This window comes from Eubalaena glacialis, chromosome 1, assembly GCF_028564815.1.
Source record: "Eubalaena glacialis isolate mEubGla1 chromosome 1, mEubGla1.1.hap2.+ XY, whole genome shotgun sequence".
Classification (NCBI taxonomy): domain Eukaryota; kingdom Metazoa; phylum Chordata; class Mammalia; order Artiodactyla; family Balaenidae; genus Eubalaena; species Eubalaena glacialis.
In genome coordinates, this window is record NC_083716.1 from 218,520,816 (window position 1) to 218,664,994 (window position 144,179).

A 144,179-nucleotide genomic window follows, 5' to 3' on the forward strand; every position below is an offset into this window, starting at 1 on the left:
TTTCTGTTGTTTACTGACTATCTCCTCCTCTGAGATATAAATTCTGCGATGGCAGAGTTTTCTTTTTTTTAATCTATTCGGTCCACCTTTGCATCCTCATTGCATAGTAAGCCACCAGTAAATATTTTTTGAATGAATTTGTGAGTGAGTGAATGAATATCATCTTCAATAAATATTCACCAGATGAACACTTGCCGTAATACCAATTTTGTATTACTCTATCAGCCATTGTATTAATTATACGAAGGCTAAATTGTTAAAATCCACATGCACTCGAGGGCATTAAGTGTTTGCTCGAGCAGATTCTTTCTTTGGCCTTCTGACTTAAGCTATTTGATGAGCCTAATTAAGGCAGTTTATCATCTTTCAGACTTCAACTACTACTTCAGTGTCATTAAATTTCCAAATCTGTTTATCTTTAGCCTCATGTCCATTCCTGATTTGCATTTGTATTCCCCAAAACTTACTGTATATTTTCATTTTGTTATTTATGCTTCAAAATCAACATCTAGAAATGTTACCAAATTGGTCAACTAGACACATGCCAGGGTCCTAGCCCCAAGCCAAGACCGCTTGTCTCGGCCAGGGAAGTTGTTTTTCCAAGCAGATTCACGCAACCAACAGCAGATGCTAAGACTGCAACAGTACAAGCTTTATTCAATAGCCAAAGTATAGAGAAGCAGGAACCTAGTTCACAAATCAACTTCTCAACCCAATTCGGGCGGAGACACCAAATATATAGGAAGGCTGAGGTAAAAGCAAGGGAATTGGAAAAAATGGGAGGAATATTCATGAGTTATTCACGAACAGGGGTGTGGTTTGGAATGATGCAACACTCCTTTTCAGTCTTTGTATGGGCTTTTGGGGTTGTTGTCATGGCAATGGTGGATGTGTCATTTAGCATACTGATGTGTTACAATGAGTGTATAATGAGGCTCAAGGTCTACTGGAAGTCAAATCTTCCACCATCTTGGGCGTTGATGGTTCTAACTGGTTCTTGTTTTTTTTCTCTTTGCAGCTTCCTCCTGAAACTTAGAATATAATTGAATATAATTATATAAGAATATAAGAATAATTGGTTTCCATTCGAGGGAGGGGCCGCGGTAGGATCTGGCGCAACAGCCTTGGTAACAGAAACGCAAATTTACCCAAATGCTCACGTTGACCTCAAATAAAAATAGACACACACCAAAACTGTTCTTTCTCTCTCTCTCTCTCTTTTTTTTAATGTTAGTGATTTGCTTCACAGCAACTCAGATGGCCAAGCTAGAAATGGTGGAGCCTCCCTTATTTCTTTCCACTTCATGTTTCTCTTATGCAGTTCATCTCCACGTGCTGGAGGTTTTACCCCTGATTTCCTCTCCAATAAATCTCTCCTTTTCCATGCTTTCAGGTCTTTGATTAGGGTTTGTGTGATTTCTTAAGTGGTTTTTCTGATTACAGCTCTTCTAATTCATTCTTTGTATTATTGCCAACTTTACATTTCAGAACACCCCTAGTGAAACCTTGCAACTCAGATTGGGACTTGAACCCACAGTCTTTTAACTGAGATCACACACCTGGTCTCAGAACTTAAGGAAGCTCAGGTTCTTGATGTCTTGTCCCAGAAGGAATTCAGTGAGAGACAAAGTGATAGGTAAGAAGCGGATTTATTTAGAAAGAAACACACTCCACAGACAGAGTGTGGGCCAGCTCAGAAGGCGAGAGATGGCACCAGGGTATGGGGGTTGTCAGCTTTTATAGGGGTGGGTAATTTCACAGGCTAATGAGTGGGAGGAGTATTCCATCTATTTTGGGGAAGGAGTGGGGATTTCTAGGAATTAGGCCACCGCCCACTTTTTGACCTTTATGGTCTGCCTTGGAACTGTCATGGTGCCTATGGGTGTGTCATTTAGCTTGCTGATGTGTTACAGTGAGCTCAAGCTCTAGCCATCTAGACTGAGGCTCAAGGTCTAGCCATCTTGGATCTATCTGGTTCTAATCAGTTTATGTCATGTCCTCAAGCTATGTCATTCTTTTAAAGGTTGTGCCCTGCCCCCCTTCCCTCCTATTTCACTAGAACCTTCAAGGAAAATGTTCAGATTCATTAATATGTCATAAGATAGTTTAACCTCTAGATTAGAGAGAAATTTTATTGATAATCCTTAATGCATTAATCCGATTATCCAAGCTCCTCGGAATCACTTTATATGGTAGACTATATCCATGTGAGTGGTAAACCCTTAGAGCAAGTTGGCCCAAAATGAGCAGCTTTACTAGTCCTTAGAGTCTAGTAGGAGTTCACAGATTTGGGAGTAGAATGGAGGCTTTTTGGAGGAAATGATAAGTTTACACAAAGAATAAACAACATAGAAGAAAAACAGATAATAGCACACTTGAGAAATTGAAATTACTTATAAACATATCAAATGTTTTTAGATATATAAAGATGATTTCAGGTTCTTTAAGCTTCCTTTGGGAGGGGTGTGAAGTAAGAAGAGAAGAAATGAAAATATAATCATTATAGTGCACGCATGTTCTTTTCTGTCTGTCTGGAACAGGAATGCTAGTGATAGACCCTTAGAAGGTGAGTCCACATCTTTATGAAAATATCTCTCGTTTCATTTCTGACACACTAGCTTGCTTGTGACTAGCATTTTTAAGGAGGGCATACTATGAAGTCCAGAGAGATACACACTTAGTCAACTATATCAAGGGAATGAACCAAGAAGGAAATATGCTTCTTTGTTCCCCTTATAAGTCACTTTATAGTTTGTACTTTCAATAAATTAATTTGCATCTTACAATCTGAAGCCTACATAACAAATATTATGCCCTTATTACACACAAGGCAACTAAGGTCCTCAAAGATGTAGTGATGTGGTCAGGATCACAAAGCTAGTAAAAAATTCATTTACTCCTCTTGCTATTAACATATGAGATAGTTATCAAGTCTGAACTTTAATACTATGGCAGGATTAGTTAGAACTAATCTTAGCAAACATCATTAAAAGAGAGTTGTGTCTTGGTCTGGAACCCACAGTTCATTCTTTTTTAGTATATATAGCAGCATTCCAAAGGTCCTCTACAAAAATCAGTTTAATCCCATGTTTTCTCTTTCTATTAGTATTTTCTAGTTGTACCTATGTTGCTACACTTACATTCCATCATGAGCTCCTTGAGAACAGTGATTAGTTGATATTCATCTTTGTCTTTCTGACACTGTATTTCTGCCATTCAGGCAGACAGGGCTCAATAAATATTTATTACATTGAATATTTGAAATTCACATGCAGGAAAAATGCCCAGTGCCTAAGTGCTGTTTATTTTCCTCTTATCACTAAATCTCTGCATTATTTTCTGCTTTTCGTATCCTATAAAAACCTACAGTGACTGGCCAGGGAAATTTCCTCTATTACGAGCTATGAACTTTGTCTTTTTAAATTCAAAGTTGGCAAACACACTCTGAAGACACCATTATAATCTTAATATATTTCTCTTAGAAATGTGAGAAATATTCAGAGCAAAGTGTTCACATATTCATAGGTTATAAAATACAGCCCTTGATTCTAGCCAATAGGTATTCACTTTGGCGAGTAAAGAAGAGACTGGAAGAATCGGGGAAGAGGAAAAACAGAAATAAATAGCATGTGGGTAAGAGAAGACTTTTTTTTTTTTCTGCAGCTGTGAGCCCAAGACAGAGTATAAAAGATAGGCAGCACTATTATTTTGTAATATAATTCTAACAAGGAACATTTTTAAAAAGATTTCTTTAGACAGCAACATGTGTATATTTTGTGGCAAAGATGTTATTTTCTAAAAGAAATGAATGTGTTCAGTTTTGCTTTCCCTATTTTTCATGGATTAAGAAAAGCATCCCCAGGAATTCCCTGGCGGTCCAGCGGTTAGGACTCGGTGCTTTCACTGCGGGAAGCCGAGTTCAATCCCTTTTGGGGAACTAAGATCCCTCAAGCCTCAAGGCGCAGCCAAAATAAAAAATGGCATTCCCCTCGCCCCCACCCCAACCATTATCATTCCTCTCATCCAGGCTTGAGTTAAATATTTACCGATTTGCCAGAAGACACCACCTTTCATAAGCAGATTTCAGGCTATTGTATAATGTGGAATCCAAAACGCAAATGAATGTCAATTTCACTTCATTTTGCCTCTGGGAACTGTGGAGTCACTTAATCTTTAGGCCTTCGTTTTACTTTTTTTAATATATTGAAACGGGAGGAAGGCAGATGATTGCCAAGATGCTTTCTAGCTTTGCTGCTCTAAGAACTTTTCCTTGTGTTTTTCTTGATTCCTCCGTCAGGACTTCTGACACTTTGATCAGCCTCCGGGACAGGCTGCCCTGGGCAACAGGAGTTAGCTCCTGAGGCTTGGGGCGACCACATTTTGAGGGCAGGGACAAATCAACTCTCGGAGTGTGAGACTGTAGGCGGTGATCCCTTCCAGTTCTGGATTTAGGAAGCCAGCTGCACCGCACCCCACCCCGCATTCCCTTACAGCCCCGAGGCTCCAATTCCGCGTCTGAAATTGAACAAGGGGAGGGTTGGGTCACGTGACGGATCAGGTGCCCACCGGGTCCGCCCCGCTTCCTTCCGGCATAAATTCTGGCCGCACCGCCCCTCCCCTCCGCACGTGGCGTCTCCGCTTTTGTGCCCCGCGCTCCCGGGGGTCTCGCCGCCTGCAGCCATGGCACCCGGCCAGCTCGGTGAGCCCCTTGGCGCCCTGGAGGTGCCGCGCCATCGGCATCCGTGCCCCGCGGCGCCCTCACCCCGGCAATGGCGGCGGCCGGGCGGGAGCTGCGGGGGCCAGGCAGGGTGGGAGGCTGCGCTGCGGTCTGCTAGGCCCCGGCCCGCGGTAGTGCGGTTCGCTGGCGGCAGACCCGGCCCCGGGTCAAGGTCTGGGTAGTGAGGGCCTTGAGATTCCCGACTGCCCACCCCCCCTCCCCGGCCTTGAGGAATATAATGTACAGCGAGTGATGAGAAATGTTTTCTGTTTCAGCCTTATTTAGTGTCTCTGACAAAACCGGCCTTGTGGAATTTGCCAGGAACCTAGCTTCTGTGGGTTTGCATCTGATCGCTTCTGGAGGGACTGCAAAAGCTCTCAGAGATGCTGGTCTGGCAGTCAGGTAAGGCACAACTTGCTTTCTAAGTTAAGTCCAATCAGAACCTAGTGTGATGACGTTGACCAGAAAGTAATGTATTCCAAGCACTGAGTAAAATAACGTTATTTAGTCCTCGCAGCCAGGCTGTGAGATTGGTAAACTACTTAACCACCTTTGTGGAAGAGGAAGATGAGGCCCAGAGAAATTTAGTAACTTCTGTTCATATTTACAGAGTAAGGAGTTGGGACCCCCAGAGTCCTCATTTCAGAGCCCTCCTCAGCCACAACAGATTAATTTAGGTGGACTGTCTGTTGGGCAAGAAGGAAGTTGTGATTTGCAGGATGCATATGATCTGTTTTGACTGGCTCTTTAGTGAAACTGTTGACATCATTAAAATTCAGCTCTTAAGATTCGGTCTCTCTTCCCTTAGCATCTCTGGTAACCATGTTCAACATGTTGATGTGTTTCCTTCCAGTGTTTTTATAAGCATATTTTTTTATTTCATAGCTCATACAGAACATAGATGGTCTTGCTTCTTGCTTTTTTCACATATTGTGGGTTTTCAAAAATTTGCTTGTAAATTCTGGCAGAGAGGGTTCAGGTCAGTTTGGTGATATGGATCAATATTTAAATGCTGTCTTTTATGTGTCCCTTTGTCATGTTTTGTGATTATCTTTTTCCAGCTTACTTTTTCTTTTCATGTCTTGAGTAAAAAGTTTTTAAATTTACATAGATCAGTCCTTTGTTCAATGTTTTGAAAGCATTCCTCACATACTTAATTTTGGTACTTTTCTTTTATTAAAGTGCTCAAACTTTTGATTCGGAATTTGTATTTGCATAGTGTTAACCAGTTATTCTAATACCAACACCACTTTACTAAACAATCTTTATTGCCCCACTCATTTACATTGCTGTCTTTATGCTTGTTTAATCGTAAAAGTAAATCCTTGCTTTCTCTTTAGTCTGTTTCTGAGATAAGAATATTAATACTTGGTTGTATATTGCCAAATTACTTGTGAGTTGAATTTATTTCTTAATATTTCATTAGTATGGCTTATGATTCATTTTCTGAATTCTGAAAATCCAGGCTCTGAAAAAATGTTGGAAGATGCTTTGGAATGGTGTAAAATGTAAAATGACAACTCAGCAGAAGCACTGGCAATATTCTGTTTATCTGTTTTCAGAGATGTCTCTGAGGTAACTGGATTTCCTGAAATGTTAGGGGGGCGTGTGAAAACCTTGCATCCTGCAGTCCATGCTGGTAAGTGGTTGATACCTTCAATTTAAAACAATCAGTGGTTTTCAGTTACTTTGTAGAATAAACAAAGGAATAAGGAAAAAGGCAGGTCATAGCTCAAAAAAAATTATCTGTGAGGTTATACTGATTTTGTCACATGTGCTGCTAAAGTTCATAACACATGAGAACCTGTTTAAAATCTGGTTTGCTTTATTACTTGATGGATTCCTCTGCTTGCTATTAGTCCTGGCCTGATAAATAAGTTAGAGTGTGATATTTCCTGCTGGAGTTAATGAAAATACTTAGATTTTAGAGTGTGAAAAAACTTTTATGATGATTCCAAACTTAGAATAAAGCATCACAGTGTAACTGACTTTCAAAGGAGTTCTTTCAAAATGCTTCACTATTTATGGGAGTACATGGAGTGATGGAACTGACAACAGTTATATGAAAATTCCTTTTATGTTTTGTTGCTCAAGAAAAAGGGAATCAGGAAGTGATGCAAACAATTTTTAAGTATACCCACTAATCTGAGTTTTGTACTGTCTGGTATTCTTAATTAGGCAATGCTAGGGGCTTTAACTTGATTGATGGGATCATGTTGGAAAGAAGTACCTTATTCTGACTTGTTTTTTGAACCTAATACTCTAACTTTGTTAAATTAGGCATCTTGGCTCGTAATATCCCAGAAGATAGTGCTGACATGGCCAGACTTGATTTCAGTCTTATAAGGTAAAAATTCAAAGTTGAACTTTTAATACATTAGGGATCAAAGACAAAGAAGCCAAATCTGGTGTCTCTTTTTAAAGATCAAGGTTAGCATTAGGTTTAGTTTCCTGATCACTTACTGTAAACATTTATTGAGGACCTTTGTGACGTTGTATGTGGGTAAACATTTTGATTTTGCCAAATTTATATTACTAAAATACATAATTATGCTTAAACAACCTTTGCTTTTTTAGGAAGTTGTGATCTAAATTGTCGTACATATAAGTAACTTAGTTATTTGCATAATGATATTCGCTGTTTCTTTTTAATACATATGTATAACAGCTTTATTCAGCTTAATTCATGTACCATACAATTCCCCAATTTAAAGTAGATAATTCAGTAGTTTAGTAATTTAGTATATTTAGAGTTGTAGAATTATTACCACAGTTAACGTTAGAATATATTCATCACCCCACCTCCCACCCTGACCCTCCCCCCAAAAAACTCTACCCATTAACTTTCATTCTTCATTTCCCCCAACAACCTAGGCAACCACCAGTCTATCTTCTGTCTCTATGGATTTACACGAACATTGCATATCAGTGTAATTGTATAATATATGGTCCTCTGTGACTAGCTTCTTAGCATGTTTTCAAGGTTCATCCATGTTATAGCATATATCAATTCACTTTTTTATTGCTGAAAAGTAATTTATTGTATGGATATACTCCCATTTATCAGTTCATCAGTTGATGGATATTTGGATTGTTTGCACTTTTGGATGTTATGAATAATGCAGCTATGGACATTCATGTACAAATTTTTATGTGGACATATATTTTCATTTCTCTTGGGTATATACCTGGGAATGGAATTTCTTGGTCATCTGGTAACTGTTTAAACTTTTGAGGAGCTGCCAGACTATTTTCCAAAGTGCTTCGTCAGTTTACATTCCCACCGGCAGTGTACAAAAGTTCTCACTTCTACATACTCAGCAACATTTATTATTGATTTTTTTGATTCTAACCATCCTGTGATGTGGTATCTCATTGTGATTATGATTTGCATTTCCTAATGAGGTTGAGCATCTTTTCATGAGCATAAGCCATTTGTGTACCTTTGGAGAAACGTCTGTTCAGATGCCCATTTTAATTGAGTTACTTATTTTTTATTATTGAGTTGTAAGAATTCATTTTATCCCGTTCTGTGGCTTGTTTTCACTTTCTTAATGGTATCCTTTGACCATCATAAAAGTTTTAAATTTTGGTAATATCCAACTTACCTATATTTTTTCTTTTGTTGCCTGTGCCTTTGGTGTTATTTCTAAGAAAGCATTTCATAATTCAAAATAATGAAGATTTATGCCTGTGTTTTCTTTTAAGAGTTCTTTAGTTTTAGCTTTTATGCTTAGGTCTTTGATTCCTTTTAAGCTACTTTTTTTATATGTGGGTGTGAGGTAGGGGTCCAGCTTTATTTAGTATGTGGCTATCCAGTTGTCTCAGCATCATTTGTGGGAGAGACCATTCTTTCCCCATTGAATGATCTTGGTACACTTGATCTATACCTCCTTTATGCCAGCACCACGCCATTATCTTTGCGGTAAATTGTGAAAGTGATAAGTGTGAGTCTTTCAGCTTTGTTCTTCTTTTTCAAGATTGTTTTGGGTATTCAGGGTCCCTTGCATTTCCATATGAATTTTAGGGTCAGCTTGCCCATTTCTGCAAAAAGGGGCGTTGGAATTTTTGTAGGGATTATCTTGAATCTGTAGATCAATTTGGGGAATATTGCCATCCTAACAGTATTAAGTCTTCCAGTCCATAAACATGGGATCTCTTTTTAAAGATTTTTAAAAATTTCTTTCAACATTGTTTTGTACTTTTTAAGATACAAGTCATATTCTTTTGTTAAATTTATTCTTAAATTTGTCTGTTTTTGTTTTTGATGCTATTGTAAGTAGAACTGTTTTCTTAATTTTACTTTTGGATTGTTTCTCGCTAATGTGTGTAAGTTCAATTGATTATATCCTGCAACCCTGCTGAACTCATTTACTGATTAGTGCTAATGATTTTTCTGTGTGAATTCCTTAGGATTTTCTATGTACAAGATCATGTCACCTGCTAATAGAGATAGCATCACTTTTTTCCAATCTTGGTGCCTTTTATTTCATTTTCTTTGCTAATTGACCAGGCTAGAACCTCCAGTACAGGGTTGAGTAGAAGTGGTGACAGTGGACATCCTTGTCTTGTTCCTGATCTTAGGGGAGAGCTTTCAGTCTTTCACCTTGAAGTATGATGTTAGCTGTGGGTTGTTTTTTTTTTAAATATCCTTTATTGTGTTGAGCAAGTTCTATTCTTAATTTTTGAGTGTTTCCATCATGAATGAGTTCAGTTTTATCAGATGCTTTCCGTGCATCTATTGAGATAATCAGGTGGTTTTTGTCCTTTATTTTATTGACATAGCTATTATAATAATTGACTTTTAGATATTAAATCAACCTTATAGTCCTGGGATAAACTATACTTTGCTGTGGTGTGTACATCTTTTTATATTTTACTGGATTCAATTTGGTAGTATGTTAAGGACTTTTTGGTCCGTATTCATAAGATACTGTTCTGGGTTTTTTTTTTGCGACATTTTGTCTGGTTTTAGTATCAGCCATTGGGAAGTGTTGCCCACCACCCCCCCTTCTGTTTTTCTTTTTTTGTTAGTTTTTACCAGTTGTGCTTATTTCACTGGGCAACCTGCCCACGTATCTCCTCACATTGCAGCCCTAGGGTTGGATCTCTGTTTCACTGGTGGTGAATTTTAGATCAGGTCTGTCCTTTAAATTACTCTTTTGTCCTTTTACCATTATTGTGTAGGACCTTTCTGAAGACGAAACAAATATTTCCCCTTTAGAATGACCTATCATTTTTCATCATTTTACACAATCCACTGGAAATAGAGTGTAAAATCCAATGTCGTAGATAATGGTGATCACATTCCAAATTCAGGATATTATCGGTAGCCTTGTATTTTATTTCAGTTAAAATTTTTTTTTTAATTTTGATGGCGTGACAGGACAGTGGGTAGCTAAGGTTACCCAAGCAGCAACATTGCAATATGATTTGGAGGGAATAATGTGTATTGAGAGCATTTGCTGACTACAGCCCCTTCTGTATACCTATGCTCTTGCAAATGTGGGAGGTCCTGACGTTTCAAAGTAACTTTAGAACTTTAAAACGTCAGGCTCACAGTTGATATTTTAGGTCTTAAGGGGTTTGGTCATGTTAACAGCTACTGACTGAGGTGTGTAAACCACGGAAGTTTGAGTTTTTAGTGACAGCTGAATTCCTCTTTGTTTTTAGAGTTGTCGTTTGTAATCTGTATCCCTTTGCAAAGACAGTGGCTTCTCCGGCTGTAACTGTTGAAGTGGCTGTTGAGCAAATCGATATTGGTAAGTCAGAAAAACCATATTTGAAGACTGCTGGAGGAGACACTTCTTTACACTGTAAACAAGATGACTCTTGGATGTTCCCTATTGAGGGCCTAGCAAATAGTCGCTGCCCCCAGATAGTGTTCTGGGATGACTGATTCATCGATATTTTCTGAGCTCTTTCTCTGTGTAGAGATTCATCTGGCTTATTTTTCTCTTTCTTTTTTTTTTTTTTTAATTTATTTATTTATTTTTGGCTGTGTTGGGTCTTCGTTTCTGTGCGAGGGCTTTGTCTAGTTGTGGCAAGTGGGGGCCACTCTTCATCGCGGTGCGCGGGCCTCTCACTATCGCGGCCTCCCTTGTTGTGGAGCACAGGCTCCAGACGCGCAGGCTCAGCAATTGTGGCTCACGGGCCTAGTCGCTCCGCGGCATGTGGGATCTTCCCAGACCAGGGCTCGAACCCGTGTCCCCTGCATTGGCAGGCAGATTCTCAACCACTGCGCCACCAGGGAAGCCCTTTTCTCTTATTTTTAAGGCAAGAATTATAGTAGAACTAAGTATGCGTACAGTGACTTGATTTGAAAGAGGTGAAACTGATACGAAAATGCAAATCGTCTTTTGTTCTTCAAAGGGGGAGTAACCCTGCTGAGAGCGGCAGCCAAAAACCACACTCGAGTGACAGTAGTGTGTGAACCAGAGGACTATGCGGCTGTGTCCTCAGAGATGCAGGGCTCCGACAGCAAAGACACATCTTTGGAGACAAGACGCCAGTTAGCCTTGAAGGTGCGGACACGCTTTTATCTAGTGCAGTGTTTGCAAAACCAACAGTACTCAGTTCTCACCAGACTACATCACCCTCCAGGGTTCTGCTTGGAGCTGCTATCTTTTTGTTGTAAATGCAGAGACCAACTATCAGAGAGGTAGTCTGTCAAAAGATTGAAAGAGAAATGGAAAGGGAATAATTCTTTGTGCTATTTATTATTATTTGGTGTCTTTCCTGCACAGGCATGTGTGTGGGCTGTGGGTTGTAGTTTGATGTATACTACTTATAACCATTTTTACCTCACTTTTAGAAATACTGTGGGTATTTTCACAAATCTTAACTCTTATTCTAGGCTTTCACTCATACAGCACAATATGATGAAGCAATTTCAGATTACTTCAGGAAAGAATATAGTAAAGGAATATCTCAGATGCCCTTGAGGTATGGAATGAACCCTCATCAAACTCCTGCCCAGTTATATACCCTGAAGCCCAAGCTCCCAATCACAGGTAAAAGCTGAGCGTTACGTGGCACCGTTTGCCGTGTCTGGATGTGTGTGTCTTTCTCTCTATTGTATCAGATGTGATTCACATTTTAGAAGATAAAGTAAATTACATAGAACCTCTTATAGTTGCCTGAAGTTTGAGCTGTCAGTGGGACTTGTGAACAAAAAGTATTGAGATAATCCAGGGTTCTGGAGGGAAGTCAAGTTGAAGATACAGATTCGAATGTCTGGTGTGTAGATGGTTTTGAAGATGTAGGACAAGATGGGATGGCTGAATTTTGGAGAAGACGGTCAGGACCAAACCTTGACGTGGCAGTGGAGAACCATCAGAGGAGAACCTGTAGAGTTTCAACCAGTCGGAATGCTGCTGAGAGCAGTGGCTATTTGATTTGGGAATGTTACAAACACACAGTTTCCTTGGAATGATGGATCTGGAAGCCCAGTTAAAATGGACCAAAATAGGAATGTGAGGTTAGGAAAGAAGAATGATAAAGATAATTCTTTGACAGAGGAATTAGTCAGGGCTTAAGGATTTGTAGAGTTATGAGAGGGGTTTTACAGTTTTTGGTTCTGTTTTGTTGTTAAGGTGGACTATTTAATGAGCAAGCACGTCCTACTCCCTGGTAGAAGGGAAGAGTGGGTCCAGCGGGCAGAGGAGAGAGCTGTAGGTGTGAAGGCTTCGGAGGGTTGAAGCTGGTGCGGGACTGCCCTGGGTGAGAGCACGGACAGCTTCCTTCAGGCACTGAGAAGGCAAGCTCAGAGCGCACGTTGGTAGATTGGTGCTGTTTACTCCCTGTTACCAGCGGAGAGAGGGGAGGAGAGAGAAGCAGTGCAGGAAGTTTAAGGAGCATTTAAAATACGCTTTTCTTTGCTCTTGACAGTCGGTAAGTTCTATTACTACTTTGCCTCACATATATTTTGAATCTTTTCTGATACTGCCCAAGCCCGTATACTCAACCCTAGAGTTGCGTGTGTGTGTGTGTGTGTGTGTGTGTGTGTGTGTTTGTGCGTGAGAGTGATGTTAATGACTTGTTTTCTTGTGATTGGAAACAAGAGAAGAGTTCTGTTTTGTTTCAACTGTTTAATAGATTAAACAACGTTAAACATTTCTCTGTAGCACTTTCTCTTGTGTCTAAAGAGTTGTTAGTGTCTTTGGAAATTTGATAATTTGAAGGGGTTATTCTAGCTAACTGAAATGTTTCAGAAGCCAAGTTTTCTCCCACTTACCACAATTAGTCTAAACTATTAAAAAAAGGGAGATGGGGGAGTTTTATAAAAGATGTCTGATTTAATTTTTGCATGTTGTATGTCCTATAGGATATTTTACTTTTCTTGTTTACTGTTTATTGCCTATTTTGTTTCTTCTATGCCTCTCGCATAAGCTCCATGAGAACAGTAATTTTTTTTTTTGCTTGAGGGAACTTTATTTCCAAGTAGTTTTATTAAAAAGAGCAGGTTTGTTTGGTTTTTTTAAATTAATTTTTTTTTTTTTGGCCACACCGCACGGCATGTGGCATCTTGGTTCTCCAACCAGGGATCGAACCCGTGCCCCTGCAGTGGCAGTGCAGAGGCTTAACCACTGGACCACCAGGGAAGTCCCCTAAAAAGAGCAGTTTTAGATTTACAGAAAAATTTCCCAGAAGTACAAAGAATTCTCATATGTCCCCCTTCCCCCAGTTTCCCCTGTTAACAACTTTGCATTAGTGTGGTACATTTGTTACAATTAATGAATCAATATTGGTTCATTATTAACTAAGATCCATAGTTTAGATTCAGAATATGTTGTACATTCTACAGGTTTGGGCAAACGTATAATGTATTCACCGTGATATTTTCCTACATAATAGTTTTACCACCCTAAAAACTCCTCCCCTTCCACCCCCCTAACCCCTAGCAACCACTGATCTTTTCACTGTCTCTATACTTTTGCTGTGTTCCAGTATCATATAGTTGGAAACATACAGTATATAGCCTTTTCAGACTGACTTCTTTAACTTAGCAATATGCATTTAAGTTTCATCCTGTGTCTTTTGTTAGCTTATTACCTCTTATTGCTGAATAATATTTCCTTGTGTGTGGATGTACCACAGTTTATCCATTCACCTTTTGAAGACATCAAGAATGTAAGGATGCTGTTTGGCAGTTTATGAATAAAGCTGTTATAAACACTTGTGTACATGTTTTTGTGTAGACACAAGTTTTCAGCTCATTTGGTAAATACCTAATATTTTCTATTGTATAATTCTATTGCGCATTTTGTTTCCTTTCTAACTCCACCCATAAGCTCCATGATGACGGTAATTTTGTTTTTTTTTGTTTTTTTTGTTTTTTTTTAAATTCAAAGAGAATTTTATTGTTTGGAAGAAGTATACAGAAACAGATTAATGTTTGAATTTTCTTTAAATTTAATTTAATTTTTTTATACAGCAGGTTCTTATTAGTTATCCATTTTATACATATTAGTGTATATATGTCAATTCCAGTCTCCCAATTCATCCCCCCCAGCCCACTTTTCCCTTTTGGTGTCCATACGTCTGTTCTCTACATCTGTGTCTCTATTTCTGTCCTGAAAACCGGTTCATCTGTACCATTTTTCTAGGTTCCACATATATGCGTTAATATACGATATTTGTTTTTCTCTTTCTGACTTACTTCACTCTGTATGACAGTCTCTAGATCCATCCATGTCTCTACAAATGACCCAATTTCATTCCTTTTTATGCCTGAGTAATATTCCATTGTATATTTGTACCACATCTTCTTTATCCATTCATCTGTCGATGGGCATTTAGGTTGCTTCCATGACCTGACTATTGTAAATAGTGCTGCAATGAACATTGGGGTGCATGTGTCTTTTTGAATTATGGTTTTCTCTAGCTATATGCCCAGTAGTGGGATTACTGGATCATATGGTAATTCTATTTTTAGTTTTTTAAGGAACCTCCATACTGTTCTCCATAGTGGCTGTATCAGTTTACATTCCCACCAACAGTGCAAGAGGGTTCCCTTTTCTCCACACCCTCTCCAGCATTTGTTGTTTGTAGACCTTCTTATGATGCCCATTCTAACTGGTGTGAGGTGATACCTCATTGTAGTTTTGATTTGCATTTCTCTAATAATTAGTGATGTTGAGCAGCTTTTCATGTGCTTCTTGGCCATCTATATGTCTTCTTTGGAGAAATGTCTGTTTAGGTCTTCTGCCCATTTGTGGATTGGGTTGTTTGTTGTTTTAATATTGAGCTGCATGAGCTGTTTATATATTTTGGAGATTAATCCTTTGTCCGTTGATTCGTTTGCAAATATTTTCTCCCATTCTGTGGGTTGTCTTTTCGTCTTGTTTGTAGTTTCCTTGGCTGCGCAAAAGCCTTTAAGTTTCATTAGGTCCCATTTGTTTATTTTTGTTCTTATTTCCATTACTCTAGGAGGTGGATCAAAAAAGATCTTGCTGTGATTTATGTCAAAGAGTGTTCTTCCTGTGTTTTCCTCTAAGAGTTTAATAGTGTCCAGTCTTCATTTAGGTCTCTAATCCATTTTCAGTTTATTTTTGTGTATGGTGTTAGGGAGTGTTCTAATTTCATTCTTTTACATGTAGCTGTCCGGTTTTCCCAGCACCACTTATTGAAGAGACTGTCTTTTCTCCATTGTATATCCTTGCCTCCTTTGTCATAGATTAGTTGACCATAGGTGTGTGGGTTTATCTCTGGGCTTTCTATCTTGTTCCATTGATCTATGTTTCTGTTTTTGTGCCAGTACCATATTGTCTTGATTACTGTAGCTTTGTAGTATAGTCTGAAGTCAGGGAGTCTGATTCCTCCAGCTCTGTTTTTTTCCCTCAAGACTGCTATGGCTATTCAGGGTCTTTTGTGTGTCCATACAAATTTTAAGATTTTTTTGTTCTAGTTCCGTAAAAAATGCCATTGGTAATATGATAGGGATTGCAATGAATCTGTACATTGCTTTGGGTAGTATAGTCATTTTCACAATATTGATTCTTCCAATCCAAGAACATGGTATATCTCTCCATCTGTTTGTATCATCTTTAATTTCTTTCATTAGTGTCTTATAGTTTTCTGCATACAGGTCTTTTGTCTCCCTAGGTAGGTTTATTCCTAAGTATTTTATTCCTTTTGTTGCAATGCTAAATGGGAGTGTTTCCTTAATTTCTCTTTCAGATTTTTCATCATTAGTGTATAGGAATGCAAGAGATTTCTCTGCATTAATTTTCTATCCTGCAACTTTACCACATTCATTAATTAGCTCTAGTAGTTTTCTGGTGGCATCTTTAGGATTCTCTATATATAGTATCATGTTATCTGCAAACAGTGACAGTTTTACTTCTTCTTTTCCAATTTGTATTCCTTGTATTTCTTTTTCTTTGACTGCCGTGGCTAGGACTTCCAAAACTATGTTGAATAATAGTGGCGAGCGTGGACATCCTTGTCTTGTTCCTGATCTTAGAGGAAAAGCGTTCAGTTTTTCACCATTGAGAATGATGTTTGCTGTGGGTTTGTCATATGTGGCCTTTATTATATTGTGGTAGGTTCCCTCTGTTCCCACTTTCTGGAGAGTTTTTGTCATAAATGGGTGTTGAATTTTGCCAAAAGCTTTCTCTGCATCTATTGAGATGATCATATGGTTTTTATTCTTCAATTTGTTAATATGCTGTATCATATTGATTGATTTGCGAATATTGAAGAATCCTTGCATCCCTGGGATAAATCCCACTTGATCATGGTGTATGATCTTTTTAATGTGTTGTTGGATTCTGTTTGCTAGTATTTTGTTGAGGATTTTTGCATGTATATTCATCAGTGATATTGGTCTGTAATTTCCTTTTTTTTGTAGTATCTTTGTCTGGTTTTGGTATCAGGGTGATGGTGGCCTCATAGAATGAGTTTGGGAGTGTTCCTTCCTCTGCAATTTTTTGGAAGAGTTTGAGAAGGATGGGTGTTAGCTCTTCTCTAAATGTTTGATAGAATTCACCTGTGAAGCCATGTGGTCCTGGACTTTTGTTAGTTGGAAGATTTTTAATCACAGTTTCAATTTCATTACTTGTGATTGGTCTGTTCATATTTTCTATTTCTTCCTGGTTCAGTCTTGGAAGGTTATACCTTTCTAAGAATTTGTCCATTTCTTCCAGGTTGTCCATTTTATTGGCATAGAGTTGCTTCTGGTAGTCTCTTAGGATGCTTTGTATTTCTGCGGTGTCTGTTGTAACTTCTGCTTTTTCATTTCTAATTTTATTGATTTGTGTTCTCTCCCTCTTTTTCTTGATGAGTCTGGCTAATGGTTTATCAATTTTGTTTATCTTCTCAAAGAACCAGCGTTTTGTTTAATTGATCTTTGCTCTTGTTTTCTTTGTTTGTATTTCATTTATTTCTGCTCTGATCTTTATGATTTCTTTCCTTCTACTAACTTTGGGTTTTATTTTTTCTTCTTTCTCTAGTTCCTTTAGGTGTAAGGTTAGATTGCTTATTTGAGATTTTTCTTGTTTCTTGAAGTAGGCTTGTATTGCTGTAAACTTCCCTCTTAGAACTGCTTTTGCTGCATCCCATAGGTTTTGGATTGTCGTGTTTTCATTGTAATTTGTCTCTACGTATTTCTTTATTTCCTCTTTGATTTCTTCAATGATCTCTTGGCTATTTAGTAATGTATTGTTTAGCCTCCATGTGTTTGTCTTTATTACGTTTTTTTCCCCTGTAATTGATTTCTAATCTCATAGTGTTATGGTCAGAAAAGGTGCTTGATATGATTTCAATTTTCTTAAATTTACTGAGGCTTGATTTGTGACCCAAGATGTGATCTATCCTGGAGAATGTTCTGTGTGCACTTGAGAAGAAAGTGTATTCTGTTGTTTTTGGATGGAATGTCCTGTAAACATCAGTTAAGTCCATGTTGTTTAATGTGTCATTTAAAGCTTGCGTTTCCTTATTTATTTTCATTTTGGATGATCTGTCCGTTGGTGAAAGTGGGCGTTAAAGTCCCCTACTATTTTTGTGTTACTGTTGATTTCCCCTTTTATGGCTGTTAACATTTGCCTTATGTATTGAGGTGCTCCTATGTTGGATGCATAAATATTTACAATTGTTATATCTTCTTCTTGGATTGATCCCTTGATCATTATGTAGTGTCCTTCTTTGTCTCTTGTAATAGTCTTTATTTTAAAGTCTATTTTGTCTGATATGAGAATTGCTACTCCAGCTTTCTTTTGATTTCCATTTGCATGGAATATCTTTTTCCATCCCCTCACTTTCAGTCTGTATGTGTCCCTAGGTCTGAAGTGGGTCTATTGTAGATAGCATATATGTGGCTCTTGTTTTTGTGTCCATTCTGCCAGTCTATGTCTTTTGTTTGGAGCATTTAATCCATTCACGTTTAAGGTAATTATCGATATGTATGTTCCTATTACCATTTTCTTAGTTGTTTTGGGTTTGTTTTTGTAGGTCCTTCTCTTCTCTTGTGTTTCCCGCTTAGAGAATTTCATTTAGCACTTGTTGTAGAGCTGGTTTGGTGGTGCTGAATTCTCTTAGCTTTTGCTTGTCTGTGAAGCTTTTGATTTCTCTGTCGAATCTGAATGAGATCCTTGCCGGGTAGAGTAATCTTGGTTGTAGGTTCTTTCCTTTCATCACTTTAAATATGTCATACCACTGCCTTCTGGCTTGTAGAGTTTCTGCTGAGAAATCAGCTGTTATCCTTATGGGAGTTCCCTTGTATGTTATTTGTCTTTTTTCCCTTGTTGCTTTCTATAATTTTTCTTTGTATTTAATTTTTGCCAATTTGATTACTATGTGTCTCGGCATGTTTCTCCTTGAGTTTATCCTGCCTGGGACTCTCTGCGTTTCCTGGTCTTGGGTGGCTATTGCCTTTCCCATGTTAGGGAAGTTTTCGACTATAATCTCTTCAAATATTGTCTCGGGTCCTTTCTGTCTCTCTTCTCCTTCTGGGACCCCTATAATGCGAATGTTGTTGCGTTTAATGTTGTCCCAGAGGTCTCCTAGGGTGTCTTCATTTCTTTTCATTCTTTTTTCTTTATTCCGCGATAGTGAATTCCACCATTCAGTCTTCCAGGTCACTTATCCGTTTTTCTGCCTCAGTTATTCTGCTGTTGATTCCTTCTAGTGTGTTTTTTATTTCAGTTATTGTATTGTTCGTCTATGTTTGTTTGTTCTTTAATTCTTCTAGGTGTTTGTTCTTTAATTCTTCTAGGTCTTTGTTAAGCATTTCTTGGATCTTCTCGATCTTTGCCTCCATTCTTTTTCCAAGGTCCTGGATCATCTTCACGATCATTATTCTGAATTCTTTTTCTGGAAGGTTGCCTATCTCCACTTCATTTAGTTGTTTTTCTGGGGTTTGATCTTGTTCCTTCATCTGGTACAAAGTCCTCTGCCTTTTCATTTTGTCTATCTTTCTGTGAATGTGGTTTTTGTTCCACAGGCTGCAGGATTGTAGTTCTTCTTGCTTCTGCTGTCTGCCCTCTGTTGGATGAGGCTATCTAAGAGGGTTGTCGATGAGAGTAATTTGGGAGGGACTGTTTTATTCACTGATAATATCCCAAGTTCTTAGAACAGTGCCTAACATTGTAGTAGGCACTCAGTAGATGTTTGGCAAGGTTTTGCTTTTAAAACTATCTGCTATCCAAGATAACACAAAGGAAATGAAATTATAAAGTTGTTTTTAATTAGTGGCCCACTAGTTTTGTGTGTGCGCTGAACTTCTTATAAATGTTTATTCACAAGATTTTGGCTTTTAAAAATCCTGCCACTGTTAAGAAAATAGGCAGTGAAAAAGTTGTCTCCTTTTTAACTGCATTTCAACTTTAGACTGAGTCTACCAAGTCTGGTATAAAAGAAGAGAAACCCAACACACATTTTTCCCTCCATCTCTCCCACCCACTAAACTCTTGCTTTACTGTGTAACATTATTTCTTAAACTGACAAGACTTACAATTTAAATTTTATACTATAAATTGTACAGTAAAGTTGCCACAGTTGTTTGATCTTATTTTTGTACTGAAGTGGATCCCTCATGATCACTAGTCTAGTCATACTTTTTTCCTGTTCCTGAATTCTCTGTTGATTTATTTGTGGATTGGCTGGCTTTGGTCCACTAGTGGTGTGTGCACACGTGTGTGTTCCTGCACCTCTGTGGTGTGTGTGTGTTTGTTAAGATGGGTTCAGACTCGGGTGCTTTATTCAGTCTCACCAAGTTCTTGTATGTTCGTGTATATCTGTTTGCCTCTTCGTTATACTTTATTTGAAACATATTTGTGCAATCTTTATATATGTGTTTTTAAAATTTTTCTTGGAAACGTACACATATCTGATCTTATTGACCTGCCTTGTTAATGTGTATTTATATTTTTATATGTAGTTTTGAATGGAGCCCCTGGATTTATAAACTTGTGTGATGCTTTGAATGCCTGGCAGCTGGTGAAGGAACTCAAAGAAGCGTTAGGCATTCCAGCTGCTGCCTCTTTCAAACATGTCAGCCCGGCAGGTAAAGCACTGCACTCTGGGGTTCTCTGGTATTGTTCAAAATAACACTTTTTAAAAAATTTTTTGGAAGTTTGACAAGACTCAAAAGCGAATATAGACATTCTGTGAAGTCCGAAACCACTTTTGTTAATAACAATATCAATGTAGTAACTGGATAAAATCTGATAACAATACCATGCGCACATATCTTTTACATATATATAATATGTAACACTATTATGAGACAGGAAGGTCAGATAATAGTTTTATTTGTAGTGGAAACATGTTTTAGAAAATAAAAGTGATATTGCTTAATGCAGTATGACTAAACTAAACATTTTTCCACATGGTTGCAAATTTAACTGAGTAGGCATAAAGAAGTTGTTCTTATGGCACTTTAACTTTTTATGGCCATTGTATGAGAGACCTTTTTTCTTCTGTGTTTAAGTCAGCTTTACAGCTTAGCTATTTATATCACCTACTGACAATTCAACACATAATTAGTGCTCAGATAGTTTTTGGATATTAAAACAACGGGAGTGGCAGGGAAATAAATGGTGTGTGATATCAAGCAGGACAGAGAGTCAGTAATGAAGTAAGGTAGCTTCATACACACACCTGATGCTGGCAGACTCAAGACGGTGGCTCTGTTTTCAGAGGCTGGAGGAGAGATTCCCCCCGCCTCACCCTCCCCTGCAGTTATATTTTTGGCATTTAATTATCTGGCCAAACAGGTTTTTGTTGAATTTGGCCCAAGCACTAGAAATTATGCTATATAGACTAGATGTTTTAGACTAGATGTTTAGAAAGATGTCCTGATTTAGGAATTGATAAGTAGTAACTTGAGATTTTTGGTTTATTTATGGTTTTCTATACCAGGCGCTGCTGTTGGAATTCCACTCAGTGAAGATGAAGCCAAAGTCTGCATGGTCTATGATATGTACAAAACCCTCACACCCATATCCACTGCATATGCAAGAGCAAGAGGTCAGAAGAATAAGAGCGCTTTTTCTGTTGTTCTTTTTTTTTGAGAGGAAAAGCAATATTTTATCTTAAAGTAGTAATATCCTTTGTTTCGTTATAGGATTTCAAATTATCTTAATTTGTTTTTCATTAATACTTCAGAATGACTCTATGAGAGCCTTGGAATAAATTTGTTTATAAAAGTGTGTGTTAGTTTTAGTATTTAATGTAATAAAGGGAAGCACAATTGGAATTTGGTGCGTGAAGTTTCAGATTAGGCTATTGAATGCATTTGTATTGCTAAATTTAAATTGTATGATTATTTAAGTACACTGAATTTGGTTAAAGTTATATTTTATGTAATTCACAGGTATCTAATTCATGAGCTTAGTAACCTGTGAATATTATTGTAAAATTAATGGGAGATTATTGAGACACTTTCTCATGGTTTACCTTCTACAACAGGGGTTAGCAAACTGTGGTTCATTGGCTAAATCCAGCCCACCACCTAGCTTTGTAAATGTAGTCTGGTTGGAATAGGGCCACATAGTATTGTCGGTGGCTGATTGCTAACCACAATCTTGGAGTTGGAACAGGGATCACGTGGCCGCAAAGCTTAAAAAATATTTACTCTCAGGCCCTTTACAGAAAAAGTTTGCTGCATGTTGCTCTAGGAGGTAAAATGAAAGAATATTTCTTATTGATTATTTCAGTTAAATGACTTATTAATCTATTGTTTAAATCTTAGTCAAGTTAGATTTTATATGATCACATTGGGGTTTGTTGAACATTACCTTTTTCTGTATAAGGATGGATAATCTGTGATAAATACTAAGTTTTAATTTTTATTTACAGGGGCTGATAGGATGTCTTCCTTTGGTGATTTTGTTGCATTATCTGATATTTGTGATGTCCCTACTGCCAAAATTATCTCTAGAGAGGTTAGTGGACATTCTGTATCTTGTCCCATGCATAACTAAGTAGAGCTTAATTTGTTCATGGTGTTTATTGACACCATAACCTATAATATTTGCATTTGGCTATTGTGATCAACTTTTATATATTTAATTCTTTAAAATTTTCTAGTAGTCCTTGTCCTAATGCCAGAGTTACTGTTTCTGAAGAATAGAGGATGCTATCTTGGATGGTGACGTAATAATGAACCTGGCTGTAAACTTTCATTAGGTCTGTAATGAAGGAGACTGTATAGTGGGGGGAATTATAAACTACTCTAAAAAACTAACCCCCATCAATTGAGTACCAAACAGGCATTCCGGAAAGGTGGGGGTGGGACTGGGGAGATAGAGAAGAAGAATGAAGGAGCTCAGATGCCTCGGAGGGAAACAAACAGTTAGCAGTTAAGGCTAACAGGGCCTGTGACTTGACAATATTTAGTTGCTTTAGGGATCCTTACCATCACCCCTACCCTCCCCAGCTGCCGTGGAGCTGGCATGCTGCGTTACAGGTTACAGCACGAGGCTTTGGGGTGCGAGCTATGACTTCCGTATCTTTATAACGTGTTAAATCTGATTTCCTCTGACCACTTTTCTTGCTGTTGAGGAGCCTGCCTTGCCTCGGGTCACTTAGCCAGGTTTTGGCAGAGCCAGAATTAGAAGAACATGCTCTTTCTAGTACAAAACCACCCCGTGAACAGAAGAGTAAAAAATCATTTTTCTTCCTAAGATACGTGTATTACAGAGAATCATTCATATATTCTTGGTTAAAATTGAAACAGACAACCAAAAGGACAGCCAATGAGATAAGATCAGCTGTAGAAAGTTGTATTCTAGCGTAGACTTACCTTTTCCAAGTATAGTATTTGTATTATCTGGTGGAGGCAGAAACCAGAAACTGCTACTGTGTTATTTACGACAGATAATTATCTCTAGATCGTTTAAGAGGTGTTCTCTAATTTTTTAAAATAGAAATTAATATTTAATACACATATAGGTATCTGATGGTATTATTGCCCCGGGATATGAAGACGAAGCTTTGAAATTACTTTCTAAAAAGAAAAATGGGAACTACTGTGTTCTTCAGGTTAGTGCAATTCATGTTTGAAACAGTAATTTGCTCTTCTATTTTGTCTCTTTTTCCCCATATTTAATCTTTCCTTTATACTGACACCCTTCTAATTTATCCTTCTTTACTATGGTTTTTTTATCCTTAACCCTGCAAATTTTTTCTTCCTATTAATTTTTTGGGTTTAAGATCAAGATAGCTTTCTCACCCTTACTTTTCATTTCTTTAAAAATAATATATTTAATGTGGTTTCCTATTCAAAAGGTATTGAAGGTTATTTGATGAAGTCTCTTCATCCTTCCCTCTGCCACTCTGTTACCTTTTTTAAAAGTAATAGTTTCAATTTCTTGCTCACCTTTCCTGAAATATGTAGTCTATACATATTCAGCAAATATTTGCATTTGCATTTCTTCTTTTTCTCCCCACTGACACAAATGCACACTGCTTCATCATCGTGGAAGTTTGTCCCGTATCTCTGTATCTTATCTAGCCAGTCACCAGTCTTTAGCTATTACGCACACCCTGCAGTGAATAAGCTAGAGGGAAAGTCCTGAGAATAAAATTAGGACTGGTTTGCAGACTATCTGTATTGGTGACTTTGATAGATGCTGCTCATTTTAAGGTTGTACAACCAATTTTATGTCTTAATGGGAATGTTTAAGGGTGCCTATTTCCTAACACCTTTGCTAGCATCAAGTTTTTAAACATTTTTATCTTAGCAGTTAGATAGATGAAAATGAAATCTCATTGCAGTTTTAGTTTCTCATTGTGTGTGGGTGAACATCTTTTCACATTTAAGAGTGTTTTTACTTCCCTTTTATGAACTGTCTGCCCTTGTTCTTTGCCTGTCTTTCTAATAGATTGTTGAGTTTTTTCCTTACTGATTTTTACAAGCTCTTATACATTAGGAAAATTAGCCCATAGTCTGATCATAAATGGATAAAGCAAAAAGTTATTTGAATTGAAAGTTAAAATTCATAATAGTGTTTTTCAGAAGGTATTAATGTAAAAAAAAATTTTGTGGAATCCAAATTCCATATATTGAAAGTTATTATTCTTCATTTTAAGAAACCAATAATTACATGGTTCACCATAGATTCCACGTCAGCTTTTCAAGAAAAGAAAACAAAAATACCACATTAAATGTAATACTTTTTTAAAAGCTACTTGACAGAAGTAGCTTTTTTAAAAGCTACTTAATCATTCAGTTAGCTGCCACTGTATTCTTTACTCTTAACTGTTTTTTGTTGTTGTTGTCATTAAGAGTAGTAAGTACTTATGGCTATTAGCAGTTACTTGTAGCATCATGGAGAATGTTTTCCAAATCCTGAGCCTGACCCTGGTCATGACCTCTTTAGCACCGGACAGTTTCATGTTTCAGGGTGTCAAAAGAACACCAGAGCTTTCTCAATATTTTGTTTATTTGAGAGGTTTTTTTATGACATCAGTTAATAGGCGGGCACATCTCAGTTTTAGAAATTTTAAAATACAAAGGGAAAAGGACCATTTTAGAATTCAGGAAAATGCAGATTAAGCAAAATTAATATGAGGGCTTACTTATAAGTTACAGGTGTCAGTGCTTTCTAAGTCAAAGATCATCCAAAGGTTAAATGAAGAAATACTGTCAAATTTGGAAAAATGTCTAGGGAGAGAGCCGTCTCGTGCAGATTATTCCCATGTCTTACTATCATTTCAGTTAAAAATTTGGGAGAGGAAGAAAGCAATGAATGACATATTCCTTTTCAAATAACAAAGACACAGACTACAAATGCTGTTCTCTCTCTTAACTTTCTTTTTAATTTATTTTTTCAAATTTTATTTATTTAGTTTTGGCTGCGTTGGGTCTTCTTTGCTGCGTGCGTGCTTTCTCTAGTTGCGGTGAGCAGGGGCTACTCTTTGTTGCCGTGCGTGGGCTTCTCATTGTGTTGGCTTTTATTGTTGCGGAGCATGGAATCTAGGCACGCGGGCTTCCGTAGTTGTGGCTCGCGGGCTCTAGAGCGCAGGCTCAGTAGTTGTGGTGCACGGGCTTCATTGCTCTGTGGCATGTGGGAACTTCCCGGACCAGGGCTTGAACCCGTGTCCCCTGCATTGGCAGGTGGATTCTTAACCACTGCGCCACCAGGGAAGCCCACTCTTTTAACTTTTTAATCTAAGTCTTAGTTAAGTATTTGTAATAGATTTTTAGAAAAAAATTAGAGGTTAGTTTTTGTGCTACTGCCTGTTTGTTATCATATCTGTTTTAGTTTTTTTTTTAAAAAACATATGTACAGTGCTTTCAGTTACTGAAACCAGAAATGCTCTGTTGGAATCATTGGTTCTAATGTTTGGTATAAGTTACAAAACCCTATAAGATTATAAAACCTATAAAAAATTTTGGAGCAAAATATTGGTGCCTGGCCATTCAATTACACCCATCCTGAAATGATCTTGTACCTGCTTAAGTTAGAAAAAATGCATATAGCCTTGCTTATAATGAAATATCTTGAACATAAATTAAGTGAAAAATTTTGAGGGATGTAGACATATTTTTTACTCTTTTAACTCTTTAAATTTGTGTTTTATTTAGATGGACCAGTCTTACAGTCCAGATGAAAACGAAGTTCGAACTCTCTTTGGTCTTCGTTTAAGCCAGAAGAGAAATAATAGTGTTGTCAACAGGTCATTATTTAGCAACATTGTTACCAAGAATAAAGATGTAAGTCTGAAAATATCTGAACTGAATACTAGCAATTCAGTAGATCTGTTTTTAATATTTATATGCTTATGCATTTATTAAGGCCCGTATTATAAAACTGGTCGATATGCAAAGAGCTAGCTCATCTCTGAGTTGTCAAGTAAGTTTGAGAACTTAAAAAATGAACAGAAGACCATATTAGAAACTTCTGTGCATATGTATATATGTAGTTATTTACCTTCAATTCTACATATATGGGATCATGTCTTTTATAAATCTGTTCTGTAACTTGCCTTTTTTTTCTATGCACTGAGCTACAAATGTGTTTCTATATCAAGAAACATAGATCCACATCTTCATCTGAAAGGCCATGTGGCAATCCATGTACTATGATGGATATTTAAGTTGTTTCCATTTTCAGTGCTGTGATTGATGTTTTCACATAGTCACGATTTTGCTCTTGTCCTGTTGTCATCTTCTAGAAGGACATATTCCTAGGATAAAAATGGTTTTCTTTTTGTATTTACATGTATTATATCAATTAATATGCACAGCTCCCTCTGGGCGGGGTGTGACTACTGTCAACTCTGTTGTAAAGATCACAAAATTGTGACAGAGAGGACAGTTAAGACATTTGCCCAAGGTTATAAGGAAATGGATGAGCTAGTAGTACTTGTTTTTCTGAAATCCCTTAATTGGGCCTTCAGTTTTAAAGGATATTTTTGCTGGGTCTAATGTTGGCTGTACTTTCTTTTCAGTACTTCAGATGTGTAACTGACTTCATTTTTTTCTGGTCTTATCTGCTGGTATGCCTGGTATTTTTGATTGCATGCTGGGCATTGGATATTGATGAAATAAAAATTCATATTTTAAGGCAAGGCAAGAAAAATTTAAACATGAAACTTCTTCTCTGCCCTTTGGCCTCCTCCTTCCCCTCTAGCGTGCATTGTGCATCTGCATTATGCATTAACCAGGCTTCCCCAGTGGCAGAAATACCTGCTCAACCATAAAGCTCAATTTTTCTTCTTCTGGTGCCAGCCACGTAACTCCTTAGAAGATAACATTCCTTTCTCAATCCTGTGAGGGGTCACGATGACCCACCACTATGGAAGTTCTTAGCTTAAATACTTACTTATGACCTTATTAATATTACTAGCTGTTTTATTTCTGTTCTGCCTATTTTACAAGATTATTGTTTCTTCCAAATATGTGACTGAGCGTTTGATAAAAATAACGATGACTAGGGGAGTTGAAATGATTGGCCAAATACATCTTTCTATAAGATCAATGATTATAATAGTGTAACTATAGATATGGGAAGAAGCAACAAGAGGGAACCATTTCCTGGACCATAGTAGACTAGTAAGGCAGGTGGTCCAGAGGCTTTTGGTTACTGCCAACAGGGCCTAGTCCAGTAATAGCACATCGAGTGGCTTATCAACGAAATCCTTGCCCGAACTGAATGAGCATTCCTAGCACCATGGGACGAATTAGTCACAAAATGCCTCCCAAACTTTGGTTGAAATTAAGACCAAAAGGGAGGGGATCATAAAATAAAGAATGTCGCCCACCATCCAGTTTTGCAAGAATCAAGTCTTTAGCCACTGCAGTCACTGAAAGGAATTCAGGATGAGGTACTTTGTGCTCTGGGAAAACTGACAGAACTGGCCCTCAGATAGTTAGATATTTTCAGGAGATTTTGTGAACCCAGTTTCTTGTATCTTCCCATACTTAGAAAAGCACTTAAAACCATTAACTAAGATGTCTGTTCCTCGAGAATAGCAGTAACCTTCTGCCGAGAAGTGTGCTTGATTGCACGTGCCCCTTCATCGAAATCACGTATATACAGGCCTCCTATTTGGAACAGTTCTCAGAGCTCTCTGAGAGACTGTCTCCTGGGTTCCTCAGGTTGTCTCAAATAAAATTTTCCTTATCTTTTGTAGGTTGACTATTTGATCAGTTTTTTGGTCCGCAATATGAAAGAACCGTATAGATATCTTGAGGGTCTGGATGGTGTTTTTTCCCTTCACAGAGTTGACTTATGCGGGGCTTAGCTCATTTACCTCTTAGTTACTGCCTTGCAACTTGGAAAATGCCTTGAGGGGAAAAGCATAGTCACATTCATTTCTTCCTGCTTCCTTTATCTCTGGGGTCTTTGCCTCTTGCCTCTCAGTACTTGATATTTTATGAGCTCTGTATTCAGTTTTTCTGTTTGTTCTTAGAAAAAGATTAGTCTCTTAAGAAGTCATTTTGTAACAAGTGGACAATGTGTTGGCTATTATTTCCGGGTCTGAGTCCTGAGACTTTAAGTAGAATGCTGAAAGTAGGCTTTAAAATCTTTATCAGGATAGTTCTGTTAATAAACATGTAGTGATTAAGACATGATCTTTGTTGGTTTACTGGTTATTCTTTCATTTTTATCTTTGAAACTTAATGGTGCCCTGAAGTGAAGGAACATGTAGGAATCATATATAGAAAGATCTTTCAGCCCTTTGGAATCCACTCCTTTGGTCAAGGCCCTGAGGTACTGGGGTAGCAATGTTTTTAAGCAGCTCACAGTAAAATGAGGCTCTTTTTTTTTTTTTTTTAACTTTATTAACCTGGCTGGTTAATGTATTTTTTTAAATACCAAAAGGGTATTGAGCTAGATTCCATGGTACCCATGCTGACAACTGTGTCTACCTATTGAGACTCTTACTTTTGTAAGTTTTCCTTGTAGTTTTATAGGTATTGGACTGATTAATTTAGTAGCACTTGATAGGTTTTGTGCCTCTGGCTGTGCTAGCTTGGATATTTTTACAAGGGTTTGATTTTAATCTTTTATCTACATTCTTTTGTACTTGTTCATATGTATTTTTTTTTTTTTTTTAAACATCTTTATTGAAGTATAATTGCTTTACAATGGTGTGCTAGCTTCTGCTTTACAACAAAGTGAATCAGTTACACATATACATATGTTGCCATATCTCTTCCCTCTTGCATCTCCCTCCCTCCCACCCTCCCTATCCCACCCCTCTAGGTGGTCACAAAGCACCGAGCTGATCTCCCTGTGCTATGCGGCTGCTTCCCACTAGTTATCTATTTTACATTTGGTAGTGTATATATGTCCATGACACTCTCTCACCCTGTCACATCTCACCCCTCCCCCTCCCCATATCCTCAAGTCCATTCTCTAGTAGGTCTGTGTCTTTATTCCCATCTTGCCACTAGGTTCTTCATGACCTCTTTTTTTTTTTTTTCCCTTAGATTCCATATATATGTGTTAGCATACTGTATTTGTTTTTCTCTTTCTGACTTACTTCACTCTGTATGACAGACTCTAACTCCATCCACCTCATTACAAACACCTCCATTTCATTTCTTTTTATGGCTGAGTAATATTCCATTGTATATATGTGCCACATCTTCTTTATCCATTCATCCGATGATGGACACCTAGGTTGCTTCCATGTCCTGGCTATTGTAAACAGAGCTGCAATGAATATTTTGGTACATGACTCTTTCTGAATTATGGTTTTCTCAGGGTATATGCCCAGTAGTGGGATTGCTGGGTCATATGGTAGTTCTATTTTTAGTTTTTTAAGGAACCTCCATACTGTTCTCCATAGTGGCTGTATCAATTTACATTCCCACCAACAGTGCAAGAGTGTTCCCTTTTCTCCACACCCTCTCCAGCATTTATTGTTTCTAGATTTTTTGATGATGGCCATTCTGACCGGTGTGAGATGATACCTCATTGTAGTTTTGATTTGCATTTCTCTAATGATTAATGATGTTGAGCATTCTTTCATGTGTCTGTTGGCAATCTGTATCTCTTCTTTGGAGAAATGTCTATTTAGGTCTTCTGCCCATTATTGGATTGGGTTGTTTGTTTTTTTGTTATTGAGCTGCATGAGCTGCTTGTAAATCTTGGAGATTAATCCTTTGTCCGTTGCTTCATTTGCAAATATTTTCTCCCATTCTGAGGGTTGTCTTTTGGTCTTGTTTATGGTTTCCTTTGCTGTGCAAAAGCTTTTAAGTTTCATTAGGTCCCATTTGTTTATTTGTGTTTTTATTTCCATTTCTCTAGGACCTGGGTCAAAAAGGATCTTGCTGTGACTTATGTCATACAGTGTTCTGCCTATGTTTTCCTCTAAGAGTTTGATAGTGTCTGGCCTTACACTTAGGTCTTTAATCCATTTTGAGTTTATTTTTGTGTATGGTGTTAGGGAGTGTTCTAATTTCATACTTTTACATGTACCTGTCCAATTTTCCCAGCACCACTTATTGAAGAGGCTGTCTTTTCTCCACTGTATATGCTTGCCTCCTTTATCAAAGATAAGGTGACCATATGTGCGTGGGCTTATCTCTGGGCTTTCTATCCTGTTCCATTGATCTATATTTCTGTTTTTGTGGCAGTACCAAACTGTCTTGATTACTGTAGCTTTGTAATATAGTCTGAAGTCAGGGAGCCTGATTCCTCCAGCTCCATTTTTCGTTCTCAAGATTGCTTTGGCTATTCGGGGTCTTTTGTGTTTCCATACAAATTGTGAAGTTTTTTGTTCTAGTTCTGTGAAAAATGCCAGTGGTAGTTTGATAGGGATTGCATTGAATCTGTAGATTGCTTTGGGTAGCAGAGTCATTTTCACACTGTTGATTCTTCCAATCCAAGAACATGGTATATCTCTCCATCTATTTGTATCATCTTTAATTTCTTTCATCAGTGTCCTATAATTTTCTGCATACAGGTCTTTTGTCTCCTTAGGTAGGTTTATTCCTAGGTATTTTATTCTTTTTGTTGCAATGGTAAACGGGAGTGTTTTCTTAATTTCACTTTCAGATTTTTCATCATTAGTATACAGGAATGCAAGAGATTTCTGTGCATTAATTTTGTATCCTGCTACTTTACCAAATTCATTGATTAGCTCTAGTAGTTTTCTGGTAGCATCTTTTGGATTCTCTATGTATAGTATCATGTCATCTGCAAACAGTGACAGCTTTACTTCTTCTTTTCCGATTTGGATTCCTTTTATTTCTTTTTCGTCTCTGATTGCTGTGGCTAACACTTCCAAAACTATGTTGAATAATAGTGGTGAGAGTGGGCAACCTTGTCTTGTTCCTGATCTTAGTGGAAATGGTTTCAGTTTTTCACCATTGAGGACAATGTTGGCTGTGGGTTTGTCATATACGGCCTTTATTATGTTGAGGAAAGTTCCCTCTATGCCTACTTTCTGCAGGACTTTTATCATAAATGGGTGTTGAATTTTGTCGAAAGCTTTCTCTGCATCTATTGAGATGATCATATGGTTTTTCTCCTTCAATTTGTTAATATGATGTATCACGTTGATTGATTTGCGTATATTGAAGAATCCTTGCATTCCTGGAATAAACCCCACTTGATCATGGTGTATGATCCTTTTAATGTGCTGTTGGATTCTGTTTGCTAGTATTTTGTTGAGGATTTTTGCATCTATGTTCATCAGTGATATTGGCCTGTAGTTTTCTTTCTTTGTGACATCTTTGCCTGGTTTTGGTATCAGGGTGATGGTGGCCTCGTAGAATGAGTTGGGGAGTGTTCCTCCCTCTGCAATATTTTGGAAGAGTTTGAGAAGGATAGGTGTTAGCTCTTCTCTAAATGTTTGATAGAATTCGCCTGTGAAGCCATCTGGTCCTGGGCTTTTGTGTGTTGGAAGATTTTTAATCACAGTTTCAATTTCAGTGCTTGTGATTGGTCTGTTCATATTTTCTGTTTCTTCCTGGTTCAGTCTCGGCAGGTTGTGCATTTCTAAGAATCTGTCCATTTCTTCCAGGTTGTCCATTTTATTAGCATAGAGTTGCTTGTAGTAATCTCTTATGATCGTTTGTATTTCTGCAGTGTCAGTGGTTACTTCTCCTTTTTCATTTCTAATTCTATTAATTTGAGTCTTCTCCTTTTTTCTCTTGATGAGTCTGGCTAATGGTTTATCAATTTTGTTTATCTTCTCAAAGAACCAGCTTTTAGTTTCATTGATTTTTGCTATTGTTTCCTTCATTTCTTTTTCATTTATTTCTGATCTGATCTTTATGATTTCTTTCCTTCTGCTAGCTTTGGGGTTTTTTTGTTCTTCTTTCTCTAATTGCTTTAGGTGCAAGGTTAGGTTGTTTATTCGAGATGTTTCCTGTTTCTTGATGTAGGCTTGTATTGCTATAAACTTCCCTCTTAGAACTGCTTTTGCTGCATCCCATAGGTTTTGGATCGTCGTGTCTCCATTGTCATTTGTTTCTAGGTATTTTTTGATTTCCCCTTTGATTTCTTCAGTGATCACTTCGTTATTAAGTAGTGTATTGTGTAGCCTCCATGTGTTTGTATTTTTTACAGATCTTTTCCTGTAATTGATATCTAGTCTCATAGCGTTGTGGTCGGAAAAGATACTTGATACGATTTCAATTTTTTTAAATTTACCAAGGCTTGATTTGTGACCCAAGATATGATCTATCCTGGAGAATGTTCCATGAGCACTTGAGAAAAATGTGTATTCTGTTGTTTTTGGGTGGAATGTCCTATAAATATCAATTAAGTCCATCTTGTTTAATGTATCATTTAAAGCTTGTGTTTCCTTATTTATTTTCATTTTGGATGATCTGTCCATTGGTGAAAGTGGGGTGTTAAAGTCCCCTACTATGATTGTGTTACTGTCGATTTCCCCTTTTATGGCTGTTAGTATTTGCCTTATGTATTGAGGTGCTCCTATGTTGGGTGCATAAATATTTACAATTGTTATACCTTCCTCTTGGATCGATCCCTTGATCATTATATAGTGTCCGTCTTTGTCTCTTGTAATTGTCTTTATTTTAAAGTCTATTTTGTCTGATATGAGAATTGCTACTCCAGCTTTCTTTTGATTTCCATTTGCATGGAATATCTTTTTCCATCCCCTCACTTTCAGTCTGTATGTGTCTCTAGGTCTGAAGTGGGTCTCTTGTAGACAGCATATATATGGGTCTTGTTTTTGTATCCATTGAGCCAGTCTGTGTCTTTTGGTGGGAGCATTTAATCCATTTACATTTAAGGTAATTATCGATATGTATGTTCCTATTCCCATTTTCTTAAATGTTTTGGGTTTGTTATTGTAGGTGTTTTCCTTCTCTTGTGTTTCTTGACTAGAGAAGTTCCTTTAGCATTTGTTGTAAAGCTGGTTTGGTGGTGCTGAACTCTCTCAGCTTTTGCTTGTCTGTAAAGGTTTTAATTTCTCCATCAAATCTGAATGAGATCCTTGCTGGGTAGAGTAATCTTGGTTGTAGGTTTTTCTCCTTCATCACTTTAAGTATATCCTGCCACTCCCTTCTGGCTTGCAGCGTTTCTGCTGAAAGATCAGCTGTTAACCTTATGGAGATGCCCTTGTGTGTTATCTGTTGTTTTTCCCTTGCTGCTTTTAATATGTTTTCTTTATATTTAATTTTTGATAGTTTGATTAATATGTGTCTTGGTGTGTTTCTCCTTGGATTTATCCTGTATGGGACTCTCTGTGCTTCCAGGACTTGATTAACTATTTCCGTTCCCATATTAGGGAAGTTTTCAACTATAATCTCTTCAAATATTTTCTCAGTCCCTTTCTTTTTCTCTTCTTCTTCTGGGACCCCTATAATTCGAATGTTGGTGCGTTTAATGTTGTCCCAGAGGTCTCTGAGACTGTCCTCAGTTCTTTTCATTCTTTTTTCTTTATTCTGGTCTGCAGTAGTTATTTCCACCATTTTATCTTCCAGGTCACATATCCGTTCTTCTGCCTCAGTTATTCTGCTATTGATCCCATATAGAGTATTTTTAATTTCATTTATTGTGCTTGTCATCGTTTCTTGGTTCCTCTTTAGTTCTTCTACGTCCTTGTTAAATGTTTCTTGCATTTTGTCTATTCTATTTCCAAGACTTTGGATCATCCTTACTATCATTATTCTGAATTCTTTTTCAGGTAGACTACCTATTTCCTCTTCATTTGTTAGGTCTGGTGTGTTTTGACCCTGCTCCTTCATCTGCTGTGTGTTTTTCTGTCTTCTCATTTTGCTTATCTTACTGTGTTTGGGGTCTCCTTTTCACAGGCTGCAGGTTCGTAGTTCCCGTTGTTTTTGGTATCTGTCCCCAGTGGCTAAGGTTGGTTCAGTGGGTTGTGTAGGTTTCCTGGTGGAGGGAACTAGTGCCTGTGTTCTGGTGGATGAGGCTGGATGTTGTCTTTCTGGTGGGTTCGTCCACGTCTGGTGGTGTGTTTTGGGGTGTCTGTGGCCTTATTATGATTTTAGGCAGCCTCTCTGTTAATGGATGGGGCTGTGTTCCTCTCTTGCTAGTTGTTTGGCATAGGGTGTCCAGCACTGTAGCTTGCTGGTCGTTGAGTGAAGCTGGGTCTTGATGTTGAGATGGAGATCTGTGAGAGATTTTCACCGTTTGGTATTACGTGGAGCTGGGAGGTCTCTTGTGGACCAGTGTCCTGAAGTTGGCTCTCCCACCTCAGAGGCACAGCCCTGATGCCTGGCTGGAGCACCAAGAGCCTTTCATCCACACGGCTCAGAATAAAAGGGAGAAAAAATGGAAAGAAAGAAAAAAGGAGGATAAAATAAAATAAAATAAAGCAATTATAATAAAAAATAAGAAAAAAAATTATTAAGAGTAAATTTATTAAGAAAAAAAAATTTTTTTTTAATTTTTAAAAATAGATTTATTAATTTTTTATACTAAAAAGAAAAAAATTATTTAGAAAAAATTTATTAAGAAAAAAAATTTTTTAATTTTTTAAAATAAAAAATATGAAAAAACTTATTAAAAATTTTTTGTAAAATAGAAAATAAGGAAAAAATTATTAAGAAAACATTTATTAGGGAAAAAAAAATTTTTTTAAGCCAAAAAAAAAAAAAAAAAAAAAAAAAAAACGGACGGACCTAACCCTAGGACTAACGGTGAGAGCAAAGCTATACAGACAAAATCTCACCCAGAAGCATACACATCTACACTCACAAAAAAAAGGAAAAGGGGAAAAGTTAATATATCCTGCTCCCAAAGTCCATCTCCTAAATTTGGGATGATTCGTTGTCTATTCAGGTATTCAACAGATGCAGGCACATCAAGTTGTTTGTGGAGCTTTAATCCGCTGCTTCTGAGGCTGCTGGGAGAGATTTCCCTTTCTCTTCTTTGTTCGTACAGCTCCCGGGGTTCAGCTTTGGATTTGGACCCGCCTCTGCATGGAGGTCCCCTGAGGGCGTCTGTTCCCCGCCCAGACAGAACGGGGTTAAAGGAGCAGCTGATTCGGGGGCTCTGGCTCAGTCAGGCCGGGGGGAGGGAGCGGTACGGAGGAGGCGGGGCGAGCCTGCGGCGGCAGAAGCCGGTGTGACGTTGCAGCAGCCTGAGGCGCGCCGTGTGCTCTCCCGGGGAAGTTGTCCCCGGATTACGGGAGCCTGGCCGTGGCGGGCTGCACAGGCTCCCGGGAGGGGCGGTGTGGAGAATGACCTGTGCTTGCCCACAGGCTGTTTGGTGGCGGCAGCAGCAGCCTTAGCGTCTCATGCCCGTCTCTGGGGTCTGCGCTGATAGCCGCGGCTCGCGCCCGTCTCTGGAGTTCGTTTAAGTGGCGCTCTGAATCCCCTCTCCTTGCACGCCGCGAAACAAAGAGGCAAGAAAAAGTCTCCTGCCTCTTCGGCAGCTGCAGACTTTTTCTCGTGCACCCTCCCGGCTAGTTGTGGTGCGCTAGACCCTTCAGGCTGTGTTCACGCAGCCAACCCCAGTCCTCTCCCTGGGATCCGACCGAAGCCCGCGCCTCAGCTCCCAGCCCCCGCCCGCCCCGGCGGGTGAGCAGACAAGCCTCTCGGGCTGGTGAGTGCTGCTCGGCGCCGAGCCTCTGTGCGGGAATCTCTCCGTTTTTCCCTCTGCGTCCCTGTTGCTGTGGGATCCGCGCTGATAGCCGCGGCTCGCGCCCGTCTCTGGAGCTCGTTTAGGCGGCGCTCTGAATCCCCTCTCCTTGCGTGCCGCGAAACAAAGAGGCAAGAAAAATTCTCTTGCCTCTTTGGCAGCTGCAGTCTTTTTCCCGGACTCCCTCCCGGCTAGCACCGAAGCCCGAGCCCCAGCTCCCAGGCCCCGCCCGCCCCGGCGGCTGAGCAGACAAGCCTCTCGGGCTGGTGAGTGCTGGTCGGCACCGCTCCTCTGTGCGGGAATCTCCGCTTTGCCCTCCGCACCAATGTGGCTGCGCTCTCCTCCGTGGCTCCGAAGCTTCCCCCCTCTGCTACCCGCAGTCTCTGCCCACGAAGGGGCTTCCTAGTGTGTGGAAACCTTTCCTCCTTCACAGCTCCCTCCCACTGGTGCAGGTCCCGTCCCTATTCTTTTGTCTCTGTTATTTCTTTTTTCTTTTGCCCTACCCAAGTACGTGGGGATTTTCTTGCCTTTTGGGAGGTCTGACGTCTTCTGCCAGCGTTCAGTGGGTGTTCTGTAGGAGCAGTTCCACGTGTAGATGTATTTCTCATGTATCTTAGTAGCTGTGTGACCTTGGGTAAGTAAGTCTCTTAACCACTCTATGCTTCAATTTTCTCTCTGTTATATCGAAGGCAACACGTGAGCGCCTCAGAGTCCGGTATTTTTTCCATCCATATGTATTTTTAATGGAAATTTGGAGACCTAACTAAGGATGAGAATGATGGTATTATCCTCCTTTATATTCCCCTCTCTTCTTTTAAAACAGGTTTTTATTAATATTCCAGCCTCAGAATCATCAGATTATACTATTAGGTCTAGAATGGTTTCAGTCCTGAGAAAGCCGGAGAAGTGTAACGAGTGTGTGTTAAGTATTAACGAACATGCTTGAATTTTTCTCTCTTCTCCCATTTTTCTTGAATAATGCTTCAATTTGTTTTAACTATATGTGCCATGTTTATTACACTGGATTCTCTCACTCCCACCCCTTGACGTGTCTCATAGTCCTTGATCCTAACTCGGGATACTAGGGTTATATTTGAAGGTAGGCAGCTAGGAAGGCTGGCTTTTGTTATTAATCTTTCTTAGAACCAAAGGAATAACATGTATAGTTGGCAACTCAAAAGAGCAAATACAGATAGGAAAGGATATACTATCAATACATCAATAGTACCTTAGGATAATAAATTCTTAAAAAATTCTAACAGTGGTTTTTAATTAAGCTTTTAATTTTGAGTTTAAAAAGTAGAAATTATAGATACACATGCAGTTTTAAGAGTTCCCATGTATCTTTTACTCCATTTCCCCTAATGGACAGTGTCTTGCAAAACTATTAATACAGCATCACAACCTTGATAATTGACATTGATGCAGTCAAGACACAGAACATACCCGTCCCTACAAGGAGGCCTCTGTTGCCTTTTATAGCCACACTCACTTCTCTCCTGCCTCTGCCTCCTCTGTAACCTCGGGCAACTACTCATCTGTTCCCCTTTCTGTAACTTTCATTCATTGTGCATTCATGAACAGGTTTTTGTATGAACATAGTTTTCATTTCTCTGTTCTAAAGGCCCAGGAGTGTATTTGCTGACTGGCATCATAGTTGCATATTTAGTTTAAGAAACTGCCAAACTGTTTTCCAAAGAGGCCGTATCATTTTATATTTTACACCAGCAACGTATGCATGATCCCAGTTTCTCTGCACCCTTACCAGGTTTCGGTGTTGTCGCTTTCTTATTAGATAGGTGTGTAGCAATATCTCATAATTTTAATTTGCATTCCCTAATGCCTAGTGATGGACATTTTTTCATGTGTTTATTTGCCGTCTGTATATCCTTTTTCTTGAAATGTCTCTTCATGTCTTTTGCCCATTTTCTAATTATATTTTTATTCTTGTAGCTGAATTTTGAGAGGTCTTTATATATTGTGAATACTAGTTCTTTGTTGGATATCTGGTTTGCAAAATATTTTCTCATGGTCTGTAACTTGTCTTTTTATCCTCTTAATACAGGATCTTTTCTAAGAGCAGAAGCTTTAGTTTTGATGAAGTCTGACTTCACAGTTTTTCAGTTAGATAATTTATCAATTAGCTGTGCTTATATCTTTTGTCCGCTTAGCATACCAACATAGATCATTATTCTTCTTTTCAATTTGTATTTGCTCTTTATATTAAAGATAGTGACATTTTTAGTTATAGTAGTTGTTTCATTCTGTTTGAACCGGTAGTACATAATACATTTTTGAATACTTTCTACGTAGAATATTCTAGGCAAACCAAAAAATGATCCTAATTTGGTTTTTCCTGAGCAGTCTTGGCTGTATGTGCATCACAGTTATTTGTAGTGTCTGTGAAAATTACTCTCAGTGTTTTTTTTGAACATAAATTTTATCACATCTCCAGTTATTCGGTGCTACTGTGATAGAGAAAATACTGTTTGTCAGTTTTGGAGTGGTTATGGTATTTCATATCTAGTGTGATACGTAAAGAGGCTTAAGCCAAAGTTTGTTGCAAAATGGCATCAATTTGAGTTTGTGATGCATTAGGCGTCACACAGAGTTCCATGACAAATATGTTAAATATGATTCTTTCAGTAAAACATGATAGTGTCTCCTATGAACAGTTAATTTCACTCCCTTATTTGAGGGATAGAACTATATTATAGGTCTGTTATAAGGGACACATAAGATGCTAAAAGTTAAATGAAGGTTTAAAAAAAAAAAAAAAGCCCCATTTACCATTCTGTGTTTTTTTAGTTGCCGGAATCTGCGCTCAGAGACCTCACTGTGGCCACCATTGCTGTCAAGTATACTCAGTCTAACTCCGTGTGCTATGCCAGGCACGGGCAGGTAACCGAGCTGTCAGACTCACCTTGGGAGGACTGTTGTTTTACAAGATGATGTCCAAAAATCCATCTGTCTTGGGAACTAGACTGCTTGAAAAGGAAAATTTGCCAAGTTTTTCTCTTCCCAGTTTGTCAGTATTTACTCAGTAATGATTACAAAGTATCTTTGGAACTAAGTATTAAAATTGTTCTTATTGCTTCTTGCCTGGAATGAGTTGGCACGTTTTGGGTTAGGGGACAATGGCTGCTAGGGAACTAGTTTTTTTGCTCCCCTCGTCCCTATCAGTGGCATTTCCAGTGAAGAGGGAGTAGAACATGCTGCCACCCACTAGCCCATCGTTTTGCAGCATAAAGGGTATTTTTATTTATATTTCTAACATCATTTTACCAAGAATCTGTAGACTGAGTTAACATGATGAAAAATCTGGTTTACTGAGGCATAATTTATATACAGTGAAATTCACCCTTTTTAAGTGTAGAGTCTGACCAGTTTGCACAGATTATATAGTTGTTTGACCGTGACCACTACCACAGTCAAAATATTGACCATCTCTTACTATCTGATGTTAAGCTAGGTATTTAACTTTTCCTAGTTAAAAGCCATAGGATGCAGGACTGAGCTGGCTCGTCACTGGGCCTCTCCTAGCTCCAGGGTAAACCTGGTTTTGCTGTGGCTTTAGCACTGTTTCTTCTCATAGTGTCTTGAGCTCCTCTCTAGCCATTTGTTAAATTATTTGGCCCATAAGTGGGAGGGGAGGATGGGTATTAATTGGCATGTGACCTGGAAGACCCTTTCAAATTCGGAATTTAGGTGATTGCCTACTGTTGCAAGATTGCTAATCTGTAATACCAAAAACCTGGGAGACTGTGGCTACTTGTCTAATAAGTTCCAGCAAGACCACGCTTCACTACTGATGTCCAGGAGCTCTAGAAACTTCCAGATATTAATTAATAGCCATACCTCAAATTTCACTGAAGAGGTAAAACATATAAATAATAGTTAAAACATGTTACACTTAACTTTTTTAATGACTTAAAAATTATTTGTATTTCTCTTATTTCAGCCTGATTTTCTTTTCCCCCCACAAAATTGATGGATTTGGGGGAATATGCACAAAAGAGCCGTTGGGAAGCGTGTTGTTATTCATTTTAACGTCCATGTTCTTCATTCTTCAGGTTATTGGCATTGGAGCTGGGCAGCAGTCTCGGATACACTGCACACGCCTTGCAGGGGATAAGGCAAACTATTGGTGGCTTAGACATCACCCACAAGTGCTTTCTATGAAGTTTAAAACTGGAGTGAAGAGAGCAGAAATCTCCAACGCCATCGATCAATATGTTACTGGAACCATCGGAGAGGTAAAAGGGCTGTCGTTGAGTGTGGGTGGAGTGTATTAGTATGTTTACCCTTTTCTGTGTAACAGACTATCTTCATTACTACAAAGAGAAAAGATGTTTTTCTTGAAGCTCTGTATTATCTAAATTTACTAATCTAAACTTCTTCTGTCTCATTTACCTTTCTTTGGCGTTCTTTATCCCTTTCTGACACTACAGATCATCTGTCTTTTTAGATTATAACCACTGGTTTAGTTTTGTATGTTTGTACCTCCCCTGTTGATTATAAGCTTTTTTTTTTCCTATAAATTTATTTATTCATTTTTGGCTGCGTTGGGTCTTCGTTGCTGCGCGTGGGCTTTTTCTAGTTGTGGCAGGCAGGGGCTGCTCTTCATTGAGGTGCGCAGGCTTCTCATTGCAGTGGCTTCTCTTGTTGCAGTGCGTGGGCTCTAGGTGCACAGGCTTCAGTAGTTGTAGCACGCGGGCTGACTAGTTGTGGTGCACGGGCTTAGTTGCTCCGCGGCATGTGGGATCTTCCTGGACCAGGGCTCAAACCCGTGTCCCCTGCATTGGCAGGCGGATTCTTAACCACTGCCCCACCAGGGAAGTCCCTATAAGCTTTTCTTTTTTTTTTTTTAAAGATTTATTTATTTGTTTGTTTGTTTATTTATTTATTTGGCTGTGTCGGGTCTTAGTTGCAGCATGCAGGCTTCTCTCTAGCTGTGGCGCGTGGACTCTCTAGTTGTGGCGCGCGGGCTCTAGAGTGTGCAGGCTCAGTAGTTGTGGCATGCGAGCTTAGTTGCCCTGTGGCATGTGGGTTCTTAGTTCCCTGACCAGGGATCGAACCCGCCTCCCCTGCATTGGAAGGCGGATTCTTAACCACTGGACCACGAGGGAAGTCCCTGATTATAAGTTTTGATGGCAGGAGCTGTTTTTCACCCATCTTGGGTGTCTGTCACAGTGCCAGTCGTGATGCTTACTACATGATAGGTGTGTATTTAACATTGCATACAAGTTACTTGATAGCAGGTAACAAATATCCCTCTACATTTTCTACAAGCTCCATTAACAACTCAGTGTACTTGTGTTATATTTCATGTTCTTTAATGTTTTCTACTTTGAAGCAGGTATAGGGGAGCATTAAAATTGCAAGTATTAGGTAGCCTGCTAAAAGAATAGGATTTAGCCCAGTTTCTGGAAATAGAAATGCTTAACAGGTACTGGATGCAAAACACAAAGAGAAGCTTGGTAATCAAAAACTCAGTGGTCTTCTGAGGGGGCGAGTCAACTCCACTGGGTTGTCCATTCAGGGATAGGAATCCATGACAAGATCAACAGGTGTCGTTGGAGAGTGTGCTTTTGTAACCAGGAAATGCTTCAAACAGCTTTTTTTAAAAATTACTTTAATATTTGCTTTTTCTGCTTGATATTACACAACAAATTGTGCTGTAAGTCCTGGAAGAGAACTTATATATGTGAATAAGAATAAAAGTATATTGTTTAAGCCTTTTGGCTTAAACCCCAAATAGGAGTACTTTTTAAAAATGAATACTGTTGAGTCATGTTCTGGTTGGTCTATTAGACTGACTCTGTACTTAAGACTAATTATTGTAGAAATGTGCTTCTAGAAATTATCTGTTTCCTTGCTTGCTTTGATACAGGGATATAAAGCAGTAGATTTAACTTAGAGATTAAAGAACAAAATATATTTGGAATAAACTGGCTTGTAAATGGTACAGTCTTTATTTGGTACACTTAAGATTAATTTTCTTCCTTAATGAAATGTTATACAGCATCAAAAAAAGGTTCTAGAAATATGGACTTGGATATAAATGAGTCATTATTTATAATTAAGTCCTAGGAAAAATGCCCAAGTGTTTTTCTGGCATTCTGATTTGTATCAGATAGTACTGAAGATGGTGTAAAACCTGTCTTTCCCCTCTGCCCCCACTCATAGGGTGAAGATTTGATCAAGTGGAAGGCACTGTTTGAGCAGGTCCCCGAGTTATTAACCGAGGCAGAGAAGAAGGAATGGGTTGACAAACTTAGTGAAGTTTCCATCAGCTCTGATGCCTTCTTTCCTTTCCGGGACAATGTAGACAGAGCTAAAAGGGTAAGTATGGGATTGGTGTCTGTATGGATTTGGTCATTATGCAGCAACCATTTCAGAGATGCTGCTTCTGATTTTTCAGTTCTATGAGTTATATTATATAGCCAGGCTATGATGATGTGATATATCAGTAACATCTAGAGTATTGTTTTGACTTCTCCTTTTGTTGTATGGACAACCCAAATCCCGTTATTTTGCCTCTTGACCGAATCAGTCTGCAGTGTGAATCGTTGTTAGCTTGCACTTGTTATTGGGTGTGAGGGGTTGATTCTGGACGTGTTTTGGCATGAGGCTGTGTTTTGAGAGTCCGTCTCTGTCTCCCCCTCAGAGTGGCGTGGCCTACATCGCTGCCCCTTCCGGTTCCACCGCTGACAAAGTTGTGATCGAGGCTTGCAATGAGTTGGGAATAATCCTCGCTCACACGAATCTCCGGCTCTTCCATCACTGACTTCTTCACACATTACTTTATACCCTGCCTATGTGTAGGTGAAAAATCACATATGGAATTTTGAAAATAACCTTTTTTAAAAAATAAATCGTTAAATTTTAATAATCTTGGAGCCATAGTGTCTGGTAGTTGTGTTTAATTTGTCCTAGTTATAGGCTCTTTAGTTTGACAAACATTACCATGGTTCTTTGTAAGAAATACAGGAGCATCCCTTCCTCCTGGGGCTCAGCTCATCCCAAAATGTTACCTGTGTGAGCATCTGAAAATCATTAGGTAAGCCAAAGAAATGAGCAGCCACCATAGCAGGTGGCACAGGCATCTTAAAGTCCCACTAGTTTACTCATAGGGGATTCTGCTCGTGAGTTTCCTCTAATCATAGTTCTGAAGAGTGTGGTTGACTGCCTTCTGAACAAACAGCAGATTGTAAGCCGTGGACTAGAAACTGAGGGGAGATTAAAGCTTCTGTTGGCCCGACATTAGGGCACTGCCAGTACTTACTCTTTCCTCTGTTAAGTGAAATGTTTCCCATGATTTAAACCAGTCCTTGATGTCCCCTCTGGAGCTACCTAAAAAATGTATTCAATGTTTGGTGCCCAGAAATGGACCCGGTATTCTCCCAGGTTTACTACCGGAAGTAGGGCACAGTGGATGGCAATGCCTTCCTGCATCTGGACATAATTGTGCGTTTATGTGCCCTGCCCATGTGGTCCTGATTGTTCACATATTACACCGAAGGCCAACTGAAACCTTTTGTCATCTTTCACCTTAAAAGTTGAGTCCTGCCCTCTTCCCATGTCCTTAACCCACTTTCCCTGAATTAAAAGATTTCTGACGGGTTTTTTTGAGGTTATCCTTCTAGTCATTAATATATTGACTAATCTTCTGGCCCTTGTATAGTTAGTACCCTCCCACACTGAAAACAAGGCTGACTTGTGTGCCCAATAAAATACTGTAGGAAAAATGTGTGACTGCTGAGGCTAGGCCGTAAAAGGCATTACAACTTCAGCCTTAGTTTCTTGGAGTTAGCCAGTGCCACGCTGTAGGTACCTTTAAGCAGCCCTGCTGAAAGAGAAACCATCTTGCCAACACTACCTGCCCGCCATGTGCGTGACCTGCCTTGGAAGTGGAGCTCCAGTCTCAAGGCGACATCTTGCTGCCACCTCTTGAGAGACCTGAGCCAGAACTGCTCAAAGGAGCTTCTCATGAATTCCTGGTACACAGAAACAGATTATGTATTGCTTTAAGCCATAAAGTTCTGGGGTGCTTTGTTAGGTAGCAATAAACAGCTGATACATATTTTGGCTTATAACTTGTTAAGTGTGCATTCTATCTCCCCTTGACCAAAGGTTAACACTGAGGGTATAATTATTGGAAGAGTTGTTTCTCCATTTAACACTCTACGGTTTGAACACGTTTACATAAATATTTTAAAGAATGGTACTACAAACTATCTCAATTAGATATAAATACTTATGTCCAGATTTATCAAATTAATTCATTCTCTAATCACTGTTTTACATTTGCAGAAAAGAGGACCGTGTGAGAGCTGAAATTCCACCCACCATTACTGCCCAGATATGCAGGCACAGTATTAATTTTTAAAGACTCAAAATGCTTTTTTCTAAAAATATTTTTTAAATTTATTTATTTTATTTATTTATTTTTGGCTGCATTGGGTCCTGGTTGCTGCGTGTGGGCCTTCTCTAGCTGTGGCGAGCGGGGGCTACTCTTTGTTGCGGTGCACGGGCTTCTCGTTGCGGTGACTTGTCTTGTTGCAGAGCACGGGCTCTACACCCGTGGGCTTCAGTAGTTGTGGCTCACGGGCTCAGTAGTTGTGACTCGCAGGCTCTAGAGCGCAGGCTCAGTAGTTGTGGTGCATGGGCTCAGTAGTTGTGACTCGCAGGCTCTAGAACGCAGGCTCAGTAGTTGTGGTGCATGGGCTCAGTAGTTGTGGCTTGCAGGCTCTAGAGCACAGGCTCAGTAGTTGTGGCGCACGGGCTTAGTTGCCCCATAGCATGTGGGATCTTCCCGGACCAGGGCTCGAACCCATGTCCCCTGCATTGGCAGGTGGATCCTTAACCACTGTGCCACCGGGGAATCCCCTCAAAATGCTCTTTAGAGTATTTCCTTTTAATACTTTCTGAGGTAATTTTTAAATTTTGGACCTCAGACATAAAGAATTGGAATAATCATAATCTGTAGTTCATGACAGACTGGTCTATGTGTATATTTTTAGTAATGTAATAGTAATGTGACCTCATCTCCCGAAACAGAAGCTAGAATCTGAGCAGTAGCTTATTCTAAACACTTGGTGCCCCCAACTTCCCTACCCCATCCCATCTCAGGGTCTCCTCCAAGAAAATCTCATCCTGTATCCCATCTTCATCTTTGCACCTTTATGCATCTAAAAACTAGAGACCTTCGCTTACCTATCCAAAGATTGTGAAGATTTTTCTCTTATGTTTTCCTTTAGGCAATTATAGTTTTCACTCTTATAGTTAGGTCTTGTTATCTATTCCAGTGTTAAAATGATGCATGGGTCAAGTTTCATTTCTTTCCATACATTTATCCAGTTGTTCTAGCATCGTTTGTTGAGACAACTCTTCCTGTTGAATTGCCTTGTTGCCTCAACCATATTTGTGTGTCATTTCTGGACTCTTTTCTGTTCTACTGTTATGTTTGTCCTAATACCAACACCACACTGTCTTGATTATTGTAGCTTAATAGTAAATTTTGAAATTGGGTAGTGTGAGTCCTTCATAATAGTCTTTTTAAAGATTTCTTGGCTATTCCAGGTCCTTGGCATTTCCATGTAAATTTTAGAATCAACTAGTCCATTTTTACAAAAAAAGCCTCTTGAGATTTTAATTGGAATTGCATTGAATCTGTAGGTCAGTTTGTGGAGAATTGATGTTGATCCCCTTTGAAGGTTGATCCCTCTGGTTTCCACCAGCTTTTGGTTGCCTTCCAGGGGCTTTAAATAGATTTTTTAATATTTTTGTCAAGTGTTCATAATTATCTGCAGGGGTATTAGTCCAATATAATCTACTCTGCCATTAAGAGAATAAAAAAACACCAATAAATATCATAGGATGTTTTCTAATAATTGCTTTAGTTTCTTAAATAATTTTTTTATTTCTAAGTCAGTTCTAGCAAGGTATATTTTTCCCCCTAGGAATTTGACCATTTTTTCTAAGTTTTCAAAATTGTAAATATGTAGTTATAAGTAGTTTTCTCAATTTTTAAAAGGTCTTTATTATGGATATTTTGGTATAAACACAAAAAAAGTAAAATTCTATGTATCTATCATCCAACTGTAATACCTTATGACTACTTTAGTTTTATGTTTCTCCATTTCTCATGCCTCAACACAGATTATTTTGAAGCAAAGTCTATAGATATTTCATCTGTAAATATTTCAATCAGTTAATCTAAAAGTAACTTAAAAAATAATTTTTTAAATGAATATTCTTACACTTTAAAATGCATGACTACATCTAGCAACTGAAAGGGCCAAGAAGTGTGACACCCCAGTGGCAATGAGCATACCTAATGCTAAGATCTTGGTTTCTAATACCATTATCTAATAAAAGGATCCAAGACTCCTTGGAGAAATGGCTTACTCTAGACTGAGCAGAAAACCCATAACAAAACATCTGGATCAGTAAAGAGTGAGTTGAATTGGGGGAGCATCTGGAGCCCAGGAAGAAAAGCATGAGCCCTCAGTCATTTGTAAATAGTCCACCAAGGGCACCCTGAACCCATCCTGTTGCCTCCAGAGGCACCTTCTTTCTGAAACCCAGTCCCGTGTCCCTTCCTGAGAGCACAAGTCCCTGCAGGTCTTTAAGCTCCCAGTGCCTTCCATTCTTGGACACTCTTAAAGCTCACTTTTGCTAAACACTGTGACAGGCACAAATTTACTTTAAAAAATAAATTGTAAAAAACCATGCCTACGGAAAGTGCTTAAAGCATCTACAGCTTGAAGAATCTTTTATTTTTTGTCCGTGCCACACGGCTTGCCAGATATTAGTTCCCTGACCAGGGACTGAACCCAGCTCTCGATAGTGAAAGCACCGAGTCCTAACCACTGGACAACCAGGGAATTCCCAAGAATCATTTTTAAATAAACGTATATCACCACCAACCAGGTAAAGAAAAAGGATTTTGCCAGCAGCTACCCTGCCATGTCCCCCCATACCTGTTCTTGATTATGGCCCCCTCTTTCCTTCTAGGAAACCACGTTTGGGCCGTTTATGATCATCTCTCCCTTGTTTTGCCACTCACCAGTTTGGTGATCTTGGGCACATGCCTTAACCTCTTGGAATTTGTTTTCTCATCTATAAAATGGAGATGCATTTGCTCCCAAGGAGGCTGAATAGCTCCTGGTTAAAAGCACACAACCCAGGGCCAGTTTGTCAGATTGAAGCTCCAGCTCTGCTACTAACAAACTGTGTGATGGTAGGTGATTCACTTAGCCTTTCCTCACTTTCTACTTATAAACCGATGTTGCAGTACCTACCTCTTCAGGTTGCTCTGAGGAGTAAATGAAACAAAATATTTAATACCACCTCAGACATGATAAATACTGCTCATAAAAAAAAAAAGCTAGTTATTTTATTTTCATAATGCTTTTGTGTATATGGGGCATGGAAGGTAGTGGAAGATGATACTAATGTGTGGAAGTTGGATTTTGCCTCAGTTTTTGAATAGGTAGCCAGAAAGTTTGAGTTCCTTCGATCTTTTTTTTTTTTTTTTTTTTTTATTATTTGGGCTGTGCCGGGTCTTAGTTGAGGCATGCATGCGGGATCTTGTTCCCCGATGAGGGATCAAACCCAGGCCCCCAGGCCCCCTGCATCGAGAGCTCACGGTCTTACCCACTGGACCACCAGGGAAGTTTCTCTTCAATCTTTCATCTACTCTGTTTTCCCAAACCGCTTCTTACTGCTACCGAATTGGTCGACTAGACCCGTACCAGGGTCCTAGCCTGGGCCGGGACCCCTTGTCTCGGCCAGGGAGGTTCTTTTTCCTATTTTTTCCATTTTTGCCAATAGCAAAACCGATGCTGAGACTGGAACAGCACAAACTTTATTTAATGGTCAAAGAATGGAGAAGCAGGAACCTAGTTCACAAATCAACTTCCTAACCCAATTAGAGCAGAGACACCAAATATATAGGAGGGTCAAGGTAAAAGGGAGGGAATTGGAAAGAGGGGAAGGAATATCCACGAGTTATCCGAGAACAGGGGTGTGGTTTGGACCTGGAGACTGATGCGACACTCCTTTTCAGTCTTTGTATGGGCTTTCACAGTTGCTGTGGTGCTGGTGGGTGTGTCAGTTAGCATGCTAATGTATTACAACGAGCATAGAATGAGGCTCAAAGTGTACTGGAAGTCAGATCTTCCGCCATCTTGGGTCTAGTTGATTCTAACCAGTTCTTGTTTTTTTCTCTTTGCAGTTTCCTCCTGAAACTTAGATTAGAGTAACTGGTTTCCATTCGAGGGAGGGGCAGGGGTGTGATTCTGGGGCAACAGCCTTGGTAACATTACCAGTAAGCAAAAGGATATTGAGGTTTTCTGTAACTAAAGTGCCATTTTTTTCAGTTGAAATAAAATACACATATAAAATGCAAGTCAGTGATTTTTTAGTATATTCACAAAGTTGTAGAGCCGTCACCACTGTTTAGTTCCAGAACATTTCCATCACCCCAAAAAGAAGCCACATTCTGATTAGCAGTTATTCTCTATTCTTCTCTCCCTCTGGTAACCATTAATCTACTTTCTGTCTCTATTAGTTTGCCTATTCTGGACATTGTGTATAAATGGAACCATACATTACATGACCTTTTGTGCCTGACTTCTTTCACTTAGTGTGTTTTCAAGGTTCATGGTGTAGCATGTATGAATACTTCATTTCTTTTTATGATCAAATAATATTCCATTGTATGGACAGACCACATGTTTTTTATTCATTCCTCAGTTGATGGACATTTGGGTTGTTTCCACTTTTTGGCTGTTAACGAAAAATGGTGCTGTGAACATTTGTGTACAAGTTTTTATGTGAACATATGTTTTCAGTTCTCTTGGGTATATACCTAGGAGTGGAATTGCTGGGTCATATGGTAACTCAATGGTTAGCTTTTTGAGGAACCACCAAACTGTTTTCCACAGCAGCTGCACTATTTTACTTTTCCACTAGCAGTGTATGAAAGGGTTCCAGTTTCTCCACCAAAGTGGCATGTTCGGCGCTTGGCTCGGCATCTTACAAGTAATGCTGAATTTTACGGATCAGCAGGTTTCACTGTACAGTCCTGAGCGGCAATCTCCTGGCAGAGGCAGTGTTTCCTTCTGGAACGAAATGGTGGTTTCTGAGGTACCGTGATGCGAAGAGCTCCCTGGGAGCATCCTTGGCCTGCAGTGTATTTTCCATAAGGGCAGTCTGCTGGGATGGGCTGCCTGCAGGATGGGTGATTCCAGCCCTAGCCAGCACTGGGTGCTGGCAATCACCCCTTGCTGGCCACCTCCAAGCAAAGCTAATAACTTCAAGCCTTTGGAGGCTCCACACAAGAGCCATTAATAGGATAAATTTGGCTCCTCAGATTGTTAGAACTTTTACGTCTCTAAAGAGGAATTCAAGGAAATGTAAAACATGCTTTAATATCTCATACCTAACTCTACTGAGGAATGTTAAAAAAGGAATTTCCCGTTTGGGGCTTTCAGCTGAAGCATCATTTCTCTTGCTCTTTTATTACTTACAGTATTTTCTTCTCTTCCGTTGTAATTTATATAGATTTTTGTTTGCAATTCAAATTGAATCTCTTTTATTTTAATGAGAATATGAAATGGGATGATGTGGCAATGATAATAACTTGCATCTCAAATATGACTGCCATATATACTCTTTAAAAATAACTTTCTTAGTCTGAAAAATCCAGGGCAGGGCAAGGTGCTGCCCTGCTTTGTGCTGCGTCTGCTTTATCAGCCTTTGTGGTAATCTTTAGATGTCCCCAAACATGAGAAGTCCCAAGAGTGATCTTTTTTTTAGTGGTTGAAATGTATCTCCTGAAAATGGGATTTTTTAATTGGAGCCTGCCACTTTCCCTGTCGCAGTAATGGGAACTTACTGAATAGGAAGCAATTTCAGCACTTAAATGTGCTGATGTGTGTTTCTTAATCACTTTAATGAGTTTCATACAACTAGAAATGGAATAGAATTTTCAATGGAAATATAATTAAATGGAAAAGTCATTTCCTATACTTGTAATTTCCACCTGAGCATTTCTTTATTCACCTCCGCAGAATGTGTGCCTTACAGGCTTATAGTGATGTTATACTGACTGACTTGCATAATTCACTCTGGTCATTAGAGCTGAAAACAACAAAAATACTCAACAATAAATTTTATTACAAATCATGTCCAGCAAAACAAGGTATAGCTTCAAAATTATGATTTTTCTTTTTAAACTCATATATTTACTACTTTTATCTGACTTTGCTTGAATTGCCAGTTTCTTGCCTGAATCCAGATTGGTCTTTTAATTATGCCTTTTCAGTCTGGCCTGCTTAAGACAATTCTCAGGAACAACAGTAACATGAGTCAGTAAAAACTGTAAAAGATCTTTGGAAATCCTTGTGTTTAAATGATTTTGCTGAGAAATAGTAAAAAAGAAAGTTTTACCGTTTTGCCTTGTATGCCAAAACATAAAAGACCATTGAAATTTAATTTGTTCTGATTATCTAAATGTAGTTACTGACTCACTATTGAGTTTCATTTGTAAGTTTAATATATTGCTTTTGAGAATCTAGCAGACATTCTGGAAAAAGTGGTACTTTTTAAAATCTTAAATGTGGAACTTGCAGATTTTACATTTCAGTGTGCAAGGTTTTGATGGGCTCGCTATCCATTTAATTAATATAGTCCAACTGGATTTACTTAAACTCATGTTGGGGACAATAGTTTTAAGTTTGTCTCTAGATAAGTGGTTTGAAGCAAAGTCAGTCTCAACCCAAAGGTGTTCTTTCATTATGTTTTTAAATGTAAAGACCTTTCAGTAGGATGGAGCTGAGGTGCAGACTTCCACAAGTGCAGTACCTGGGCTTCCTCTTCACATTAAAGATGGAGGCAGGAGCCTGCTTTCTCTTTGGTGTGTGTCTACAGTGGGGCTTCCCCTTACACCGTGTGTGAATTTGTATTGGGTCGTATTCTCTCTCCATGAACAATGATGACCCACGTATGTGGAACAGTCATTTAATATCATCATGATCTGTTCTTCCTGTGATTTTTTCCTTTTTTTCACATGTACAGAGCAGCTCTCTTGGTAACTACTGGCTTGACAAAGCTGAAAGTTTAGTGATGTTAACAGAAGTCCGGGGTGTGAGTCTGTGTCCTGCTAAGGAAAACTCATTTGAGCTGGAGTCCTGTAAAATTAGACTGTGGAACCTCTCCCGGGGTGGGATAGGGAGGGTGGGAGGGAGACGCAAGAGCAAGGGGATATGGGGATATATGTATATGTATGGCCGATTCACTTTGTTTTACAGCAGAAACTAATACACCATTGTAGAGCAATTATACTCCAATAAAGATGTTAAAAAAAAAAATAACCTCTCCCTAATGAGATGCTAAATGGCAAGGAATTTTATAAACTAAATCCATTCCAACATGAGTTTTGTTTTTTGTTTTTTTTTTAAAAAAACAAATGAACCCTGAGGAAATCTCTTTCTGTATTTAGTCTTAATATTTATTGCCAGGTATTTATTGAAATATTTTGTTACAGTGGTGTATAAAAAAGTGTTTTCCATGTCTTGTATATTATGAATTACTAATCTTTTACTAATTAATAATTGACTATTTCCAGTGCCGCTATTTTACTATTTTGGATGCCAGATTTAATCCCAAAGTTTTAGATTTGTTGGTTCCCCGAAGTTAAATTGAAAAAAAAAGGCCTTTGTAGACCAGGACTACACACACTTTGTGCATCTGGGGCAGTCCAGGGTCAGCTGGCATTTAAACAAGTTGGATTGACGTTATTATACCACAGCGTTTCCTTAAGACAGAACCCCTCTATGCCATGCGATTTAAGTAGTTTTTTGGTGGTTTTTTGTTTGGTTTGGTTTGGTTTGGTTTGGCTTTACTGTGCGGTATGCAGGATCTTAGTTCCCCGACCAGGGATCAAACCCGCTCCCCCTGAAGTGGAAGCAAGGAGTCCTAACCACTGGACCACCAGAGAATTCCTGATTTAAGTAGTTTTAACATCTCAGTCATCTTTTTATTTTCCTTGCAGGTAATCTCTTTGAATAGATGTTTATTTAATGAAGGACGGAAAGGAAGTGGGAGGGAGGAAAGAATTATAATGGTTAGAAAAGAACAATGAAAAGGTTGTTTCGATTATACTTCTGAAGAGCTAGCTAGCAAGTTAAGTATTTGAATCCACCTAAATCTGGTAAAGTGGAAAATATAAAGTTATCTCCATTACTGAAGAGAGAAAATGACAAGACTGAATCTGGGTTTGGGGAGTGACAGACTTAGAAAAGCTTGTACATAAATCACCAAAATTTAGAGAGCCGTGCCCATCATGGGTTTTCAAATGTTTGCTGAATAGCAAAGAAAAAAACATTCAGGAAGATTCTTATTTCCCCCCAAATTTCTGTATGTAAAAAAGAAGCCATGATGTTCAAGTTGTGGAATGTAAATCTTTTATTAAACAGTTGTCTTTCCACAGTAGTAAAGCTTTGGCATGTACAGTATAAAAAATAATCACCAACCATAATTAGACCAAATTCCTCTTATTAACTGCATACTAAGTGTCTTCAATACAATTTTTTCCATATAAAAATACAGGGAAAAATTGATAAATAACAGGTAAGAGAAAGATTTCTAGGCAATTACTAGAATCACTTGGAAATAGTGAGTACTGTGGATATTTCAAATATCACAGTAACAAGGACATGCCGTTCCTACAATATTGTGGGCCAGATAGTTAAGTGGAAGCAGAAGTGTTTGGGTAACTTTCCTATTGAAAATTTTGGTAATATCATTTCAAGACATTTTGTATCTTGGTTGGTGCATGTGCTTCCCTATTGATCCCAATCCAAATCACAAGTTAGAATCATTTCATTTAAAATACTGAGCAGTATTGAATACTTTGGAGAACAGGCAACATACTGCCCCATTTACAAGAAAAGTCTAAAAACACTCCCAGGGTGATGCTTGGAGAAGCTGTGAATTGAGCTGAAGCTGGAGAAGTTACTCCAGAGCAGAGGGCTTAAGAAAGAAACAAACTAAGCTGGGATCTGCTAACATCACTCCAGTTTGGATGGACCTTGACAGAGATCCGTGCTTGTTTCTCTGGGTTGGAAATATTACTCTCGGGAATCTTCTCTGTCAGCCTGTACATCTAAAGGCATGAAGCACTCAATTGGGCAGTTGACATTCTGTTAAAAAAGAAGAAGAAAAATTAACAGCAATGCTGTAAAGGCTACAGAAGAAAAAAGGGGAGGGTGGCTTCTCTGACAATTACTTATGCATAGGAAAGTATGTCTTGCTTTAAGAGCTTAGCTATATACTGGGCAATGGGAGATGCTCAAGAGAACCCAAATTACGTTACAGGATACAATATTCTTTCTACTCTTAAGTCTTTTAAAAGAGTTTTTTTAAATTGGTTCATTCAGAAGAAAGGTACCTACAGAAAGAGACTCCTTACTATGTGCCTAATTGCATTTAGGGGAGAAACACGCAGGGTGCAAATGCACTTACAGTGTTTGTTCTCTGATGGTATCTCTGTGAATACTGGTTGTAGGAGTGGCCAGTTGAGCCTTCGTGACCGGGTTCAGCCCCTGGTCTGCGGCAGTTGTCACAGCGCCAGCCCTGAGAGAGCAGAGGCATGAAGTCGGATGGGGTTTATGACAACACAAGAACGTCGCAACTTAGGGCTTGTGTCGAAGAACTTCAGCTCTTACGAGTTGGCAAAATATACGCAGTTAGTCACAAAGGAAGCTTTGAGGATGATTTCATGCATTTATAACTTGCAGAATACATGTTGGCTGATTACTCATATTTTATAGCTGCCTCTATTTGTGCTTTTCCTTTTTCCTGAAATGTCTTACAAACCCCACCCATCTGCTAAGGCTGATTCCAGTCCTGACTTCCTTAATAAGCTTTCCACACTACATGATGGAGGAGGTTTTCCTGGAATCCTAGAGCTTTTAAAAGGAACGTGAGATCACATGGACAGACACCCTCATTTTACAGGTAAGGGAAAGGAGACCCAGAGGAATGACTGACTGGGGGGTGGGGAACTCACACAGTGACCTGTGAGTGGAGTGGGACTGCCACCCAGCTGGATGACTCCCGGTCATGTTCTTTCTACTGAGAGATCCTGGGACTTTCCAGTCATGTGAGCCTTCTTTTGCCTAAATTAACCAGAGTTGGGCTTTTCTCTTACAACCAGAAGAACCCTAAATAATACAATCACTTTCTTCCTTATATTGTCAGTGAAATATTTCAGACATACTTGTCCATTTAAAAGCATATTCCCCATAATACCTAAGACAGTACGGGTAAATACCTACTTACAGAATCAGTGAATCTTGCTTTCATATAAACACGTAACAGTTCCCACTCCTGTCTAAAGTGTTTCATTTTGCACTTCGCTTTGGAACAGAACAGGTGTCACATGTGAAAGGTTCCATGTACGTAAATCATAAGGCAGAGAGGCTGAAGTGAGACCAAAACAGACCTCTCAACAAATTCACTTTCCATCACACTTTTCTGCACTGAGCACATGACCAGAGATGACTGAGTTCTGTGATCACGGTCTTTATATGTGTTAAAGAGAAACAGAGAGAGAGACTCTTTCCCTACCCAACCACGAGTGGTGGAATAAGATCAGAGTAGCTTCCAGGGTCTGCCCTCAGCCAGACCCTTGAAGACCCTTCTCTGCTGCCAGTTTAATCTTCCTAAAAACCGTCTTCCACCATGTTCCCTTTCTCTTGGGCACCTGCAACTGGCTAATGCCAAAGGCATCAACCAGTGAGCCTTACCCGGGAGTAGGGAGCATGCTCTTCATGGACCAGAATTTGAAAAGCTGTTGGGGAGGGTATGTTTCCATTGAAAACAAAGGAATATTATGTTTCATTGCTTTTATTTGAGTTATATAAGGCATTTTATTTTGTAATTTCAAAGATTAGAGGAAAGCACAGCACTTTTCTGTTATATTGAAGTAGGACACAGATTAGAAATGGTTGAGAAGTACTGGCATAAATAATGGACTTCCGAGGCCCTCCATAAGTGGCCCCCACTTCTTCCCATTTAATGTCTTACCACTAGACAGCAGGCAGAGGGTTGTTTCACTGGAGCCCACATGTGCCAGCTCCTTCCCATTCCAGGGGGCCGTGCTCACTCTGCTTCCCCCATCCCCCAACCAAATTGTAACCATCCTAAACCCCAGCCAGGGGACTACGCTGGTGGCGCAGTGGTTAAGAATCCGCCTGCCAATGCAGGGGACATGGGTTCGAGCCCTGGTCTGGGAAGTCCCACATGCCACGGAGCAACTAAGCCCCTGTGCCACAACTACTGAGCCTGTGCTCTAGAGCCCACAAACCACAACTACTGAGCCCAAGTGCCACGACTACTGAAGCTCGTGCACCTAGAGCCCGTGCTCTGCAATAAGAGAAGCCACTGCAGTGAGAAGCCGCGCACCGCAATGAACAGTAGCCCCCGCTCGCCACAACTAGAGAAAGCTCGCGCGCAGCAACGAAGACCCAACGCAGCCAAAAATAAATAAATAATTAATTTTAAAAAATACCCCAAAACCCAGCCAGTTCATGCTTCTCTTTTCTACCAAACCTTTCCTGCTGACATCAGCCTACGTGGGAACTGGGTTTGTCAGACCCACTCAGAACCTGACTTAATTAGCTGGACTTTCAATGTATGCTAATTTAATGTCTCCAACTATATCATTAAGAGCCAGGACAATTTCTCACTCCCTCTGTGTGTCCCATATTCCTGAGCATAGCACTAGACCTATGGCAGGAATCTATTTGGGGATTGAGAGAGGGTACAAAGAAGTGGTATTTTCTTAGATCTGGGTATTCAAAATATTTAACAGCTGTATCACAGGGGCACCTGCCCAACAGAATGGAGCAAGAAGCCCAGTGCTACCCAGCGTTTAACACTTCAGTTGCTGAAGAACGGAGGCAGTCTGAGAATAGTAGGTATGGGGGAGGGGGCTAAGGCTGCCACAAAGGGGGAGAACTGGAAAGGGGTATTCAGTAGCCTTATGTTCCAACAGGAGATGAAGTATTTCCCCATTTCATAAGGGGCACTGCCACACTTGTGTGCACAGCACACACACAGGAAGCATAACTCTTAATCGTCCGTACAGGAACCTCCCCCCCCTTGTCTAAACTGCACAGAGCCTGGCCTATCTGGTCTTACCCGCTGGCCTCCAAAGCACGTGCAGGAGCAAATGGCGCCAAGATATTCTTTCTGCCACTGTTCTCCCACGTGGTACGTCTTCCCATCGTCGTAACACGTTGCCTCATCTATGTGGACACACAAATCATAAGCGCATGTAAGACTGAGAACAATAATACAGACTTGACCCCTCTATGGGGGTGGGTTTGTTTCTCTCCTAAATTTATATCATCACAGCCCACGTCCCACATGTTAATGGGAATCATCCGTAAGAGAGGTACTGCTGTATGGATCTTAGGGCAGCATTTCCAAAGACTAGATCTAATAAACTGGAAAAGGTTCAATGTAAAGATAGAGATCATATTTTAAAAGTTGAATCTAAAGACCCATAAGGCTTTCTTGTTACATTTCACTGCAGATTATGGTCAAAATACTCAGGTCGGAAAAGCGCTAAAGTGCCTTATAACAACATTAAATTATGGCTCATTTTTGAAGCTTGTCTCTGCTGTCCCAAATCAAAAGATTAACAAACCCACCGTTCACTCCTGAAGAAGACCTAAAGTCTCCAATCATTTCTGGGGATGAGAGTTACAGCTCAGTAATGAAGGTGGGAGTGCTCAAGAAGGCACTAAGAATGGTTTGTGGCAACGTACGGGGATCGCACTTGAATTCTCCTTTTCCATTTCCAAGACACGTGCAGCTCATCATCTGGCCATTTTCTCCCTGACGATCCCACTTCTCTCCAATCTTGTAGTTCACACCATTATCATGGCACCATTCTGGGGGGTGGGGAAGATCAGAGGCAAGGGGTTATTGGCGTGTTCTGACTCTCAAGACGGTGAGCCTACTGGGACATGTCACCAGATTTTCAAAGCCAGGTATCTGGAAGGAGTGGCAAGGAAAGATGAAGGTCATGATCTCTCTGACAAACCACTTTTTTGGTTGGATTTAAAAATATTATCTTTACCACTTAACATTTTCTCAGATATTTTAAGATCCAGTCCATTCCATCATAATCATTTCACAAGAATAGTCAATGACCTTCATTTGAATTCTCCCTATTAAGGTTTAAAATTGGGAAGGCTAAAAATAGATAATAGATGAAAAGTCACTTTTGGATTTGCAGAGATTCTGGATACAAAGTTCAATTAACCAAACCGCAAAGATCAGCTGGTTTCTACACACTACAACCTGTTTCTTGTAAATGGGAAAAGTGAAAGAATAAACCTACGTATCAAAACAAAAACAAACAAAACAATAAATCAATGGTTATCATCCTACAAATAAGACTGGTTCTAAGGAACATCTAAAATTCAGTTATATATCTTTAACTACCATACATAAAAGATGACTTTTGAATCTTCAAAGTTTATACTAAAACAAAACAAACTTTGGAAGTTCATATAATATACACAACTTCTATTTTATCAACGTCAGTCATTCCTAAAACTTTAAAAAAGTTAGTCAATAATTATGACATCTAAGTGAAGAATATGTAAGTTGAGCCAAAGAATCACATAAATCAACTTACAGCTCTGCTCCCACAGTTGCGTCTAATACTTACATAGGTAATAAATATACAGACTTAAAAATAGCTCAGTTTCAGAAATTAAAAACCACCTAATTGATGCCAAATGTTAAAACTTCCAACTCCTAAACAGCATATGACACTTGGGTTCTTTCTATTTTCAGATGGTCAAGCACAGTAGTCTGCATTGAAAAAATTAGCTGTTTTTATATTTCAGTCTGAATTAAACCAGTTCATGTATACAAGTTAAGTAAAATACTCTTAAGATCTTTAAAAAATCATTATGTCATATTTCACCCAGTACAATTCCTGGATATGTCTATAGGAGGCTTGTTATAAGGCATAATGATTAACACCTATGAAAATGAACCAATTTTCAATAATAATCACATCCCCTAAAAACAAAGCAGAAATGAAGGATTTATAAATTCTAATACTAAACCTCAAAGCATGATAAGTAATTCCTAGGATTATTTTAACTAAAAAATAATTTTAAATAATAAAATCCTTTTATAATTTGAAAATCAAATAGTTTTCAATTGAAGTTGATTCTTAATTGTCTACAAATGGATTATCTGTACTCTCCACATTACTTGGCAAGATTCAAGCTACCCAATGTGTGTATGTGTATGTATGGTATGAGTGTGTATGTGAGATATGAAAGTGTGTGTGTGTGTGTGTGTGAGTGTGTATATATACTATGATATGTGTATATTTGGTTTGTGTCGAAAGAGATAGAATATTTGTAAGTATAAATGTTCACCTCTGAGCTCACTCAACATTACAGATTAAAAGAGACTTGAGGTTCCGTTGTGTCTGTGATACCCTTCATTAGACCTGGCTCCAAAGAGTTTGACTTTATTCATTTAACAAAAAATTTTTAAAAATCATATTACCATCGCAAATTTATTTTTAATTAATAGTCATATTGAAATACAACCTTTGAGATGAAGCAATATTCAACAAGTAAAATTTCCCATCATTTTTATATGATGCAAAATGTTACTTTGAGTCAAGCAGTCTCTCCTCGTTTGCTTCATGTTTGGAAGAGGTTGCATCTGCCAAACATGCTTCCTTCTTTGTCACTTTGTGCGAATGCATGCGAATGCAAGAGATGGACAAAGCAAGCTACTCACTAGATGAATCACATCTGAAATGACCACTGCCAAAGCCTAAGCACTGGCATGAGAGCTTAAAGCCAGATTCAGACAATCGCTCCCACTCCTCTCCAATGGCATAATGGGAAACCGTGTAGGGGTCGAAGCAGGAGTCATCCGTGGGTTGGTTTAGGCCTTGGTCAACTACATGAAGAAAAGGAGGAAAAGGCAAAAAAAAAAAAAAGACATCTTATTATGGTTTTGGACCATAAGAGAACTGAATTATTGTATATAACGACTTACTCGAAAACAAAAATCCCGGTAGCAGTAAAAAGCACTCATCTGTTCTATCAGTGCATCAACTGCTCTAATAAACAATGCTTAGATTTTGCTAGTGAACACTTGCCACAAGCCTCTTAAAAGGAGCCCATCTTTCACTTTTGCCCTCAGTTCTAAAAAAAAAAATCATTTCTAGTAAATCTAGTCTATATAACATGGAACAGATCATGAGGCAATTAAGAACTTCAGTGGGATGCGAAGGCTGGAAATTCCTCTCCATCAGTACCTGAGTGACACTAAGCTAGTTATTTAACATTTCTCTGCCTTATTTCCCTCCTCTGTAACGTGGGGATAAAAATAAAAATATCTCCACCTACTCAGGATCTTGTGAAGATTACATGAGATCATGAATTCAAAGCACTGGCCTATTACCAACACTTAGAAAGTGCTCACCAAATAAAGAATAATTATTAGAGGGCATCTTTTGCTTTTAATGCAAAAATTGTCACAGTTTTATATACCATTAAAATGTGATTGCATTTATTCTATTGCATTTTTTTGTATAATAGTGCAAAAAGCCTAGATTTTGTATAGTCTTTTCATAATGGTCAGACTGCTTTACTCTATCAATAAAACCAACTGTTCCAAATAAGAGAAAGCAATGGGATATCGATGGCTTAGAAATTAAGTAATGGAATCTCTTCATGTTGCCTAAGATCTGGTCTTTATGTTTTGGGAAAGCTTATTTTAAAATAATCTATGCAAACAAAGCATGCTTCAAATTATTCTCTAAAAATTAAGTAAACTAACTTCTGTGACTTTGAATCCCACTGTGTATATTTCTTTTCACAGTGCAAAAATCAAAAGCTCAAAAGCAATAGATATTTGAAGTGTCTAATATTTTGAAAGGCATCACAGTGGAAGAAAATAGAGTTTTGTTGAAACTAAGATGTCTGAAATGTCTCAAAGCTGGGAGAACCTGGCTAGAATGCAGAATATTGCTGCTGGGAACAAGGAGTCAGAAAGAAAAATGGAAGGAACTTAAACTGCTATGAGGGGTTTCAATAACCCTCCTAAAGATAGCCAGGAGTTAAAATTCCACCTGACCAAAGTTCTGGAGATGGAATCTTTTAAAAAAATGATGTGGAAAAAGCACAAAGACCTTTGTGCTCTTGAAAACTCCTTTCACATGGCATTCTACTAGCAAAACTACATGAAGCAAAAAGTGTGCATTACCATGGATATATAACACAATAAGCACAAAATAATCCACCCCCCCCCCAAAAAACTCAACTGCGTAATTCACAGGCTTTTATACATGTAAAAGAACACAGTCACCTATCGAATGAGGAAGGAGGCTGAGGTTAAGTAACTGGCCCTAGGAATAAAGCCTGTCACTTGGCAGACAGAATTCAGCACTCTCTGCTGATGGGGAATGGAGAACCCTCCAGTTGAAAAATTTGAGATTCATGATTTTGATTATTCCCTATCTCATGTTTCTTGGTGACTCTCCAGCTTGCTGGAGTTTGAAAAGCCGGGTGATACACTACTGGTTTAATGGAACTTTCCAGGTGCTACAAAGAGTCAATGACCATTTAACCTCATTGTGGTTTTAGGCCTATATAATCATGAAATAACGTGGGAATAAGGGAGCTCTTTGGACAGAAATGGGCTATGTTGGTAGCATCTTACATCAGGACCAAAACCCAGCAGGCATTGATGTCGGCAGATAAGGCATTTCCTTTACAGGTAATCACTTTCAGTACTTAAAACTTACTCAGGAGGACAGCAACCTGGTAAGATGAAGAGGGTCTGGGAACAGAGATCGGGAGACTTGTGTCCTATATCAACCCAGATACTCACTAGCCGGGACTCACAGTGTTGGACTAAACAATATTTGAAGTCCCTTCCAGGTCTATCATCATATCACTGTTTGAGACTCTTTTTATGTATGTGTTTTACAAGATACTACGATACTCTGAGGGGAAAATAACTGAATTTAAAGTTGCTCAGTTACTTCATGGAATTATATCCTAAAGTCAAAAGACAACAGCAAGAAAGGAACAGTCACTTGAAGAAGCATCTCTGGGGTAGTCCAGAGCTTTTGCCCAAATAACCCCGATGTTCACATACCAGAGTTGCCCACAGTAACTACTTGCTCCCGAACCTTGTGCCTCGTCTGGTCTTTTATTGCCTCCACTATGATGTTGTAGGTGGCCCCTCTGGTGAGACCCGTCAAGGTGGCACTAGCAGACGTTCCAGGAACTCGGAACTGCAATTATTAGCACATCCAAAGTAGGGGAGAAAGCATTATAGTGAGGAATTGATACGACTTTCCCTATTCTCTTCTCAGTAACTCTTACTGTGTAAACAAAGCAAAGGGAGACAAAGATGAAGAGCGTAAAGGTCCCAATCAGAGAAGGAGAGAAACGGAGCCTGAGTGAGGGGCTATCGTTTCTACGTGACAGATTTTCCTGCCAAAAATCTACCCTACGTGCTCCACAGTTACCAGGAACCCTCACTAATTCTAGAGACAGCCTCCTCTTCATCCTGCTGTAGCTGCAGTCTGGGCAAGCCCACTGGCAGCTGTGGCCATGCCCCCTTCCCATAAAAGGTGGACGCTGCGCTATGTGGGATACACATTCATCCCACGCAAGTGACATCTGACCCCAACATGGGGTCCTTCAAACCCTTTGGCAAATCCTCAAACTCATGTTTCTAAGCTCATAAATCCTCCACAGTGTAGTCAGTTTTTAAAAGTTTGCCACTTTCTAAAAATAAGAAAACAGTCAACATTGATATCAGCAAGACAAATTAAAGCACAGAAGTTTTAGTCAGAGAATCAATCACTTGATTGATATAGGAACAGCTTCAGCCAAGTTCTTTCTCCTTTGACATATTGTAGATAATGGGATTCCTCAAGGACAAACCGTAACAATGGCATTTTAGCCCTTCCTGGACAAAAGTAAATTCAGGCAGAATCTCTCTCTCTCTTTTCTAAGATCATTTCTTTGTCTATATTACCATGGAGCCTCAAATGATCGATAATAATAGAAATGATTTTATTCTCTACTAAACGAAAGCTAATGACACTCTTTGGAACATCCCCTAAAGTAGAGCCGTACTGAGACTAAAAAAGAAAATCAGGACTTAAGCACGCCACCTTTCTAAGAGGTTCTAGAAGTATGACCACTGGACATCAGAGCTCTGGTCACTTCAGTAGCCTAGCTTACTTTTTTTCCCAGGCTGCCCAGAAGTAAAGAGAAACATGAATTACCTGCAAGGGTTCTTCATCAATGCCAACTGGATGACATGAAATGATATACTCAGAGCTTTCCTGGAATGGGGTCCATGAGATGGTTGTCTGAGAGAGAGCTTCTTGTCCTGTAGAAGCATTTGGATTGAGTCCCAGAACGTGAGGGTAGAGATGATGGTCTACGTCTCCCCTGGGGACAGGACCAATTTGGATCTCCTCATTTACATTCGGTGGATACGGTCTTGGCCTATGCCTTACGGGGCTGGCCATTGTGGGCGGTGTGGTTCGCCTAAAACCATGCTCCTCAAAGATCATTTGTTGCCCAAGACTGGGCTGCTGACCAGAAGTGCCAGGAAGCTGAATACCGTTTCCAGTGTCATACCCAGGGTTGGTGATGAAAGGGGTCTTTTGAACTGTGGAGGGAACATCCAGGATCTCTGGTCCATGAAGATTGGGGTGTGGAAGGGTTACCAGTTGGGGAAGCTCATCTAGCCAAGAGAGGTTAGAGCCAAAAAAAGCAAAGCGCGTTAAGCTCCCAGAAGTAGCCTCGGGAGCCGTTATCAGTTCAGGCAACAACGACTATTTTTTCAATCAGATCAAAGCTCCTGGAAAATAAGCAGTTCTTAGGTCACAAAACACTTTTTTTCCAGAAAGAAATCTTTATGATTTTTCTCAAAGTTTTCTTTATAGTTTGGAACGAAAAAAGTGTTAGTATGAATTTATCATACACACAAAGCTTTGAACCGCTGAGCCCCATAGAAGCTGCCTCTGCTCAAATTAAGCCTAATGGAACTGAAATATGCAGCCTTTTTTCTCTTTTTCACTTGAGAATCATGTTATGAGGACTAGAATCCAGACTAATTATATCAGCGTCTGAAGTATGAGAATTCCAGAGGTTTGGTGTAGTAGTTTTTCATGGTTTGAAATGCTAAGAATAGATTAAAATACACACATAAAATTTATTTCAAAATTCTCCTATCAGCATAAGTAAAGCATGTTCTTCAAATGAAACTGAAATTGGATAAAAAAAGTAAGACATTATTTAGTTCGAAGTTTTATAAACCAAATAATAAATAAAGACAGATGAGAAAGATTTTTCCCTCCCCTCCCCCCTTCTTATAAAAACATTTTTAACTTCAAAAGAATGTACAGAAGAACAGCAACGATTGCAACTTGGTTTTTACATCTTAATATCTGGTTTGAATTTTTTAAAGATGAATAAAAGGCTTTTATATTGATTGGCTAGGAAAAAAATAAAACAGCTCTGCAGATGGTTAGCTTATTCTTGCTATCAAAGAGCACACAGCATACGTGCTATGCTGTTAGAGAAAATAAAAGTTTCATGAGAAATGCATCGAAACCTGGAGCACTTTTTCCCTGCAAAATGAATCATTCGTAATTAGTCTTGTCTTGGCCATCTCCCTGTTAACCACCGAGGAAGGTGCTCTTTACCTGTCTTTTTCCTCCCGATCAGAGGCTCACTCTTCTGATTGTTTTTGAGGGCAATGACTTGGATTGTGTACTCGATTCCTGGCTCCAGACCTGATGGAAGGACAGATCATCACATTATGTCTGTGGGCTCCGCTAGTCAAATGAAAGTTGATCTCACCAGGAGATACTACTGGGAAGCAAGCATCCTCTCTCCAGCTGGTCATTGGCCTCTTGAAAGGCAAAACTGACTTCGTTTTGCTTCTGCACACACTCAAATACTCTGTCTACAATAGCCACTTAGCAAATTAATTATCTTCCTGTCAAGTCTGACACCTGAATAAGCACTTTACTTTTCCTGGGTATTCTGTTAACATGTGGTCTCATCTGCCCATTTGAATTCAAGAAAATCTATCAGCGTTGTACACTGCCAGCGAAATACACACTTGGGAGAGATCAGGGCAGACTGTATACGTGAATCTACTTAGGCCTAACAAACAGACGGCTCTCAGTGGCAGGATCAATGAAAAAGTTAGACTACAAAAAAGTGCTCTGCAGGAAGGAGTGACCACTCTTTGTGTGGTCCCTGTAGGAAGTATCCAATTCAACGCCTTCCATATCTGATTCTATTTTCCTGTCTCCAAAGTTTCTAAAGAAGCAGTGTCTCCTTCTGGTAGCTGTGTGTTCTATAGGATTTTTAAGTCTAGATGATAGCCTGTATACACAGTTTACCGTATAATCTCTTGGACAAAAACAATACCAGAGGCCTATGATCTCTTATTCCCCATCCCAAGCACTCTCTCCAGTATGGATGATTGGGAATCACTTTGCCTCAAGGCCTATCCTGTGAAACCGGATAATGAGGGCCATCGCAGGTGGCAGTCTGGCAAATCCTGCAGACTTATCATTCTTTAGGTTGCTGAGTGAGAGAACAGTATCAAAATTTGCTAGTTTGCTTTGAAAAATATCTTTTTCTAGGAAGAACTGATAGCTGTCTGGCAAACGTACAGCAGATAAAAAGATTCTAGTTATGCCATTATGGCAGTATTGAAATTATTGCTTTGTTGTGAATTCTGAGATGTATCAAGCTTGACAGCTCCTCCATAGAGAATGCTTTTTGAAGTTGTCAGAAACGGGGCTTCTTGTTCTCATGGTACAGCACCAAAGACACAGTTGGAGTCTGCTAAGCACTTTGTGTGTCCTAGAGAGTAAAGAGGAAAATGGCAGCATGGAAGCAGCAATACCGGTAATAGTAGCTTCTGTGACACCAGGGCGGGGCCGAGGGACCACTTCTCTGGGAGGGGACCCAGGCTTCTCATACTTGATGATGTAACCAGTAATCCTGGCACGAGGTGGCTGCCATGATAACAGCAGGGAGTTGGGTGTGGTGGTCAGGAAATGCAGGTTGGATGGTGCATCAATGGCTAAAAGAAAACAAAGTTATATCTCTTTAAGGAAATGAATAACCAAGAAAATTATTCCCACATTCTTTTCCCAGCCCTTAAAAACAGACTTGAGAGAATCTGAGAGTTCTGTAAACAGTAAAAATGATTCACTGTGATCTGGAATACAAAAGTATCAGCCTCATTTTTGTTGCTCAAGTTCACGTGACTGATCACACAAACATATAAGTCAGTGGCATGTCTTCAGTAGAAAGTGTAGTTACCAGTAGAGGCGTCGATGACCACAGGGGAGCTCCGGGCATTGTCATTCAAGGTGTACAAGTGGATCTTGTAGTCAGTGCCGGGTTGTAAACCTGGGATTGGTGAAGAGATGATTTTTATCTGATCTTCATTTACTAGGAAAATTTTCAAACTCATCTGCAATTTTCATGGTTCCTCCTATCATTGCCTGTTTATACAGACCATGGAAGTGGTTCACATTTGAACAATAAATTAGAGCATGGTATGGGTGTTAACTGCTCATGAGAAAGACATCTCAAAAGAAAGGCACAGATGCACAAAAAGACATTGGCTAAAATAAACTTTAAAATCCAAAAATGCTGTTAGAAGTGACTATCTTGGTGATAGGGGTGAGCACCTACTGACTGTGTTTTATCAGATGGTCACTGGTTGGGAACTGGAATCAGAATTTTCAATCTCAAAAAGACCTAAATTGACCCAGATATTGAACATTCTCTGACAACAGCTTTGATCTCTATGAAGTAGTGTCGTTTGCTTTTTCAAATTTAATTCTGCTTTATAGTCTATGTGAATGTTAAGAACTAGACACTATCACTGAGTTTCTTTTGGCTTTCAAGCATTATGTATAATTTTTTTTCCCATAAGAGAGGGTTCATTGATGAAAGATCTCTGATGAATGGGACTTATGCCATTCCTCTGGCAAACATTAGACAAAACCAGGCGTTCATAGGACAAAAAGTTTTGATCATGGGATGAAAATACGTTGTAAAAAATAGAGCTGGGTTATCATAAAACACTGAAAATAAATTTAATCAGTGTAAGTGGTAGAAAGACTAATAAGCTAATTTATGTTGTGAATGGCAGTTATCAAATGTGGTCAGGGGACTTCCCTGGTGGCCCAGTGGTTAAGAATCCACCTGCCAATGCAGGGGACAGGGGTTCGAGCCCTGGTCCCAGAAGACCCCACATGCCATGGAGCAACTAAGCCCGTGTGCCACAACTACTGAAGCCCACGCGCCTAGAGCCCGAGCTCTGCAACAAGAGAAGCCACTGCAATGAGAAGCCTCACACTGCAACGAAGACCCAACACAGCCATAAATAAATAAGTTTATAAAAAAAAAAAAAATGTGGTCAGTAGAGTGAGCTCCCGGACCTGTGATGGTGTAGCTTCTGACATCTGGCTTGATGATTCTCTGAATTGGAGTCTGGCCATTGGCTGGGATGGCGTCGACTTGGAAGCCGGTGATTGTCTCAGTCTTGGTTCTCCAGCTAATGGTGATGGTGGTCTCAGTAGCATCTGTCACACGGGCCCTTCTTGGAGGGCTGACATCTGCACGGGATGACAGCCAGAGATTAGTGCCTGGCTGGCTCATATGGGTAAGGTTTCGATATTTTAAAATGTTTCTTTATTATATACGAATACATCAATTTCTACACATGACTAATATGTATAGATTTTCTCCTGTGGCATCCAGAGAGAAAAAGCAGACAGTAATTAGGAAAAATGAAAATATTCACCTCGTGTACTTTTTTTTTAAGAACTGAAAAGCTTTACAAGTACTGTCAGTGGTTCCCAAGGCTGGCTTTATATATCTACAAATACCTCAGTAAGTGTTAAAATTATTGTTATTATAATATAAAATATGTGTAATAATATAAGGAAGGTATATATATTCATATATATAATAATGTATTGCTAGTATTTTGTCCTTCTTATATAGAGTCATATTTTTTCTCAATAGGTGCAACGCCATCCCTATTTCATAGATGAGAAGACTTTGACACTTTATGTGATTTCTGAAAAAGAATAACTGTGGCTTATTGATATGGCAGAAAACTAGAACCTGGGCCTGGTATTGTCCAATACTTACTGCACTGTTAAGATACAACAGAAGCCAACGTGTCCTCCTCAAACTCAACTCTATGAAAACAAATTCTAACCAGTAGAACATAACCTAGGTGTTAGTCCTAGTTCCCTGCACCAACACTATCACATCATGAAGTGATTCCACGTATGCGCCAGTAGACCACTTTCTGGAGAGGCACAGAAGGCAACAGTAGTAACCGGGAAAGCAATTCAATTTCCAAACTGGGAATCATTCCATTGTTCACTTAGTGATCTAGAAAGGCATTTGCCATTCTTTAATTTTTGTCTATCCAGAACGTTTGTTGACACTAATAAGTTTGATTACTCACTCTCCAGAGTCGTGACGACTCCCTGAGCTGGTCTGCTTGTCAAAGTGTCCTTAAGAGCGTAGATGCTCACTTCATATTTAGTGGCCACCTAGAAAGAAGGGCGCAGTAAGCTTTAGCAATGTGATCTTCTGAAGCCCAGGAATTTTCACTCCAGCATTAGAAAAAATGCAATGGTTAGAAAAGAAAAAGTAAGCTAGCAAAACCCGCAGAACTGTAAGTTCCTATATTAATTTCCTTCCTACACTGACAACATATTTAATTACATGAATTTAAAAATGCACCTGGGGTTAAGCCCAAGTAAGCCATAACTTACATATTTATGCTAAGCTGATACACAATGAGGAAAATGGTATTAGCCTGTTTTTCTCTTTTATGATCTGACAGGTGCAAATCATGAATTTTTCTGATCATAGAGAGACAAAGAGAATAGTCTATCTCTGAAGCCTCTTTCTGTAGTTTCTCCTGGAATTGGCCTTATGTTAAGAAGTAGAACAATTTCCTAGGTTCCTGGCTAACTTTCTGCATGCACATCTAGAAGGATTAAAAATGACTTAAGGAAGGTAGGATCAGGCTGGGTTGGTAAAAACTGGAGAATATTCCTTGCAAAGGTAACAGGGCTGAGAAAAAGCATAACTAAAGTAGATTTATGCATTCAGCCTATGGATATATAAATTGCCCCCCCCTGCACACACAATACAACATTTTAAAATAAACAGAATACACTTAAAGAGCTATGCAACATCCAATGCTGCTCATCAAATTCTGTCCCTGATAGCTTAGGTCAACACAAAGTAATTCTACTTGATACAAAATTATGATAAATTTAATTTGAAGGCAGAGGCAAAGAACACAGATTTATTATATTATATTTCCACCACCTTCAACTGTGTAAGAAATGACCTACTTCCTTAGTCCAATGAGAAAAAGGACACTTCTTACCATGAGTCCTGATACAACCACAGATGAGCTATCGGGAGCAAGGTTGATTTCTTTCATTGGTCCGGTCTTCTCCTTAGGGGTCACCCGCACTCGATATCCAGTGAGCTGAACATTGGGTGCCGTCCACTGGGCGGCCAGGCTGGTTGGTGAAACCTGAGTGAACTTCAGGTTGGTTGGTGCAGGAATGGCTGTCAGGATGGTCATTGGTTAGAGGTTATCTTACAGTAAATGGGGCAAGGGGGAAAATAAAGTGAATTCCAAGAAGTAGATAGGTTGTACTTGTTTGGTTGGGTGGGTACCCTAGTCAAGCAAAGACTCAGTACAAGAAAGGACAAAAGGGGATGCAAAATGAAGAAAATGTTTGCTGAAAAAAATGTGTTTTTTATCCAGCAGTGCTCAGAATCACTGGAAGCACTTGGGTAAATGCCAAAACTCTAAGAGACTTAAGGTTTTAGCAGTTGTTTTTTTTTGCTTTCCCTTAATAAATTAAAGTCAAATTGGCTTATTGGCCATTAGGATTGATCTTTCCATTTCTATGGAAAGATGAGCAGCAGCCCCTTTCTGATAGAAATTATCTTCGTATGGAAAACCATCTCACAGACTATTTCATCCCTCCAAAGACAGAATTATGATTTTATTCTCTTTGTTTGGACCTCATGGAAGATATCACTGCTAAATTTGAAGTATTCTCTGTGGTGCAGCAGCAGAAGAAAATTGGCTCACAACAGAAGCAGAAAAGAGAAGCAAAGAGCAATAATACGGATTGTCACCTCCAGGGTTTATGCTGTCACGAGGAGACATCTTTAGCATTCCACTCTGCTTTAGAAATAAAGCATGAGAGGATAAAGAAGGTGGAAAGCACTTGCCCTATCAGCTGTTTCCTATGTGTCTGATTCTCAATCCTTTAAGCAAATTATACACCTAGCACATGATCTCTAACCAGAGAAGGAAGGTCTTACCCACGTGTTCTCAGAATCCTGCTGCTATGAAATGGCCCAGTTTGGGTTCCTTAGGATGCCAAATTTCTTTCCTTTATATACAATGAGCATAAGTAACCACAGGGAGTCAAGGCTTAGGAAATAATCCACAATTTTCATGTTCTCTTCAAATGTCTCGCTTTATGACCTTGTTTGTAAACCAAGCTACTCCAAAATTTCCTTTTATTAGACTTTATCTAAACGTCACCTACACTTTATTGCTTATTACTATTCTTCTTTAAAGAGGGTCTTTCCTAATAGAGAGGTGGATTTTTGGGGTACCCACTTGCACGGGAATCGATAGCCTGATAAAGTATAATGCATTCAGCAGGGCATAAAGCCGCTGCTCCCATGAGCACCCAGCAGTGCAATTAACGATATACCTGTGGACTGGGTTCCAATCAGGGGCTGGCTCTCCATATCATCGTGCAAGGCAACCACACTGACTGTGTACTCAGAACCCGGCCTGAGGCCTTGCAGCTCTGCAGTCTCTTCTTCACCATCAGGTGCAGGGAATAGCTCATGGATTCCATCCTCAGGGCTCGAGTAGGTCACCCTGTACCTGGAAACTTGCCCCTGTGGGCTTTCCCAAGCAATTTTGATGGAATCGACATCCACATCAGTGAATGCCAGTCCTTTAGGGCGATCAATGTCTGTTAGGCAAATTAATGGTAAGAGGTTATGTGAAAAGCAAGTTGCGAAATAAGCATTTTTATAACATGCAAAGCAGTTCTGCAGATACCATTTTTCTTTGATGAATTAAATTCCAATTAACCCACTATTAAATGGAAAATTACTTGACCCTTGCTTAAGGTTTTTTGGTTCAGAAAATATTTAATGTCACATCACTTATTAAAACATAGGTGTACATGAGATGAGGAGATACCCTGCAAAATGTCCCCAAATGAGGATTTATTCATATTCATTTTAAGGTATTCTACCAAGATTTGTTTTTGCAACGTGATGTTAGTCTCACAGACCTGGATTTTTTATACCGCGGAAATGGCAAAGTTGATTTTCAATGTTAGATTCAGATTGTTATATTCTTTCTTTAACTCTCCTCCCCACCCCCCACTGAATATTGTAATGTATGTATATTTAATATAAATATAATATTTACATTAAACGTTGGTCCAGCCACAGTCTGGTCCAGCCACAAATGCTCAAAACATAATAGTTTCATGAGGCACACCTCAATCAACTTTACCATCCAGTTGTAGAAAAGAAGGTGCTAGCAAAATATTTTGTAGATTTGCTATAGGCTAATAAGATTTTGCTGAAGCAATTTGAGCAGGAGAAATTCAAAGCACAGCAACTAACTATGGTAGTTCCACGACTTCTCTCCCTATATGTTCATTCCTTGGCACTGAGAAGGAAAAATGTTCGCAAAGAGCTCAGCTCAAGATACAAACTAGGTATCCAGACACCTAAGCACAAAATTTGACTTTGAACATGAAAAACAGGCACTGGTTACGTACTGGTTACTGCTGTCTGAACCAGAGGCTGACTCTCTCCGTTTCGATTCTGAGCGTAGACACTAACCACATACTCCACTGTGGGCTGCAAGCCTTCAATTGTCATTTCTGTTTGGTCTGCGAAGGGAGTGAAAAGCAAAGGCAGCATCTATGTCATTCACTATGACAACCAAGTGACTTTCAGAGTTCGGTAGTAAACGCGTGGTGGCCTGGAATTTTCATTTGCAGAATTAGCATGAAAATATGGAGGAGTCACACATGGATTTCCTCTTGGACAGACACGTTCATTGCTAATACAAATTACCATATTGGAATGAAGCCACACTAAAGGATAAGCTCTAAAATTGAATATGATGCCACCAACAATGAATGATGCTGCTCTTGAAAAAATGAAAATTAACTGGACTTTAAAATATTGCCTTAGAATCCTAATTTCACAATTATTTTATATGAAAACAAAAACAAGAGCTAAAAGAATCTTTACAAGTCAGTTAGGCCCATCTCTGTCTTCTTAGTGTGCATGATAAACAAAACCACAAAGACGAACCTAATAATTTAAGATGTCCACACCATCAAACACTACTACACATGTAAAAACAGAAATGCACTCATCCTAAAAATTCTACCGTGGAGGGAGCTGTTAACAGCCTTGAGCCCCGAATTCACAAATGGGGAAACTCTGACACGTGATACGAAACTGTATAGTACTCAGAGCTAGGTAGTCATTTATTTAAAAAAGCATATTGTGCGGTCCTACTCTGTTTATCCTGATGTATGTGAGATGCTGGCTATTCTTACCTGGACCTGCAGTCATTGTTTTCGATGGTCCTGGGCCATTTTTAGGAGTAGTGGTCACTCTGTAACCGGTAACAGGGGAACTTGAAGGCAGCCACCTGACACTAATGCTGTTGTCCTGGACATCAGTCACTTGCATCTGGGATGGTTTGTCAATTTCTACAAATAAAAACCAGGAGAAACCAATGAAGCCCCAGTCCATGGGGACAAGACTAGACAAGTCCTCATCTCCAGTTCTGATACAGATAAAATAATCTCTTACTACTATTAATGACCCCCAGGTGTTTCTTTTGCAGAAACACAGAGAATTTTGGGAGGTGGTGCCTGCATCTTGATACCACTGCCTATTTTCAAGATGGCTGCTTCATTCACAAAGAAACTACATTTCCTGTAGATGTTTGCCTCCTTCCCTTATTAGCTCATCTATTCATTCATTAACAAATATTTACTGAACATCCTCTGTCCCTGTCTCTATTATAGGCTCATGGAATACATCAATCGACAAAACAGACAAAAATCCTTGCCCTTGGGGTGCTTCCTTGTATATCTGGCTCAAAACTCTGTAGCTGTTGCTTCATCTTATTAAAAAAGAAAATCAATTCCACAATGAAGAAAATACTTTGGGAGAACACAGTAAAAGCTATCTGAGTAAATGAGCCTGTGTCATCCCAGGGGAGGAGTCGGTACCTGTTCGGTAATCAATGGAAATGGGTTTGCTGCTTGCCGGGCTGTCCCCACGGCCAGTGACAGCATAGACGGTGATGGTGTAGTCCGCTCCGGGTTTAAGACCACTGATGGTAGCTGTAGACTTGCTCCCAGGCACAGTGAACTCCTGGACAGGGCTACTTCCTCCTGTTTGAAAAGGGATTAATTTAAAGTGTGAGGGGCTGAGAGACACTTAGGGATTGCTGAGTAACTGAATTAACGTATTGAGAGCACTTGTAAGCTACACATTTGCTTATTCCCTTTAAAAAAGTGCTATTAAATAGGGCCTGAACAGAAAGGTCTATTTATTTATGCACGTAGTAAGCCCTGATGAAAATTGAGAGAAAATTTTAAAAAACTGAGAGAAAATTGCAGTTCATGCTATTTGAACATTCCAGCTTTAACATGTGGTAGATTAAAATTAGAAAGGGAGAGAAGGTAAGTCCTCAACCCAAGGTTGCATATATTGTGGTCTTTTTTCAAAATCTTAATGGAATACATTCATGTTAAATAAAATTTTCAAAATATAGGAAAGTGAAAGGAAGATGAATACAAATCACTTATCATTTCACCACTGATAATATACTTGTGAATTTAAAATCCTTCTTCCTCAGCTCTGTTGTTCCCCTCTAGTATTATACAAACAACTTTTTAATCTTGATTTTGACACCAGTTATGTCATACATATTTCCCACATACTCTTAGAAAAAAGTCAAGGCTCCACCGAATGGACTTGTCAAAGCTTCTTTAATTATGTATCCATTGCTGGGCTTTCGTGTTACCCATGACAGAATACTCACTCAGAGTGTGAAGTAGCACTTCACTAACGCACCTGTTTCTCCATAGGTGATCCTGTAATATCTCACTGTGACGGCAGGAGCATCCCAGCTGATCAACAGGCTAGTGGGGGTTGCAGCAATGACTTCCAGGTCCCTTGGAACATCAGAAACTAGAAAAACATGGGAAAGTTTTCACATCCGTAACTTTCAAAGGATGCCCAGATCCACCTTCTGTGCATTTTCCGGATCATTGCCTTTAGGATTCCTTCATATAATAATGTAAGTACTACTCAAAATTTGCAAAATTAAAAATTATGAACAATGCAAGTAAGGGGTGAAGGAGACAATTCAAATCATGGTAAGATGATTAGTTCAAGTGTATTGGAGAGTTTTTCCCCTCAACTTCTTATTTTAAAAAATTTTAAAACCACGTAAAAGTGATAAAAATTATATAATGAACACCCATACTCCCTTCCCTTAGGGAATTTGCCACATTTCCTTGTCTCTCTCTATCTTTCTGTTAATCCATTTGAGACTAAAGTACAGATATGATGATACTTCTCCCCTAAGTACTTAAGCATCTATCTTATAAGAACAAGTACACTATTATATTAAAATAATTTTTAAGAGAACTTTGAAACAGAGTGTTTTCTACATTTTGAATAAAACTTTAGTTCTTAGAAATGCATAAATACCTAACTCAGGTGGGAAATTTCTTGAGATAAAGAAATTATCTTCTTTAATATATTCTCATAACCATGATCTATTTTTTTAAGAGATGATGACTCAGGGACTTCCCTGGTGGTCCAGTGGGTAAGACTCTGCACTCCCAATGCGGGGGACCCGGCTTCGACCCCTGGTGGGGGAACTAGATCCTGCATGCATGCCGCAACTGAGCGTTCGCACGCCGCAACTAAGAGTCTGCATGCCGCAACTAAAAGATCCCACATGCCGCAATGAAGATCCCATGTGCCGCAGCTAAGACCCAGCACGGTCAAAATAAATAAATTAATTTAAAAAAAAAAAAGAGAGAGAGATGATGAGTCAGACAACACAAAGCTATGTCACAGAAGCTATCACCTGCATAGGAAAGTCCTCTGAGTTTCTTTGCAGACCAGAAAACAAGTTACCTGTTGTTTGCTGGCCAACCAAGGAAGGACTTTCCTCTTTGCCATTAAGAGCGACAATGCTGACCACATAATCTGTGCCCGGATTGAGATTGGTGAGAGTGATGGAATTCCGAGAGGGGGGCACTCGATCCTCCCGAGGTCTTCCAGTCATGTGCTCAGGATGATGGCGGATCTTGTAGCCGGTGATGGTAGCTCGAGGAGCAATCCAATGGACAGTGAAAGAGTTGGCAGTGATATCAGAAAAGTCAATGCCAGTTGGGGAATCGAGACCTGTTTTTGCCACCCAGGGGAGGAAGAGATAAAAGGGAAAAAAAAGACACCACCAACTTAGGAAGTGAGGAAGAATGTAAGGGAAAGTAACATCCATCCAGTGTTTCCATCCTTTTCCACTAACACAATGAATTGCCATGAACCTCAGGTTATGACGCACTGATTCTAAGCCACAGATAAATTTCAAAATCATAAACTGACTCTGTTCAAAATGTCCAAAAGCATTCTTTTCTTTTTTCTTTTGCTAAGTAATCCAAGTGATTTCCGCATCACATTTGAAGACAGGTGTGTGAGATATTCTGGGAATTGATATTTTCAAAGGCTTCAGTGTTCAAGTATTCTATTTCTATCTTATAAGTGTACCTCTCAAAGTAAGGCAAGATCTGCCCACTCTCAGGTTAAGTGTTTGGCTCTCAAAGAAGCTTTCTACACTCAAGAGGGAACGGCTATGTCAACAGGGTGGTAAGAATGCCAAACAAAAAACTTTCTAAAATGAAAATAAGACATCATCCTGGACAAATTACAATGCAGGTAATTCCTCATGAATTGAGAATTTAGTGCATTGCAGAAAAATTAACAAAAATTTAGAGTTGATCTCAAATTCAAATCACTTAGCCTCTCTGGACTTCCAGCAGTTTTCATTTTAGTTATAACATTTAGTTACTCTATTCAATAATATACTCAAACCAAATTGGGATACCACAGCTTCTTTTTGGAAGCAAGTGGACTATAAGAAATAAATAAATGGCTATATTAAATTACACTTTTTTGAAAGGAAAAAATTAATAGGAGCACTCATATTTAAGAAGGGACATAATATTATGGGATTCTATTCAACTTCTTTTTATAGTAAATGAATATTTCATCAAGTAGAAAAAAGAGATAAACTCGTTGGCTTAGTAAAGAGGGAAAATACTTAGATGACAATGACAGTGTTGGGTCAGCCATTAGACAGAGCTGCCTAATGAGAAGGGATTTCACCGCCTCTCAATAATAGAGATTATGAGATATTATTCTTGGGAGATTTTTTTTAAAAAGATAGACAACAAAGTTTCTGGACTAATTTCAGCCCTCCCTGGAAGCAGAGAGTATAATCGTAGTGATTGGAAGTCAGTGTAATAGTTGAATAAGGTGTCTTAATTTCTTTTAATCTATCAATACTTTTTTAATTGAAGTATAATTGATTTACAATGCTGTGTTAATTTCTGCTGTACAGCAAAGTGACACAGTTATACATATATATACATTCTCTTTTTTTATATTCTTTTCCATTATGGTTTGTCATAGGTTATTGAATATTCCCTGTGCTATGCAGTAGGACCTTGTTGTTCATCCACCCTATATATAATAGTTTGCATCTGCTATTCCCAAACTCCCAGTCCTTTCCTCCCCACCCTCCTCCCCCATGGCAACCACAAATCTGTTCTCTATATCTGTAAGTCTGTTTTTGTTTCGCAGATATGTTCATTTGTGTCATATTTTAGATTCCACATATGTGATATCATATGGTATTTGTCTTTCTCTTTCTGAGTTACTTCACTTAGTATGATAATCTCTAGGTCCATCCATGTTGCTGCAAATGACATTATTTTGTTCTTTTTTATGGCTGAGTAGTATCCATTGTGTGTGTGTATATATATGTATATATATATATATATATACACACACACACACACCACATCTTCTTTATCCATTCATCTGCTGATGCACTTTTAGGTTGTTTCCATGTCTTGGATATTGTGAACAGTGCTGCTATGAGCATAGGAGTGCATGTATCTTTTTGAATTATAGTTTTGACTGGATGTATGCCCAGGAGTGGGATTTCTGGATCAGATGGTAATTCTATTGTTAGTTTTCTGAGGAACCTCCATACTGTTTTCCACAGTGGCTGCACCAACTACATTCCCATAAGATGTCTTAACTTTTAAGACCAGTGATCAAAGGTAATGACGAGGCAACAAGCACTCCCACAAAAATGGAGATGTATTTTTTGAAGTAGCACGGAATTTTGCTCTTTAGATTTGGTAGGTGAAAGCTACTCAATAAGCATGTTGCCCACATGACTCACCAGTTTTCTGTCTTCCTCTAAGAGGTACGCTCTCATGCTGCTCGTAAACACTGGAGACGCTGACTAAATACTCTGTGCCAGGCAGGAGATCTGAAGAGGCAAGTGGGAATTATTTTTAAAATGTGCTTGAAAGAATGAAAAACCAAAGCACCCTTAGGACTATTTCAACGGATAAAATATCCAAGAGTCCTGTCCTAGAGCCTATTTACACCTAAGTGAATGTTGCTGCCTGGAGAGGGGCTGTCAGTAGGTGATGAGGAAGGGTCACCTTGCCCTGTAGCATCTCTGAGCCCTGCCCCCAGCTCCACCTGTGTGGTATGACTCAGCTGTAGCCGAAATGAGACGGAGTTGCTGCAGCACAGTAATATTTCTATCATTCACTTAGCACGTCTGTTGAGGGCATGTGATAAAGATGGTGGCACTGTGAATATCATTTACCTCTCACAATCACCCTAGCAGGTAGTTTGCTACCTTTTTTTTTTTCTTTTTTAGTTTGCTACTTTTTAAAGCAGCTTTATTGCCAAACAATAAACTGAAAATATTTAAAGTGTCTAATTTGACAGATTTTGACAAATGTATACACTTGTGAAACCATCACCACATTCAAGATAATGAACATATCTATTACCTCCAAAAGTTTGATTTACAACTATCCCCAGTTCCTAATGACAAAACTAAGGCACAGAGAAGTTATTTTTTCAATATATTTGCCCAAGATCACACAGGAGTTGAGCCTAAGCCGAGACCAGTGGTCTTAACAATTAACCCTTACTGAAAAAGGGTCATACTCATCGGGAGTGATGGGTTCTGCCCTATTAAGGTAAGAACAGAATACTTAAGAGTTGAATATATATTCCTGGGTCTCCTCTTCTCTCATTCTGAGGTACCAAAAAAGGTACAGAGTAAGATTTCTAACCATTGAACTCCTACTCAAAAGACCCTCATTCCCCTCTACACCACCTCCCCTTCTGCAGGGGCCCCTGAAGCACCAGACTAGGAGATGGGATGCTTGGACTCCCCTTTCCTCCTTCCTGCTTGGCCAGAGGCAATTTACTCAGCCACTGGAGACCTCAGTTGCTTCATCTGTAAAACAAGATAATAATGGCTTCTCTGGGGGGAAATGGCTACCTGGAGATCTAGAATAGAATCTAGAATAAGATCTTAGAGAATATGAATAACATGTGACAGGTCTATGGCTAAGGTGGGGCAGACAGAGGTCCTGAAGCAGAGCCTTGTGTATTGGGTAATGCTGTAACTACTGATTCCAGAATGCTCCAGAACAGAATCATAGCCCCACTGATAGGCAGACATGAGGATTTCTCGCCCTCAGCCACAGAATTGGAAACCAAGACTATGGTCGTGCTGAGCTGCCTTTCTTTGTATTTCACTTTCTAAAATATGTTTGAAAGATAGAGGATGTTTTCGGACCATCATTTGGTAATGTACCTAAATGTGAGTTGTTTTTCCCTTATGTAGAAGCTTTTGCTTTTTGTTCTTATATGTGTATTTTACTATTACAGTGAAAATAATGAGAAGCAAGCAACATTTATGTGAAACAGCACCATGTTGCAGCCTCCTTTTATTTTCTTTAATAAAAAATATCAATTTCAAAGGGTAGAAACTAGAAACAATTTCCATAAATTGTTGTTGTTTATTTTAGTTTCAGTTATTTTCTAAGTCCTCAGCCTTCAGAGAAATCCTACTAACAGATTCTTTTTGAAGTACAAATTACACTTCTGGCTCTTTCTTCAAATTAGAATCCTGACGTACCCTGAGTGACCAGTCACTTTCTAAGTTTTCAAATGCCAAATAGATTACCTGCTGACACTTAAATGAGAATAAGACAGATACCGTGACACTAGTTTCAATCCTCATTTTTTCTCTCGTTAAACACTAAGATTTAGTCATATAATTTCTCTGGGCCCACATTTACTTTTATGTGCTTATTTGGAAGCAGAACTTGTTTGAAGTCTTTGAACTTCACTGTTGGTGTTTTTCCGCTCTGATTTTTAAAAAGTTGTAGATATCAAAGATGTATTAAAATAACAACACGACATCTTTCAAAATTTACAGAGCTGCACGTTAGACTTGGAGTCTAGCCTGTAGTTCTGTTGTAGCTGTCTTAATCTTCCTTGCTCCTACCTGAGGACACAGAATCTCTTCCTTATGTGCTGGCTTAGTATTTATTGAACAAATACACTTGACCGCTTACTTGTTAGGACCACTGCATTGTCTGAAGGAGAAACTGACAATTCTGCAACATCCTCCTCATTTTTCACAGGCGAGTAGCGCACCAGTAAGTTGGTCAATTCAATGGATGGAGGTGGGGCCCAGGTGACACGCATCGTGTCAGGACCAACATTGGTAAATCGCAGGTCAGTGGGAGGAGGGACAGCTGGTTTCAAATAGGAAGGAAGACTAAGTTAATGTCACTTAAAAATTAAAGCTAACAAGAATAGCTGGAAAGGTAAAACCAGTATTTCATGCATAAAGGAAATGAGTCATCATCATGCAAATAGTCTAATCTAAATCATAGTGAACTACTGTTAAAAATAAAACACTACACCCAGTACTGTTAGGCCCCTTTAACCTTTCTGCCATCAATATATTTTAAAGGGTCAATTTAATTCACTTTCAAATACATAAAATCCATGTACATGATTAATACCACTGATGATTATTTGATCCCAGGCTGAAGAGGCTTAGGTTGCTACACAGCAAAGAGAAACATAGCAATACTTTCCAAAGATACACATGCACACAGACAAAAACACAAGAGGGTCTTAAATTTCCCCCTGACAGGAGTGACTACAGCTACTGCCATAGCCACAATTCCATTCAGTGAATTCTACTTACAAGTGAAAGGGGTTCATGCAGATTGGTTCTCAGCATGTTTCTTACCATGCAGGGCAGAGAACCTTTATAATGTTGCATGCTGGTCCCCAGACTGGGGTTAAAGAGGACTTTCTTTACCTCACCATGGCAATGAAATCTAGAATGTTCCAAAGTCTCTTTCTCTCCTACCGCAAAAAAAACCTCCTTCCACTCTACCCTAAATTTCAATCGCTTTTTAGACAGTCACAAAGAAGGAACATGGTAGAGTTTATCAAATAACAGAAAAAAGGGTCTAATGTTACATTTTCGAACTACATTTCTTCTTATTAACTGGTGCTCATGATACAATTTGGTATTAATGTTAGATTTTTAAAAAACAATTCTAGGTCGGCAAATTCAATTAACTTTTTCCATTTTGTATCTGACAGATCAGATATCTATCTCTGGCTTTCCACATCTTCACGGTTTAAATGAAAATGTACTTAAGACTATTGCATATATCTTCATCCAATCAGTCTGGCATATGCATTCCACTCCTTACCAGTCCGTCCACCCTCTCTTACTCTTTGGCACATTGCTGGCTTTTCCCTTGAAACATCCACATTTAACCAGAGTGACTGGCGGCAGCATGCAACACCATCCATGTCTCAAAAACAGAAGTTTTCAAAATTCACCGGTTTGTTGTGTCAGTGTAGTAGGGGCACTCTCTCCGCCATTAATGAGAGTGATAACGCTGATGTCATAGTCAATGCCAGGCTCCAGCCCTGTAACTGTGTAGTATCCTACTGAGGAGTCCACAAAATCTTCAAAAATAGGGATACCTTCTCCTGCCGCAACTACTGTGATGCGGTACCCAATAATGGTGGAAGAGTTTAGCGGGGTCCACCTCAGGCCGATGCTTGAATCGGTTATATCAACAAAGCTTAGGTCAGTGAGTTGGGGCACCTCTATTGAGTTACAAAGCAAAGGAGGGCAAAGGAAAACAGAGGCAAAAAAGAGGAAAAAATAAAGCAGTGTACATCAGGTTACTAGTGGTAAAACTGATAGTGTTAAAGCAATGATGGTAATATGCAATCTGCTCCAAATTATCTGAAAAGACTTTTTAAGCACCATGAATAGTTTCCCTGGGAGAATAAAACAGGTTACAATATTACTTTAGGGATTTTTGTTTGTTTTTTGAAAATCCCCCAAACAGTAAAATTTAAATCTCTCAGGTTCTAAAAATTATAGTCCTGTTTAGGATGTCGAAACCATTCTGAGAACCTAGACATAATACCTGTAGTAAGTATCAGCAAAGTTTAAAAAAATCCAAAACTATTTTAGTAGGAAAATAAAACTTTCATGAAGAGGGTTAAAAAAAATTGATTGATGAGTTTTTCTTTTTTTTCCCAATAGAAACACTCATGACAACATCACGGTCATAATGCTAATGCATTATGAATGTATGGTATAAAATGTGCCACTCCAAAGTACATTCAGGGGAAAGACAGATAGGCCTGAGTCCAAGGCTACTGTTAATATTTTATTCATTTCATAATCAAAATTATTTAAGTAGCATTAGTAAAACCATTCCACCAAATAATGCAAAGAACACAATCTGTCCAACGCTTTCATCTGTCACGATTCAATTTTGGACAAACAACAGACCTATCCCTAGATAGGTCTTTTCAGTGTTGTCATTCAATCCACAAGAAAGAACACCCTAAAGGTGTGGCCTTTCTTTTTTTTTTTTTCAATTTTGAAAAAGAAGAATTTGAAACGGCACGGTGAAGAAATGAATGTGTCAACCAAGAGCTATTTCAGTGCTCACATATGGAGACCGTAAGATCAGGCACATATGTACGGATGGGATGCATTTACCATATTACTTTTCGCCTGTCAGTACTGAGTACAGACACATGACATTGTTTTAGTAATAGTTCCACGTGAGCGGACAGTACAGAGTTAATGCCATGGTTGCCACTCCATTGCATACCCATCGAGACAAAGAGCATCCCAGTGAAGCACAGACAGTCAAGCAGTGTTAACAGCAAGCATTTGTCCAAATAGTTGCTTTGACTTCATGGTTCTAGAGAGTGTGGTTCGGAGGTCAGAATTAAATCCCAAACGTATTTGACACACTCAGCCATCTGGGGATTAAGATGTTAATCCCCACTCTTACTGGAACTGCCACTCTGAGGATAATAGCTTATTTTTCCATTACCTGGCATGATGGTATCAGAGATAGGGACACTTTCCTTGTCATCTTTGACAGTGTAAACACTGACATTGTACTCCAGGCCAGGACTCAGGTTTTCAAAAGTGCAGGAACTCTGATCGGCATGGACCACTTCTTCCAAAGAATATCCCTGCTGGCCATTTGTAGGGGTGGTGGTAATTCTATAGCCAGTAATGTCTGGAGAAAACAGAAAGGAGGAAGTTACTGCCCGGAACATTTGTGACCCAGTGCCTATTAAACTCAACTCCAATGATGTACCCTCGAAGGGGAATGGGGAGAAGACTCAGCATTTATGTATGGAAGACTCTACCTATTGTCATTCAGGGCTTACAACAACCCTTTGAGGGAGGTATTAATATCCTCAGTTTAAGAAAATCTTGGAAAGGGGAAATGATTACCAAAAGCTTTTCTGTCTCTAAATTCCATGGTCCTTCTACCACTCTACCCTGTTTTTCTTAATGGATCATTTGCAGGACAGCTGAAGACTATTCTATTTTACCTGCTAGGATGGAATGGCTCTCACCCTTAGGCACATTCCCCAAAGTGGGCTCTCCTAATTTACAAGGTCTAAACCTATGGGATTTACAGGAAGGGAATAGGAAAGGAGAAAAAGTAAAAAGCAAAAGTGTCTCTACTTATTCTAGAAGAAGTATATTAACTGCTGAAGACTTCAGGAATCATAGAAGTGGGACAGTGAGAGGGTTGAGGGGAGGAGAGACACATTCAAATTAAAATAGTGATGAACTGAGATCCATGGGGAAAGACTAAAAGTAAAGCGAGGAAGTATATTTAAGTTAAACTTACTAAAGGGCGAGAAAATGATGGCACATTTTATAATTAGGAATAGGGTGACCACTAAAGTGGTACATACAAGGAAATCCAAGTGGATGGGAAATCAATGTTTGGGTCATTACACTGGCTAGTGACCATTCAGATGGACAGGCTAAGCCATCCATTAAGACTAAATATTAATGATCTAGCTTCTGACAGGCATGAAACTTGCCAACCTAAAAGTTTCAAATTTAGAGTAATTCAGCTGGAAATAGTGTAGTTTTGGCTTAAATGATGTTTCCACAGATAATGAAAACTTCACTAAAGTCACTTTACTTCAGAGGGGAATTAAAAAGGATATTTTAAGCTAGCTTTACTGCATGTGACTGCACATATTGATCTGATTTATAAATAATTGCCTTAGCTGTGTGCCCAAGCAAAGGGAAGAACTGTTTAAAAGATTAGAGTACAAACAGAAAGAGTGAAATAATAAACTAAATATAGCCATTAATGAAAAACTATAGGAGTTATAGATACCATCAACATTAGTTGGCATTTCTGTTTTTGTTTAATTTTGAATTTTGTTTAATCTAGAATTTTCTCAATAATGAGTATCCTGATATCTCAATAGTGATTCCCCCAATATACCCAGTATTAAATATTTTAGTTTACATTTCTCATTGAAAGAGACTTTCACATGGACTTGGCAAAGATCGGGAATGTCTAAAATTTCGCTTGCCATTGCCCTGGTACATCATGATACTTGAATATTGCCACAGGTATCTTTACACATTTTAGGATTCTGTAAATAATTTTTAATACGTGTGAACGAGTTTAGACAGAAGCTTTATGTAAAGCTTTAAAAACAGTCATGGAATGCCAGTTAGCCAAATTTCTCATTATTGAGTATAAGTAAAACAAACTAACAATTAAAAATCCAAATACGTGAAGTTTGCTGTAAGAATCAGTCTGAGCACTTAAGTTACAATCCCAGTTCTGTAACATTTAAAATTTGTGACTACGGGTAAGTCGATTTTTTTCTGAGTCTCAGTTTTTTCATTCTGTAAAATGGAGGTCATGTCTACCCTGAGATTTTTGTGGTGCAACTCATGATAAAATATTTGTGAACTATCTAAGTTTACTGAGTAATATATGTAGAATCTACGATAACCCACAAATGGAAAATTAGGAAGTATAACTTCAGCCATTTGTTTGGCAGTTTGGAATGCCGCTGAGCAAAGAGGACTGCTCAGAATGCTTTTCCTCAGCCCTCATGATTCCCTACAGCTCAATAGGGTCTGCCTTGCTCTCTTTCCAGTAATTTAAATAAACATGCAGTAAAACACCCTATATGTCTCTCTATGATGTACGCCTGTATTTTTTTATGGAGAGCTGGGTACTTATAATTTTGACCCTTTCTCTGAAGGGAACACAGTTTCTAAACTTTGTCTTGGAAAGGCATTGCATATACTTGCCCTATGGTACATCCCAGGCTTACCTGGGGTGGTACTCCTCTCCCAGGAGACAGTAAGCACTCCAGTGTCGGGGTTTGTTTCCAGGTGCAAGTTCTTTGGTGGGGACAGTGCTATGCAGAAAAAAATTTTTTAATTAAAAGTTAAAGCTAGCACAAAGCACTTGAGGTGTGGAATACCTCTCTCTCTCTCTTTTCCTCCCTCCCTTCCTTCCTTCCTTCCACAATCAGTAAAAATAAAGAAGTTATTTATTTATGTCCATGCTGTCCATGCTGGACAGCAATTCTCTGAGAGAATTTTTTTTTTACAATTTTTAATTTTGCAACACTACTGAAATTTTTTTCGGTCTTGCCAGTTCATAAACATTTTTGACATGGAAAGAACACTTTCGATGCCATAGACTATATGACGTGAATTGAACTTGCTACTCCAAACTTAGAAATAGCTAATAATATAAGTAGGGATGAAATCTTTCCCTTGTGTCATTATCATAAGTAAAAAGTGATATGCTATCAGCTACTTTAAAAAAGTGGAACAATTTAAAAAATGAAAAGAAAAGAAAAGAGGCAAAGAACTCCTCTTACGTGTCACCACTTTCTTCACAATTGGTGTATCTCTCTCTTGCCCATCTTTCAGGACTGAGATGGTGTAAATGTATTCCACGCCTGGAGTCAGGCCAGACACAACGATGCTTCCTGAGTCTGAGGTCACTTCTCGTGGTGCTTCCCCTCCCTGGCTTGGTCGTACACCCAGCTAGGAAAAAGAAAGCAAAATAAACACCAAGGACAAATATTTCCAGAGCTGGGTTACTGCTGAGAGGTTGTGGTTATGCTTTGCATAATGTGGACTCCTCAGGAACTACACTCTGCTTTTAGTTGGGAATGAGTTGGGACCTTACTTTAGCTCTATTAAATAATGTAGCTGGAAATTCGCTGGAACTAGGGGGGGAAGGGTGCCACTTAGGGGAAGTATCTTCCAAAACTAAGTTAAGGTAGCTTGTAATGGAAGGTTCCAGAAAAACATTATTACATACTGTTTTGCTTGATAAATAGTCTCCTGGTACAAACCAGAAGTACACAAGGGCTTTGGGCCACATGCCCGTTCATTTCTTATTTCCTTTTTGCTGGAAGAAATCCTCTAGTTCTCTCTTTAATGAGTTATTAGCATTCAACTTAAATGTACCAGTCCCTGTAACACTTTGTACTTCAAAAACACTCCTTTTAAAGAAGGACAGCTTCAACTGCAGGCTGATATATTACAAAAGAAGAATTAAGATTAATGTGCCCTTAATTTTCAATCCTTTTAGTATTTTATTTGAAAAACCTAGGTAATATTGTGTCATCAGTGTTCAGCTCTAGAGACATCCTTAGTACTTTATAAGGCTCCTGAAAGTCAAAATGACACTACTAAGGGAAATTTAAAAGGTATACTGACAATCTTCAAAAAGGTTTCTTTATATTTAAGTAGCATAATCATTAATATGCCATTTGTGTATTTCGAAAAAGAAATGATCTTTGGTATATTTTTTTAAACAAACAATCATGGGGATTTAGACTTGATTTTCAATTATAATAAATATTTCTCTCTCCACACTCTAAATGCCAAAAAAAGGAATTCTTTTACACATTCATTTGTATTCATCACTTCCCTAATACCATTACTTTAAAGAACATGTATCCAGATATCTATAGGGAAGACCTTAATCTTAATGTCTATTAAGAGATTCACCTAAGGGGCTTTGAACAAGTTGAGATGAAACTGATTGGATAAAAATGTGATTTTGAGTGACTCTGAGTTTAATTGGTCTCCTTAAATTGGTTTTTGTGAACTTGTTGATACCTATTTAGAACAACACAACAAAAGCAGTTTCCCTATATATCTTTAAATCTAACTCCCTGGGAGAAAGGATAGAGAAAACAAGATAACAACTAACAGTTCCATACTAATGTTTTCCTCTTTGCAAAGCACTTTCACTGCCTCAGTCCATCTTTCCAGCAATTCAGGGAGGCAGAAGTATTGTGATGCCCTGACAAAGTGGTCAGAGAGGTATGAACAGAAACAGGACGAAACCCAAGTCTCCTGACTCCTGAGCATCCTGTTTCAACTACATCCAGAAACACGAGGGCAATCCAGGGCTGTATTACAAGGGAATAGGAACATCTGCAATTTACCTTAAAACCAATCCTTGGAGCAGGCGTCCATGTAATCACAATGGTGGTTTCAGTCACCTCTGTGTTGTAAGGTGGTATGGAGCCCAGAGGCTGCACTGTGAAATGGAATCAAAGCATGTGTTCAAGACTTGGAATCACAGAGAATGCAGATAACAAATTTTATTTTTTTAATCTCTTGGCCGCACCTTGCGGCATGTGGGATCTTAGTTCCCCGACCAGGGATTGAACCCGCAACCCCTGCAGTGGAAGTGTGGAGTCTTAACCACTGGACCGCCAGGGAAGTCCCGATAACAAATACTTTTATCGAGAACCTCAGTTTTAGTCAGCTAATGGATCCAGAATGTGACATATGTGAAAATTTGGAGTAGGTCAATGCCTCTCAACCTTTCATGTGCCACACAAATCATCTGAGACCTGGCTAAAATGCAGGTTCTGATTCTGTAGGTCCACATGGGGCTAGGTAGTTTGCATTTCTGTTGCGCCAGTGTTGTCAGTCTGGAAATCACATTTAAATAACAAGGAGCTGGATGACCACAGAGGACCCTTTCAACTCCTTGGATTCTGAAATTTGTGTCTTTTCATCATGTTTGGGATTTGAGTTTGATGACAATAACTTTCCTTATATCATCAGTATAGAATCCCATATAAAATGTAAAACTGGTCACCACAAACTGATTATCACTCCGCTTCTTAATCATTATTTTGAGAACAATGGTTAAATTATAGACGATTATCTAAAAATAGCTATATGCTGAATCACTCCATAATGATGGCCAATTATTTTTGGTTGCAGAAAGAGATGCCATGTGAAAGGTAAATGAAATCTGCCACCATGGATGCACTTATAAATTCTAAAGATACTTTCCTTAAATATGTGATTATTCACTCAGAATAATCACACTGCAGAAATTTAGTATTCTGTCACTAGAATTAGGAATTATAATAAAAGTTTATTTCGAATCTCCTAGCATCCTGACATCACTGCTATTTCTTAGTGAAAATAATACTTTAAAAAAAACAAGAGGGACTTCCCTGGTGGTGCAGTAGTTAAGAATCCGCCTGCCAATGCAGGGCACACGGGTTGGACCCCCGGTCCGGGAAGATCCCACATGCCGCGGCGCAACTAAGCCCGTGTGCCACAACTACTGAGCCCGCGCGCCTAGAACCCGTGCTCTGCAACAAGAGAAGCCACCACAGTGAGAAGCCCACACACTGCAACGAAGAGTAGCCCCTGCTCATTGTGACTAGAGAAAGCCCACATGCAGCAATGAAGATCCAACGCAGCCAAAAATAAATAAATAAATTAATTAATTAATTTAAAAAATTTAAAAAAATTTTTAAATTAAAAAAAACAAGAAAAAGAGGAAGAAAAAGAGTATGTGTACATAAAGCTGAAATAGACATTTTCAACAATCTTACAAATCTTTTCATAAATTTAGAATCTCTAAAATATAATTGGCAGAACAACTAAATTTTATAATAAGCATTTCGATAACTGGCTGCTATGGGAAAGGTGAGGTCTCAGAAGGCAAGACATTTGTGTCTGGTGAGTCAAATTCAGGGCTTTCAAGCGTGTGGATGGCCTTGATCACATGTTTAGTGCCTTCATAATTCCTTCCTCTTTACGTCTCAACCAAATTTTTGTGCCCACTGGGGACAAAACACTAGTAAATGCATTTATACTAAATTATGAATGGCTGGTGAGACAAAGACTTATCCTCCAGACTTAGACAAATGAACATTAAGAGTCTTTAAGCCTACTCTGAGAAAGAGAAAAACAAATATCGTATATTAACACATATATGTGGAATCTAGAAAAATGGTACAGATGACCCGGTTTGCAAGGCAGAAATAGAGACACAGACATAGAGAACAAACATGTGGACGCCAAGGCGGGAAAAAAGGGGGTGGGATGAATTGGGAGATTGGGATTGACATATACATGCTAATATGTATAAAATAGATAACTAATGAGAACCTGCTGTACGGCACAGAGAACTGTACTGCACTTCACTGTAAAGTAGAAACTAACACAACATTGTAAAACAACTATACTCCCATATAAATAAATAAATAAATAAAACATTCCAAAAAAAAAAGTCTTTAAGTAGTACTCCGTTACTACTCAGCTCCAGTCATGGGAAAATTCAGGCCCAGCACTGCAATTCTTCCAGTGTTTTCCAATCTGGATTTTCATGTGCAATTTTTTAAAAAGTATTTTTAAAATACTGCTGTCTGAAAAAATAAAATACATGTGGGCATACTTTGTAATGGCTGCTCTACTTGCTGAACTGAAGTTCTCCTGGTTTGGAGAGATGTTTCACGAGTATGTTATTATTTTGATGGTATTCTCAGTGGAATTAGGATGGGTGACCTGTGATGCCTCCCCAGAGTCTCTGAAATCATACACCACTTGGCTGCCACTGACTTTTTGCCAAAATGCCATGGCCAGCCCTGGGTGACCATGTTAATGCCCACAAGAAACAATGCAGAGAGCAGTCAGCGTCTTTCACTGAACATCTGTGAAAGCCACAATTTTTTCACAAAAATATTCTCCTCAACTGTCTTGGGCTTTAAGACTGGGTGTTTTCTATTGCTTGAGCCAGCCAGCTAGAGCTTTCTCAAGCTTAAGATGATGTGCTCTGCCTGGGAAGACCATTACAGGAAGCTCTCCAAACCACAAACCCACAAACTGATGGCAAACAAAGAATGTGACTGTAAGTATGAGCTATGGATTCTGGCAGGTCTTGTTAGGTGAAGGACAGCCTAGATGTTAAAAAAATAAAATTTGCCCGATTTATAAAGGAGTAAGCTGATTTTCCCCAGAAACAGCTCCGCCACCCCCTGCCGTGTGCTCTTAACAATTTAACACGAGTTATAAAACCCAGAAAAGTTGTTCCCGGAATTCAGCTTGTTAACAGTAAGAAGCTACAGAAACTTAAAGCAATTTCAAAACTATGCAAGCCCTGCTGATGTTTACAGCCTCAGAGAGTACTTGAAGTTCAAATGAAGTTGTAGAACTCACTGCTTACAGTGGTTTATTTAAATCTAAGCTTGGTTGAGCTATTTTCACAATCATCTATTCAACAAATATTTTTTGAGGGAGGGAGAGGGATGGACTGGGAGTTTGGGGTGGGTAGATGCAAACTATGACATTTAGAATGGATAAACAACAAGGTCCTAATGTATAGCACAGGGAACTATATTCACTATCCTGTGATAAACCATAATGGAAAAAAAAATTTTTTTAAAGTATACTATGTGCAAGGCACAATGTTGACCTTTATCTAACAAAAGTAGTTCTATCAGTTAACTCAAATAAAATTATATTTTTCAATAAATGTATTGTGCAGACAATAAAATAACATGTCCAATATATCAAAGTCTCCAAAAAAGTACTTGAAATAGTCAATATTGCCCCACCCACTCCATTTAATTATTTTTAGTATCATTAAAAATGCTTTTTCTTAGAGAGATGCAAATCAAACCTACAATGAGGTACCACCTCACACCAGTCAGAATGGCCATCATTAAAAAGTCTACAAATGATAAATGCTGGAGAGGGTGTGAAGAAAAGGGAACCCTCTTACACTGTTGGTGGGAATGTAAATTGGTGCAGTCACTATGGAGAACAGTGTGGAGAGTCCTCAAAAAACTAAATATAGAGTTGCCATATGATCCAGCAATCCCACTTCTGGGCATATACCCAGACAAAACTATAACTCTAAAAGATACATGCACCCCTATGTTCATAGCAACACTATTTACAACAGCCAAGACATGGAAACAACCTAAATGTCAACAGACAGATGAATGGTTAAAGAAGATGTGGTATATATACACAATGGAATACTACTCAGCCATAGAAAAGAATGAAATAATGCCATTTGCAGCAGCATGGATGGACGTAAAGATTATCATACTAAGTGAAGTAAGTCAGAAAGAGAAAGACAAATACCACATGATATCACCTATATGTGGAATCTAAAATATGACACAAATGAACATATCTATGAAACAAAAACAGACTCACAAATATAGAGAACAAACTTGTGGTTGCCAAGGGGGAAGGGAGGTAAGGGAGGGAAGAATTGGGAGTCTGGGATTAGCAGATGCAAACCAGCATATATAGGATGGATAACAACAAGGTCCTGCTGTATAGCTCAGGGAACTATAGTCAATATCCTGTGATAAACCATAATGGAAAAGAATATGAAAAAGAATATATATATGTATGACTGAATCACTTTGCTGTACAGCAGAAATTAACACAACATTGTAATTCAACTATAGTTCAATAAAATAATAAATAAATAAATAAAATGCTTTTTCTTTTATAGGCACTCTATCAAACAAAAGAAACTATGTAAAATATGTCTCGTTAAAAAGTTAAAAAGTAAAATAGATAAGATACAGAAGTATACGTGGTCAGTAAAAGACTAAATCTACTGAAATTTCCATTCTAATGAAAAGAAGGTCATCTATGAGAAACAGACATTTACAAGAAATACAAAGATATTGATTTCATGTTAATAGATTTTAGAGTATCTTAGTAACATGTGACATAAAAAAGCAAAATTTAAAGGTTAACTTAGAGATAAAAACAGATTTTACTTGCCTATGATTAGCAGTTACTTAAGAAAAAGGCTTTACTAGCCAAACTTCATACACGAAATTTAAATGGAAATAAATTTTTAGTAAATTACGAATTCTTACAGGGATAATTTTATAGAGAATTTTCTTTGTGAAATAAATTCCATAGTAATGTAAAAACTAAACTTATATTCACTTTTTGAATGCTTTTTAACGTCTACTTTTCAAATTAGTCAAAGAGTAAGGTTTGTGGAGAGCTTTTAGGAAATTGCAAGCTAGTTCATAGTTGCAATACATGCTGAAAAAGTATTAAGTTAGGTCCTTCTGGAATTCAAAGTGAGTTAAAAATAAAAATTAATGCTTATCTAGAAATGATGGGTCTCATATTTCTTTGTAATGTAAATGAGTTGCATTTGATAGAAATCAGTTTATGAATACAGTCCTCTATTGTGATTTAGATATGTAAGAGATTTAAGGCCACTTCCTGTAAAGTGTTGAGCGAAAGACAGACAGGACCAATCATTACCGTCAGTATTTTTCCTTCTGTGGAATTTCAAGAGTAATTAAAAAAAAAAAAAAAGCTGTTCTGTTCTGCAGAAGGTACTTTAATCTGCTGCAGTCAGCACTTGTAAAGAAATCATTTCCTTAGCTTCTTGTCCTGTTGGTTTCTATTCAACTGGTAGATGTTTTTGTTCCACATTTACTGCTATCATTCAATACCCAAAGTATTAGGATGTAGACATAGGTGCTGATTTTTTTTCTTGCCTTTTAACTAGTATTTGGTAAATTCATTTAATACAGTAGCCTTCAATTTTCAAATAACTGGGGGTTTTAAACAATGTTACTCAAAGTGCTGGTCCCAGAGAAAATAAGGATCTTGGCAACATATGTCAGGTAATGCACTGCTTCCTTCATTAAGAAAACCTTGCTTCAAAAAAGGATGAACTGAACTAAATGGTGTGCTCCATCATCTACATTCTGGCATAAGCTCCTTAGTCCATGCAACAAACAGTTTGCAGACCAGCAATGGGTCCATGGGTCACACTTTGAGTAGTACTGCTTTAAATCTTTTTTTTAATTAAAAAAATTATTTAATCTTGTACAAAGTTTTTTAAGTTAACTTTTTTTTTTTTTTTTGGCTGTGCCGAGCGGCTTTCGGGATCCCCAGGGATTGAACCTGGGCCCTAGGCAGTGAAAGAGCAGAGTCCTAACCACTGGACCGCCGGCGAATTCCCTAAGTTAACTTTTTAAAAAAATGGATGAAGGAGAGAGAATGTAAATATAGATAAGAACCTATGATATCACTAAGACAAGACATTTAACCTTTGACTTACGAGTGGTGAAGACTCCAGTGACTCTGGGGCTCTGCTGGCTGCCTTTCACGGCCACGAGGGTTGCAGAGTACTCAGAGCCAGGCTGCAGATTCCTCAGTGGATACTGCGTGGCGGAGGGACCCACGTTGTACTGCTTGGGCTGGTCTCCACGGGTCAGGCCCACGGTCAGTCGGTACCCGGCTATCCGGGCACGAGGTGGAGTCCAGGTCACTACGACGGTGGTGTCAGTCTCATTGATAAACTGGAGGTTGGTGGGAGCATCCAATTCTAGAAAAAAAGATGAAACATGTCGAGAAATATTTGCACCTCAAAATTATCATACTGAAATCCTAAAGCTTGACTGAATTTTCTAAGTTCTTTCTTCTCCAGGTTGAAACTAAGATCAAAACCTTGGAAATACTTAGCCATGAAGAGATTGAGTGCTACAGAGAACTTTGCAAAAACTCTGTGCCAGCCATGAGAAATTGCTCACTGTTTTTGCTTGACTTTGATCCTGTGGGAAGGCTAATTTTCCAGCATGACTTTCCCATCATCCTCAGAAATTACACTAACATTACAGCGATGGTATTTAAAAACAAAAACAAATACTTGTGAAGCCACAATTTGCTCTGCTCTGAGCCAAACAGGTTAAGAAGAGAGAAATAAGCCCACGAAAATGAGGGCAAGAGGAAAGCTCCACATGGAACAAAAGTGATATTCTCTGCATTTATTCAATGACTAGTCCTTTGCTGGAGTAATAAAAGTTATTTTCACATGATTCAGATTAGACAATAATTATAACATATACTCAGAACCTCAGATTTATAGCAAGACCCTGGTGAGTTTGCACTATCAGAAAGAACCATAGAAATTGTGAGTTTTCTTCTTGAGTGTGTAACTGGCAGCCTCCCTACAATAATTTAAAACACTTTTCAGAGGGAGGAAATGTTTAAGAGGTAGTCAAGTATAATCACTGAAAACATGGGCTTTGGAGTCAAAAAGACATAGGTCTGTGTGGTTCCAGCTCAATCATTTCCCAGCTTTGTGACTTTACAAGTTGCAGAATTTTGTATAAGCTTCAGTTTCTTCATGTATCCCCTAGGGATAATAATAAGACCTTCCTCATTAACTCAAAACGAGGATTAAATATGAGGATGAGGCTTGTAAAGAACTGGGCATATGACCTGGTGCCTAATACGCACTAAATGTTTCAGCAATTACTATTTGCAAATAATTCTACTATAAAAGGATGAAGATACTACATTTAAAGTTTGATCTAGGTATATTTAGTTACACAAAAATGTACTCAAATTTTCACTCCATGTCTCCATTAGCAAGGAAAATTAGGTTAAGTTCTCCTCTCTTAGTGCCATTCCCCTGGTACGTGTATTTGGGAAATGGGTTACCATTTAGCCTCTACGGAGCTTGTCTAAGTTTTGTTTTCAAGTTTAATGTGCTTTATGTCCAGTATACATTCCCTATCCCTTGAGTATTTTCCTATTTCTAACTGTGAACCTACAAGTGACGGCATGCTGCCCACCCAGCACAGGTTGGAAGTGAGGGTGGAGGGTCTGGGGTGGAGGTAAAGGACCCCAAACGTACTGGTCGTCTGCTGTGCCGTCAGAGGCTTGCTCTCCCTCCCGTGGTTCACGGCGAAGACTTTGAAGTGATAGGTGACCCCAGGGGACAGCCCAGTGACTTCTGCAAATGTGTTCCTGCTGATAGGCAGCCTCTGCCCATGTTCCCCGGGCAGGTTGACGGGGATCACGTCCACTCGGTAACCGGTCACCGTGCTCTCAGGGGGCGTCCACATGATGGTGATCTTCACGTCCGTCACCTCCACAAACTGCAGGTCCCTGGGAGGGGGAACTTTATCTAACAGACAAGAGCCAACCGGTCATTTTCAATTCCTGCTGAGGATTGTTTTTAAAAAGCCAGTTTCCTGGGTTTTTAAGGTATAGGGCAATTCAGAGAGCCTCTCATTCCAGAGCTGAGTTTTCTCTCTTAATCAGAGAATATGCTTTTTTGGGTTATATTTTTGTAGTTCAGTCATACTGCTTACATGTGACATTTAAAGCTTTTATGTAAAATATGTTGGTAAGCAGATGAGTTTCCAACATATGAAGTATCTTATTGAGGGGTTTAAGATAAACATACCAAATAAAAACCCCAAAGCAAACTCTTGCAACAACTGAAAAAAAATGTGGTGGTTTTTATTTTACTAAATCATTTTATAATACTTACGAGCAACAGATGAACTGCCCCTTAAGTTTCTGGGGAAAAATATGAAGACTTTATGCTGTCAGTTTTTAATCAGGAAGGCCAATAGCCAGTTTTGATAAGTTACTTTATAGTGAAGACATTTCTGCTAAATTTCATAAGTTTAAGGATATACTAATCCATAAGACAACTTGCATATAGGAACTGTTGACAGAGACAAAGCAACCCTCCCACAGATGCGATTATTCTTTCATCTTACACGTCCGGTCGTCCCCAGCAGGCTCATGGAATGAACACAAGCCAAGGTTGGTTTTGTTCCTCCAGCAAAAGGGAGGTTAAAGATGTTACTTTCTTCAGCCTTAAGAAATAAGATACTACAGGAAGCGTCTTCAGGTTACCTGAGCGTGGGACGCCAGTGGTTTCTTGTTGGATGAAGACAGGAGTACTCTCTTGATTTTCTTCCACAGCATAGATAGTGATGTTATACTGAACACCGGGCTGCAAGTCACTGAGAGTGACAGAGTTGGCAGTTTCAGGAAGGTTGAGTTCTGTGCTACTACCCTCTACTGATGGGGAATAGACGATTCTGTATCCTGCAGTTTCAGGAGAAAAAAGTACGATACACTGTTTGATGAAACAGAGGTTTCAAAAGGTCCCCTTTCCTAACAGCCCTTAGCATCTTGCTGGATTAGTTCAGAATGAGTGATTCTTTTTGACTCATTCAATAGTGCTACTTCTTATAAAGACTATTCAGTCCAAAGATAAAACAAGAACAGTCATGCAAAACTTTTTAATATTAAATATGATCCTTGAAGACCCGAGATCCTTAATAAATGTCTATTAGAGAAGTCAGAGGGTGAAAATATTCATGTTAAACCGATTTCTTCTCTTCGAGCCTTGGATGAAGGAAGCAATTAAGGAACCACTCTGAGCACAGAGTTATCTAGCACGTCTGTGTCTTTTAGGAACTTCAGAGACAGCTGAGTCACCTAATGAGCTACGAAGGCAGCTCGGCTGCCTCTTTAAGAATAAGTCTGAGAGTGAGGTTTTCAGAAAAATTACCCCTCTTCTACCACAGGAATGCCTGGTGTAATAAGTCCATGAGCTGGCTTTAGAGGTTTATGTGTGTGATTGTGTGTGGGTGTGTTTTGTGTGTGAAGTAGGTCAATAAAACAGATTTAAGAGGAAATGATCCATAAGAAAGTAAGGCTGTAAGACAATATCTCACACACACACACACACACACACACATCTCCACCCTGGTCCAACAATTACATAGGAGATTTAAGTGATTTGCCTGCTTATAGATCAGAATCCTCTCCCTCACCTTTTATGGCATCAAGATTAACATGGGAGCCAAGAAGAGGCAGCTAAGCTGACCTGTGATGGGCGCCTGGGGTCTGCTCCAGCGAACGACAATCGAGGTGTCATCAACCTGGTCCACGGTAGGGTCAGGAGGGGCATCAGGTGCTAACAAAGAAAGGAAGAAATGAGAAAAACAGTCAGGAAATATTGCTCTAGGTCTGCTTCACAGGAAAAAAAGTTTTTTCACACCACACAGTACACGTGTACCTGTTGTCTGTGAGGTAGACAGGATCAAACTCTGTTCTCCTTCTTCGGATATCTGATAGACGTTCACAATGTATTTTCGGCCAGGAAGCAGGTCAGGGATGTTCACAGAAGTGGCTGTGCTGGGAAGATCTTTGAAATAAAAGGGAAAGGTTACTATCAGAGCGTACCAATCCCTCTAATGCCTCCATAACCTATGAGAAGGATATTTTAAAAACTATGTATTCATGGTGGGGAGGGGGGTGGTGGTGCGGGGAAACTAGAAGGAAATGTGCTATGGATAGTCAATAATTATCAATGCACTATGAGATAATTTTTCTTTTTTTTCCCCTTTTCCCAAATATTTTCTCTAAGGATGTATAATTTTAATCCACCCCCAGATTTGTAAACATAGTCCTCTGTAGTTAGAAGTCCGCATAGTGGTTATAGGTGGGGGATGATGGGGAGTGGGTAGGAGGGATGTTCTTTTTTCTTGATCTGGGTCCTAGTCACACAGTGTGTTCACTTTATAAAAATTCACTGAGCTCTATGTTTATGATCTGTGTACTTTTCAGTATGTATATTTATTTCTCCACAATAAAGTTTTTAAAAGTCCCCTAAACATGAGAATCTGAAAAGCATGAATGAGGGTATTGTGCCTCTCCCAAAGCTAACATTTTCTCCACTGCAGTCCTCATGCTGGCAATTACTTCCAGGAAGAAAACACTTTTGTTTTGTGGACCTGTGCCCAGGCTAACGCATAACACAGCTCCCATCAGGGACCGGGAAAGTGAGCACGGCTCAGGAAAAACCCAGCTCGGTTCTAAAAAGGATCAGTTGTTTTCCAGACTCACACTGGAGGGCCGTTTGTGCGGTCTGAGCTGTCAACTACTTCCGAACTTCCCAGGCCACCTGCGTGGATGGCCCCAGCCCCACCCCAAGCAGGGTTTCCCAGCAGCTGGTCATCAACAGGTTGAGCTCACCCAGGTACTGTGGTTCGTCTCCCTCTTCACTGAGCTCATACTCCACCCGGAATCCGGACACAGTGTCGGAAGCTGAGACCCAGGAGACCACAAAGCTGCTGGCTGTGATTTCAGTCACGGATTCGGAGGTGGCCACAACGGGAGAAAAGGGTGTTGTCTCTCCCGTCACGGTGTTGCCTAGAGTCACAGAAAGAGGGGAGAGAGCCTTCAGCCATTGAGGAAATTTACTAGCATCGTCTGTAGATGATCAGGTTTTAAAAAATGTGGGTGCCATCCATGGAATAATATGAATCGAGATGGAAGGCACTTCCTGCGGGGAGCCCAGCTCTGAGAAATGTGGGCACAGATGGGCTGGCGGCTGGGGTACGTACTGGTCACCACTGAGCTTGTGCTGGTGGTGGTGAAGTCGAAGCGTGTCATCTCTCTTTGGCCGTAGTGCTGGACGCTGATGAGCTGGCCCTCGTATACCACACCTGGCCTCAGGCCTTTGATGGTGTAGGAGTTTAAGTGGCCCGGAATGGTGGCTTCCTTCCAACGGTCTGGAGAATTTTTCTAAAAATTTAAGTTAAAGAAAAAAAAAAATCACACAAGTATTCACAAAGATGAACACTCAGAGATGATGTGGAGTATTCTTCAAAGAAGAATGAGGGGTCTATGCAGCTCCATTTTGGAGGAAAATCATGGAAAATTGGAATCGGAATAGAAACCTGTAGCAGAATTTGTTAACATTAATAATAATGATTATTAAAGCTAATATTTACTGATAGCTTACTACGTGCCATGCTCTGTGCTGCTTTCCTTGCATACTCTCATTTGATCTTCATCTCCCCCGTCCTCCAAGTTACTGGTATTATCATCCTGATTTTGTAGGTGAAGAAACAGAATTATGTGACATGGCCAAGATTACACAGTGGGAGGTCCTGGGCACCTTCCTTTTTGCCAGATTAATTATTCAATTTAATATCAGCAACATAATATGTAGACCCCAAGTTTTGCCTTTCCCAACTTTTAAATTTCTATAATGAACAGAGATATATTCCTCTCTGCAGTGGGAAAAGGACATATATTCTATCTTTCACTTGGTGGGCTACAAACCAAGTTTCTTGCAGAGCAGTCAAAGGCATAACATTCCTTCATGACTCAGTGCCTGGGACAATCACATACAAGGTTCAACTGCTCTGGTTTTATGACTCATTCTTGGATATGAACCACCCGTCAAAAGTGGTTAGCCAACTTTGGGCAAAAGAATGCAATCTGCAGAAGAATGCGATCTCAGTTTACTTAATCTTTGTCTCCAGTTTATACATTCACATCCTGTCCAACTTCATTAATATATCATGGCACAAAATTCTTTGCATTAAAATGTGTAGAAAAGAAACATCCTTACTTCAAACAAGTTGAGATCCTTTTAAGTGTATATTCCAAACTAATATAAGTCAAAATACATTTTTAATACCCAGGGATTTAAAAAAATTATCCAATCAACCAGTTCCTCAATAATTCAAACACTCAAGTGTCCCTTTATATTTTTGAAATAAATGAAAGTGATCCTAGTACTCTTTAAATTTAAATATGTTATGAAAAAATTAAATTAGTCATTATAATTAGCTCAGATTTAACAATAAGCCTTTCATGCAATGTGAACTTTGTTGGTTTGCTATCAGAAGAAAATACTCAAGAATAAACTCTCAGGTGACAAACATTAAGGAAAAACCTGAAATTGTTAAAAATCTCAAAGAAATTAATAACCTCCACTCTTTGGAGACTTTCCAACTTAATATACTTTGTATACCTATGTGTATCCCTTATTACTGTGGTCTCACATAATACTTCAGAGTTAAGTTTAAAGTAAATAAAACTGGTGATGATAAGAAAAAATGAGAGACAATAAAGTGTTGGAGGGGAAATATATTGATTCCATCGATTAACATCATTAGACACACAGCTCTGCAAACAGCTACTCCACATACTGCGGACATTAACAAAAGAGGGTGAGAGAAGAAAAAGAATGATTTCAACAGCTTGAATTTTTCAAAAAGAATTTAATACAACTGCATGAGTTGGTCAAATGTTTTGTTTTGTTTTGCTTTTAGTTCCTAGAAACCAATAGCTGTGATTAAAAGTGGGCATTTTTCTCCTGTGTTTAAAATAGTGTTTCTCAAGTTATGAGTCATGCATTTTGGAAAGATAGCAGGGTGGTTTGAGAGGGTAAGAGAAACTAAAATTTAATAGACCACTATCCTCCTTAGTGTGATTTCTTCAATTTCTAGATGATTATTAGGAAATCACAAGGTCACTCATTAAATACACTAACTATCCCTCATCTGTACTTCCCTCTCATCATCTCTCTCCCTTCTATCAAAATAACTTCATAGGATAGAAAGTGAGGTTTAAGAAATGATGATGGAAATTCCCTGGCGGTCTATTGTTTAGGACTTGGCGCTTTCACTGCCATGTCCGGGGTTCAGTCCCTGGTCAGGGAACTACGATCCCGCAAGCTGTGTGGTGAAGCCAAAAAAAAAGAAAAAGAAAAAGAAAAGAAATGATCATTTAAAAAGTGAACCAAAAAAGAAAAATATTAATTTAGCTTTTTTGTTTTTCAAATCATGGAAAATGGTGCCAGTAATTTTTTTTTCCCTTTGATGGGGTTGCAAGACATACGAAAACTTTAGATTCTCTTTCCATACTAGATAAGAGTAATTTTAAGCCTTATCATTTTGAAGTCTTCGCAAAGAAGATCTTTCTAACATGAAGAGTTAGTTGGTTTAAAATACCAAAAAAAGCTAAATCAATATGTCAATTAGATTGACCACATATTGTTTGGTCACTAAACAAATACAATGTGAATATAGTTCATCAGATCTATTTGCTCAAAAGCTGGAAAACATTTTCAGAATCTGTTAATTTCAAGAGCCACAATATCCAAGGTTTCCGAGTAGGACACTCACCGGTTTCCATCTGAGAATGTACTTGGAAATGTGAGATGGTTCTGGTGCATTCCATTGGATGGGGTGAGAGTTGGGCTGACTGGGGGTCTCAGTGATTATTACTTGGACAGGACCAGCTGAACCTGAAAATGAAAATGTGAGATTTGGTGATCTTGAGTATTCCCTCACTTCAGCTTAAAATTTAGTGCACATGGATGGCCATCATTAAAGACAGTTTTGCTTATCCGTAAATGGGAGCACAATAAAAATTATCTGAGATTAATTTTTTACACATTGACACTGGAAATCAATGAGACAAATCCTTTTTTTTAATTGAAGTATAGTTGATTTACAATATTGTGTTAATTTCTGCTGTACAGCAAAGTTATACATATATATACATTCTTTTTTATATTCTTTTCCACTATGGTTTATCACAGGACATTGAATATCGTTCCCTGTGCTATACAGTAGGACCTTGTTGTTTATGCATTCTATATATAATAGTTTGCATCTGCTAACCCTAAACTCCCACTCCATCCCTCCCCCACTCCCCTTCCCCTTGGCAACCACAAGTCTGTTCTCTGAGACAAATCCTTTTTTAGCAGATAAATTATTGTCCTTCACATGAGAAATGCATATAGAACTTGTTTATAAGCAAATAAAATGATTTTTTAAAATGCCACTTAGTTTGCTTTCTTTTCCATTTTCAAAGAATTGTGAGAAAATTGTGGAACTACCCTAACACAAATAATGTAATACAGAATACAAACTTCATTTACTTATTATACTAAACTTCTTTGAAGGAAATTCTAGTTTGTGGAACCTTTCATCAAGAACAAATCTACCATCAAGAAGGAAAAAACATTCCAAAGGCCATATGACATGATGTAAAACAAACACATTTCTAAATGGGGTAGAATCTTAGACAAACAGACAAAGGTAATAATTAAAGACTCAGTTTTTATTTCTCATCCCATCAGTCTAAGCATCCTATCAGTTTGGAAAAAAGTTTTAGTTTTATTTTTATTCAGGAAGTTTACTCTAAAATCATTCCATTGATTGGTCAAATTATTAAGAGATCAGACATATTTTTTCAAAAATATTTATCAACAAAATGACATTTTGTAGTATATACTAAATTCAATATTTCCACATCTTAATGTGTATAACTATTACTAACAAAATTTAAAGTGTGGTTTGTTTCTTTTGTTTTTTAAAAAAAGGCAGGGCTTCCCTCGTGGCACAGTGGTTAAGAATCTGCCTGCCAATGCAGGAGACACGGGTTTGAGCCCTGGTCTGGGAAGATTCCACATGCCGCGGAGCAACTAAGCCCGTGTGCCACAACTACTGAGCCTGCGCTCTAGAGCCTGTGAGCCACAACTACTGAGCCCGCGTGCCACAACTACTGAAGCTCGCGCGCCTAGAGCCCATGCTCTGCAACAAAACAGGCCACTGCAATGAGAAGCCCGAGCACCGCAATGAAGAGTAGTCCCCGCTCGCCACAACTAGAAAAAGCCTGCGAGCAGCAACGAAGACCCAACGCAGGCAAAAATAAATAAATAAAACAAATAATTTTTTTTAAAAAAAGGCAAAATAAGAGAAATGGAATCAATTTCTTAATAGGGTAGACTCCATTTAGGATAATAATGAAATAGATGGAAAATTTACGCTTGCAGAACAGAACACTACCTTTTCCCTAAACACTGTTTTTTTTAATGATGTCAATCAATGTTCAACTTAGAAATAAAAATAAAGTTCCTTGTAATAACCTTTCCAAGAATTTCTAACTGCCACTCTGTCAAACAGAGCAAAACTTTGCATGTTTAATAAAGCAGTTCAGCAGATTATAAACAGTTTTAAATTTTCTGTAAGGTCATAGAAAAAAATATTGATTTTCAAACTTAATTATTATCTTTGCTATTAAATTCTCTTTGAAAACAAAGTTTTTTCTAGCAGAACAAATATACAACTTGCATATCTGGGTAGACTCAAAAGTTCTAGAATAATATACTCACTTCCACACTGAGAATAATTCAAAGTTGGCTGAAGACTAACAAACATTCTTTGAATCTTAATTTCATCTAATGCACATATTTGTAAGCTATATGAAAACCAAAATTAATATATAAAATTCTCAATTTTTATTTCGAAAGTGGTATATGTTTCACAGAACATGGCAGGGTGTTGTTTGTTTTAATTAACTGGCAGAAGTCAGTTGCATGACCCTCTTTGAATCACCCCTTTTGAAGATCCTTATGAACGTAAATAAGTTTTTAAAAATGAACCCTGAGGCAAAATTTTAGAAATGTGATTATTTAAAGTACTCCCATACATACCAGTAAATATAGGAATATCACATCCTTAAATTACTTACAATAATTGGTATAACATTGTTTAAATATTGATCCTTTAAAGAAACCCTACCATAGTTTCCTCATGTAAAGAGACACCTGATATGTATTTTATTTAATTTAGCAACCATGATTTTGAGGGGAAACAGTTTATGATGCCGTGCATGTACAGCACCAAGAGTCATCCCTAATGCAAACCATGGACTTTGGGTGATAAAGTGTCAATGTAGGTTCTCAATTGTAACAAATGTACCACTCTGGTGGGGATGTTGAATTAGGGGAAGTTGTGCATATGTTGGGGCAGGGGGAACACGGGAAATCTCTGTACCTTCCTTTCAACCTTGCTGTGAATGTAAAACTGCTCTTAAAAAATCGTCTTTAATTTAAAAAAATTATGATGGTAAAAATGTCTATCAAGATTAAGTTTTAGAAGGATAACACAAACGACTTTTACTGCCTACTGTTAAGCTTAATCTTGCTGTTATGTCCACAGGACGAGGAGAGTAAAGGAGAAGGGAGGGAAAAGAAACAGGGGCAGTGGTTTTTACTCAGTGATGGAGCAAACCAACAGAAGTTTCCTTTCTCAAATTTCAAGGGCTGGTTTGAAATCCTATGTTTTCAATTTCAGGCTTGTGCCATAGCCCACCTTTAAGGGAACTGCATTAAACAGTAATGGGATGTCTTGCATTTAGCACATTTTTGTCCAGAAAGAAAAGAAGCTGTCCATTATTTGTAAGGTCAATTAAATTCCAGCTATCACTCTATTCTGCTTTTGCTACATACGATTTGAAGACAAGAAATCTGAAAATTTTGACATCATTTACATTATTTAGATTTAAAATTTTGATAATTCTTTTGATATTGGTTAATTGGTAAAACTTTTTAAATTAACTGAGCAATGACTCACCACTGGGAAAACTTTACTCCCTCTCTTATTCAATATGATCAGACTAACAATAAAATAGCTAAGTAGAGAGATAGGATACAATGTCTATACTCTTAAAACCAGTTTGAAATAAGGCCCAAATGAATAATTTCCAGTAATGGTGACCCCGGAGAAGTTAAACATTTATGAGTTTGCAACTCAGCCCTTTTTTCTTTATTTATTTTGCAGAGATCTGTGCTTCCCTGGTTGTTTATCGACAAACCAAAAGCCTCTTATCTTCTGTTAGTTTGAACATCTCTACCGAGTCCTCTGTTGGAGGAACAAACAGGGCAAGGCTCAGAGACAACCTACTGGTAATCTGTTGTTCCGTTATCCTTCCCACACTCTGAAAACCCCAGAAGCCGGGGAGGAACCATTGAGCAAACCAAACACACAGATAAGACCCAAACTGCGAACCGAGGCCAATCTCCTCTCCCCTAAATCTCCTCTATGCTCAATGCGCTCTACTGTTACCCTTTTTAAAGAGTAGGAACAAGGTCAACACATGAAACTCCAATACAGGAGGATTCCCTCCCATCTAGATTTCATCTCTGGTGTGTCCACCTAAAGGCTTCCCGCAAGCTGCTACGGGAACAGGCTTACTTTAAAAGAGAGAGAGAAAAAAGTTCTCTCCAATTCACTGAGAAGGAAATCACTTTCAAGATTGCCACACCACGCCAATAACAACCATAAACGCAGACATTAAGAGCATTTCTTTAGAAGTTTCTATCCTTTGGTTGCATCATTAAAGAACAAAAAGAAAAAAACACCTCAGTTATATACTTTCTGAACTTACAGTAATTCTGCAATCAGATTTTTGAAAATTATTACACAAAAAAATTATTTTAAGTGATTCCTACACACAAATCCACCATGAAATACAATTTAAGAGCCAGGTCAATCTGTGCTGAGAGCCCGTTAAAGCCAAATCATCTTCTGCAGCCCAGATAGTGTCTGAAGATTGGGGAGAGGAAGGTCTCTTCAAAGTTCAGAAAGGGTATATCTGGGTGGTTGGTTTCTAGGATCACAGATTGTTAGTTTGTTAGTGCTGGTAATCAGCTGTCATCTCCCCATTTTACAGATGAGGAAATAATGAATGAAGCTTGACTTGTATCTCCTTAGCAGCATGTACAGAGCTGGGACCCATGTCTTGGCAAACACTGTCTTTGGCCAAGTTGTTTCATATCTTGTTCTCTATGACAGTGAACCTCTTATCATGTTATAAAGGGACTTAGTTAACTGAATCTTGATTTCTGTCATAGGCAGATCCCAACGTCCTGAAGATCTCTCCTTTTGTTTCTGAATATAGGCCCCATGTCTTAAGTTAACAGATATTCAGGAGGCTTTGACCTCAGTAATTGCTCAAATAACTGATGCCTAAAAATTAGAGTTTCATAATTCAACCCATCTTATTGTAATTAATCACTCAGTGAAAATTAAATTCAAAATTTTTTTCTAAAATGAATAACACCTCCAGCTAGGCATTATGTCCTGTGACCTGAAAAAAATCCAGCAATAAACATTTTCGAGTATTTGAACTGCATGGGCAGAGAACTGACCAAGTTACTCAACTCTTGACCCAGGATACTTTGTTCCAGGCTCCAACTGATCAAACAGGTGAACATTTTGACAAAAAGAGGGCCCGGATGAAATGCTAAATGGACACATACCCTATGTTGTATTTCATGCAATTTCTCCATGCAACTTCTCTGTTAAGAACCATAACATAAAACCCTGACCTTTACTCCCAGCATTGCTCACCTCATGGTTTCTATTTTCATGTACAGATGAGAAATGAAATTAGCCCGTGTTTTAACCTAATGGAATGCTCTACAAAGTTAAGAAACAAATTTACATATAGGCACATTTTCACAGCCTTCTACTCCTTCTACTTGATTGGGGAGAAAGGAAAACCATTTTAGTAAAAAATTCGACTGATGATTAGACAGTGATATGAGAAAAGGATGGGAAAGGGAGGGGACACCAAGTTAGGCATCAGTGTTAACAAACACTCATGCTGCCCTGTTTTTATAACCCAGTGGACAGTTCTCAATTTGCGGTAATAGAGCTACTTACCTGGATAGGTCTGTATGGGCTGGCAGCCCCACTCCCCAATGCCACGGCCATAGCAGTAGCACTGGTACCTGACTCCATGCAAAAACTTCTCCCATGATTCTCCAATTTGATAAAAGGTACGGGATTCTGAATCCTGGCATTGATCTAAAATATATACAAGTAAAAGATAAGCAGCCTTGAAGACTTAAAGCTACAAATTTAAATTTGGTGTGCTAGAGCACATATTCTTAGTTTTAATAAAAACTTGCAACTGTCCTTACAAATATATGCGGTTAAAAAATATTTTGTTCATATCTTTTACCTTACTAGACAGTTAATGGTCAAAAAGTACCCATTGGGAGGAGTAATTAGCTTTCTAAAAGAATATCATTTCTAAATAAAAATGTTAAGATTTAGATTTCAGTATATATTGACATTCTGAATATTAATTTGAGGAAAATAAATTAGATATTATATTTTATCCATTTTAATGCAAATGATTTACCATTTGAATAGCAAGGATAAAATACCACTTTATACATTTCTTCAAAATGTGGAGGACTTAATTTTACATATAAATGAATTGAACTAAATTTCAACTAATGAACACTTACTGAGCAGCTTCTAAGAAACCCTGTCAGGCCTCTCTCTGCTTTGGCAATCTCAGGTCAAACAAACTCATCTGATCAGTTTGTTTTCTGGGTGAGCAACATGTCTCTTTGAGTAAAGGAATATTAATGGATTACATTAAAGCTGGTAACACAGCTCTTTTAAGGCTTAACCTTCACTACTTGCTTAGATCTATTAAAAAGGGCAGCCAAGAAAAATAAAGTATTTGGAGGGAGGTATTTACTGGCATAATCATTTGTTCACATTATTGCACAGTCCAGCAAAGGAAAGTTCTCTTTCACAACAATAATTATCTTTATGATTCAGAACCCAAAAACAAATTTGTTTCAATTAAAATAAACCTTCATGTGTTACCAAATTCAGCAAAACTAAATGACTACCACTATCAAGATTATATATTGGTCCATGATTAGAGAAGAGACTATGCCAAGCCCTCTGCAGGCCATGATCAAAGTCTACAGCCAGCTTCAATCAAGTAATATCAAATACCTCTCCTTATCTGAAACTTGCTAGCTATACTCAGTGTCCAAATCCAGCTAGAGACACGAGGCTACTTACCAATGGGATCGCACTTCCACCGGCCCCTGCCCTGACCGAAGCAGGTACAATTCAGCATGTGTCCCTCTTCGTGACGTTTGTGGAATGTGTCATTCACATTGTATGTGATGTCGTCGACGATGCACTGATCTGTTTAGAAACAGTGGGATGGGTGGAGAATTTTTAAGTTTCACTGATGAAATAAAAGAAGCTACGCTTTGCGAAGCATACAGTTCCTTCCACATAATTATCAACATCTCCCACTAAAATAACTCTTCTATTGGCATAGAATAAACATGTTTTTCAAAGCTTAGTCAGTACTGCAATTTTTGCAAAAAAAAATTCTCTTTCTTACAGACTTGTAAAGATTAGAAATCAAAGTATACACAACAAGTTTTAACTTTCAGAAAAGTTCTTGCTGGGTTGATAATGACCTTTAGATCTCTGCTTGTTACAATAAATAGAAGGGAGATTAAACATACTTATAGGACGCCCAGCATGATGTGATGGTCTCATCTCTGGATTAGCAGGGGTGGGGAGATATTTGGGATTTGGGAAATAAAATACCATAAAAGGCATCTGGAAAGTTAAAAAAAAACTAGGCCAAGTCTGTTGCTAACTCGCTGAGATCCTGAGAAAATTACTTCCCTCTTTGGGACTCAGCTCCTTCCTCTGTAAAATGAGGAGTTGGTCTGTATGTCTTTCTAGTGTCCTTTTCAGCTCTGCAACATCATATGTAATTATTTTAGTCCTGGATTGTGTCACCCATTGGGCACCATAAAAGGAGAACAAGTTCAGGCCACTGTCAACACAGAGGTTACATGGACTATTTATTAGCTCAGAGTTCTACCTAAATCCTCCTTTTCAAATCAAAGAAATAGAAAAACTAAAATAGTTTTAATAGTTCACACCCTTATACCCTATACCTGGGTCCAAAGGGGAAAAAAACGAAGTGAACAAAAGAAATTGGTCTCTATGTCTTTGCCTCCTTAAATTTGGATCCAAACACAACTAAGCTGGCAGAGGGGTGGCAAGCTTGGGGTCTTGGACCCCATCTGTGCCCCTACCTGGGTGCACCATACTGACCCAGGAAAGGCCCCTTTAAACTCTACAGTCCATGACCCCAGAGAGATAGGCCAAGGCCTTCTCAAGCTCCCAGCTGAGAGCTGGTGAATGGTGACCCCCTCCTTGGAGCCTACACAGCTGGGAACAGGCCTAGAGGTGACTAATCAAGTATTAGGGACAGATGTAAAAAAAAAAAAAAAAAAAGAATAGCATGGTCTCTTTTCTTTAAAAAAATTACCCCGTCCTTTCTAGATAAGAATCCAACAGCACACCTACAAGCTAAAAGGATCAAGTGATTGTGTTCTAGCCTTTGAAGTCACATTTTTGGCTCAGCCTAAGTACTTAGATCCTGGGAATGTTTCAGAATCTTAGAATTGCTCAGCCAGATTTTCTTAAGTGGCTAACATGCAAAATTTATCCAGCACAGTAGACTAATGGAGTGGCATCGCATATTTCTTCTCCTGCTTTTGGTAAAGTACAAGTTTTCATGTAAAAGTCTGCCTCTCTGTATTCTGTCCTCTCAACTATTTTCATTAACAAGCGAACATACCTCGGAGCTGGGAGTAGGCGACACATGTCCATTCTCCACGACCGTTCCCAACACACGTGCATCTCATCATGTGGCCCATATCATGCTGTTTGTCCCACTGGTCTCCAATGCGATACATGATCCCTTCATTGGTTGTACAGATTTCCTCGTGGGCTGTTTGGAAACAGATGAGAAACGTGTTACTGGATAAATGATCACAAGGACTAAAACGTATGCAATATTATCAGTCCGGTTTGGTGATCCTAAGAGCTCTCACTTGGAAAGAAGTCTTGTGTGCCTCAAAAAAAATCAGCGCTGCTCTATGGGTGTGTAGAGTTTTGCGTACCAGCGAGAGAAAACATAGTCCAAAGATGAGGTTTGTTGTAGGGAAAAATTACAGAATGGTTAGGGGATGTAAACCACAATAATGCCTACCCACTCAAAGGATTTGCAGTGTTCTAGAAGCCTGGATTTGACCCATAACTTTTTCTAGTCTCAGTTTATTCTAGATCAAAGGGAAACAATGTGTATGGGTATAGAATTGTAAGCTAACGTGTGTTTTCCTTCTAAATCCAACATTCTCTTTTGCTGAAATGAGAGGAATAAAAGTTAGTGTAAGTAGTTTTCTTCTGATGTTTCATTGCCTCCTATTCACACTTGACAGTGCATGGGTTCTTGGTTCTATAATCGTAAAATCAAATGTAGTCTAGCAACTCTTGAAATTTGAAAACAAATAAAACTTATTGGTTCCCCTTTCTCCATTCACACAAACTAGAGCCCCCCTTTAAAAAAAAAGATCCCTACTGGTCGGAAAACACAGACTTTGAGTCATTTTGGTATTTAATAAGTAATAGAGCTTATTCCAAAATGGCATGTAAATATTGAAGGGCTGTGACTAGAGCAGTCACTTAAGTGTTTTAAGCTACTCAGCTGTGTGCTTTTTACAAAAGACAAACCTCTGAAAACATGTATATTTCCAGACTTTAAAAGAAGTATTTTTATCATATTTACATATTTTTGGACATTAAATTATATGAATGGGATTTTTAAATCATATAACTAATTATATAATTCTTATATATTTGATTATATATATTTCACAAAGTTTTCTGCTGTCTCAAAATTGTCTTAATGGGTGAAATAGGAGTAAACTGCACATTATTCTTCTGTCTTATTCCACAAATGATTGTCTACAAGGGCTTCATCTTACCAGCCATGGGGCAGAATCCAAACTTCTGGTCAGCGTCATAGTTCCGTGTGGTTCCACACCATTTCATGTTGTCCCTCCTGCCCTCGGACGTACAGTCGGTGTAGTTTTGGTTGTTGTACAGGAAGGGAAAGTGGCACAAGGCACCATTGGAATTTCCACCTCGAGTTTGAACCAAAACTGTCCAGAACAACACACAAATAGGAAAAAAAAGATTACAACTGAGCTTTCCAATGTACAGCGGGGAATTACTACAGAAAGGTTCTGAGAGAGCCAAGTTTCTGCAACTAATTCACAAGAGAGTCTGTCTCAGAATAAAAGATGTCTGATAAGATAGTTCTAAGCCTCCTTAGTGTAGGAGGCTTATAACTATATTATTCACCTTCACCTTTCAAACAGATTTAAATCCAATTTTCACTCTCATTTTCCCAGACAAAAAAAAGAAAAGAGAAAAGATTAAATGGTCACTTTGACCATTGACATAGTTTTAACCAAAAGAAAAGCAAAAGCACTCAGGCCTGCCTCCTGTATATTCTTCAGCCCTGTGGGAGTGTCTACTGATTTTACCATACAAGTATCTTTAATCACATAACAATCCCAGTGTGTCAAAAATAAATGCACTGGAGGGCTTTTCCCTTGGTGTCATTTCTCAAGATTACTGGGAAACTTGGAAGGATCTTGAGCTGCGACGTTAGTTCCACGTCTCTTGGGTCCAGACTGCACAAAAGTGATACTTCTCAAGTGTAGCCTCAAAATAAACAGCTAGCTTGCTGGCCAATAAAAATAGGGCATGAGAAATGGAGTTTTCTCATTGTTTTGTTTTTCCCTTGGGATACTCACCAGTATGGTCTGTACAGAAAGAATATTTCTGGTCTTGCTCGTAATTGGAAGTTGTGCTGCACCAGAGATGTCCATCCTGTCGCCCTTCCGTGGTGCAGGAGTAGAAAGTCCTGCCGTTGTAGGTGAATGGTAGGACGCAAGGCTCCCCATTTGAATTGCCACCATAAGTCTGGGTTATAGCTACAAGCATAACCAAAAGGGTCTCAGTAAACACAGCAGCATTTATCTCCCACCAGTAGCTCCTTATTTATACTTAACTGAGACTGAGCATGTGTCCTCAAAGGAAAAAAAACCAAAACGGAGTATGACCAGCTGTAAGTATTAACCAGATCATAATATTGTCAAAATGCCTTATTCATGAAGCCACGTTTTTTGTGGGTAGAGCAACACCTGAGTTCTTCTTCTGACATCCTTTGTTACCGCCTCTGCTACCATGCCTCAGTTTCCCACTTGCAAAGCTATATTACTACGGGTTTAATTAAAGATGCTGCTCAAGGGATACTGGAGGTGTATGTACAACTCTGTTGGTGCTATAAGAATTAATACATGAGGCTGTACTAGGGGAAAAGTCGTGTGCCAATTATTATTGCTATAATTACTACCACTTTTAGAGCGCGGAAGAGATGCATTAGGTTGTTGAAAGAAGTTTACATCACAGAGTTTCAGAACTTTGAGATTTAGAGTACCAAATAGGGATGGATTAGCTATTCAGAGAGTAAACCTCTTGTAACAACATTTTAGACAAACAGAGACAGTACATAGCAGTTTAGTACTCACTACAGGAAAGAAAATACATAGATTAAAAAGACTGGAAGAAAATATACCAAATGCCAACCCTGGTTGTTATCACAGGGTGGTAAGATTACAAGCTTTTCTTGTTTGTTTTATTGTTTTACATTTTTTGATAAATGAATGTATTGCCTTTCAAAATCTAAATAATAAAAATGTTATCAGTACTCTCTTTTAAAAAGATGACGCAGACCTGTCTCTTGGCAGCTGACTCCATTGCCCAGGCAAGTGCAAAGCATTTGCTTGTTTCCTTGTGTCTTCAGCCACTGCATGCCCACGGAGTAAACCACACCGCTGTCTGTGACACAGTGACCGTATGGAGCCGGCTGGGGGTGAGGCTGTGGCTGGTAAATGGCCGTTCGGACGTCTGTGAAGGAGCCAGATCCTAAGGGCACAAGAAAGGAAAGGCACAGAGCTGGTTTAGAGAAAACTAGTTTCTGGAGTAGTTTTCTCGGATCTTCAAGATCCCATACAGATGACTCTGCAATCTGTGTTGTTACTGAGCTGGGACTGGAAAGAAATGCCCGTCCCTTTCTGCATTAGCTTTTGCACTCAGCCTAGGAGATAATCCACAAGAGTTTACCCAGGGGTTTCCATCTTCTAGCTTATCTGGAGCTACCGAGAGTATATTTCTAAATCACCAACTTTATTCTGCCACTCAAAAGAGCAGATACCTTCAACAACTCCTTACTGACTCCAGCGAGCTCAAAGTTCACGCCTTCGCAATCCTACACACCTAACCTGCTTTCAGCTCGCTTCTGACCACTTCTGTCCTTGCTCTATCTCTGGCCTCACTGAGCTGCTCATCATTCCCTTCTGTACCCTGTGCTGTCCTCATGCTTTTCCCTTGGCCTGGAATGGTCTGTCTCACCCTTCCTCTCTTAGCATCTCCCATTTGCCCAATATATCTGGGCATCTCTCTTCCTGATACTGTTTTGAGAAGCCCCTGCCCCTCTGCAGCAGACCTATTGCCATCGGTGTAACTCTGAGCTCCTCAGAGGATGCCCCGGGCAGCCATATTGGAGTCTCTATTCGCTGCCCCTTCCACGGTTTGTTTCTCCCCAGGATTAGTTGGGAATTCTGTTGTGGTGTTTTCTAAAACCAATCAATTCTCTTAATACTGCTTTCCTTTCAGAGTAAGACAACAGAATATGTTGATCTTTTCTTTAAACTTATAGAAATTTGTTCTCCCGAGGGCAAGGCCCAAGGAAGAGTGGAATCAGAACTGAAGCTAGAATGACTGATGGACTGAATTCAGCCTCTCCGTAAGCTAAACACTAGAACCCAAATACTTCACAGACTACAGTCCCAACGTCACACATGTTGGGGGAACATGGCATCTGTATTCATACACCCCACCTGGCAGAGTCACAGTGCAAAGGAGCATTAAGATCCTGTAGAAGGTTCCATTTGGTTTAACCCGAGGTTGCTCAAACATTTTTGAACAATGGAGCCATTTCAGTATAATATTAGTAATATTAATAAAAATAGATAACAATTATTGAATGCTTACCACATTTAACCCCAACTACCCTTTGAATTTAAACTACTTCAGTAGACTGAGATTTGTAATTGCTTCTTTTTTTGGTTAGCAGCAATCTTACTTAAAATAATCAAATAACTCAAAGATATTATCAGATCTAATCTTGTTCACCTTCATAAGTGCTCACAGCAAGATGAAAACTCATCAAAAGGAAAAAAGTCCAAACAAGTAATTAATAGTTTTAGCTCGATGACCAATTGATAAAAGACTAAACAACAATGCTAGCACACTGTGTAGTGAAAACTTGATCAAAACAGAGCAAGAATAATAAAGAAGTACACACTCTTGATTGCCCTATTTCTTTCTTTAGATTCTTACAAAACAAGCTACAATGCAAAGATCTTGTTCTTGTACTAGAAATAATTAAAACTTCTTTTATTTAAAAAATGCTTAGATATTGTGTCATTCCTTCCCATCTCTATGCCCCCTCTGATATTCTCAAATTGTGAATGCTAATACATGGAAAAAATGATTGTGCATTATTTTATGGAATGCAACAAAGTTTGCTGGAGCATGGAAACCACACATCAAGGATTGTGTCTGCTACAAAAAAAAGCAGAATGTCAGGACAAGGAGATATATTCCATTCTGAAAAAGAACAAATGTACTTTTCCCCTTTTCCTAGCAGAAGAATCAAGTGATCATGTAACTCATCAAAAATCTCGCATTTCCATTAAAATGCACTTTAGATATTCAAAATACACATAAATGTGTATGTATATGTGTGTATCCATATGCATATACATCTATAGATCTATATATATTTATCTATCTATACCTTTATGTATAAATCATGTAGGTTAGCATTTTCTTAGACATCAGTTTTACCTCTTGGGGCTAAAACTGATTTTTTCCCCCTAAGATCCATTTTCATTTCATTTTTATTTGTTTAAAACTTGACATTAAACAAACTTTTAACAACTAACAGTCTGCAAATGAACTCAGCTTACTAGCAAAAACACTGCAAATCATCCTTCAATGGCGTGTCAAGGGAAAGATGGATTTGCAGAAATGCTTTATGCAAGGCGCCCCCGTTTGGGTCCCACTGGCCCTGAGCCTCACCGGCAGACGTGGTCTGCAGGGTCGTGTGCCTCTCACACTTCCACTCGCCACGGCCGTTGCCAGTGCAGATGCACTGGAGCAGGTTCCCCCGATTGTCCTTCTTGCGCCAGGTATCCCCAATTCTATAGGATGCCCTGGTGTCCTGATCGTTGCATCTGTCTGTGTCAGAAAGGAAGCAATGAAACATGTAAATCAGGTCGAGCTTGGCAAGTTGCTCAGTGCAAACCTAAAATAAGAATAGAGTTGTTTCTAATAACGACCTACTGTATAGCACAGGGAACTCTATTCAATATTCTGTAATAACCTATATGGGGAAAGAATCTGAAAAAGAGTGGATATATGTATATGTATGTTACTTTGCTGTATACCTGAAAGTAACACAACATTGTATAAGTCAACTGTACTCCAATAAAAAATTTGAAAAAAAAAGAGTTGTCTCCAGCTTGGTGAGTTGTTTTGGATGATACGTTTGTATTCAGCTGTGGTGCCACGGGTGCTAACTTCTGAAAGGTGGGATTGCATCTGAAACAGTGTGAAGGGAGCTGTATGATTTAGTCTAGTTCCACTTCTCTGTCTGCCAAAACAATTTTTTTCATTCATTAAATCTTCATTCATTCATTCAACTCATTAAATTTGGTCAAAATCAGATCTTTCACTCATTACATTGTTTTCACATTGTTCATTTGACCAAATTCATCCTCTGGCTTTCTAGTCTCCCCTCTCTTTCCTTCTCAGGCTCCCCCGGCTTTCTCGTAGTCATTATTATATACAGCCTGCCTTTCCATAGGGGACTTTCTTTAGAAAACTAGGAACAATAGGGAGGCAAGTAGGTCTCAAAGGGTCTCCCCCAACTGCCCCAAAGGAGCAATTAAAAGATAGCAGCATCTCTTTCTTCATTTGTTATGTAAAACAATTCAGGGGACTACCAACTTCTTCGACTAAAATATTTTCTCCCCTGGTCCCACCCCACCTCCACAAACACACATCTATTTAACATCACTAACAAAAAGGCCTCTTTTGAATTGCTCGGTGTTAACTCTCTGATGGAAAAGTGGGATTATTAATATAAAATGATAATTTGTAACTAAATTACTATTTATCTACGTGTTCAATTATCTGGCAAATAGATTGTTTCAATTATAATCCAGCTTTGCCCATATGCTACAATGTGAGTAGAGAGGATTTGATTTGTTTGTGAATCAGAACATCATTGCACTGGGTTAGAGAAAAAATAATTAGTTAATGTAAGTTCACACAAATACACACCCACATTGATCTCCCACCACAGCAGAAGTCTGAATAAAGATATCATTGCTGGTTACACTTTTCCCCAAATCCCCAGCTAAAAGTGTTGTCTTCCCCTGAACTTCCACTGCACTATTTCAGTATTTGTCTTGAAGTCCTTAATATTGTGCTTTGTAGAATGTGAATATGTATAAGCCTTTCTCATCACCCTGACCTACTTACTAAGTGCTCTTTGAAAGTTGGCTTAATGTCTAATTCATTTTTGCATCCCTATACCATCTTGTATAAAGTAGGGGCTTATACAATTTCATGGAATAAATGACTTTTCTTTGAGAAACTTTTCCCAACTTGCTATTAGAAGAGTTTTAAATAATAGATAAGAGTTTAAGTCAAACATCTAATTTGTCTTAAGCTAAAACATTGCCTCCAAGGTCTTGGAAGTCTGAGAATCATAATAAAATTTTAAATGCAAAAGATTTAATGAACTGGAAGGTTCTGGGAACGATTTGGTTAGAATTGTTATCACTTTTCAGGAGAGACTATTTTTTGCTTGCAAAGAATTCAAATTTGGATGATGAACATGTTAAGATGGTTAAGTGCTTTAAGCTAGATAAATAAAATATGTTCAAAATTATTTAGATTTGATTTTAAATTTATTTATTACATCGATAGTTAATGGTTGTTTTGCTTCAGCAAACTCCATAATCACTATTGGTTTGAAATTTCAACAAAGGAGCCTTGAACCCCTAAGGCAACAAGTAAGGCCCCAGGGCAATCTTAGACAGCAGCAGAGATACCAGAGGGTAGCTTCTTCACAGTACTAGTAAACCTAAAGAGACACCGTCCTTAACCCCAGAATAAACACATAATTTTAACCTATGGGGTAAGTACTTTTTATTTTCATCAATTTTGTCGATGAATATGCCTTATTTAAATTTCAAACATAGAAGGAAACCACAAACTTTAGAGCTTTAGCTCCTTTCTATGTCAAGAGCACCCACATGCCCAAAGATGCATTTGCATGTTATTTTAATGATTTCTTTGCTACTTAGAAAATATCTCAGTGACACTTTAGATGAAACATTTGCAACTAATCTTCAGGTCCACAACACATTTGGCATTTAAATGCATATTAAGGTTTTTTTCTCAGTAGCTGATAACCTAAGACCTTACTGAACTAAGTTTTTTTTTTTTTTTTTTAATTTAGTCTTCTTTGAAGAAGCAAAATAAGTTGCTTATGGAATTTTTCTTGACATCCAAACGTTACCACGTTGGTGGAATGGATGTGTTCTAAGTGACATCACATGACAATTCTCTCTAGGAATCCAGAAAACAATGCCTGGCCTCATCTTTAACATAAAGATCTAAAACATACTTCTGGAGGTACAGGTGATGCGTCCACTGCCTTCTCCCAGACAAGTACAATCCACCATCATCCAGCCTTGATAAGGCTTTTCCCAGGTCTCCCCGACAACGTAGGAAGTCCCAGCAGCGTGATCAAAACATTTCTCAGCTGTAGGGAAATTTGAAAGAAAAACAGAAAAAAAGGGGTTATTTTGAATTGTGCAGTTTCCCTGTAATTTAAAGTGTACTGTGTAAGCAAAAATCCAGCCACATTTTTTTAAGTGGTACTCTGTTCAAAAAGAAAGGCACGCCCTGTAACTAAGCACATAGTGTAACCAAAGCGAAAGAAAGCTGGAGCCAAGTTAGCAGGCAGAAATTCTGTTCTCCTAATAAGTACATGGACTGTGTATTTTCCGCTAGTACCATTATTCACACCAGTATTTTGAGTGAAAAGGATCCATGTATGTATCCAGAGGGAGAGTAAATATGCAAAATTCCAATCTTAATTATGAAAGACCAATTATTAATGCCTAAATAAAATGACAAGAAAGCTATTTAAAATTTGGATTGCTGTAAAAACAGAGACAACGCAAAGAAAAATAAAAGCCTCTGAATTAGAGAACAATCAGAATAAAATTTATAGTCAAAAACTTTTAGATTTGTATCAATAGAGTTCAGCTGAGGATTGACACCAAAAGAAACTCAGCAATTTTTATTTTGACAAAAAATGACCAAGGGGATGACAGAGCACACACCATATCGTGTTTTTGTCCAGTGCGTTCCAGTAAAGAAATATGTCAAAAGGGTCATTTTTTTTTCTTCTAAATAACTGTCATCTTGACCAAGGAGAAATCTGAAATCAGATCTTAGAGAAAACAAATGACCTCTTCCTAAATCTTTCAACTCTACCTTGTGTTTTTGAAACAAAATTAAGACTTCTATACATGGTTGGTACTTTTTGATCTGATTCCTTTAAGAAGACTAGGGATTATATAACATTTCATTATTTGAAATAGAATTCTCAGTTTGTTATCTTTTTTATTGGAATTCATATATCTTGTCCAAGTAGATTTTGGCTCAATCCAGTATTTTAACTGTGCATCCCCACCCCTCATTCATCCCCAGGAGTCACACACCTATGGGTTTGCAGGTCCATTCTCCTTTCCCGTTACCCAGACACACACACTCCAACATGTAACCACCAGTCTCGTGTGGTCTCCTCCAGGTGTCACCAATCTTGTAGGACTGACCCCCTTCATGGCAGCGGTCTGTTCAAGATAAAAAGCAAATGTTAGAGAGAGTGGTACAGAAAATATTTTTAAGAACAAGAAGTCTCATGTTCCAACCAGGATAGGCACTTAGGTTAGCCAAAGTAAGAGAACAGCTTTCCCATCAGAGACAGGGGAAAAGTTAACAGGTCTGGTCACTTTGGGTCATTCAATTAAATGTCTTGTTTAAGCACAATGGGAAACCACAGAGAAAATTTGAATGGCAAAGAAAGGAGACATAAATCCTGGTTCCCCAGAGAGATCACAGGAAATTGGGTTCTAAAGCAGAAAAGAAAGGTTGCCAGGCATGGCCTCTACACATACACAGCGGGTTGAGCCTGAGACTAATTCAATGAAAAAAGCCACATCGGGCCTAGCATTCCAGCTTTCAGGGTGTGGAGAGTCTGTATTTCACCCTAGAAATGTCATTTTGATGGAAAGAAATAGATGTATATATAGCACGTGTGGAAATCTGGGTACTTTTCTAGGCTGTTAAACACAAGGGCACATACAAAGGTTAAACTGTCCACTAGACTGTAAACACTATGGGACACTGACTCTTAAGATTTACCAATACACTTGGATAAAGCCTAACATTACATATGGGAAAGTCTGATTGGGCTTATTCACAAGAGACTGATTTGTCTTTTGGACAGAGCCATCAAGTGACTTATACAACGATGGATTAAAAAAACTAAATGCTATGTTAATAGAATCTATTGGTAACCCAATGAATCATACTGGAAAGTTTGACTTAGCTAAACTAGAATTGCTGAGAGTCAGTCCGGATCCCAGAGTACCCTGGAAACACTATCATGCTAATCATTCCATATTATTCCTGGGAATAGAGAGATCTGCTTCCCGGGCATAAACTATTGGTTATAAAGAAACCAGACTGTTTCTGTGAGATCCAAGAGGTCTGGGCATTGCAAACAAGAAGAGCAGACCACACAATGGTTAATTCACTCTTCGTGACCATCTTCCCAATCACTGCAGATCACCACATGGTCAGTCTGGCTTGAACATGCCCAGATAACGTAAAATGGGCAACTCCTCTAAGAATGGAATGGAACCCAAGAAATCCACGTGGTTATGTTATGTACGTACACGTGTACACACACACACACACACATAAATGCACACAGACTAAACACTGACTCCACCTATGCTCAGAGCCATCTTCCAGAAGCACAGGAACCTGTCGGGTGGCCACAGAAGAGTGCCTGGTGGCCTGGGGTAATCCCCAAATTAGGAATGTCCAGTCATGGATAACACAAAGTGATAGTGATGGTAATGGAAAAATTCATATCGTGCTATTTTAGCATCACTTGACAGAAGGCCATTCTTACTTGCAATGGTGCAGCTTATTCTCCCTCGCCCAGCCCCAATGCAGGTGCAGTCCCAGATCATGGAGTCTTTAGGGCGCTCATAGGTGTCTCCCACCCGGTAAGTGGTCCCGGTGTACTTGTCAAAGCAAGTCTCTTCAGCTGAGGGGAGAAGGAAAGTCCACGTGAGCCTCACATATGTAAAAGCTTTTCTCTTTCACTACTCCCATCCAAAGGAAAACTCACTTTTCCATTCTATGAGTAGCAAGGGGCAAATGGAAAGTTTTAAAAAAAATTGACGTGGGAGATCTCGATTTTACCCTAGGCTCTAATAAAGCCTCAGTTTTCAATCTTTGACAAGTTCTCTAATTTTCTGGAAATGAATAGCCATTGGAAAGGATTCTCAGGCCCTTAGGAAAAAGCCGTAACGTACGACCTTAGGACCGGCTAGATTGTGAAGGAAGGGCTTTGGATTCACCTCTCTAGCTCAGGAAGTCAAACCAAGGTCCACATAAAAATAAACAATCTGAAGAGCCCCCTCCTCCCACCCCTCCCCAGGCACTGTCATTTATTAATCCTACTATTTCCATTTTAGCCTCATCAGTGCTTCTCTGTAGGAGTTGCCATAATTTACAAGAAATATATCAAGGGTCATAAAGGAAGGAGAACTTTGAAGTGGTTAGTGATTTTATGTTGAACTGCAGGGGACAAATCGCTTTACAATGTACTGCCCAAAGTGTTTTCCGTCCCATAATTTTACAGTTTAAAATTTGAAATTACTTTCTAATAAATTAAAATTTTATAATCTTTTTTTTTTTTTGGAGGAAGCAGGAACACACAACATTTTTCAATTTTTTTTTTTTTTCATCAAAGGCTTTGGGAAAGTAAAACCCCAAAAGAAGACTCTGGAACTACTTTGGGATACATTTGTTCTTTTGTTTTAAAGGTAAAAAGAACATGTGAAAAGCAAATATAAGCAGTTATTAAACATTTTTCAAAAGGAAATGACAAATAATTCTATTGGGGAAATGGTGAATGTAATTTTATTACTAATGCTCACTTTAATTAACAGGCACTACTTCTCCATCTATGAGAAGATATTAAGTACAAGGCAGGCTCCCCCCCACTTACGTTCAGGCTTGCTCTCGCAGTTAAAGCCCCGGCTCCCTCCATAACAGGTACAGACCAAGGCACTGCCCAGGTAGGTGCGCTCCCATTGTTGGTTTATCTGATAGTGTTTCCCATTGTCATAACAACCAGCTATAAAGAATTAAAGGAAAAAGTCACTAAATTTGCATCCTTCCTTTTTCCAAATGATGGAATTTTCTTGCACAACTAAACTGATGAGCCTAAGCAACAAATGTAGGGAAAAAAGTTAACCATCAGAGCATCAGGAGAATTAAAAGCGACTAGATATCTAAAGAGTTAACTGCAAACTTGCACACATAGATATTTGGTTATTCCTTTTGTTTTTCTTTTGACTTAGTTAAATGTTATACAATGATGTCATTTCCATCTGGCCAGGGGTCTGCATCAAAGGCCTGGAAACATTTTGAAAAGCAGATAACTGGGAACTACATTTTAAAACGTGCAAGGAATTTCAGTGCTCTTTGGGGGTAATAAGTCAAGAAGGGCAACGTTCAGCAGTTTCCTTTAGCCAAGGAAAAGGGAGGGTGTGTCTGAAAAACTGGAAGAGGATTTCTGATCTCTCTTCTTGGAGAAGCATCCTGAGGGCCTCTAAAGCAATCTGAACCAGTAACATCTCATTCAAAGGAGGAACAACACAGTTATTTAGCTACCGTCTCCTCACCCCCATTTTGAAAACGTTTAACCCCACAGTAATCTCAAATGGAAAGTTTAAAGGCATACATCATTTTCTCTTTAAAGGCAAGTTTTGATGAATTCATAGGAGTTAGACCTGAGTTGGTAAGAGCCCTGCGGGACCTCGCGGAGCCCCTGTCCTCCAAGGTATTACCTTATCCTAGGCCCTCAGAACCAGCCTGCTCAAAGCAAGTCTTTTGGTTCCCCAGCCGGTTTCTCTCATTAAGGAGTGCACACTCTCCACACGCGCGCGCGCGCAAAACTTCAGCCGCAACTTCGGTTGGCTTTACGGGTCCCATCCCTGCAACAGCCCGTTTCAGCCCGCGGTCAGTACTCACGCTTGCTTTGGCTGACAGCCAACGGGGACTGGGGCTGAATGAGCTGCTGAGCCTGCCTCTTGCTCTTCGAGGCTCCAGTGGAGGGCACCGCTGTCCCCAGGGACAGGACGGTCAGCAGCAGCAGCAGCCGGGGCCCCGGACCCCCGAGCATCTTCAGACGGTGAGGCAACTTGCCACCGAGTTTGGTTCCCTCCGCAACCTGCGGGCGGAGTCCCTTTCAGTGCCGCCAAGAAGGTAAGGGCTGGAGGATGGGGAAAGGGAAGGGTAGAGGTACACAGGGGAAGGAGAGGACGAAAGAAGTTGTGGCTGCAGCTCCCCTCTCCCCTGCTCGCGCCTAGGGCTCTCTCTCCTCCCCTGCAAAGCGCAGCCGGCGCGGGCGGCCGAGCCCCGAGGGCCGGGGTTTATATGGGACTGTCCCTTCCCGCCCCCCGCGAGGCCCTGGGCGCTGGGGAGGAGGGACCGGCTGGACTCCCCCCACCCTCCTCTCGCCGCCGCCGCCGCCGACCGCGCGCGGATTGGCCCGGGCTCCGGGTGACGTCAGGGGGGCTGTGGGTTCTCCTCGAACAAAAGAGATGCTGATCGCCCGCCAGGATTGGGCAAGAGAACTTTTTTCTGTTTCCTTTGCGGTCATCAAACTTTTGGGGAGCAAACGGGGGGGGGATTGGGAAGCGGCTGGAAAGGGGTTGACTGGGAGGAAAGGGAGGGGCCGGAGTCGTGTGTAGCAAAGGGGTCGCAAGTCCATCCCCCCCTCAACCCCGCTTCCTTTTTCTATTTTATTGGGGTTGGCGGCGGGGAGGGGGGGGTGGTTGAGGACATTGCGTCTCCTGTGGAAAAAAAATCTCTGCTCACTGAAGTGTAGTTCGAGGGGGAGGGTAAAACCATAAAGTAGCCACCACCTTGCAGCTGTAGGAATGTAGACTTTGCCGTCCCAGGGCGCGGCTGGCTTGCCTTCTGTTCCCTTTCTTTGGTTTACTGGGCACTGACTGGAGACTCACTTTCTTTGCCTTCACAGCTTCCTGTTCAAGACTTCTCCCCTTCTAAACGCTGTGCCTGCCCGGTTCTGAGGACCTTTTAGCTGGGGGGCAGGAGGGAGAAACGATCCTTTTAATGAGCTTTTACTTAGTACTAGGAGTTCTGCGGGGCGCTTGACGGATCCGGGGGAAATTCAGAGAACGAGGTTTCTTTTGAAAGGACAGAGCAGCAATTTGCTTTTTTCCAAATATGCAAGAAAGTCTTCTTTTGCCGGGGATGGGATGCCTGTTACCACTGAAAGCTGAAAAGTTGGACCGACCTCGGAGAAAGATCGTGGTGTCCTTGCCCATGTTCACCGCGCCCGTTACACAAAGCAGAGATCCTTGAGTCCTTAAAAGCTGAGAAAAGACCATTTCCAGTCTTTCCTTCCTACAGTCCCTTCCTTGATTTTATTTGGCATTTTCGTTTGGTGGACATCGGTCTCATCACAGAATTCCCCTCCCCCAGCCCCGCTGCCAGACTTTTTTTTTTTTCCAAATGTTACTTACTCCAATATGGAAAGTTCCCATTTAAGATTTCCCTTTCTTTCCCTCTAAAGGCACAGGGTAGAAAGGGAATCTGAGAAGTCGCTATCATTTAGCAACTCATCACATCAGTCCTTTTTACAGACAAACACAAGTCACACGTGCTTTTTAAAGATCTTCAAAAGAAGTCCTCAACTTTCTTCAGTAACTCCTGAGCGATCTAAACTCAAAGCTTTGCCTCCTAGTTAGGTTCCTAGTGCAGACCTTCCGTTTGCTTTGAGAATCTGTGAAAGCTGCTAGCCAAATATGTTTGTTTCTGCGATTACTTTTCTCCAAAAGTTCTGCCTTCAGCAACTGCCATGGGGTAATTTGAACTCTGGTCTATAAAATGCCAAACACATCAAAGACACAAAACTAACATTTGCTTTTATTAACACAGGGAATTAAAGGGGGGGGGGGAACACACAGCAAATATCAGTTTCCTACAAGTAGTGTAAAATAACTTCTTGAGGCATCTTTGTGACCAATTTTGCAAGTTGATAGAGTGCCACAGATTTCCCCAAATTTAGAGTCCCGTCTGGGTTGGAGGTTTTTTTCTGTTGTTTTTTTTCCCCCTGATTTCTCATCATCACTTGACAAAGCAGTTTTCTTCTTCAAATATAAAAGGGCCCCTTGTAAAATCCTTAGTAAATTTCTGGGAAGCTGGGTGTTCCTTCCAGAGGGAACGGTACCTGGAAATCAGGATGTAAGCAAGATAAACCTGAAGCTAACACTTTCTTAAAATACGTAGAGTCTGGGGGAAGGAAATAAGTGGTTAGAAATGTATTTTGTCAACCAAAACCATGATAGTTTGATATATTTACTGTACTCAAAATACATTAGAATAATATACACAATAGACCTTGGAGGAAAAAAGCCCAAGTGACTTACATTTCAGAAGAAACTGATATTACAATCCATTGAAATATAATTTGCTTAAGGATATGGTATATTTCTAATGTCTCATAAGCAAAAATATAACAATATACTGACTGAATTTTATAGAAATGCTTGAGAGTTCACCCTTTTACTTGAAAGTGGCTCTTCTTTTTTCTTAAACTTTGGAGACAGAAACATTTTCTTAGATAGCAAGGCTTGTCACAGTATTCTTTCATTATCAAAGTCCCTTGTGATTGTGTAAGTCTGTATCTCTAACTGGAGAGATAATTAAATCTCTCCACTCTGACCCTGTTCAAACTAGGCATGCCTCGTGTCCAAGAGTCCCTTGCACTCCCTTAAGAAATCTGAAGACTATTTTGACAGGATGGGTTCTTCAGCAAATGGTATACTCCTGTTTGTAGGATATATCATTGGATTTCTTTTTCTCATCTCAATTTGGAGAAGGAAATGTGACAAAAGATACAGAAAGTAGATTCGTAGGTGCCTGGGGCTGGGGCTGGGCGTGGGAGTTAGCTGTCAGTGGGCACAGGGAATCTTACTGGGGTGATGAAAATACATGCGCTAAAACTAGATCGTCATGGTGGCCGCTCAACTTGGTAAAGTTACTGAAAATCACCGAGTTGTACACTTAAAATGGGTGAATTTTATGGTATGTACATTACACCCCAAAAAAGTTTTAAAAACGTTGATTGAAGCGTAGGATTTCTTTATTCTTTTTTTACTTGTACCATCTTCTGATTTTGTTTCAGTGACATGCACTCAAGTGGCTGCAGCATATGCAGGGCGCCCTCCTTTCTTCATTTTTCTAAGAGGAAGTTTGCCTTGAAAACAGTAGTGGATTCTTTCTTCTACACCAGTAACCTCTTACAAAACCTACTGTTTGTGTAATGCCACGCATGTGGTAGAGACAGAACAAATCTTCATTTATGACTGTGCCTTGTTTCTTCTTGGACTTGCCATCGAGATAGAATTTTCTCAGAACTTAGGTAAACTTAAATGTTCAGTAACAAAAAGGAGCACATATATTTGTGAGTTTGGGGGTGTTATTTGGATGTTTTGTTATTGGAGAAGGTTAATGAGGCGCATGTGCAATTATGGAAATCTGAAGTGAATTGACTTCATTTGTTGAAATTATGGTTAAGCACAAATTTATCAGAGCCAGTCATTTAGATTGAAATCAAAACAACTTAAGGGATAAGTTTTAAAAGCCAGTTTTGTTTCTAAGTGAAGAATGGCTTTTCTTTAAGAGGAATACACACAGGAGAGACAATAACTGTCCTAGTCAAATCCCTTGCCTATTGAAAAAAAAAAATCTTATCCCTGATACAAAGTAACTTCTTGACCCCAAGGGTTACATTTAAATGAAGGTGGGCTGTTTTTCCTGAAAACCTTTGGCTTTTATCCTGTTCTTAATCTCTTTCAGTTCTGTTAGAGGGGAGGCCATTGATTAGGTGACCTTTGGAACTTTCTGCCTTAAGAGCCTGCAGTGTCTTTTACTATTTCATGGTCTTCTGTGGGTAGGTTGAATGGAGATAAATTACTGTAGTTTTGTTTCTTATCTTGATTTTATTTGGGGGGCATGAAATCCTTCCTATCTTCCCTTGAAAACAGCCGAGCTTGCAAAACTGCTACTCATTAAGCACAGGTGTGAGAAGGAAAAATAAACTGCCCCATGGACAGCCCTCATGGGTGGAATGTCTGAACAGTTGTCTAGAATTGACAGGGCCTTGCAACCAGGGGAAAAAAATACTTGATAAGGGCTTTAAATTATGCCTTGAAAGCTGGCCAGTTTTCACTTAATCAGCATTTCATTTATAGTTTAAGTTACTTTATTATTTAATCAGCACTTTTAAAAGCCTTAATCGGTGTCCTTTGTTTTTTAACAGAAGTGCTCTTTTTTCTCATTAGAGTGATGTAACTCCCAAAAGGCTTTGCAAAGGAATCTTATTCATCCAGTAAAGTGGAACAAACTACTGGGTAGCTGGCCGCTCACCCAGAATTGTATTATAGAACATTTCAGCTTTCCAAGATAGGTAGTAGTTTCTCAGAAATTTTTTATTTCTGTGTGCTGTTTCTCCTTTTTCCAATCTTGCTTTATTTTATGTAGGTGGCTTTAAAAGTTTATTTTGAAAGGCTGAAAAATTTTTTTTAAAACTTAAAAGATTTTGGGGATTTAAATTATTTTCTATCTTTTTACATTCACATACTTTAAGCATTTTATATGCAGCTAACTTTGAAGGTTGCATCAGGTGCTTAAAAACAACCATAAACGTTATCTCTTAAATAAACTTTTATACCAACAATAGACTACTGTGGTATAGATGGCCAATAGACACTCTTTCTGTTGATTAATTAGTTATTAAAAATTAAGGACATATTCAACTGAATTATAGCAATAAAAGCATAATTACAACTATCCCTAAATTTATGCCAAACCATTTTCTTGGTAAATTTGAATAGTCTCTCATTAGCTGTGAAAATTTTACTGAGATGGAATGGATATTTCAAATCATTACGATGTTAAACATGAAAAATTAAGGCATGCATAAGCACCTGAACAAGGTCATAAACGTTTCAGTACCTGCGGAAAAATACATCTAAACAGCTAGATTTTATTAAACACTTTCTCTGAGCCAGACCCAGTACCAAGTACTTTATATTCAGTTTTTCATTCAGCCATCAACCACCCTGTGAGGTAAGTACTACTATCCTCTCACTCTTACAGATGAGGCTACAAGGCTTAGACAAATAGCTAGAATGAAGCTTTCTGAATCACCAGCCTTGTAGAAATTGTAGTATCACTTAATGATCTCCCTCTGGAATAAAAATATGAGCAAAGCAATTGGCTAAAGGAGTTTGTGAATGACTTTTTCAACATGAGACTAATGTATTCAGAAGATGTCACACAGAACTCTGCTAACTGACATGTTACCAGTTTTCCCCTGTTGTATCCAGGGCCATTCTTTTGCGAAACAATGTCCTTCAAACAACCTGTTTTGTTTTGGTACTTTGATTGCTACCTCTGACCCTCTACTAGACCACAAGCTTGATGGGGCAGAGTCTCTGTCTTGACACTTTTGAATGAAAGGAAAGAAGGACAGATGATAAACACTCAAATTTACAGTTAATGATTATTTATCCAGCCAGTCATATCACTAAGCGCTCTGCATATGTTATTTTAGTTTATCCTCAAAGCAACTGCCAGAAATAAATATCCATAGCCCCATTTTACTCCCTGAGACTCAGAAAGCTTAAAGATGGTCCTTAAGCTTTTTCAACGAAAAGAGGGACAAAGCTGGAACTTAAGGTCTAGACACAAAATTCATGTTCTTTACCAAGACATACAAGGCTTCCCCCAAAGATTTTGCCCCATTTAAGTTATAAGAAATCTGAACAAATTCTCTGGCGGTTACTTGTTTTCTTCCCCCAGATCTTCATGCTGTGTCCTTCACCGCCTTGCTCTGCATCTGGGGCTGACCCCTTGGACAGAGTTTGGCAGACTCTTCTCCCTGCTGCAGGGGAAGAGGACAAAGAGGTCAGGGTGTTTCTTCTGAAGCCTGGTTTTAGGGCCACAGTTCTGGTGGCAGCTGCCTCTGTGTAAAACACGCGTGCTCAGTGGGAGCCATATTGTCCCCAAAAGGGGGAAAATTGGTTGTTGGTGGGAGGGGGGTAGTGGGGAGTAAAAAGAAAAAATAAAAGCCTACCAACCCTACCTGATAAAATCTTATTCCTTAGTTGTTAATTTATCTCATCAGGTAGAATTTAAATTAGATTTAGTTTTTCTTGGAGGTGGGAGTAATAACTAAAAAGAAATGGGGAGGAATACTGTTCGGGATGAACAGCTCTTGCCAGGCTGTTTTCTGAAGCTCCAGTTCTGAAGCTCCAGTTCTGAAAAACTCCAGAACCAAGTTTTTCAACATAGGTACACAATACATCAAATTCAAAAGTATTTTCCTTTACTCATGAAAATCTTTGTCCTTTAATTGTCTCTTCTGTTTAAAATTTGGTTTTTAATTAGAGACTAATGAGAATCGTTTAAAGTTACAACTTAGAGAACTGATTTGAAAATTTTGGCAAATTGTGATTCTGTTTGTTCCCAGATTATAATAGACAATTTAAAAAATTTAAAAACATGGATATATTGTTTTCTTCCAAATTTTTTAAGCAGCTTCATTGAGGTATAGTTGACATATAATAAACTGCACAAACTTAAAGTATGCAATTTGATACATGTTGAGATATATATATATATATATATATATATATATATATATACATATACATATATACACTCAAGAAATGATCACCACTATTAAGAGAGTGAACAATATCCATTGCCCCCCAAAGTTTCTTTGCACCCTTTGGCAATCCCTCCCTCCTGATTTGCCTATCCCCAGGCAACCACTCATCTGTTTTCTGTCACTATGGATTAGTTTGCATTTTCTAGAGCTTTATATAATTGGAACCACACAGTATATACTCATTTGTACTGACTTTCACTCAGAATAATTATTTTGAGATTCACCTACACTGTTGCTAGTATCAATAGTTCATTCTTTTTATTACTGAGTAGTATTCCATTGGCTATACCACAATACGTTTATCCATTTATCTGCTGATTTGAGTACTTTCCAGTTTTTGGTGACTAGAAACAAAGCTACAATAAAAATTGTGTACAAGTCTTTCTATGGACATATACTTTCTTTTCTCTTGGGTAAATGTCTAGGAATGGAATAGTTGGATCATAAAATAGTAGGCATATTTTTTAACATTTTTAAGAAAATGCAGAACGGTTTTCCTAAAAAGTTGTACCATTTTACTTCCCCACCAGCAATGTATAAGGAGTCCAGTTACTTAACATCCTGTCAACACTTAGTTTGATCAGTGTTTTTAATTTTAACCATACTGCTAGGTGTATAGTGACTTCTCTTTGTGGTTTTCATTTGCATTTACTTAGTGACTAGTGATGTTAAACATCTTTTCATGTGCATTTTGCCGTTTGTGTATCTCCTTTTGTGAAGTGGCTGTTAAGTCTTTTCCTTGTTTTTTAGTTGGCTATTTGTTTTATATAGAGTTTTTTGAAAATGCTATATATTCTATTGATAGATACAAGTTGTTTATCAGATACTTGCTTTGAAAATATTTCTCCCAGTGTGTAGCTTGTCTTTTTTCCCCAATGGTGTCTTCTTTTGAAGTGCAAAGTTTTCTATTTTGATTAAGTACAGTTTATCAAATTTTTCTTACCTCATTTGTTTTGTGTCTCTCAAAGATCACCGTCCCTTGTTGCCTGATATCCAGTGTCTTGAAGACCATGGTTTTATATACTTTTTCCAGAGGTTTCTCCCCCTCTCTCTCTCTCTTTCTCTCTCTCTCTCCCCCTCTCTTTGGTTGTTTCAAGTGAGATAGTAAGTTTGCTCCCTATTACTCTGTCTTAGCTGGAAGCAAGAATCCCTTTCAGTTTTCAGAGGTTTTAAATATACTAACCAACAATTCAAAAAAATCCTATCCTCTGACCCCTTACTTCAAATACAACTTGGAATTTCTGTATACATTTTAGACAGCCAGTTTTATGTCTCTTATTCTGTGCCCAATAAAAGTATTACTTTTGACAGTTTTTTGTTACATAACTTTTTGACTATTGTTGTAATATTTCCTTTTAGCTTATTATATCCTTTTCTACCTGTCTGCTCTTTGAGAACAAATTTTATTTCTCTTGGAAAATGATGTCAAAGAATGAAGCTGGAGGAAAGTTTAAGCTTGAATCCTCCAGGGAAAAAAGACACCACAGGAAACAAACGCTAGAACCACAGCTTCTCCAGGTGTCGAACTAAATGGTTATTAAGTTAATTGGTAGGTAATTATGGGATCTATTATCATTTTACATAAGTAGTACCTAACTAAGGTGATATAAATTGTGTTCTGTGTGAAGTTGTTACTGATGATGAGGGCTATCCCCACGTGCAAGTGAGAAAACCAACAGAAAGATGATGGTTATTAGTGACGATAGTAATGATTATAGGTCTCTGATTATTTTGACCCAATCTGATATTTTCTCCTCCTCGTTTTGATTACACTTATATTCTTTTCCACAGCGACTGGCATATTATTATAGCCCACTGAAAGAAATTTACACTGATTCTTTTCTCCCCAATAGCACTATATACTCTTTGATAGTAAGCACTGAATTTAGCCCTAGAATGAAGACTTTTTTTTCTATCCTTTGAAGTTCTTTAAGGAGTACGGTGGAGGCTGCTGGTTGTCCACCAAGATCCATGCTTTTCTTCCACAGTTAGTCCCAGTGTGCATAACTAGACCACATTTTACAGGCCCCCTTGCTGTTAGGCATCTCAGTGGAAACAGTTCTCACCAGTGGAATGTGAGAAGTGATGTCTCCCTACTCTGGGTCTGGGACTTAATTCATTCAGCATGCCTGCTCCAGATTTTTTTATTCCTTCCCACCAGCTGAAATGCAGACATGGAAAGCACCCAGCTTTTACCAAAAAAATGATAAAAATGTCTTAGAAAAAGCCCAGGTCCTGAATCATCATGAAGAACAGAGCTTCTCCACTGACCTAGACCTTTGACCCTGGGACTGTTGCATGAGAAAGAAATACACTCCTGGACTTCCCTGGTGGCGCAGTGGTTAAGAATCTGCCTGTCAATGCAGGGGACACGGGTTCGAGCCCTGGTCTGGGAAGATCCCACATGCCATGGAGCAACTAAGCCCGTGTGCCACAACTACTGAGCCTGCGTGCCACAACTACTGAAGCCCGTGAGCCTAGAGCCCGTGCTCCACAACAAGAGAAGCCATCACTATGAGAAGCCTGTGCACTGCAAGGAAGAGTAGCCCTTGCTTGCGACAACTAGAGAAAGCCCGCGCACAGCAACGAGAAAGCCCTCACAGAGCAATGAAGACCCAATGCAGCCAAAAATAAATTAATTAATTAATTTAAAAAAAGAAAGAAATGAACTCCTTTATTCTTTAAGCCCCTGAGCTATTGATCATCTTTGTGACAGCAGGCCTATCTGTCACATTAACCAATATACAGGACCTGTCACTGTCTTCCTTAGATGCCCAGTTGTTGAACTACTCTGTTCCTGGTGACTGCATGGGTTTTGTTTATCAGTTTTGCCCTGCTATTTGTAAGTCTGCTTCCATTTTTATTTCTTTTCCTGGCCCTCCATATACACACACACAGAATTCAGCTTCTATGCTAAACTCTCCTGATATTTACCATTTATTTACAAATAATAAATTCAGGTTATCCATCAGATATTTTGAGCATCTGTTAAGAGCTCTGTTATGGGTGGAATTGTGTCCCCCCCCCCACCAAATTCATATGTTGAAGTCCTAACCCCAAGTTCCTCAGAATGTGCCCTTATTTGAAGATAGAACCTCTACAGAGGCAACCAAGTTAAAACAAGATCATTAGGATGGGCCGTAATCCAATATGACTGGAGTCTTTGTAAAAAGGGGAAAATTAAGACAGACATGCACAGGAGAATGCCATGTGGAAATAAAGGCAGTGATCAGGGTGGTGTATGTACAATCCAAGGAATGCCAACGATTGCCATCAACCTTCCAGAAGCTAGAGGAGGGGCATGGAACAGATCCTTCCCTCACAACCATCAGAAGGAACCAACCCTGCTGACACCTTTATCTCAGACTTCTATCCTCCAGAACTGTGAGATGATACATATCTGTTGTTTAAGCCACCCAGTTAGCTGTGCTTTGTTACTGCAGCCCTAGCACACTAATGCATGCAGCTAGAGTATTAATGCTAAGAAGAGTGTAGCAATGAATTCAGATTAATATATGGAGCCCTAGAGCCATAACATAACATGACCAAAGGCAAACTCCTAGTCAGCTGAAGGGCTGAGATGGTTGACTCTTCAGTCCATGCTCTTTCCTGCAGACGTTTCTGTGCCAAACATTGCATGTAGGAGACAAAGACAGGTAAGACAGAGGTCTCACTCTTAAAGAATGTAAAATTTAGTGGCAAATTGGCAGAGATGAAACAATTTGATTTACATACTATTGGCAAGTGTGTTCATTGCAAAAAGATATACATGTGCACGGATTTTAGAAATGTAAATTGATGCATTGTTTTCAAAGGGCATTTTGGTAACACTCAAAATGCACATTACTAAAACAAGGAAAACAAAGCACATGCATTTCCTCTACACTCTCCTGAAACCACACTAATATGATAGTTCAGAGATAACAACAGTAAAAACCCACAAGAATAAAGAGAATAAGAAAGAAGACAGAAGATAAGAAATATCAACAAAACTTTGGAAGAAGGAAAGCAGACAGAGAAGTAATAACTGAGGTCACAGAAGAAACCAATAAGAAGCAAGCTGATTCACATTCTAGAAACTTTAAAAAGCACAACAGTGGGAGGTACCAGGTACCTCTGACGGTGGGAAAGAAAGTGGGGCTGAGAAGTGTTTGAAAGTCTCTATATAAGAAGAAACCAGACACCATCTTTAATCCCTCCCCTGTTCTACCCAGCCAAGGACTGGTCCACTCCTCCCTCACTTTGTCCAGGTAGGAGCCAGGAATTTTACTGTCTGGATAGATGGAACCAGACAAATCCTAAATATATTGTAGAGGTGAAGCACAGCTGAAAACAGGAGGACTGAGTGAAAGTCTACATGTTTAATCTCCATGTGGCAGATTGGAGAATTTCCTTCTGGATTTAGTCTCTTTGGAGAGAATGATCTGTAGTGTAATGAAATAGCTGGATCCCAAACCCAAGCACCTACACTGATGCCACTCAGTCAATAAGCTTCACCAGGTGCACAGAATTTCCAATCAGACCTTGAGATCGGTGCCTCAACTCCAGATATGAATGGACAGCCCACAATCATCAAGCAGTTGAGGAAAGCCTCTGTCTTGAAGAAAGATCAAAATGGACTTATAGAAAACAAAACAGAAAGATTTGAATAAGAGACAATACAAAGAATAGAAAAAAACGAAAAACTAAAGCAAATTAAATCTGGCAAATCAGTGACTAAAGAGAGAAAAGAAGATACCGCAAGGATAAAACAAGAGTAGTCATCTATATGTGTGTGGGTATTCAGAGAGCAAGAAATAACTCTCAGAAATAAAAAAAAAAAAGAAGATTACAGGAAGAAATTCTGAATATTGATGTTATTAAAAATTATGGTAGAGGGGCTTCCCTGGTGGTGCAGTGGTTAAGAATCCGCCTGCCAATGCAGGGGACACGGGTTTGATCCCTGGTCTGGGAAGATCCCACATGCCGTGGAGCAACTAAGCCCATGCACCACAACTACTGAGCCCACATGCCACAACTACTGAAGTGTGTGAGCCTAGAGCTCCATTTCTAGATCAGAAATCAGAAAGGAGGACTAGCAGTTATTTCCAGAATGTGTTAATGATCTAATGTACATCTATTAAAAATGTACAAAGTTATACCTCAGATATATTACATTAAATAAAATTAAATAGACACTAGAAACAAAATGTGCATGCCTTTCAATGCATCAATTCTAAATTCCTCTATTTTTTAAGATAACCCTAACCCAGAGATCAGCAAACCTAGGAGCCAAATCTAGCCTACATTTTGTTTTGGGGTAGGCTGTGAGAAAGAACTGTTTTTAGATTTTTTTTTTAAATTGTTGAAACAAGTCAAAAGTATAATATTATATGAAATTCAACTTTCAGTGTTCATAAATGAAATTATTTTGTAATACCTCCATACCCATATTTTCACATATTGTCTATGGCTGCTTCCACTTTCGGCAGAGTTATGTGGTGACAGAGACAACATGGATCACAAAACTGAAAATATTTACTGTTTGTCCCTTTAGGGAAAGGTTTGCTGACCCCTGGTATAGGGGTTTCAATTTCCATTGAAATTGTAGTCTGCTTGTTTCAGCTGTTTGGTTTTATCTTTCCTGAACTAAAGTATAAGCCCCCTAAGGGCAGGGATCATCCTTACATTTCTTTTGTATTCACCTTCCAAGCATGGAACGCTGCATGGAGCACATGACAGATGCTCAAACAACACCTGTTGGGAGGTTAGATGATGAAGTACCCACAAGCCAGAGGTGACAATTCCTGGAGTAAGTCAGTTCTCATGGCCACATAGAAGGGTTTGTTCAACCAGGGATTTTAGACCCTCAATCTGTTTTGATTTGTGAAGCTGTATTCTTTTTTGCCATTCTCCCAAATGACTTGTCCATTTTCATGATTCGTTTTTATGCTTTCTATTGGTTCAATATTGGACTTTTGCCTAAGCAGCAAACTTCAAAGAAAGCTCTCCTGTCAGAATTGCTGATATGAAAGAAGACCTTAAGGGTCAAATGACCACTTAGTGCATAAAACAATATGAGAGAAAATGTGGACACTATTTCGCGTTCACGACAAAAATGAGGATGCAGTGGAAAGTGAGATGGGAGATCTTACTGCACTGTTCAAAAATCAAGTTACAAGCTGTCATTAACATTACAACAAAAAAGAACTCTCAGAAGGACAATTATTATACATAATTTATAGATTCTTGCTTTAACTATTTTCATTTTTAGCTACACAGGAATATGATTAAGAATGTGTAGTACTACAGTCTAGTCAACTTTCCTTGTTATTCTAAGAAAAATATGATTTTGTATTGAAAATTAACCCAACATTTTGTAACATCTCAGTGTATAATTACTGTCAAATGCTAAATATGTATAATCTGGTATAGGAAGCACTGATACAAATTAGGTTATTTATTACTTTTATTCTTGATTTGCCTTATAATTGCAGGAAAAGTATTTATTTTTAGAACTTAATCATCCTCTTTTATAAAAACTGGATAAAATTCTATCTGCCTATGTCATTAGCATATTGCAAAGATGCATAAGTGGTCTACAGAGTGGTATTTATGACTTTTGGTTTCATGATATTTATCAATTAGCATTTTTATGTAATTACACTCTGGTCATATATTTGTGTGACCTTGCTATCTCTTTGTGCCTCAGTTTTCTTATTTGTAAAACAGAAATGTTGAATTAGATTATTCCTTGGGTGAAAATTTTATGATTATAAAATAGCTCTTGCCAATTTACAATTTTTAAATGTCACTTAAAAATATCTGAATATAAAATAATGACAAAATTACACCTGCTAAGTATTCATGCATGTAGTTTGCATATGTCAGAATATTAAAATATACATTTTGGCCTGGAATACTATATATCCTCAACTTGCTTTTGTTTCTAAGTAAAAGAAAAGACAAAGAGCTAAAGTTTTACATCTTGCAGGAATAAAAATACTGTTTCTCCTCTCTGTTTAAGTAATCCAAGGATCTTTGTTACTGTACTTCATGATGTCCCACATTTGGAATCCCTGGAGGTGAGAAGTACAGCTCATAAAGTAGCCATCTCTTCCCTGCCTGAGTTCTAAACAGATGACTGATGGGGGCAAAGATGAAGGAAGTGATTCAGTATGAGAGTCAGGTAAGTCTGCTAACTGTGCCCAGAATTAGGGAGTCTCATTTGCCTGTTGTAGGCCCCGTTGGACTGGAGTGACCCACACAGGGCATGTGACAGCCCCAGCAAGGTCAACTGCATGGAAGAGCAGAGAAGCAATAAAGATTTCAATGGCCAGGCTCCATGCCTAGGGGAGCAAAAAGGAACGCAGGCTTGTCTGGTTCTTCTTACCAAATTTACAAATTCAGTAAGTCACTTCATTTCTCCAGAGGAGAGACAGAATGAGAAAAATGTCAAAGAGAGTTACCAGGACTGTGCTTGTGGAAAATCATTAGGTACAGAGTAAAGATGTCCCCTTTCTTAATCTACAGTCATAATCATTACTAGCTATATTCTCTAGAAATAAACCTTTGTGAAATTTTTTAAATCTTAGAAAATGCCAAGATATGGCATGTAAAATAATTTGATACAACTCTTCAAGATTTGTCTATAATGAAACCACTCTTGGTTATACATTTGCAGATGTTCTTTGCAAAGAAATGTATGCATGTGTTTAACATTTATCTTTGATATTAACTGTGTTAGTATTACTATTGCTTACTTTGACATTTGAGCTTTAACATTTCTATTTGGAGGAATTAAAAAAACATGACCTCAAAGGAGCTTTAATTCATTGTCATAATATGAGTTCATGTGAGTGTTTTAGAAGACACTTCAGAAATGGATTTGAGTGAATTTCAGTAACGAAATGCCTTCTGAGACAAAGTTTAGGACCATGCCACTTGCAACTTAAAATCTTACTCGTGGAAGTTGCTTCAGTGGAAATATATACTGATGTACAGTGTAGAATGTAGTTTGATTCAATGAGTATGTTAGCAGAATTTTCACGGTGACCAGATAAAGACCTATAATTCAATAATAACTAGTAAGATAAGAACAGAATAACTACAATCTTAAGTACAGTTTGACTTTTATGGCAATAAATGGAAATTATAGGGAGGTAGATTTTATTTCAACACAAAGATGAACTTTCTAATAGTAAAAGCTATCCAAGACTGAAATGTGCTGCAGTAATCAAACAAAGGCTGTACAGTCACTTGATTATGGTACTTGTAGGAGACTCATTCATGGTTGTATTGTACTGGGTTTTATTGAACTTGATTTCCAAGTTCTCTTTCAGTTATATTCTATAAGAGCTAAGCCCTTTCAAAGTTTCTTTTTCTTTTATGTTAGTTAATAAAGTACACTAAAACTACTCAGCATATCTCTGCTTATAATAATAGAAAAGAATCAGAAACATTTAAAATAAGGAAGAAGGGGACCATGGGAAATAATTTCTTTACAAATTAAGGTGTTGAGAACCATATCTATTTTCTAAAGATATTTTAAAAGGATCCTTGTGTGTATGAAGGGTCTTATTCTATTAGTGTTCCTTTGCTTGTTCTGAAAATATTACTCCTGAAGCAATATTGTAAGTGATCTTGATAAAATTACTTGGCTCATTCTAAAATTTATAAGAGGAAACTCAGTCAAAAAAAAAAAAAAAAGCTGCCCATAGAATGGACAGTATTGATTTGGAAGCATGGTCCTAAGAATTTGAGGATTTAGAAGCATGGATTCTAGTGAATTGGCCATAATTTATAAATTAATCACAGCTTCTTTTTATCTGGATGGATGAAGCAACATTGAGTTACACAATGGTCAGGATGCATGACTAAGTTCTTTATTCCGTCTTAGAGTTGGGCTTCACTAGAAACATACTTCCTGATTCGATAATAAATGCCACACTCAATGACACCTAGGAGGAGCTGTGAGGTCCTTACTGTCTCAACACCCTCTGGGTGGAATCAAAACATTGCACCTACTTGCACTGAGTTCACTTTTGTGTCTTTTGGGCTACATATATAAGTGGTAAAGGAAAATACTTGTTTTGTAATGAAAACATGATTGCTGGATTCTTTATGCCGGTGAAGAGTCCTCTGCCCATTTTTGTTCTCAAATGCTTTCATGAGCTGTTTTGAAAGGATGGCTCGTTGAATTCTCAGCTCAATCATCAGCTCTCCCCTCGGCATTCTGTTTCTGTGCATGGGTGGAAACTTCTGCACTCCTCAACTGCTCTTTTACTTTGAAGAAAAAAAACGTTAAAAATCTCAATCTATGGTGTAAACTGTAAAACATCTTTTCTCCCCAGTGGTCATGCCAAAACAAAACCCTGCATATCACTCTGCATAACTGAATCAGACAATCTTTACATGTCAAAGAGCCATCATTGTAAACCTGAACATTGCATTGTTTATTTGTTAAGAGAGTATGTACAAAAAATTGTATAGGAAATAAAGACATACTTTCTGACCTCAAACACTTTCGATCACATATGAGAACAGACACTAGGTATAATATGGCTCATAATTGGTAACAGAAGCAGTTAGAAACAACATGATTAAAGGTAGGAGACATTTTCTCTGGTATAGGACTCATAAAACGATCAACGTATATATTGATACATTTTTTTGGTGTGTGCATTTGGGGGAATAAAGAACAAGGGAGTGAGTAAAGTTTGTGAACATTGGTTTTTGCTGTCTTCCTAAGATGTCAAGGCTGTAAGAACCCATCAACCAAATAATATTAAATGGAACACATCCAAATAATATTAGGCTGAACCAAATGAAATCATTATAGAGCAAAAACAGTGAATATTGGCAATTTCATATGGGTCAATCAATAAAAATCTGCATTAGTTTTCTATTTCTGTGTCACAAACTGCCACAGATTTAGCAGCTTAAAATTACACTTATTTATTATCTCACAGTTCAGTAGATCAGAAGTCTGGGTGGGCTCAACTGGATACTCTGATTAGGATCTCACAAGCCCCAAATCACCATGGGGTGGGGATCTTTTCTGGATGTTCTGGAGGAGAATCTGCTTCCAAGTCCAGTCAGATTGTTGAAAGAGTTCAGTTCCTTGTGGTTGTTACCAGGGGTTGTTCTCAAAAACTAGAAGATGCTCCCCAGTCCTTGGATGTTACCCCCTTCATCTTCAAGCCAACAATGGTGTGTTGAATCCTTGTGCTTCAAATCTTTCTGACTTCTGCCACCAGCCTGAGAAAGCTCTCTTTTAAGGACTCATGAGATCAATTGGACCTGCCCAGATATCTTCTTTTTGATTAACTCAAAGTCAATTGATCAATAACCTTAATTACATCTGCAAAATCCCTTTTGCCATCGAAACGTAACTAATCAGGTCTTGATGGCTCATCAGATTAGAGTGGGAAATATGGGGGGTGGGGGCATTTTAGAATTCTGTCTACCACGTATACTAAACATGACCCCAAATGTCTTGGTTGGAAAATCCTCAATTGCCGAATTGTGTTATCCATGACCTGGGACATTTCAAATAATTTTAGGTAGAAGATGCCCATGAAACGATGGGGTGTATTTGCAAAACCTTAAAGGATTTTTCTATGCATTAAATGTAGTTAATGTTCTAATACACTTCAATTTTAATCTTAGTTTTATTTTAAATTATTAAATGACACCCATTATTTTATGAATTAGTATTAAAAATAGTTGGGAAATATTATGATAAAATAAAATCAATCTTATTTTGCAATATATACATGTATCAAGTCATTACACTGTATGCCTTACACTTACACAGTGTTTATCATTGTGCTTACTACGTGCCAGGCACTGTGCTGTGCATAAGTGGTATAGACGAAAAATGCTGTGAAAAGTTGTGTAGTGCCATGGCCAAAGGTGTGGTCTTGAGAATCAAACTGTTTAGGTTCAATGCCATGCTTAATCACGAATTATATGACATTGGACAAAGTTTCTTAGCCTCTCTGTGCTTCTGCAAAACAAGCATTGTCTTCAATAGCCTACCTTATTGAGTGGATTAAATGAGATAATCCATGAAAGACATTTAGCACAGTGCCTGGTGCAAAGTAATTGCTCAATGAGTAACACATTATTATTATTATTATTGGAGGAAAGGAAGATGGAAGAAAAAGGAAGCGGAAGGAAATTGAACTAGGCAAAGTGATCAAGAAAAGATTTAGAGATGAAGTTTCACTTGGAATGAATTAAATTAAATTTTTATAATTGGAAAAGAGGGGAAGTCTATTCATTCTAAATTATTTCAAATTTGCCAATAAAAAGTTTTTATTTTGTAGGAGTGAGAAACTGATTATATCTGCTTCTTTGAACAGTGACTGGGACTAGAGACAATCTATATATTCTGCCTGTTGGCAAATACCACGTCTGTGTAAATTTCATTTTCTTCAAAGATATGTAAACAAGTGTCTAGTCCATTCAGGCTGCTATAACAAAATACCAGAGCCTGGATGACTTATAAACAAAAGAATTTATTTCTCACAGTTCTGGAGGCTGGAAGTCAAGATCAGGTGGCAGCATGGTCGGATTCTGTTGAAGGCCCCCTTCTGGAATGCAGACTGCTATCTCCTTGTTGTGTCCTTACATGGTAGAAGGGGCTAGGGAGCTCTCTCAGGTTTCATTTATAAGGGCATTAATGACCTAATCACCTCTCAAAGGCCCCATACCATCACATTCGGCATTGGTATGTCAACATATGAATTTTGGGGGAACATAAACATTCAGACCACAGCAACAAGCAAACAAACCAACAAGGTACACTGGACCGCTAGGCCACCATGCTACATTGGAGGAGCAGGATTGTTCCTGATACATGAGGCTCACACCGGGGAACTTGGTAAACTGAGTTTGAATATTCAGCTTGACTAGGAAGGAACCCTGTGTATGCTTTTTCACCATCATTGGATTGACCCAAGTGCCTTAGTCATTCTTTTCCAAAACAGTCCAAGCTAAGATGAACAACAACAAATGATTAAGGCTCAACCTTCAGTCAAAAGAATGGGAAAACATCACAGTCATTGAGACCAAGAAAGCCTGGGTTTATAGCCACCCAGTCAGTCCATTCTGCAAACAACTTTCCATTTATATATTTCCTATCCAAGAGCTGACTAATCCAAGACTGGTCCTAGATGGTCAATCCACAGATCAATTAAGCATCAGCCAATTAACCAATCAATGATCACCTTTTTTTTCTAATATGACCTTGTAATGAAATAAAGCACCTCGATTTTCCTCTAAAGAACCATTCCTTCTCCACTTTCAGCCCATGGTCTTCAGGCATGGCTGACCTCAAGGGTAGGATTTTGACTTGGGTCTGGGTAATGAGAGCATGGACATATTCTAGCCTTTGCTATTGGTTCATGGACTCACAAACCAAACTAGGCTAATGAAAATCTTTCCTAAGAATTTTTATAGAATTAACTAATAATTGTGCTTCCTTTTGGGATTACTAAAGTGGTAGAACATAGGTGTGAAGCTACTGGTGGATGACTTCCTCTATAGGGGAAGAGGCTGCCTGGTAATGAGAACAACCCAAAGAAAATGAACTCAGAAATGCTTAGACTCAGCCCTGAAGAAGTCATTTGAGCACCTATAAACAGCCATGCAGTAACGTCATCCCTCTGGACTTCTAAGTTAATGAGCCCAATATATTATTTATATTTTGAGATTTTTTTTTTTTTTTTTTTTGATGTGGACCATTTTAAAATTTATTTATTTATTTATTTATGGCTGTGTTGGGTCTTCGTTTCTGTGCGAGGGCTTTCTCTAGTTGTGGCAAGTGGGGGCCACTCTTCATCACAGTGCGCGGGCCTCTCACTATCGCGGCCTCTCTTGTTGCGGAGCACAGGCTCCAGACGCGCAGGCTCAGTAGTTGTGGCTCACGGGCCCAGTTGCTCCGCGGCATGTGGGATCTTCCCAGACCAGGGCTCGAACCCGTGTCCCCTACATTGGCAGGCAGATTCTCAACCACTGCGCCACCAGGGAAGCCCTATTATTTATATTTTGTTTAAACACATTTAGATGTTCATTTTTGTCACTATCAACAAAAAGAGTTCTAACACAGATTTAATATTGCCATATTAAACATCCAGATTGATTATTTAATTTTAGTACCAATTACAGAATCCTGGTGGAGAGAATCTCTACCTCCTGGTCCAATCAACTGTGTTTAGCATCAGACAGGCTCACAGTGCATAAACATGCCTGTCATCGGGGCTCACCCTGGTGGGTGCGTAAGGAGGGGTAGTGCTCACAAAGAGGGGCAGAGGTACATGCCAAAAAGGCATTTGGTTTAATCACTAAGGACATTTTGGAAAAGAGTAATTATAAAGGGAATTTGCTCTAATTATTATAAACTACCACAATTAAAATGTGTGTAACTTTTATAATCAGAATAAGAACATTTATTAAAGAAAGAAACAAAATTGCTCTTTTGTTAAATTCACTGGCTGCTGGGAGTTTTTATTCTTCGAATAATTTTAGGTAATATTTAATAATGGAAATGCATGAAACAAAAATGTTTCCTCCAAGTCATTTTAAATAAGGGGAACAGTGCTCATATGGTACATGGAAAGCCAAACCACTGTAGTCATTCTTCCTTTTTATGTCTCATAGTCTCACACTCTTTAGTCAAATTCCTACAACCAGTTATAAGATCTATTTTCAGTCTCTAACTACCCCTTCTTCCTAAGGCACAACTCGCTCCAAGAAATCATCTAATCTATTGCTAAGTAGAACTTAGAGATTATTTAGAACAGCTTTCTTTTGGGATCATGTTTCCAAGAAGTCAGGACTAGCGAAATACACAAAAGAGGGCAAACTTAATTTTATCAAAATTCCCTCAATAACTTGATCTTGCTGTACTTAAGTTTCAGCTCAGTCTATGTCTAGTCGAGTCCTCTGCTTGTTAGACTTTATTACTAAGTAGATCTTTTTCCTTAGAAGCGAGTGGTCCACCTAGCTCAATAATTATAGGGTGGGAGAGAACTTGGAAGTTATCTGGTCCAACCCCATCATTTTACAGAAGAAGGAACTCGGGCTCAGAAAATGGAGTCCAAAAAGTAAAGCTAAGAGGGAAGAACACTCCAGGAAGGAAAAACAACTTGAACAAAAGCAGTGATTTAAGAAAAGATATGGGCTTCCCTGGTGGCGCAGTGGTTGAGAATCTGCCTGCCAATGCAGGGGACACGAGTTCGAGCCCCGGTCTGGGAAGATCCCACATGCCGCAGAGCGACTAGGCCCGTGAGCCACAACTACTGAGCCTGCGCATCTGGAGCCTGTGCTCTGCAACAAGAGAGGCCACGATAGTGAGAGGCCCGCGCACTGTGATGAAGAGTGGCCCCCACTTGCCACAACTAGAGAAAGCCCTCGCACAGAAACGAAGACCCAACACAGCCAAAAATAAAAAAATAAAAAATAAATAAAAATAAAAAAATAAAATAAAAAAAAGAAAAGATATGCCCAGGGACAAAATTTCAACCATGATTTGACATGGCTTCGGATGCTTGAGAAATTGACTGTAAACCTGAAAGGTAAATCACTAGGCCCAACTTATAGGAGGATTTGAATGCCAATGTTGAGTCTTTTTTTTTTTTTAAACTTTATAAAACAAACAAAAGTAGAGAAAATCTGATAACAAACCCCTTGAACCCATCTTCCACAATGACCAACTCATGGCCAGTCTTATTCCATTTATGCCTCCACTCCCTCCCTCCTTTCCAAGCCCCCAGATTATTTTAAAGCAAAGCTAGGTCATAATATCAATTTATCTGTAAGGATTTCAGTATATATCTCTAAAAAAAAAAGTTTTAAACTATTTTAATATTTTTAACTTGGGACTCAACATGTTCAGAATTGTGCTTTTTAGGAAGGTGATTCTGGCAATTACCGGTAGGATGGGACAGGATGGGAGAGTTCAGCACAAACACTTAATATTCGCCACTGTCACTGTCACATATGCTACGTGAAAATTATTCCTCCTTTCAAATTTAAAATAGTTGTATGGTTTCCTGTACTGATACTTAGGGTGGAAATAATTTATACATTCTAGGCCAACGGAGCTACTTCCCTTTTGGATGTTTTGTCATCTTGACATTTCAGTTTCATGCTCTGTAGTTCTTTTATTCATTAAGGTGTACGGCAATAATGTAAGTGTGAATTTTTATATTTCTACTTATATATTCAATATTCATCTTTTAATTTATTATATTGCTTATAAGGACATTCTGAGTACTAGCTTGATGTTTATGGGGGAAAACAGCTTTCTTAGCTCTAAAAAATCACCTTCTGAGTTCCTCTTCTCTGTGAGTAGCAAAATATACCACATAAATTATTCAGGTGGTATGAAAATAAATACATTTCAAGTGGCCATTTAAGAGATCATTTCTCTGAGTACTGAGTCCTCTTTCATACAGACACTGCAAAACCATGAAAGACTGAAATATTTTCTGAATGAAAAATGTTTCAAGATGACGCAGCACACAGGGCATTGCGAATAGAAAAAAAAAAGGCCTGTCTGGACATAGGAGTCATATTGAATATTTAGAGTGGGAAATACCCATTTCAGGGTACATTTTTCTTTAACCTCATCATCTCAAAGTAGAACAACAATATTAGGGAAGAGATAAGAGTGTACGTCTGGCCAGTTGAATATGCTGTCTTCCAATGCTGCTGAAAGATTAATGGAGTACAGTAGAGGTCTTCAGATCCTGAATCCATACAATATATCTTCTGCTTTTAATTTATGCTTTAAAGATTTACACAAAATGGAAAGACCAAATAACTCACTTTCCAGTTAAAGCACTCACATTTTCCATTTGGCATATTGCTATGAATAACATGTCTACATTACATAATAGTAAATTTTTCATACCAAAGCTCATCTTGATCAATTTATAATCAGAAATGTCACATGATGCATTGAAAAGAAATCAGAATTACACATGGCTGCTATATTTGCTTCCTTGTATTTCTTACCAGAAGTGTTTCTCTTCTGCTAGTTACCTCTGTAAATTGTGAGAAATCATTACAGAAAAACCCATGTGGAGAGCCAGCAACTTCACAAAATTGTAAAAATTCTTTGTTTAACCATCACAATAGTAAAGCATCTTTTAACCTTTTCCTTATCTTTTTGGATGTATTTTTTTTCTTTCTTTCTCTCTTTTTTTTTCTTTTTCCTACCTTCCTTCCTTCTAGCCTTTCCTTTCTTCTTTTTTTCCAAAGAAATTTTTCCAATCACATTTATTTGTTTTTTTTTAAATTTCAGCTTTATCGAGGTATAATTGACAAAATTTTAAGATATTTAAAGTGTGCATCATGGTGATTTGATATCTGTATACATTGTGAAAGAATTCCCCCCCATCTAGTTAATTAACACATTTTGGCATGTGTTTCCAAATCAAAACACAAAGTTGATAGATGACAGATAATCAAGAATTTTCATAACTAAATCTGGAAAATCAAGATTGCTAACAATCATTCAGCCACAGAAATTTACTGAATGTCCATTCAATAAATTGTTCTTGCTGCTGGGGATCTAGTAGTGAACCAGACTGAGTCCCTGCTCCACTGGGCCTCAAGTGGGAGACATTGATGAAAGTAATTTTAAGTGCCACAAATATTTCAAAAGGTGGAGTAGAGAGTTCTGTGGGACTGAATGATGGGGTGTGCTAACCAAATACTGGCAGTCAGGGGAGGCCTCCTAGAAGAACAGAAGTAAAAGTTGAGTCTCAAAGGCTGAGCTGAGTGAAGAGTTGGTGAATAGTATTCCAGGCAATGGAAACATCATGGATAAAAACCCTGAAGTGGAGGAGAGGCTGATGCATTTGTGGAATTGGAAGGGGAGTAGAGCATTGCTTCCTGCTATTTTTCACATCATCACACCTAAGAGTCAATTAATGGACCAGCCTGGGCCTTTGGCCATCCCAAAGGGCTCAATATCTTGGTATATCTGCCATCAATCTGCATAAGTGTTTTGAGCTTTGGCTAACCAGTTGGGAAGCTCTAGCCTGGCATTC

The 144,179-nt window shown here is 38.8% G+C and overlaps 2 protein-coding genes across 9 annotated transcripts; one reads left to right on the forward strand and one right to left on the reverse strand.

Annotated features, from left to right (window-relative positions):
* Nucleotides 1–4,571: 4,571 nt before the first annotated feature.
* Nucleotides 4,572–42,595, forward strand: ATIC (5-aminoimidazole-4-carboxamide ribonucleotide formyltransferase/IMP cyclohydrolase). The gene is made up of 16 exons (XM_061204772.1): nt 4,572–4,699; nt 4,993–5,119; nt 6,280–6,356; nt 6,998–7,064; nt 10,391–10,479; nt 11,090–11,241; nt 11,574–11,730; nt 20,097–20,222; nt 21,080–21,187; nt 22,019–22,104; nt 23,114–23,203; nt 25,752–25,880; nt 38,512–38,604; nt 39,777–39,959; nt 41,893–42,048; nt 42,374–42,595. The coding sequence occupies exons 1-16, from the start codon at nt 4,681–4,683 to the stop codon at nt 42,491–42,493; spliced, it is 1,779 nt and encodes a 592-aa protein (XP_061060755.1). The 5' UTR covers nt 4,572–4,680; the 3' UTR covers nt 42,494–42,595.
* Nucleotides 42,596–52,158: 9,563 nt separating this feature from the next.
* Nucleotides 52,159–120,637, reverse strand: FN1 (fibronectin 1). Of its 8 annotated transcripts, none has more exons than XM_061187153.1 (46): nt 120,396–120,637; nt 119,368–119,496; nt 118,261–118,398; nt 116,780–116,911; nt 115,675–115,812; nt 113,055–113,213; nt 110,643–110,834; nt 109,661–109,840; nt 108,824–109,000; nt 107,635–107,787; nt 106,041–106,169; nt 104,874–105,017; nt 99,540–99,661; nt 96,963–97,143; nt 96,592–96,768; nt 95,633–95,761; nt 95,441–95,530; nt 94,459–94,653; nt 93,443–93,715; nt 91,862–92,128; nt 85,935–86,029; nt 84,348–84,516; nt 83,790–83,876; nt 81,506–81,697; nt 79,977–80,249; nt 78,680–78,862; nt 76,468–76,557; nt 74,130–74,399; nt 73,053–73,169; nt 72,203–72,367; nt 71,519–71,674; nt 70,724–70,837; nt 69,629–69,898; nt 68,269–68,456; nt 67,330–67,417; nt 66,287–66,463; nt 65,157–65,246; nt 64,735–64,914; nt 63,515–63,604; nt 62,084–62,190; nt 60,940–61,078; nt 58,567–58,731; nt 56,556–56,681; nt 55,924–56,030; nt 53,242–53,352; nt 52,159–52,919 (listed from the first exon to the last, which is right to left on the reverse strand). In XM_061187153.1, the coding sequence occupies exons 1-46, from the start codon at nt 120,544–120,546 to the stop codon at nt 52,848–52,850; spliced, it is 7,077 nt and encodes a 2,358-aa protein (XP_061043136.1). In that variant the 5' UTR covers nt 120,547–120,637; the 3' UTR covers nt 52,159–52,847. The 8 variants fall into 8 exon arrangements, with proteins under 8 accessions (XP_061043136.1, XP_061043114.1, XP_061043161.1 ...); XM_061187131.1 differs by having other exon boundaries at nt 62,084–62,550; XM_061187178.1 differs by lacking the exon at nt 79,977–80,249.
* Nucleotides 120,638–144,179: the final 23,542 nt, after the last annotated feature.

What these genes read in the sequence shown, in the direction of transcription:
- FN1 (XM_061187131.1), bottom strand. Translation starts at nt 120,546, where the DNA reads ATGCTCGGGGGTCCGGGGCCCCGGCTGCTGCTGCTGCTGACCGTCCTG. An exon ending in AGACGAACCACAGTACCTGG is followed by an intron (nt 95,762 to 96,591) that starts GTGAGCTCAACC and finishes TTTATTTCAAAG; the next exon opens with ATCTTCCCAGCACAGCCACT. An exon ending in TGGTTGTATCAGGACTCATG is followed by an intron (nt 67,418 to 68,268) that starts GTAAGAAGTGTC and finishes CCTTCTTTCTAG; the next exon opens with GTGGCCACTAAATATGAAGT.
- ATIC (XM_061204772.1), top strand. An exon ending in GATGCTGGTCTGGCAGTCAG is followed by an intron (nt 5,120 to 6,279) that starts GTAAGGCACAAC and finishes ATCTGTTTTCAG; the next exon opens with AGATGTCTCTGAGGTAACTG. An exon ending in TTACTGGAACCATCGGAGAG is followed by an intron (nt 39,960 to 41,892) that starts GTAAAAGGGCTG and finishes CCCCACTCATAG; the next exon opens with GGTGAAGATTTGATCAAGTG.